The sequence below is a fragment of the Ascidiella aspersa genome, chromosome 7 (assembly GCF_963924565.1).
Source record: "Ascidiella aspersa chromosome 7, kaAscAspe10.2, whole genome shotgun sequence".
NCBI classification, from domain to species: Eukaryota; Metazoa; Chordata; class Ascidiacea; order Phlebobranchia; family Ascidiidae; genus Ascidiella; species Ascidiella aspersa.
The window spans coordinates 18,496,334-18,617,624 of record NC_139453.1 but is presented as its reverse complement, the minus strand read 5'-3'; the positions used below and the strand labels follow the sequence as shown (position 1 = coordinate 18,617,624).

General features: G+C 34.1%; 3 protein-coding genes across 4 annotated transcripts; all 3 read left to right on the top strand.

Moving 5' to 3' along the window:
- The first annotated feature begins 9,714 nt into the window (after window positions 1-9,714).
- On the top strand, window positions 9,715-63,400 carry LOC146138135 (afadin-like). The gene is made up of 37 exons (XM_083394525.1): window positions 9,715-9,840; window positions 15,401-15,599; window positions 19,211-19,320; window positions 19,740-19,901; window positions 20,684-20,801; window positions 24,695-24,852; window positions 25,386-25,506; window positions 26,462-26,601; window positions 30,850-30,904; window positions 33,438-33,592; window positions 35,976-36,113; window positions 36,173-36,251; window positions 36,491-36,549; window positions 36,757-36,883; window positions 37,888-38,060; window positions 38,255-38,400; window positions 38,466-38,605; window positions 38,664-38,893; window positions 38,971-39,207; window positions 41,101-41,251; window positions 44,060-44,136; window positions 47,454-47,564; window positions 49,062-49,127; window positions 49,867-49,940; window positions 50,029-50,234; window positions 50,728-50,777; window positions 51,482-51,549; window positions 51,749-52,028; window positions 53,878-54,062; window positions 54,140-54,230; window positions 56,667-56,768; window positions 56,927-56,967; window positions 59,240-59,309; window positions 60,220-60,395; window positions 60,464-60,539; window positions 62,746-62,807; window positions 63,044-63,400. The coding sequence occupies exons 1-37, from the start codon at window positions 9,739-9,741 to the stop codon at window positions 63,183-63,185; spliced, it is 4,677 nt and encodes a 1,558-aa protein (XP_083250651.1). The 5' UTR covers window positions 9,715-9,738; the 3' UTR covers window positions 63,186-63,400.
- Window positions 63,401-75,914: 12,514 nt separating this feature from the next.
- LOC146138134 (uncharacterized) lies at window positions 75,915-88,064 on the top strand. The gene is made up of 7 exons (XM_083393838.1): window positions 75,915-76,056; window positions 76,678-76,813; window positions 83,416-83,518; window positions 83,808-83,864; window positions 84,116-84,255; window positions 85,408-85,441; window positions 85,515-88,064. Exons 2-7 carry the CDS (start codon window positions 76,679-76,681, stop codon window positions 85,934-85,936), a joined length of 891 nt encoding a protein of 296 aa, XP_083249964.1. The 5' UTR covers window positions 75,915-76,056; window position 76,678; the 3' UTR covers window positions 85,937-88,064.
- An 8,263-nt stretch (window positions 88,065-96,327) lies between these two features.
- On the top strand, window positions 96,328-117,422 carry LOC146138133 (adenylate kinase 9-like). 2 transcript variants are annotated; one of them, XM_083393374.1, is made up of 35 exons: window positions 96,328-96,482; window positions 96,548-96,611; window positions 97,577-97,691; window positions 99,199-99,346; window positions 99,539-99,715; window positions 99,789-99,917; window positions 99,977-100,153; window positions 100,888-101,004; window positions 101,064-101,261; window positions 101,384-101,464; window positions 101,535-101,688; window positions 101,751-101,902; window positions 102,023-102,165; window positions 103,914-104,048; window positions 104,128-104,206; window positions 104,380-104,500; window positions 105,204-105,269; window positions 105,358-105,570; window positions 105,638-105,813; window positions 105,905-106,162; window positions 106,244-106,369; window positions 106,659-106,789; window positions 106,900-107,119; window positions 107,186-107,335; window positions 107,531-107,638; window positions 107,829-108,056; window positions 109,000-109,219; window positions 109,312-109,513; window positions 109,695-109,862; window positions 110,105-110,301; window positions 110,377-110,583; window positions 110,643-110,802; window positions 113,029-113,193; window positions 114,530-114,681; window positions 116,968-117,422. In XM_083393374.1, the coding sequence occupies exons 1-35, from the start codon at window positions 96,372-96,374 to the stop codon at window positions 117,177-117,179; spliced, it is 5,460 nt and encodes a 1,819-aa protein (XP_083249500.1). In that variant the 5' UTR covers window positions 96,328-96,371; the 3' UTR covers window positions 117,180-117,422. The 2 variants fall into 2 exon arrangements, with proteins under 2 accessions (XP_083249500.1, XP_083249501.1); XM_083393375.1 differs by having other exon boundaries at window positions 101,535-101,652; window positions 101,775-101,902; window positions 106,644-106,789; window positions 116,968-117,419.
- Window positions 117,423-121,291: the final 3,869 nt, after the last annotated feature.

Genomic DNA, 121,291 nt, shown 5'->3' with positions numbered 1-121,291 from the left:
TGTTTTGATTTGATTCTAGATGTAGGATTATACAATCTAGATGTTAGATGTTTTTTAGATTGTTGTAAAAAAATATTATATAAGCTAAATTAGTGACAGATTCGCTATCCAGGTAAATATTTCGGTAATTTAAAGAGTTTGAAATTTTTGCGAAATGAAAAATAAATAATGAGGTACGAAATCAAAATTTCAGTAACTGGTCATGTTCAATAAAATATTTTATAAAACAGAAAATCTTAGATCTAAAGCTTTAAGCAAGACCCTTTATGCAATTTTATACAGCATTAAGCTTTAAATGTTGATTTTTTTTGTCAAAATGTATTGAATATTTTCAAAAATCCATTTTAGATGATTTTTTAGATTTCTCTATAAAAAATCTAGATGTTTTTAGATTAAATTTATTGTAATTCCAGATGTTTACCCTAAGAAAAAATGGCAACTATGACTGATCTCTATGAAACCTGGATTGTGGATAGCGCAACTAGCGGCACGCGTGAGCGATGTTTGAAGTCAATGGGATGGTTTCCACCACTAGAGGCGTTGCGTGAGTCAGATGAACAGTTGCGAGCGCCTATCTCTTACAATGGTTATCCCTGGTTTTCAATTACGTGTTTTCGCGCTTTGTTTTCGTAGAATCTATTGTGAAGCTAATTATTCGTTTTAAGTTAACTCTAATTAATATCTATAATCACTTTTTATTTCGCAATTTCTTTAAATACTGGTAGCAAGAAGTTGTTAAACATGTACTGTTACAACTTTAATTTTGTACTTAAAATAGGGTTTCGGTTAATACCAGGAAGCATTTGCGTCAACTTTAAATTATAAATAAAATGTAATTAGAATACTTAAGGTCAGCTAGTTCCAAACAAAGCTGAAATAAGCATTTTTATGAGGGAATATTGTGTTTTTTTGTGGTACTGCTGTTTTTTAACCTATAACTTTGCATTTTGCAAGTTGTTTCATGCTCACTTTTTAACAGACAGTTTTAATTCAAAAATATATCTTCTGTATAGTATTCTAAAGGACATTGTATTGCTTGTGCATTAACTTAAAATTTTCACCAGATATTTATTTTGTACTCAACATTAATTTAACACCTTTTAATACAAGATACCTCACATCTTAGGAAAATATTCGAGTGATCCACATCCTTTTAAAAACAACTATAACTATTTATACTGTTATGAAATAGGTGTATTTTGTAAATGTTATCTTATTATAACCTTTCTTACATGACTTTGGCTATAGAACTGAAATCTTACATCTTGACAAAGAAACCGTATATTTGTGGAAGAACGCCAGGACAATGAAAGAAGTTTGTCAGTTTCCAATGTTACAAACAAGTCACAACTACAATGAATCTTATCATTCTTCAAATAGTAGTCAAATCTCTAGAATAATATTGTACTGATTTTAATATGAAATTTAGTAGAAATTTAATTTAATTCGCAGCGTTTAGATCAACTGTAAAATTTTGTTTCATTTCCTATCATACAAAAAATAAATGCATACTATGAAGTTTAATAAAACAAGCAAAACTGTTGACTTTTTGTTAGGTGTGAACTGTAGTATATGACATCAAGAACATGATTAAAAGTGTTTTTTTAATGCATGCTTGTTTGTCATCTCCCCCCGTAGAAATTATATTTCCAGATTTGTCCGTTTTGATTCCAAACCTATAAAAAAAAATTTTATAAGATAATGATTATTATTTATTTCAACTAAATCAAACACTGTTAAAGAATCCCATAACTTATAACAAAGTAATTTAATCAGCGAGCACTAGAGGTAGAAAATAAACAAAGCAGCATCTGCTTAAATTGTATTCCAGTACCAGTTTCTTTAGTTCCATAAATTGTTAACCCAGGGAGAGAATGCATAGCAGGTTTAATATTACCAAACAAGTATTTTCTAGAAGTTTACACAAAATTCTCACCAACTTCAGAAAATTATAAACAACATTATTAGTAAAAATTGACCAATATATCTAACTTTGGAGCATAATGGTTGGAGGTTGTAGTAAGACGTAATAAGAATATCAAAGCCCATACAGAAGTAGGTATCATTTTGGACGTTTCGAATAACTCTTTATTCATTTTCAACATCATTAGATTTCCCCTCGATGTTGAAAATGAATAAAGAGTTATTCGAAACGTCCAAAATGATACCTACTTCTGTATGGGCTTTGATATTCTTATTATATCTAACTTTATTATGGTAAATCCTTTCACTTGGTAAATGCATGTTAGTTTAATGCACTTTCTGGATCAATAACTAGAAGCTTACCCCAAAACATACTACAGCCACCTTGCCAAACATATTCTCATGTAAGATTTTCCGAGTGTGACAACAAGCTAAAATCGTGAACTAACTTAAATAACAATCCAGTCTTTGATTCGGGGAATGGAAAAGGCGTAAATTACAACAACTTATTGCCAGGACAGTTTGATGACTGGAAAAAGCAATATTCACATACTTGTCTTTGCGATAAAAATAAAAAGATGGTCTGATAGTGACTACAGGGATAAACTTGTCAGTTAAACCTACTATGTTCTAGACAACAGCAACTCTGTTATATTTACAAATTGAAAAACAACCTCAACTTAAGAAAACAGGGTGTTGACAAAGTCAAATGGCACTTCACAAATTTTTTACTTGTTTCATAAGTGGAATTAAAATGAAAGAAAAAGCCCAATTTGTTAAAAAAAATACAAGTTGCGTTTTATTTAAAGTAGCTATAATGCGTGTTAAAAATTAATAAAGATTTATTCATAATGTTTACAAAACGCTATCAATTGTGAATGAGTAATTATTTCTGTTAAACTGCAACCTTCAGCCATTATGCTTGTAAGTTGCTTACTAGCAAGTTTTTTTTTTAGATTTAGCCAGTTGCATGATTCAAAAATAAAATTATATAACAAATTTACAATCATTTTGCAAAATTTATGTTTTTCCTTAGTAGTTCTCATAAATCAACAACAAATAAATATGTTGTTAGTTTAATATTAAACCAATACAAAAAAACAAACTTGCACTGTTGTTCATCAACATTATTATTTAACATAATTTCTGCAAACGCTGTTAAAATGCTGATTTTTATCTAAAAATACCTATTCTGATGCAGCTTAAACATGCTTCGCTTGGAGATTTTTGTTACAGAAAGAGGCCAATCTATACTCACCGTGCGGCATAATTTCTTTTAATAAAATAATATTCAGAGTTCTACCAGTATTTCTTTAATAAAAAACAATGATAGAGATCTTCATTAAGTTAAAATTTGATTAGTATTACAGTTGGAAAATTTTTGGCGCTCTTGGACAGAAAAAAAAGGTACGTTCTCCAAATTATACTCACTTTAGGATAGCAAATGCTGTGGGTATGTCAGCATAATATTTTTTACATTTTCTGAACCAGCTATACGCCCCCAAGATAAAATTGTGCCAAATGGTAATAAATTTAGCAAGGTGCGACCACTAGTGGAACTAATTATTTAAAAACCACGAAATAAAATTACAAAACACATTGTTCATGGGTACTTAAAGCTTAAAAACTTATTTTCTGCGTACCCTGCACATTCTGTATACCGGGATTTGCCTTTAAAAAAGTAAATCTTCAGTTATGTATGTAAAAAAGGGTCTTCTTCAAAAATTAATTGTGCCTTTTGTGTTGCTTGCAGTATGCCAAACTTTGCTTTGTTGGTAAGAAGAATCATTTTGCTATGCAACAGTGGCACAACCGAGCTGATAGCTACAAGGTACGACATCTGGTGGAAGGTCCAACGTACCCTATTTTAAAACATGTTTGCCGCTAGATGGCAGCACAGATCATTTTGTCAGTCAAGGGTGTGAACCCCCATCTATTAAGTAAAAGCAAAGTTGAGTTGCTATTCGACTCCCTATTTTTTTATGAAACTGCTAAAAATATTAATGTAGACATTTTTCATGAAATTTTATCTATTGTGTTCTGCAGATATTAAAATATTTAAAGTGCATTGTGGTCCACTAGATTGTAAGATTTCGACACCTGGTATAGTGATAACCGGTTAGTAAGTTTCGAGCCTAAAAAGGAACTAGTCTGATAAGTGATAAATTATAATATAATTGGATTCCCGAATGTTTATTTCCGTTAATATTATTACGTCACAATACCAACATGTGACCTACTGTAATGTTTGTTTATCATTGGTAATTTGTTACAAGATGGCACACGAGTTAAATCATGTTCAATTTTTCTTTGATGTTCTGCAGACAAAATAAAAGGCAATTGCCTAGGCAAGGGTTAAAACTACTTGCCACTCAGACGAATTGTCCCGATTGTAATGTTTTTTACGGGAGCAACGTCTGGCAAGTTCTAAGGACGTATACGTGTGGCGTTGTTTGCAAGAGGTTTGTTTATTGTTTTGTTCAATGTGGCATATTTTGTTTTGAGTTTAAGTGAAGAGGTGTTCCCAGATGACATCACCAAATCCAACTTTTTATTCTGAACATTAAAACTTGAGGTTGCTTTGCTGTTAATATGTTTTACATCTAAAACTTTTTGGCGCTCTTTCACTATTGTACGTGAAAAGTTATGCAAAAAACAAAACAAAATATTACCGCATACCACAACGCATATTGTTTGGGTTTGGGAGCGGGTTAGCGTTTGGGTGAGGGTGGTTCAAGTAATATTATGTTTATTATTAATAATAACTCGTTTTTCGCTAAATGCTAAACATTTGAGCTTCTTTGCTACTTTCGGCGTTAAAATGGTGTCCTTCTACCAATCATCTTTTCAGGCAGTGATTCTTCCAGATCATCTGGAAGTAACTTGGTCAATAAAATAATCGAAACATGCAAATCTTTTTTTAATAAGTCAAGCAATGTTTTTTAGATTTCCCCTCGCTCACCAATTGCACTTTTCTTCTTTCTTAAATTTTCTGGTATGTGAATAGGCAACCTATAAGTGATTTTCAGTACATAAGTTGAGGTAGCTTGTTGGTATTTGTTTTAGCATTGTCGTAAAAAGATAATATCACCCTATCACCAGCGGTGATATCGCTAAATTATAACTTTACAGTTTTTTTATACGAAGATAACATCGGTTGGTCCTATTAAATTGTTACTGATGGGCCTATTTTTTTGGTGGGCCTGTGGCTGCAGCCCCCGTTTTACTCCGCCCCTGGGAACAGAAGAGGTTGACAATGTGTGGTTTATTGCATCATTTTGCGCTACGTGTTGTAGTCAACCTCAACGACCGAATATAAAAATAACCATTCACAGTAACTACACTAATTTGTTTTGGGTACAATGGGCTTTAAAACAAAATTGGTTAGCCGTTAAATAAAGTAACAATCAGAGACAGCAAGTCAAAAAGATTTACTATTAATTACATTGTCGAAAATTGTAATATTAAGCGATTTTACCCATATTCGTAGTGATTTTAGTAAGATAAGTATTTAAAGGTGAAAAACGATCCAGATAATTTTATTAAAATTAAGCAAGTTTTCGCTATAGTCGATTGCACAGTGATGTTCAGGCCTTGTGGTTATTTAGGGTAGGTGTTATAAAAAACATCTTAAAAATGATTTAAAACGTTTACTTTGGTTTTGTGTTTAGCAATTTTAAATTAGTTGTTAATAGTAGTTATATCAAAGATAACTATATGTTTTATAAAAGGATTGTCAAAAAGATATTCCATGGAGAGTAGATCTCAGAAAACTTCTGGACATAGTCTGGTACTGGTCGGCACAGCACTCTCATGAAGAGATTGTACTGGAGACGGGACTATCTACTAGTACCGTAACCAACTGGTCGAACTATCTCCGGAAAGTAATGATATTTCTACATCTTGTTACATAAGTTCACAACAATAACCATAGCCAAGTTTTGTATATTATTTCACTATAAATTGTAACACTGATGGTGATTTAAGGAAATGCTTTCTTCAAATTGTCCCACGTTGGAATACCACGACATTATTGCCGATTATTCATGTCAACATCATGCCTCGATGAGTGGCAAGCCTTTAATAATTTAACAGGTAAGGTTTAGATAAACAACATTCTTAGTTTTCCATTTGATATCACTGTAATATATACCATTTACTTTTAGGAATCGTGTTTCGCCATTTGGTCCAATTTGTGCTACCCTCCGGGGTGCACACTAATGACATCGAATGCTTGTGGTAAGCGGCTAAACGGTACATAAAAAAGTAAATGGCGCACCAGAGTAATTCATCCCCGGATATTTGGATAAGTTTATGTGGTGCAGAGAGAAAAAGAAACGAAAGATTTTCGAGGAGGTGGTGGTTAATGCTATCGCCAGAAACCCAAGGTACCACATGTAAATTTAAAGCGGCTTTTACCTAGTTGGGTTGTTCTGTACCCAACCAAGGGTTTCCCCGCCTAAAAAGGAAACACCATTGCTTTGACTGGAACCGTGGCATGGTGCAATGGCTTTCGACTAATACCAGGTAACAGAACGAAACCTTCAGGGTATAACTATAGAGCGTATTGTTTTATTAGTGTCATGGCGTCGTCAGTCATTTGTTTTCGATGTTTTACTGGCGTACAGTGGAACACAAATGAGTTATTTTTGTTGTTTATGCAAAATCTTGATTATGTTGAGTTGATATTTTTGGCATATCTAAAAGACAAACAACTATTAAAAGGCCGAAGAAAAAAGGACGCAGGTGATTTTTGTTGGGTCAGGTTCGGTCAGGGTTCAAAGATTTTGTTAAAATCCGGCTCAGTTTCGGTTCGGAGCAATTCAAAAGTTCTGGTTCAACTCCGGTTCGACTAAATTTGTTCTCAAAATCGTTTTATAAAGTTCCCATTTGGATACCATAGGAGTTAAGTTAAACCTAAAATTGCGGCAAATAATAATGAAGATTAACTAATTTGTAACTCAAATTTGGTTTCATGACGTTGGCTAATATAAACAAGAAGATCAAAATATAAAAAAGTAAAAATAATCTGAAAAATAAAAAATGAATGTTTTATAAAAAGTGTAAATAAATATTTATTTTTTTTAATAAAATTTTGAACGTGGCATAACTTGACTCTGTGAAATACAACTTGTGACGTCATGCTGGAGTGAAAGGCTTTTTTGACAGGTTCGGTTAAGGTTTAGGTTTATTTAATATGTTCGGTTCAGTTCCAATTCGGCTCTTTAGGATCTTACAAAAAACATGTGTACGAAAAAATTGACCTAAAACCGGTTCATAAAGTTCGGGTTCGGTTCGACTTCCTGCCATAATTAAATTTATCGCGTTTTCCCCGAGTATGTTTTTATTTACACTTTTGAATTGTATAATGTAAGTCCGACAAGAATTTTGATCAAAACAAACGCAAGATTATTGTTTGCTTAAAATGCGGGTAAATAGCCGTGTAATGTGTTTGGGCATTGGCTTTGCCTTGTACCTTTAAGCTGTAAAGTGACAAACATGTACTAAAGGCAATAAACTGTATTCTGATTCTCTAAAATAAAATTAATAGAATTTATACATTTTAAACAATAAAACGACCTTGCACTAGTGGTCCACTATATTTTTAAATTAACACTTTTGTACAAAGAGCGTAGTGGGTCTGTTTAGGTGGACCTGGGGCTTATAGTTGATCTTCTGTGAAACCTTGAGTTCGAATCGAATCCCGTCTTTTTTATTAGCGAAAGCTGTTTTCTGGGCGGTAAAATTGTATTAACAAAAACCAACCCTTAACCAGCAATTTAACCACATACATCTAACCAGGGCTGCGGAGTCGGTTAAAAATAACCCTAGTCCGGCCCGGACACTGCAGCCTGTATTTCACCAATTTACGTAACTAAAATAACGTGGATATTCAGCAATCCACTTATGGGGAGTCGTATAATCCATTCACTCCCAGTACATGGTTGGAAAAATTCCGCCATATATTCCACCTTTACAATTTTCATTTGGCGGCCATATTAGTTTTAAAATTCGGTACTGCGCATGTCGGACTCGGGACTCGGGTAGTTTTACAAGGTCTTATTCGAGCCCGAGATTCAATTTTTTGACACCAATTTTTATGCGTCAAGGCATTTACATCCGTTTTAGCATATGTTTTCAAAACGCCGATCCACGCCGCGGTGTAAACATAAATCAATTTCCCCGGTCGTGTGGTATTCAAACTGTTGTCATTTAACTGAAGTCAGAGGCTGTTTCGCAATCGCGTTTTGACGTAAAAATTGTATGTTTCGTGTCAGAAATAAGTGCAAAGAAGGTTTTGAGGGATCCGTCCTTGTCACGTGACCTTTTATTAGATATTGTAAGAATTAATGACGTAAATCCTTCTTTGTTCGCAGAAATTTTGTTAACTGATTCTCGTCTATAAATAGCGTGTTCAATCAATATAAAATGGCTTTTACGGCTTTTACTCAGACATCAAACTCGAGTGCTTTTGTGACTGAAGCAGATTTCGTTATAATGAAGATCAGTATCGAATAAAGTATTGTCTGTTACTCAAGGAACCAATTGGAGTGCTCGTATGTTAGAAGCAGAAGATGAACATTTCAATTTGAATGCAGCATCTACATTGTAGTTGTAAGTTTGGTACATCGAGACACAAAAGGCAATTAAATGAGTACTCATTATCAACAACCTCTACAAATCCTACCACAACAAACATTGTTTGAAAAAAACAAAAAAACAAAAAACATTATTTGGTTATTATTTAATAATAATACTTGACCCTCCCACACCCAAACGCTAACTCGCTGCATAACCCAAATATTGTGCGTTGATTTTGAATTGTGGTAAGATTCTAGACCAGCGCCAAAAAGTCTTCTCCGCAAAAATAGCGTAAAATGTGCCTTTGGTAAGGCAGTCACGGATCCAGAATTTTTGTTTAGGGTGAACATTATAATTTTTGCTAGATAACGTCAGAAAGTTACGTTATTACGTCAGAATGTTCGTTAAAATGTGACATCACAAAGTAACATATAAACGTTACGCCATAAAAAAGTTGTCTCGATGACAATTTTATTGGTCAAATCCATCAAATTTAGGTAATAAATGTTCATAAATAGTCGGAAAATGCTGTCACCAGCACGTTACTCCACAAACCGTTTAATGCAACTTTTACGCGGTTTTGGTTATCTTCAAGATCGCGTCAACCACTAGATGCGAAATCCAGGTTTCATAGAGATCAGTCATACTATGAAAAACAAAAACGTTCTACGGACAACTATTTTTTTCAATTCAATTCAAATCGAACAAATATTTTGTCCAACCGTAGAAACGTTTTTTTTTTTTTTTTTTTTTTTTTTTTTGGTATATTCGGTAGTCGGTGACAGGGTGGCACCAAATGGTTGACAGTGTCAGTGATTTGGTGACACTGACATGGTGTTAACGAAAAGTCCACAAACCTTGTCAAAAGTTTTACCGACGCCGTGCTAGCACTTCTATTATGTTTTGGTACATTTAAATTGTAAGGATTGTTAGAGTCCACACTTATGTTTTAAATTTCGTTCCATACACGCATTTGCGCGTTTGATCGAATCAAGTTTGCGCGGCTGAATACATTTACCTCGAAATGAGCGGCTGTGGCCGCAGCTTACTGTGGAAGTGGAACTACGCTTGGGATAAATCTCCGAGACCCGATCATAACAAACTTTCCAATCTTATTAATGCGCTGTGTGTTAAAATAAGCTAAATTTGTACTGTACCTTTTTTATATTTTTGGTCGCAAATTGTTTTATGTGCTTCTGTTTGTTTAAAAGCAGATTAAATAAGAAAAATTGAATGATTTCTGACATGGATAAAACAAGAAGTATTTTGCATGAAGAAATTAAACTGTGGAATGAAAGTCGTTTTGATTTATTTGCTATTTCCGAAACAAATAAGGTAGAAGTACAATATATTATTTTTGCAATAAACAATGGTGAATTTTAGGAGACTGGACTTCTAAAAGATAAAATAAACTATTTTTTGATGAATTTAAATGTGCCTTAGTGAATTAATTGTAAGTATATACTAATTTTAATAATTAGGAACATTTAAAATAAAATGTTGTAGCCTAAATATGACAACGTTATGTAAGAAACTGACATTGACTCAATTTTTGCTAGCTTGTTTGGCAAGTGTCTATCAATCAGCACTCAGGGGAGATATTTATCATAATCTCTTACAATGCGCATTGGGCAACATTTTTATGTGTTTTCTGTGCAGCCTTACAACTAACAGGACTCAAAACCCACTTGCGATATGTAGTGATGTACGCAAACCAAAACGTGTTGTGATATGTGGGTCAATGTGCAACTTACAATGTAACAGTGCACGTTATACAGTAAAGGAAATAACTTCATATTAAACAATTTTTCCGATGATGTTTTTTGTATTGAGAAGATCAAGTAATGCATGTTATCTTGGTGCAATTTTTTTTATTATTATATATTTTTTAATTGAGTCCCAATTCTATAGATTTCCGATTATATGACATAAATTTACTAAAAAAAGTTAGCAACTGGAGGGTATAAATTTTATAAAAAAAGTTTGCAACTGGAGATAACTAAACCTGCAAATTTAGCTGTAAAACCTGAAAAAATATTTTTAAACGTTTATAATTTTTATCTACTCTGCATATGTGGTCATGGTTATGATGTCATTGGGTATCGGATTGTGATACTTTTTGTCCAATATATTATCGGAATAAAATGTCAAGTTTTGTGCACCCATGCCCAATTGCTTGTTGATGAGGACCTTTTAAACGTAAGGCAACACTTCTTGTATGTAAAGATTTATGTTTGACCGTTTTTAATCTAATTCAAGTGCAATATTGCATTTTAATTTTGTTGACTAAAAAAAAAATTTTGTTAGAATTAGTTGAACATTGAATAGCGATACGTCAGCCTAGATTGTTTGTTTTTAAATGACCAATGACTCCTAAAAACAACTTTCGTAATTAGTCTCTGATTTTTCATAATTAGTCTCTGATTCACTGCATTTTAAAACATACAAGCATTTTTCTTTATTATGAAATACATTTAATATGAGTGATTGTACAACGTTAAGTCAGGCCATAATTCCGTAAATTAAAAAAAAATTGAACATTAAAGTTTATTTTACAAAACCAGAAAATTGAAGGCGTCATGGCACACATATAGCACAAAAACAATTAAGGGAACAAAAAATACTAACTACAGGGCGAAAACCAATCGTAAGATAAAAAGTTGGAAATGGTCGAATAGAAATGTTTTAAGTAATATGGAAATGCGACAGAAAAACAATAAGGTTAACCGCAAATGACAAAGGAAAATGGAATTATAGTAAAAATAAATTAAAGATGAACAAACAATGAAAGGCTATTGAAATAAAAACATTAAAAATCAATCACACTGAAGGGGAATTGAAGACGAACATAGAAAAATGCTACAGAAACATAAAAAAAATATGTAATGTTAAATATGTAATACAGAGAAAAAAATAATTACCGGGAATAAAAAGTAAAGGCATACATTTATGCATCATCCAAAAAGATAAAGAATCAAACACACACTAGACCAATGGTTGTCAACCTTTTTTAGCATACGGTTCTCAACCTTTTTTAGCATACGTACAATTAAGTCAAAAGTAGACCATTAACTCTATGTTACGTGACAATGCTGCAAATTACAGAGCTTTTAAAATTTTTTTATTGGCAAAGTTCTAAATTTGATGGATAAGCCTTCAACATCTTGAATTTTGCAACTGAGAAATAAAATTCTAATATATTTGGCGGACCGGCGGTTGAGAACCACTGCACTAGACAACGTTCCCATCTTTCGTTTGCAATTTTTCCACATTAATTAATTACAAATTGCAAACATATTTTTAGCCACGATAGCATAAAAACTCTTACTGCAAATCTGTACACTAAATTTTTTAGCTCTGCACCTGAATGTATTCATTTTTCTTTTCGCCAAAGACTTCAAGCAATCAATGCTTGTTTAACAGCCCTGCAGGTGACTTATCTGACGTGGCATGTCATAGCATTGCGATTTTACATTCAAATATTGCCTTTCGTGTTTGTAAATATATATATAGCAGAATTTCTCATACAATTTTAAGTAGCAAAAAGTCTGGCGAGAATTGCGCGGTCCTTATCCACAGAGACCGTTTTTCTTTCAATTGTATATCTTCTGGTAAGAATTTAGCAAGTACAAATTCTACATCTGCATGTCTGTCTGTTTTTAAGTTCGATAATAATCGGTTGCCGGACAAATAGCGCCTTACCATCACACGCAGTGGAAAAAGTGATCACGGAAAACAAAGTGTGCACCTTTTTAGCCACTTTCGGCCCACACATTGGGTGCAAATATCGCAAGTGCACAATGTGCACCTTCAAATGTGCAATGCCATTATACAGTGTTTGGCAAAATCAGCTCAAAATCCAATATTTTGAGCACAAGCAATTTTTTGTTTGCCTAATGCTTTAAGTCTCCTATATTAAAGTTTACCCAATTCAAACCAGATAAATGCAATTTTTTTCTGCGCTTTGCATGACTAGGAGTTAACTTTTCTATTTCTATGTTGACTCAATCATATGGAATTGAAAAATACTGAATTGCCTTTAGTATGGTAATAAAGGGGGCGCATGGCACATGACAATTACCAAAGGAGGGCATGGTTGAACAAAGGATAAGAACCACTGCCCTAGAGTGACAGCACTTAATCGCATAACATTTGCTAATATGTGTTTATAGATTGCACTAAAACAATAATCTTTCAAATGTTTATTATTTTAAACAACTGCCATTTGAAGCAGTTGTGTAAACAGTAGAGATAGACCGTTATATCGGTTTGCGATAATATATCGGCCGATATTTGGCTTCATTCCGATATATTGGTATCAGTAAATGTAAGCCGATACTTCTGCCGATATTTTATTACGAAAATATGATATACATTTTCCTGTACAATAAACAACTTACCCACTTTTTGATTATAAAAAAAATTAGGTTTTAAGAATCATGTCAAGCCAATATGCAAATAGTATAGTTTAATAATTAATATAGGTATACAAACTAAAACGTTATTTGGATTTTATTTTCAATTAATTCAAGTTTTGAATATTGCCCAGGTATATAAAAAATCAGTATCGGGTATCGGTTGTAAACAGTAAACAGTAGTATATAAATATATAAAAAAAAAACATAAAACAAATACCAGGTTGTTGAAAAAACTTATTATTTTGCCCATTGTTTGTACTATGCATCAAAATCTCTTCAGTACTTCAGTCTTGTTATATAAAGTATGTTAAACTTTTGGGAGATTATTGCTTTATTATTATATACACATGTTAGCAATTTTGCGATGTATTTTTGTGACTGTGGGACCTGTAGGCAGGGGCGGATTAAGGCGGGGGCTGAGGGGGCTGCAGCCCCAGGCCCACCAAAAAAATAGGCCCATCACTAACAATTTAATAGGACCAACCGATGTTATCTTTCTATAAAAAGTTATATTCCATAGAGCAGCGGTTCCCAAGTTTCAGAGGATCCGCAAGGAGAATTAGTCTTTAAGTTTTTAAACGTTAATCTATGTTTTAAACATTATACCTGTCATCATTATTGTCTTGAGTTATGCTTTATTATTCGATCATATAGCGTGTTTTATGATGTCTCTCGTGACATCACAAAGCATCTATTATGCTGTAGCCTACTACCCGCTGTCAGCAAATTGTTCGCATTAGTTAAAAAGTTTTTACTCTAGAAAGAATCGTTACTGCACTAGTGTACTACAATACTTTTGGAAACCGCTGTTCTAGAGATATCACCACGGACTCTTGTAATAAGACCAAGTTAAGAACAACGTCAATGTCGGAATGGAACACAGTTTGGAATAAGACCAAAATAAGACTAATACCTAATAGTCATATCACAGTCTAAATTGCTATAAGTCTGAAATATGTCGGAATAAGACCTATATAGGTCAGAATCAGGCCTATACAACACTTTAGTTCATCACTAACTCCCCTAATAATGCTAAATCATTTTATAATCCCAACAATTACCCACCAATAACCCAAAACGAGACCAAAAATCCGGTGCTAAAACAGCGAAGCCCTAACGGCACCAACCAAACTAATAACGGCCGATGCCTGACCGACGGCCCCCGGTCGTCCCATACCATCGACGTACAGTTCTAGGAACTATTTTAGACGTTTAGGCATTTCCGATAAATTTAGGGCTTATTCCGGCAGATTTAGACAATTTTGATCTTATTCTTTACTGCATATTACTGCTTATTTCTTTATAACAAAACAAAAATTCGTAATGGAACTTTATAAAAAAAACAAAAATTCGTAATGAAACAGTCTCATACAACTATAGTCCGGCACTGCAGTAGCAAAATGACTTTAAATAAGGCGACAAATTTCCTTCAGGGACTAATAATTTTGTTCAGACATTAAAGTCCCGATATCACGAATTTGATGAAAGAGGTACAATTTTAAGTGGCTGTCATTACTAAGAAATTTCAAGAAATTTCAAGAAATAACCTTGCTTCAGTATTACCCAGATGATCTGGAAATCACTGCCTGAAAAGTTACTTCATTTTTGTGCACTGTTAAAAGAACGCCATTTTAACAACGAAAGTAGCAAAGGAGCTCTAGTGTTTAAAATTATTAATGAAAATAAGTTCATGTTTCTGTTTTCTAACGTATCTGTTGTCTTTGTCTGATGTTTACTAATTGTCCAGGCAAACGCTCATTTTTAGTCTTTAAAAGAGTACTGAACCAAATGCGTTTCGTCTATGGAGCTATAAAGTTTTTAACAGCTTTGCTTTATCTAAACTAAAGCTAGAACACATTCTAAATGAATCTGTTTGATAAGTGAATCAAAAATCTTATTTTATGTTAATTCTTGTTGGAATAATAAACATAATAAAAACAACCAATAGGCCTCTACATGCCTACAGCCCCAGGTCCACGAAAACCTTAATCCGGTCCTGCCTGTAGGGTATGTTAAGACTAACCCCCCACCCCTCAAACAAAATTGAGGTTGAATAATTTAATAAAATATACTAGAATTCGATATTCTGGATTCGTTATTCTAGATTCGAAACCTATTATTCTAGAATACCTTGGGATTCTACTTTGAATATCTCTAATTATAACACATTGATATTTCATGCCAAATGACATTATTGGCAGGGTTTTTAGCCAGCATTCTTCAGTAAAGATCTTTCATAGCAACAGTTATTTTACATCAATTAAAAGCAATCAATGTTTTTTACATCGCTGGAATATAACCAGTAGGCTAATTTTTTTTGTTTATAATCAAGCTGACACAGTATTTAAAACTGGTAAATGCCCTTTTTTACCTGTAATGCCAGTTATTCAACACTTTATCCCCAAATTGTGTGAGTTGCATTCAGAATAAAGCCTACAATGTCAGACATGTCGTTTAATAATCCTCTATTATTACAGAACAACGAATGTTTTGGAGTTATTCGTTTTTACCATCAAGATTCAGCTAACAATGCAAAATATGCCACTAAGTGTGTGAGAGTTTCAAGTTCAGCAATAACAAGTGATGTAATAAATACACTTGCTGAAAAATTTCGTTCTGACATGAGGATGCTCACAAAACCAAAATATGCTTTGTATGAGGTGCACATGGACGGTGGTAAGTTAAATTTATTTATTAAACAATTGCTTGGCAAGGTTTCCCTTTTTAGAATTTTTGTAATTGTGTGCATTTTTTTGTGTAATTTTACAGCGCTAGATCTTCTTTAAAAATGGGATCTTATATTGTTGTCTGTTTTAATATATATTCAGTGGCGTATCCAGGGGGGGGAGGGGGATTGGATGTCCGCCCCCCCTTTCGTTAGTAATATTATCGTTTTTTGTTTGTTTTTGTTAGGGTTTTACTCACCGCCCTAAGCGGCAATGTTTTTAATGTAATTAGGTCATGCGTCTTAAGCTAACGCGAAACCAAAATCAAACACAAAACGCTGTTTCTTGTTTGGCAGACCGTAAACGCAGGATTTTTTTTCTATCAGTATTCACTCGGGTTGGCTGATCAGGAAGTGTGTTTGACAATTAAAAACAATGAATCAAGCGGTCTTCGTTTTTTCTCACTAAAAACGTTGGGTTAAGGCGCAGCTGATGTTTAGGCAGTATGGCAGAATGCTGTAGAATTGGCGACTATGTCGGCCGAAGAATGAGTCAGAAAACCGAAAGAAATTGGTGCAAAAAAATTTATTGAAAAGAAAAAACAATTGATTTTTTTTTCAAAGAATAATTTCACAAAAAAACTTAGTTTCTACACACAATTAGCCACATATATTTTTGAAATGTAGAATATGTGGGAACGTTACGCACTACAATTGACAGAATTTAATTTTGTAGTGCCATTCTGAAAAAAGTTGAAAATGCGAAGAAGGTTGTTTAGTGAGGAAAAGGCACTGCCTATTCTAGGACATATAGATATAGTCGCCATTTCTGTTAAATAGACAGGTGACATTCGCATGGGCATAGATGTACCAGGCCATGCTTCTTTATCTAAGGCTTAAACTATTTTTTGCTGTTTTAATTAAGTAAATGCAAAAAAATTTTGCGCTTTGCGCAAAGGCCTGAATGGCTTGAATTGTGTATCTGTTTTAAGCATAGCTGTTCAGCCTATAGCCACTATGCATACTATGGCATGTTGCACTTGGCTGTGTTACTCTAACCTCGGCAAACAATTTCTATTAAATTCGATTATAAATATCGTTAATATTTCAAGCAACATATATTAAAAATTTCTCCCAATTTACCCTAAGAATTTTTTGCGCTCTTTGCAAACTGATTTTGAGCTGCATCTTTCCACATCAGTTCGTCTGAAAACAGCCTCAATGTAAAACAGTTAGAATAAGAAAAGCAACATGTGCACCCCCAGACCCCAGTTTGTACTTTAGCATGCGTCATATATTTGTTTATGTCACGAAAAATTTTCTAACTAATTTACCTATTAATAGACTTGTTTGTTGGCCAAAAATGGAAAGATTGATACATTCCCTAGGCAGACACATCATTTAAATTTAGGAGCGCGACCCAAAAAACGAAGAATTTAGGCCCAAAATGCTTGTCACCAGAAGGCTAGCAAGATTCTGCCAGCCTGTGTTTAGGTATTGCAGGTGGCGAGTTGTGATAATCGCACTGGCATAATAACACTCAGGAAATAATATAATATATTTTTGTATTGCAGTCAAAATATTTTTTTTTATATTTACTGTAGTCTCATGTATAAAACTTAGAAAACTGCACTGCTGATAGTGGGATTGTGGATGTACCCAAATCAGTCACACATTAGAGCAGGGGTCAGCAACCCCTGGCATGCCGCAAGTGGCACGGATATGATTTTGCATGGCACGCCAATTGATTTAACGCACACATTATATCACCTTAAGAAAGTGCAACCCGGTATAGGCTTAAAAGCATCGAAGTATATTAAAAAAGATAGTAAATTAGATGTCAGATCACAGCAGGGCTGCTGAGTCGGACTCGGGACTCGAGTAAGACTATCCGAGTCCAATGTGTGCGGATGCGCAGTACTAAATTTGCGAAACTGTCAAGGCATCAAACTATAAATTGTTAAGGTGGAATAGGATATGCTCATGGCATATTTTCCATGACCCTATGAGTGGATCGCGGAATATCCACCTTAATTTAGTTATCGTAAATTGGTGAAATACAGAGGCTGAGTCGGACTTGGGGCGCGATGAAATCTCATATTCGGCCGTAGTCGGACTCAGGTTGTTTTTAACCAACTCCGCAGCCCTGATTGCCAGTGCGAAACCAAACATAGAAAAATGTTAGGCACGCAAGTTGTTAATATTTTGACATTATTCATAAACTGGCACACTGCATAGGAAAGGTTGCCGACCTTTGCATTAGAGGGTTTGCTATACTAAGCGGTTTTGTAGCTGGCATCTTATAGGACTGTGAACGATGCATATATTTTTGATGAAAGTTAATTGGCTCTTTTGATTAGGGTCTTTCCCTATTGTTTTGAGTTAATGACCTTTAAACAGAAATTTATGGTACACCCTAAGTTGAAAATCCGTTCCCCCTTTTTGGAATCCTGGAGTCACCCCTGATCCAAGGGATTTTGAGCCAAGTTGTTTCAAATGTAGAATAAAGAATCCAAAATATGGTATCCTTGTATATTTTTAGCCCGCTAAAAAATGGCCGAATGCCCACATTTTGGTCGCTGCTCAGTTTGCCTGCTAGTATAACTATAAGTAATTCTAAAACGCAAAGCATCATGTTTATTTACATGCATTTATGGACTCATAGAATGTAGTTATGTGCTCAACACTAACTAATTTTTTATCGGAATTCTTTATGACCGCTTGTAAACAAGTTGACTAAACTCACAGTACTTTTAAATTATTGATCAATCCTTGAAACTGACTGATAGTTTTGTGGTCATTACAAACGTCCTGGTCCAAGTAATAAGGATTTTTTATGACAGTTTGCGTTGTAGTGCTGTGGTAATACTAAAACACTCTAAAAGGTTTACCTAAAAATTGTTCTTCGTGAGTCCTAATTTGCTCCAAAAAACAAAAATTGGTATGTATTACCGCATGTAGCATATAAGTCATACTTGAAAAAAGATAAACAGACAATTGAAAAGAGCAATTTTGCCAACAAGAATCAAGCCATATTGACGTATAGAGTGTGATCTTGGCGTGCTGCCAGTATGTTTTTTATCCATTTCGATCATTCTTTATAAACAATTATCATTTAATGAGCTTTATTATGTCATTTTTTACAATTAAACAAATCATATTCTCAGTGAAAACTATTTTCCACTCCATGAGACTGTCTCAATTGTTCATTGAAATATTGAATGTGTAGGACTTGAGCTATGCGTTTGGTAAAATTCTTGTTGTAGTTGCGCAAGAGTGTATCCTAAGTGATTATAGGAATTGGACTTCGGTCTTTGAAGTTGAACATCTTTTGTTAACGTAAATTAGGACCTTTAGTAGCAGAAAAAGAGCACCAAGCTTAAAGGCAGTGGTGTTGTAGTCCCTGATGAATGCATCCTGCAGAGGTAGTCGAAACTTCAGAGAAAATATTAAGTGACGAAAAAGCTTCTTTTAATATATTATTCTACCAACAGCTTATTTGTTAAAAAAACTCATTTAAAAAAAATGCTTTATAGGCCTTGGCCAACAAGTTTGACTTTGATGGATAATATACATTGGCAAAAATGGTTACTTTATGGCTGACAGGGGTATTTTTTCATAGAATTTAGAAAACTTGAAAAGTCAGAACAACCTTTACTTGTTCAACTCAACTGGATCAAGGATGATCGTGAAGGAAGATTTTTATTGCGCAATGATGATGATGCAAGACCGGTAATATAAAAATTTGCTGTCCACTGTTTTTTCTAAGCAAAATTTTCATGATGTTATTTGTGCATAATAAATGTTTTTGTTAGTGAACATATGCTTCAGCAATTTTCCCTGTTCTGTGTTACATCGTATTGGTGTGAATAAAATTTAAGTTATATACACCAGCAACAAATCTTAGATGAAGGTTGTGCAAACATGTTTAAACTTGCACACATTGTTTAACATTAAAACAATAGTATAAAACTTTTTATAAAATATAAGTTGTAAATTTGACCCTTTGTTCACCAAATGTTTGCTTCAATGCAAGCTTTTTAAAAACTAGAAGAAATACTGTTGCTGTTGTTTAGTTGGTTTGAAGTCTTGACTAACTTTATGTGACATTTTAAACTGTTTGAAAATATGTACCAATGTTTTTTGTTTAGATGACAGTTGGAAAAGCATTGTATGAGGAAAGTGAAGATACTGTAAAAGGTTTTAAACTTGCAAGAAATTTGACCAAAAAGGAAAAAAAAGTCCAGAAGAAAAAGGAAAAGGGATTAAACAAGAATAATAAGGAGGAAATCAAAGCAACGCCCCAAGTGGTGGTATAGTTTGGTGTTAAATTTTTTTAGGTTTTCTCATTGGACAAGCATTGTTTAATTATATTAAGGTTTACTGATTTTATGGTTAGCAGGATTTATTAAAGAAGTTCTGGCTAATATAGGTAATGACAGTGACAGGTATTTGTTTAATAACTATTAGTCAACCAATTGACTAAATAAAAATCTGACAGTCTGATGTTAAATAGTCAACATTTGTTTTTTCAGACCTTCACAAAATCATCCACAAATTAAATTGGCACCAAAGTATAGCTAGCTGCCGTTTCTCTGTATGTTAGAAGTTCGCAACAAATAAAAAGATACAAAATGACACTAGATTGTTTTTACTCACTCAAAGAGCACTGGAATGGTGTTAGACTAAATTTGGGGGGGCTGAAGTACTTCGTTTATCCTAGGGATGATGTAGGTCAGGCAGGGGTTGGCAAACTTTTATTGTTACGCCCCAAATTATTTTTTTGGAGTTATTAAACGCACACTAGATAAAAACACTATGACAACAGGTGTGGATTAAGGAGTTTTGTTTTGGAGGAGGGCGTGAAACTGTTCAATGGTTATACTTTTTTTCACATGACTGCATGTTAATTCTGAAATAATAATAAATAACAAGAATTGCTTAAAGGCCCACATTTTAGCAGCAGCCCACAGTTTGACCAGTACCACTGTTGTAGAACTTAATTACATAATGTAGGCAACTAAAAACCTTTATATAATTCTTAAGTCTATTCAATTGCATGGCACCGTTATGTGAATGTAGTATTTTTCGGCAGATTTCTGCAGCAAAGCAACTATATCACCAAGTGCCTGAATCCACATTTACGAGAACAGTTTCAAACCCAGAAGCAGTTATGAAAAAGCGAAGGGAACAAAAACTACAAAAACGTGGTGGTAAGCAAGAATTGAATGTGTTTGATATTTTCACTAAACTATTTCACCAAACTGTTATTTAGGATTTCCGTAATTTAGCTTACTTAAAGAAAAAATAAGTTTGACCCAGTGTGATAACTTGTTCCTGATTATTAGTGACTCCAAAAAACTGACTGTCATATTACTCTGGTGTAGATTTTACAGTTCCTACTGCCTATAGCAAAAAATCAGTTAAACCTACAGAGCAGAAAATTTCTTGATGCCGTACAATTATTTCAAAATTCAAACGCCTGTTTGAATTGTTTTAGTGTTTGGTAAAAAAAAAAGTAATTGTTTTGTCCAGGGGCGTATCCAGGAATCCAAAAAGAGGGAGGGGGTCCCGAAGTTTCAACTTCCCCATTTTTTCTTCTGACGTTAATGACGTCACAAAATAGTAGCGGATATGAAGTCATAAATAATAAAAAAATCAATATAAACAGCCAATTAACGTTCAGCAAAAGCGAACCTTTAGTCGCAAAGCGAACACATGCGTCGTCTCATTCCTGCCAGGTGCCAGCTGTGAAACCGCTTAGTGTGCAATCGTTAAGTTCAGGAGAAAAACGAAAACAAGACCGTGAAATATATGTGATTGATTTTGGTAGATCCATGTATGGGACTACGCTAAATTACAAGCACGTCTTTCGCCACCTGCAATGCTAAACGAAGGTTGTTTTTTACCGGGTGTTATTCGATTAGCGCGACATCTACAGGAAGCTGTTTGCCAAGTCAGCTAAAATACATAATAAAACTGCGTTGAAGAAACGCCACTTCAATAGTTAATCTAGTTGCGAAGCGCGAAATTAAAAAAAAAAATATGTGTCTAACATTTTTGAATACGTTTTCCGTTTGTCCGCAACGACCTTGGCATCCTTCCACGGCGCAACGGTAGAGAAGCGTTGATCTAGTTGAAAAGACGCTGCAAAATGTAAACCAAGCGAAAAGCAGGAAGACAAAAATTTTCGCACTACGTAGTTAAAATAGTCGAAAAAGTATTTGAAATGGACTCGTGTATAGTTTGTTGGCAGGCCTGATGAATTACAGAGATCGCTTGGTTTATTGCTATTAATTGTCGAACACACATCAGCCAACCCAAACGAATAACGAAAGGCGAAAGAGAAAAAAAAAACAAGAAACGAAAAACGGCGTTTTTTGGATTTGTCCCCAGTGAAGTAACTATGGCTGTTTAGGTGCTTATAGAATTCCTTGATTAAGGACATGCGCTCTATGCCTCTATCACTCGATTTCATTTTCCATAATGATAAGTATATTGGTGGGTACCACAATGAACATATTTTACATTCGCCCGGTGATTTTTTTTTGGATGCCATGTTTGGAAGAAATGGATTTTGGGCTTTTAATCAAACTAGGGTGACTATTTTTAAGGCATTGCAATAAGTGTGTACTAATGCAATGCATTTGTTAGAAATTGCATTATTACATGAAACACCCCGTGCACCTCTTTAGAAAGACAGTTCTATTCCTGTAGCAACTGTAATGTTTTTACTAATTCATTTTATATCAGATTGACTCACCAAACTTTTTAAACAGTTTATTAAATTTATGGTGTTTCTTGACTTCATAGAAAAGTGATCCGTAACATTACTAAAACTCTTATCAAGAAATCTTCAATACGTTGGTTTCCAACACATGTAAACACATACAGCACAATCAGGGGCGTATCCAGAAATCCAAAAAGGGGGGTCCTGAATTTTTTCTTAGGGAATTTCCCGCTTTTTTGTCTGACGTTAATGACGTCATAAAATAGTGACTGATATGACGTCATAAGTAACAAAAAAATCATCAGAAACACCGAATTAACGTCCCCAAAAGCGAAGCTTAGACGCAAATCGAACACGTACGTCGTCCACACTCCTGCAAGGCGCCAGCTGCGAAACCGCTTATTGTACAATCGATAAGTTCAGGAGAAAAACGAAAACAAGAACGTGAATTATATCTGATTAATTTTGGTAGATTCGTGTACAGGATTACACTAAGAGTACAAGCACGTCTGTAGCCACCTGCAATACTAAACGAAGATCGTTTTCCCGGGTGTTATTCAACTAGCACAACATTAAAAAGGCCCTCTTAATATTTTTGAAATCAGTGTTTTTAACCTTTTAAAGCGAGGGCACACCTGGTGAACGAAGCGAGCACGATTTTTTTTTTGGTATAACGGCATTTCTTTTAAATTTATTGCAAGTTTTTTATTACATTTCCGAAACTTAAAAATAAAAAAATATGTCCAATATTTGTAATACGTTTTCCATTTGTCCGCGACGCACTTGGCAGCCCTCCACGACGCAACGGTAAAGCAGCGCTGATCCAGTTCAAAAGACAGCATTAGAATGTAAACAAAACGGACGTATAAAAGTCATTCGCACGAAGCGCTAACATTTTTCGCACTTACGTAGTTCAAATAGTCGAAAAGTATATGAAATGGCAAACTGCGCGAAACATCAGCACCGCCTAACTCGACGTTATAAGCGAGAAAAAGGCGAAGACCGCTTGATTGATTGTTGTTAATTGTCAAACACACACTTGCTAATCAACCTGAACGAATAATGAAAAAATATCCTGCGTTTACGGTCGACTAAACAAGAAACATAAAACGGCGTTTTGCATTTGATTTTGGTTTCGCATTAGCTTACGACGCGTGACCCAATTACATTAAAAAACATGCAGCTTTGGACGGTGATTTTAAACGCTGACAAAAACAAACAAAAAACGATATTGTCACTTACGAAAAGGGAGGGGGGGTGGAATATATATATTTAACATCTACTTAAAATGTCTTATCTTGATAACTGGCAATGCTTGACTATTGCTGGCAATTAGAAGTTAAGGTCGAAATAACTACAAAGGTCATCATGATTTTAATTAACTCACAATTAATGTGACAGCTATTTAAGCAGGCTAGTTCACAAAAAAAATCTTAAGAAATTAACTTATTAGGAGGATCACTATTCTATGTATTTTAGAAAAAAGGGCACTTATAACTAATACAAACTCTGATAGCTGTTTTATTCAACATCTGGACAGCTTTTTTCTTATTTTTAAATTTTTCCATTTTGTTTCGCAAAAAAATTTTTTAGTAGGCAATGATTCAAAAAAAAATGCAGTAAGACTTTGTTTTGTAAAATTTTTATGAAAAAACAGTTTTAACACATACAAAAGTTGATTTATGAGAAAACTGTTGGTACTTAATAGAATTTAGATTAAAAATGATCAAGAAGGTTGTAGTTTTTGTGGTTTGCGTCGGAGAGTGGGACCAAAGTGTAATATATAATATTACAAAAATTAACCTGGTAAATAACACTATTTATAATGACCCAATTATTGAACCACCCATGAAAATAAGGCCCTGAAAAATACCCCCTGACAAAATATATGACAACCGCAACCCCATGAAACGATGTAGGATTCATTTTGCAACAATTGAAATAGAAATTACTCACAATATATTGCCTACGATCTATCACACAAGCAAATAGTTAAGCTTTACTCTATAAGTTGCTTAAAATTATGTGAGCCACCGGTGGGTCAAATGGCACTGGTTACAATGTAGTTTGTGTTTAATGCGATTTGACCCACCTGTATTCAAACGATTAAACTGTCTGAAAGAACTCCTTAAAGCGAAAAAAATATGTCGATAAAATTTGGCGGGAAAGCTCTGGCGGCAGCTAGTGCTACAGAAAGTTAAAGCTAATCGCACCACAGAAAAACAACGAAAATTCAGGATCACACTGAACATGTTAATAATGATAGCATCAATGATTTTTTAAACCTGGTGCCTACGTTACTGTGCAAGCAAGATGTATTAGGTAATATTTTATAAACCACAGGAATAGATCCTAATGTAAATGTTTTTTTTACAGCTAAAGTTTTAAAGGTATATGGAGATACACTAAATCCGGAAATCCCTTATAAATCATTGTTGCTACTTCCAAGCGATAAAACAAGTACTGTAATACGAAATGCAATTGACAAATATGGCCTTGGAAATGAAAATACTTCTGACTTTTCACTCTATCAGGTACTAAGTTGTTAATGTAGCATAAGTATGTTTAAAGTTTGGAGCATAATGGTTGGAGGTTGTAGTAAGACGTAATAAAAATATCAAAGCCCATACAGAAGTAGGTATCATTTTGAACGTTTCGAGTAACTCTTTATTCATTTTCAACATGATGAGTTATTCGAAAACGTTTGAAGTAATTTTTTTCATTAACAAGAATGTAAAACTATGGTTAACCCATTATGCAGTATTTGTTGCATAACCTACAAATTTTAATTGAAGGGTTTTCAATAAAAATATATATTTATATACTTTGCAAATATTTTACATTGAACAAAAAGAAAGATCATAATATGTTCCATATGACATTGATGTAAATCAAATCAATTTAATTGTAATGTTTTCATGTATTAAAGTTGCTTAACAAGTAGACTTGCTTTTCATGAAGCAGTAAGCAAGTTACCACAATGATTTGTTATAGATTATTGCTCATGCATTGCGTTCAGGTTTTTGGAGTTGGTTTGTCTTTTTTCATTTATATTCTTGCATTTTAGATTGTTTTACCACCTGGTTCAAAACCTGAAGAGTGTTTTGAGGGTGGATGGGGAAAAGAATCCATTCTTGGTCCAGATGAATGTCCATTACTTATTGATGAACAGTGGCAATCATTCCAGGGTATGATATAAAATATTAGCATTTTAATAAAAATAATTGTTTGTTTATTAATGCACAAATTTATAACTATTTAAATTATAAAAAATTAGCTACAAGTGGTGTTGGCATTCTTAACAGCACTGCTCCAACCACTCCCTTGGGCCCTACCGTTTGCATTGCTGTGCAACAAGAATTAACATGTTTTATGCAAGTGTGCTGCAGTGAAACCTGTACTTTTTTAAATACTCAAGAAAAAAATATATAGTGTTTCAATGTGCTTGTTATATGTAACATAGTCACAACTTCTGCTATGTTGGGAGCTATTGTTACATCTGTTGCCCATGGTGCTTTATGGTCATACTCATGGACATATTGTTATAAAAAAAAGTCTTCGAAAGAAAAATGTCTGCTTTTTGCCAATATTTAAAACTAATATTTTTATGCACATTCAGTTATTAAAAAAAGGAACATGTTTTAGGTTTAAGTTCACAATTTTGTTAATCCTACTTTTGTAATAAGCTTTCATCAAGCTGGAATTTCAGGGTTGTACCATGATAGATCTTGGTTGTATTTGTGAGAGTCTGTCAACAATTGAAGTTGGAGCTTAACTTCAACACTACCTCTGCACATTTAATTATTTTAACTCCTGTGTTGCTAATTAACCTGTTACATTGCCTTATTTCCCAATTTATCTTTTTTTTTCATTAAGAGTGCTTGAATTGTTTTTTTCTTTACTTCATTTTACACATATGATGACGCGAGTTCTTTTCAGAAGAATGCTTTTATATTTTTACTGTAGCTAGTTATGTGTTCAAAAATTTAATAATACACAACATTTCCACCAAACAGTAGCATATATAATAACAGTCCTGCATCACTAATGCAATTAGAGTAATGAATGCCCTTTGCAGCACATTTATAGTTAGTAAAATGACAGTTTTAATGAACAACACTAACCATATGTTTTTATTCACAGGAACTATGATATTTAAGATAAGGCGGAATAAACATGGTGCCAAACTTGACAACAAAAAACTTGAAAAGAGTGAAGCAACATCTAAAGTGAGTCACAAGGTACATCCTCCTGAAGATTCATCAGAGCATGAAATACCACAGGTAAATTACATTACAGCCCCTAAATTATATTATTTACTGACAGCCATTGATATCACAATGACCAAACTGAGGTATTGCAATATACAGTAATTGTATAACTATGCCATTGGTTCATAATATTTTTAGCTATGAAGTGCAATGGGTAACCATTTGTAAAGAATTATATTTTGGTTCGGGAATATATTTCAATATTAAAATATAATATTTTGTTATAAAACTAAACAAATATCCAATTTTTAACTCATTTTTAACAATCACTACTAGGGCGAATATGTTTTAACTTGAAAAATAAGAAAGTTTTGTTTTTGACAAATTTTTTGGGGCAAAAAAATTATTTTCAGGATATATTTTGTTATGGTCGCTATTATTTTTTGGTTTGCTTGGGTATGTTTCAGCAAATATTTGTCTTAATCTATATAGAAAAAGTGGACAAATTAAAAAATTTTTAGCTGTTACATAAATTGGTATGTAGTTGCGATTCAGAGGTATGGGGGTCTGCCCCCTGGGGGCCTTTAATTGGGTGACAAAATACCTAAAATAGTGTGACGTTATTGTTTTATTTCTTTCTAGCTACCTAGCGTTAGCTATATTTCTAATAAAAGGTTTCTTTATATTCTCTTGTTTTTTTTCTCTCGCAAAGCAACGAAGCCACTGGCATCATACTGTTTGCTTTTTATCACTGAAGAGATACGGCATTCACCCCCTGAGCTATTTTTAAGAGGGGCATGGGGCCATGAGCCTTTTTTGGGGGGTCATGAAGAAATTTGAAAAATAATTTTTTTGCTACAAAAAACGAAAGAAATATGATTAAAGTTATCTTAAACCAGCATTTAAGACATTGTCAGAGGAAAAATAGGCTCAACCATCATATTAACCTAAGGGTGCCAACTCAAACATGACGGGTGCCAATTTTTATCTTATAACTTCTTCCCGTGCCAAAGTTCAGTAACTAATTCTTTCCTATAATAAAAGCGTTTTTTTACAAATTATATCTAAGTGTCCCTTGGTGAGCTGACTTTTGTTTCTTGTTTCTTCACACCAAACTTAATAGTTATGTGAATGCTAGCCTCCACTAAAATATAATGTTATAGTATTATAGTAAAAGTAATTGTTAGTTGTCATAATTGCAGCGATTGTTTTATATTGTGAATAAACAATGACAATTTACTGTATAAAGAATTACCTATTTTTTGTCAATTGGCTGAATAACAAATTAAGTATTTTAGGGGGGCTTGCGAGCCATTTTTTATTAGGTCACGTGCCACATTTGGCATGCGGGACGCTTGTTGGACACCCCTGTTTTAGAGCAACCATAAGTGTCTCTAGCAACTAGTTTAATAATCTAAAGTCGTTGTTCGACCTATTATATTTGTCCTACTTCAGGGTTGGACCTAAGCACTCGCCCGCTCGCCAATGCGAGTGCAAATCGCTCCGGGCAAGTGCTGATTGACACCCACTCGCCCGAGTGGCTATTGCGAGGAAATTTCAACTTGTGTTAAGCACCACTACTAAGCGAAATATTACTTAGCGCCAGTGATTTTCTCAAACACTAAGGCGCAAATACATTCAACACTACACAAATAATCAGTTTAATCGAAGTTACGTTCGAAGCTCGTATTAAAGATTCTTTGTCAGTGGTATGATCGTAATAAAGACTCATTGTCCCGTTTTAAAAAATCATTTACCGGCAAACAATCAAAGATGTTATTGCTGCAGTGGTAAATAGTTATGAGGTTTATTGTTTAACTTAAAGGTTAATATTTAAAAGTTTAACCAGGTCGTTAACGCTTATGGAAAAGTTTAGTAAACTTGCGATGTTCCCAGCGATAAGAATTTTACTTTTCTGTATTTATTGAATTGTTTGCATAAGAAAATTATAAGCAATTACTGGAGTTTTTGGTAACAATAAGTTTGAATGTAAATGTCTTATATTATTTGTAGGCAGTGTTTTTTTAAGATGTTTAAGAGACCGAAACGGCCCACTGAACACTATGGTATTTAAAAACTATACAGCTGAGAATTGCCAATTAGTTTACGTAGGTATGTTGTTGCCCTCGGGTAAGTTCATAGCCCCGCACAGAAACTCTAGTGCATATAGTTATTAACAGGGGCGGATCTAGGGGGAGGGGGCGATATGGCCATGCCCCCCCCCCCCAAACTAAAAAAGATTTTTTTTTACTTCATAGGCAGCTTATTTTCGCGGTTCCCTAGGTAGTATGGCCTATTTTCGCCAAAATAAGACATATTTTTAAGCTTTGTAGTGGTGTACGAGCTTATAGCGCCATATAATAAATATTTCAAAAAAAATGGTAAAATTTGTTTCGCGCACTCGCGCAAAGCGGCATTTTTCAGATTACCAGCGACAGCTTAAGTGACCGTACGCTGACCTCCATTATATAATAACTAACTTAAATCCAAGTACAATTAAAAGCTTTTTTGTTGTTAATGCACATCTGTATCAGAACCAGCCTGCCAATATATTTCATCCGGCCCGCCGCCTCTTTGACAAATTAGACACGAGTCCATTTTAAATACGTTTTGACTATTTTATGTGTGTAAATGCGAAAAATTTTCGCGCAAATGATCTTTATGCATCCCGTGTGTTTACGTTTTGATGCTCTTTTTGAACTAGATCAGCGCTTCTTTACTGTTGCGCCGTGGAAAGCTGCCAAGTGCGTCGCGGAAAAACGGAAAACATATTCAAAAATAATCGACAAATATTTTTTAACCATTTTTTTTTAAATGTAACAAAAACAAGAAATTAAAAGAAATACCGGTATACTAAAAAAATCACGCTCGCTTCGCTCCCCAGGTGTGCACCAAATGGTTAACAAGCACTAAAATACATTAACTATCAAATTTATCGCGTTTTCTCAAAGTAGTTTTATTACACTTTTTTAATAGTAGTAGGGGGATGACGACGTGTGGACTCGAATTTTATACCAAGTATACGCTTTTTTTTTTTTAGTGCAAAAAAATCCGAGGCCCACCTGATTCACAATTGTTATAAAGTTGTAATAACACAAAATCTCATTTAACATATGTTGTGCGGCCCGCAGTGACCTTTCTGAGTTTGATTTTGGCCCGCGACTACTACACAAAGGTTGCCGACCTTTGTGTAAGGATTTGAATAACCTATCCAATGTTAGGATTAACTCTGCATAGAGCTTTGCTCATTTCAGCAACCTTATTTGGCAAAAACCAACTACAGTAACTTAAAAATTGAGAGAAGTGTCATGAAAGAAGCACAGCCAGCCGCAGCAGACAACGCTATGGTTTTATTGTGACGTGGCCTCGGCGCTTTTTCGGTGGCATGTGCGGTTTCTCTCGCCTTTTCGGGACAAAGCAAGATGTGTAGACAATAGACATGGTAGTGTCTTTCAGCAGAAACCGGCCCACTGTAGAGGCTAACCTTATTACTTTTTCGTGCTTTCAAAAGGTCTGTTTTTCGCGTTATTTTGCAGGAGTTAGTTTATTCGGCCAGCCGATGTTATTTTTACCTGAATTATGACGTCAGGCAATGGTATACTTTTGTGACGTCATATATGAAAAAATTGTGACGTCATATCTGAAAAAAATTTATGGCCCCCCCCCCAAACTGAAATCCTAGATCCGCGCCTGGGTATTAACTGTGCGAAAGAATGGTGTAGTTGTAAATTTACAATTATTTTGTGATTATTTGCTGTTGAACCAGTAACTATACTGTTAGGCGAAGTTTTGCGTTTTGTTTCTAGCACGAAGCAACCAGCGGTGAAACGTCCTTCAAGCACAGAAAAACCAGAATACGAAAAAAAGAGTGCGAGCATTTTTAAAAAATGATAAACGAACAGGCCGTGGCTACTAAATTGTCAGTGTTATTTTTTTCACTAAAGACTGTAAAAAATGTTACTGCTTTATGGGACAATAATTTGTTTAACCATGCATGGAAATAAATGACCAGACTCTTAAAAAACAAATGTTTCCACATAGAAACCACAAGACAGCTTAACGATAACCCAATAAATGACGCGCTAGGATGGCAATTTGCGGACGGCGTGCCAACAAATTTGGCGAGTGCTATTCCGTCTGGGCGAGTGCTGATGGATAGCCGCTCGCCACGTTGGCGAGTGTAAATTTTTTCTTAGGAACAACCCTGTACTTAAATCAATTTTAGGTTAGTGCTCTGCTATAATATGTTGATTTAGAATAGGATCAAAATTTCATAGGTTTGCAACAAAGATTAAACAAAATTTATCTATAATTTTTCAGGTTCAAAAAGCAACAGTCTCCGAGGGTAATCTACCTTCTATGGTTGAACTCACAAGTAAGTTAACATAAAGTATATAATGTACTATTATTTACCCCAATTTTTTATGGTCACTTAAGCGATTTTAACCACAGATATAAAGTTAATGCATCTATATGTTGTAAGTCATAAAGCCTCGATTGAACATCTATTTACTATATACATTAATAGCTTTTTTTACAAATGTAAGCTTTGCAAAGCTTTTTTGTAAGGTTTTTAAGGCTTTTTAAAATATATGGACAAAGTAAACAACTTCTATGAAAAAAGAGAAACATTGTTTTAATATGCACACTGCGCCAAGCTGTTTGAAGCAATGGTAGCCAATTAAGTAATTGTCCCTTATAGCAATCTGTGGTAAACTCAACATTAATCAATAACATAAAAAATGTTGGCACTTTGACTAAATAATGACTGCAACAATTTTTACAATGCTGAAAAAAGAAAAATAATTCTTTGCGGATACAGGTTACCCTCTCTGCTACACTGTTTTAAAAAATAACTACAAAAGAAAGACAAAAAGTGAACTAAGATTGTAGCCCAACTATGACTGCCAGTTCAGCTTTGAGATAAACAGTTTTTTAACAAACAGGGTTGGCCTGTTTAACTCACCGTCTGATGCGGCAATTTTTAGTGTAATTCACTAATTGGGTCATGCATCTCTAGCTAATATATCAAAAGCAAAATGCCGTTTTTTTATTTTTTATTTGTTTGACCGTAAATGCGGGATATGTTTTTTTCTCGCCTTTTGTTCAGGTTGGCTGATTAGCAAGGGTGTATTCGACAAATGACAAAACTAAGTCAAGCCTTCTTCGTTTTTTATCTCGCTAAAACAGGGAGTGACTCTAATGTTTCTCGCTGTTGGCCGTCTCCGTTAATATCCAATTTTGGTGTAACAACGGCATTTATTTAACTCAAGCAGATTCTATTAAAAGATGGTCTTAACTTTGACTGTTTAATGTCGCGTTTTTTATGTAATGATAGTTATCGCAAAATTATTCTCTATAAGCATATTATAAGACCACGTGTTTAATTTGCAATTAACACAACTTATTTTCCCTGAAAAGCAGCTTGTATTTTAACTGACTTGGCACACAGCTCGGCCAGATGTTGCGCTAATCATGGCATAATAGCACCCGGAGGGAAATGATCTTCGTTTAGTATTGCAGGTGGCGAAACCTGTAATTTAACGCTAGTCCCGTACATTGAACTTAGGAAACTGCACTGCTGATAGTCGAAACATGATTCTACCAAAATCAATCACATATATTTCGCGGTCTTGGTTAGTTTTTCGCTTGAAGTTACAGATTGCACACTAAGTGGTTTTGACATGTGTTCGCCTGACCTAAATTGCGTGTGTCTGATTGTTTATTTTATGACGCAATTCCATCACTGATTATGACGTCATACCTGTCACTATTTTATGACATTATTATGCATTAATGTATGTATCTTTCAAATAATATATATGCTATGTTTTTTTTTTCGATGCACCGATTTAGAAGAGCTCAATCACCTATAAACATTTCAACTTTTATTCTTGTAATTTTAAAACACCATACCAAGACAAATAATTGTTTACCAATTGCTGAAGTGGAAGCAGCCTATTTTGTTAATTTAAGTATTTTCCTTTCAAAACCTTAAGCACCCTTTTCATAAATTAGTGGTCGGCACATCTCGGCCCATTGAAGGCCCACCAGGAAAAACAGGGTAGGATCCAGGATTTTTTGTGTTTGAGATTCCAATTTTTGTAATGACATCAGAAAGTTATGTCAAAATAGGATTCTTAAAAACACCTGTTGACTCCACGGAACTAGTATGCGAATATGCAATCCAAAATCAATGTAAATCCCGCATTTTGATAAATTGTAAAACTTTAATTAATAAATAAGTGCCACATTAGGCACATCAAGAGATTCTTAAATTATTTAAAATAACTGTATTTATAGTCTATTTTAATAAGATTGGGCTACAGTGTGTATGAATAACACAATGCAAGATGCCATAGTTTGTATATATAGCGCCTTTATGCTGAATAGATTAAGTAAAACGAAAAAAGTTGGCCCAAAAACAATTTCCATAGTGAAACTTGGCTAAAGTATAGTTGAGGTGGGCCATGGCCTGGTTGCCCTGTGATGCAACAATGAGCCATGATAAAAACTCTTAGCCACACCAACTTTAAATACAGTACAATGAATATTCAGCTATCACATGGCCCACAACTACACAATAAAACTAAGGTATTAAAAATAGCTCGTGGTGGAAAGGCTAAAAGGTCCACATTTAGGCCGCAGCCAACAGTTTGCCGACCACTGGCTTAAATAATAGTGTTTTTTTATTTTTTTGCACAGAAATTACCTTTTTAATCCATACAACAGGAAAAACCCTAATATGTGGCTATGAAAACCCACTTTTTTTCACTTGTGTTTAGCAACTGTAGCAGCCATCTAAGACTGAAAGTAGCTTGAAAGATTATTTGGATGCCATAAAAGCTACACAATAAAAAAATTGAGAATCCCAGATTTATTTTGACCAAAAATATATTACCATACAGGAAACGGTATTAGAGTCCATTCAATCTATCCAAATGTGACAGAAATTGGTGCTAATCAAGCTTCTCGCACATATGGAAACTTCATTCAACTTTTTTCTGACAAAGGCTTGCAAGATTCTCATTGTGTATTGACCAGTATGGATGGAATTGTGACGGTATGCTTTTTTATTTGTGAAACTGTAATCTCGTTTTTAGTGGTGCAAATATACAGGCGTAGTTGGAATATATAAATGTCCCTGTGATGGAAAGAAAAAATGCTACTGCTTATAATATAAATTAGGGCTTTTATGGGGATCACTCCTTTGTTTTTAGGGACATTTTTTTGTTTGATATATAGTCCACTATAGTCTTAAAATTTTGCCTTTTCATCATACCAAACTATGTTTGCCCAAGACTGGTTTAACATGCTTTACTTGCACATCACATTTTTATGTAGGTTCGTTTTGTCTGGTTTGTACGCGCATTAAAAAGGGAGATGTTGGCAAGTTTGTGATAACCACATGTTGACAAAAACTAGTTCACCCGTCAACAAAGCAGTACATAAAAGCTTGTTCTAAATCAATATATGTCTAGAATGAACTGGTCAAAACCCAGGATCAACTTTACTAAATTATTTTATATGCATACCTAGGCCAAAGTGTTTGGGTGTCGAGAAGTTGACACAACCTTTAAGTTAAAATCCTAGTAAATAATGATAACAAAGACTAAAACAGTTGTTAAACTGGCAACATTGCACCTGGCATTAAAACCACTCTATCCTTATCGATGCTACTGCTTAATCGCCACTTGTTATAGTTAATCTTAAACAGGCATGATAATGAAACATAATTTCTTTAAGAAACAACCTTCTTCCAGCGTAGAAATCAGACATGCAATTTTAAACAAAACTAAAATATTATTTATTAATTTGTTACAATAACTCCTGTTTAATCTGATTCAGAAAATAGTTAACATCCTGTTGTAGATTCATCAGCATCAATCTGATCTTACGCTATTCGCACAGGTTGCTAAAAGTTTTAATTAACCTCAATCTTAAAAAGAAATGTTTGGCCTTCACTGTTGTAACAAGCTTTGCCATTGCTGACTAACAAGAACTAAACATACATTTCGTATAGAAGTAATCTTGCATAATCTATTGATAAAAGCTTTTCGGCCTTTTTTGGCTTTAACATCTGTTTTGCATTCATTAGCTATCTTCACAGATGGCTGAGTTTTTCAGTTAATTTTTGTCATCGATAGATTTGTTTGAATATACTTCCCAAAGCGTGTGGGTCCACATGATCTACTTGTAAAATAAGCTAGAATAGTGATAACTTAAACTCTTAACCACAAATTGTTTGATTTCGTTGATCTATACCATTTATTGCATCAGTATCTATTTTGTAATAGCATTTTAAGGATATTTTATAAAAACCGATAATTTTGAAGCTACACTCCATACAATCGACGAGAGCAAACTGAAAATACAACCAAATTTGTGTAATAAGCATTGCTCATTTCATTGCCGGTAAAGTGCAACAGTTTAGCAATCTATAAAACTGGTTGATATGCCACATAGAATATAGTGACATCTCAATTCCATAGCATTTCTTTGACAATTGAAATCATGTGACAACTGAATGTGCCTTTGAGATGAAATGTTGCATTTTGCTTATTTCAAACAGATTACTGTCATTTGCAGAGCCTCACACTCTTAATAATTAACATTTTTAGCATCTACAATATATTAAACATAAAATTTTCCGGGTTTCGCCAGGCCTGCTAGGGGTGTTTACGCCACACCGACAGACCTTTTATAGGTATTTAGTTGGTGAATAATGTTTTTTTTTAAAATCTTTTAGAATATCTCGCTATGCGACTGTGTGCACCGTTATAGGGTTAAATAAAAAATAAGTGATCAATTGACAGCAAAAGTTTAGTTTATGATTAGCTATTTTAGGTTGCACCAAAATATGGTTTTCCTATCACTCTATAATGTTGGGATCCAGGGAAGTAGTCTAATTTTTTATATGTTTTAGGCTGTATTGAGGGTGGGTTACAAGGCTTTTGACAATGGCACTCATTTTTTGTGTGCTTAATCATTCTTCAAAGTAAGAAAAGTTTTACCAAATATATCACAAAATGAAGCATCTTTGAAAATGTCATGCACTGAACAAAAATCCTTGATCAGCCCATGACACTCACGTTAGCTTACTATATATGAAAAAAAATAACGTGAACCCCGATGCCTTCAACTTGGACTCTTATTAATAATAATTTAGTAATGCCTTTTAAACAAATGTAGTTTATTAAAGCATTGATAAAAAAATGATTGGACTGTTTATCATCTAAAATGCTCATGGCCTAATAAAATAAAATTTTTGAAAAGTTCTTAAGGAATGTCATACATGCTCAATGGCTTATTGTAAATTTGCCATACATGTTCCTAGCCATGTACAGGCGGGTTTTCTCAGCTTAATCTAAATATATGTATCAAAGTGGCTTATTGGAACAACTACACTTTCCCACATATTGTTTGATGCTTGTTTTGTTTTAAAGATAACTCCTCAAGACCGTGTTGGAAATGTGATGGTAAATGGTGAAGTAATTGATGAAACAACAATGTTGTATCATGGAAGTGTCATTAAATTGGGAAACAAGAAAGCACTATTCTGTGAAAATGGCAAACCTTTTACGGTACTAATTATAGTTAAAAGTCGTTTATTCATAATTTTTACATTTTGTATTTTTTTCAGAAACTTGAAATACTTCGCAAACTTGGAAGTTCACTAACGATCAGCAGTGATAACATTTCTAAGTTTGACAAACATAATAGTGTGTTGTTTTTTGGGTTTTTCTGTATTTACCATAGTTAATGCAAAGATTTTACCATCAAAATTGATTGTAAAGTTTTTATGTTTTTAATAAACATTTTTTGTGAGCATTTTAGCACGAAGAATTTAAATTTATTAGTCTTAAAACTTCATTACTTGGTTAGCTTGCCACTTACCCTTGTTTTATTTCTAAAATTCCCAAGCAACATTTCCTAGGAAAATCGGGCTTCTTTTTTACAGGTGTTTCAAACAATCCTTTTCCTAATTCACCAAAGCAACGGATTCAATCACAAAGTGAGGTAAATCATATATTATTTACTATAATACCAACACGCCACATTTACTTAATAAGTTAAATTTTAATCATTTTTTTGTAAAAACATTAAATTTTTTAAGTATTGTGGAAGAGAAACTTTGTAAGTTGAAAAAATATTCTAATTTTGTTATACCATCACTTATTCTTATGATTATTTACTAAAGGCTTTATCATTATACACTGTTTACAGGTTACAACACCTGTTTCTAAGTACAAATTTCCCACTACTAGTAATTTCAATAAAGATGACGTTGGCAACATTAACACCAAATCTTATTCAGAAAATCTTCCAATCTCAATAGCTGTCAATAAAAACGGTATGCAAACAATACCAGATTACTTTCAAAACCATTTGTATAAGAATTGCAAAGTTTAGGCAAACTTTGAAGCAGCCTCCTGCAAATGTTTTCATTTAGTTTGTATTTGGCTAAATACCTTGGTAAATAGGGTTTTTATCAGTTTTAGTGTAATATTTGCAACCAAGTCTTAGAGATGTGAGGTATTTTACCATTTTCATTATATGTATTTTTCTTAAAGATAATAATTTTTTAGGTATTTAAATTACACCTTAAATATGATTTCAATAACTTATGTTATAGAAAAATTTAAATGTTCCATAATATAATATTGGGTAACAAATGCCAAGGGCCTATATTAAGTATTAACACTTTTTATTTGTTTGTGTAAAACTGTGAATGATACAATTTGCATTTCTCCCTGGATGTAAGGCAGGCTGGCAGAATCTTGCCAGCCTTCTGGTGGAAAACTACTTTGAAGAAATGCAATAACCTTATTGGTTAATCTAGTTTAGTATTTGTCAACCTTTTTAAGTCGAGGCGCACCTGGCGAGCGAACATATATGTATTGAACAGTATTCTGTATGTGGCATATATCATTTTAACATGGGAACAGAAAGGCAGACAATCTTTTTTTATATACATGATTACAAATAAACACTAGTAATCTGCAAGTTGAATCTTAATTTCTTGTAAAAAAGTTGTTAAAACTCTATTTATGTTTGTTATATTTACTGTTTAATTTGACATTTATTTCTGAATTGCATTGATCACTGTTTTTCAGAGAAATAAAATTGTGGTGCATAGAAACATTTTTTATTCTTTGGTTTTAGGAATGTTCAAAGTAGATTCCTAGGTCATTCAAAAAGATTAGGTTTCAAATCTAGATGAATACAGAATATTGAATCCGACTGTATTTTTTATTTAACGTTCAATTTTATCCAATTTGGATTGAATAAGGATCTGATATTCTACTTTGAACATCCGTATTTGGTTTATAACTAACAATTATTTGTTGTATACAGCGGAAAACGCTTTTCTTTCTGAAATATTACACCTTCATGGACACAACCTACATTTCAAGTTATCACCATCCTATTCAATATATCTCACTTTAAGATGGTTTACCAAACAATTATCTAATAGAACATCCTGGTTTATTGAGTTGGTGTCACAACAAACAAACTCTTTAATTCAGGTTAGTTTTGTGCAAAATAATGATAGTTTACTTATCAAATTTTGGTATTTCATATTTACACAAAATTTCAACAAAATGTTATCCTGTTGAAAATGTTGAACGCTAGTTTAGTTGTAGTCGTGTTTAAATTTATGATTTAAAAACTATAAACAATAATTTGAATTTTCCTTAAATTGATCTTAATTTATATTTAGACTAAATTTGCTTCTGTTGCGGAATTAGCTTTTTGGATGGCTAATATTTCAGAAATCTTGAATTTTTTGCGTCAAGATAAAGATTTGTGCTACTTGTCAAGTGAAGTACAAGATAAGTTTGCAAAAACTGTCCAACTTGGATTTAGGTTTGCTTTTTTCTTACTTGACATTTTTCTGGCATTTGAATTCAATATTACTATATAATTTTTAGGCACCTTGTTCAGTGCATGCAGAAGACTCTGTTTTCCTTAATGCCCGCTTTTTTGTCGCAATCTGATGCTGATCTTCCAGGAGATGGTGATAAAATTGATCTAAAAAAGCAGCAACAAAGCACAGATCTACCCACAATGTGTAAGTAAACATTTATAGAGAGACTAATGTTGGAAAAAATACAATTTTTTTTGTTTAGATGATATTTTACGAATGCTTTCCTCAGCCATGTCACTTTTACGGAAGTGTAGGGTCAATGCTGCACTTACCATTCAACTATTTTCCCAACTTTTTCATTCAATAAATATGTGGTTATTTAACAAACTTGTAACATCTGGTGATGGAAAAGGGGAAATTCTTTGTACAAGGCAATGGGGAATTCGAATACGTGCAAGACTTGCTTTAATTGAAGCATGGGCAGAAAAACAGGTAATTTAATTGCATAGTAAAAATGTAAGTCAGTCAATTTAAAAAAAATGTAAGTCAGTCAATCTTTACTATTTCAGGGATTGGAACTGGCAGCAGATTGTCACCTGGCCAGGATAACACAGGCTACCTATTTATTACAAGCTCCAAAGCATACTGCTGATGATATAGCTGCTATTAGTGGAACATGTTTTAAATTAAACTCACTCCAGCTGCATGCACTTCTTACCAATTATGTGCACGATAACAATGAGCAAATGATTCCTCCTGACATGATTGACCAAGTAGTGTCAGTTGCTGAAAGTTCTGCAGACGAGGTGTTTATAAAATAAACCTATAGTTTGAATCATAAGTTAACATTTACCCAGTGCTGTATAAAGTAGCTGGTATTCTATATGTTTCGTAAAAATACGGAACCGCTTAGCCTAAATAATCATCATATCAACTACACCAGTGGTTCTCAACCAGCTAGTGTAACACAAGGCTGTTTCAAATTGTAGGCAGAATGTTTATTTGTTTTAAAGTAAAACAATATTGTAAATTTTAGTTTCAAATGTTTGAGATTATTTTTTCTAATGTAGTTAAATGTCATGGTATGTATAGTTAAATGTTTTATGAGTAACAAATATAGGTAACATTGGCTTTCCGAAAAATCTTTTTGTATTGACCTTTTGACACTTTTTGGGCCTAAAATTTGTGACGCCTTTAAACAGTCAACAGATTTAGCATTTTTTTGTGGTCATTAAAATATGCAAACACAATCATGATACTTAAGGACTAAAACACAATCATGATAAATAATGATCAAAACACAATCATGATACTTAAGTGAGACCTGTAGTTGCCAGTCAAATTCTGGCTTAGGTGTGCAATTCAAAATATTACTAGACAAAATACCCGGTGTTGCCCAGGTTAAAAAGGGTATATACTTGTAAGAATTATATGCAGCCTTTTGCAATAAGCACAATATATTATATGCATTCGGGCAATACCCCTATTTTGTGTGTTGAAAACTATATGAAGCTGTTGGTTGTTGGTCACCACCGCATATTATGGTGTACGATTTCCGTGTAAGTGTAAATGAATGTGTAATTTAACATGTAACCGAAAGTAATGTTCTGTATAGCATGTAAAATGGGTCGAGTAAATACACTCTCACAATTAAAGTAGGATATGGCCTTTGTTAAAACAGCAACAATATTAGGTCCCTCATATTGTCAAAGGCGCTGTGTCTATAACAAATTTGTGTTCCCTGCGTCAAATCATTCTCCAGTATAGGTTAAAGAAAATGTAAGATTTCTTTAACCATGTGTAATGTAATTGCCAATGATTTAAAAAAGGAAATTTAATGTGTTACTAAAAAGAATTTTCCTAATCGTTTGCACATGTGCGGTGAAATAAATGTCAAATTATGTTTTTTTTTTTTGTATTTTGCAATGATAGCTTGCGATAGTAAAACAACAATGGCACTGGCAGCTGGTAGTCCCTATACTTTTAGCCGCTGATTTTATGCGTAATATAAAAAACATTATTTTTAAAATACCAGTAAAACCTATTATGGAAATGGCCTGTGTAAAAGCAGTTATTAATAGATTGATGTCATATTTAAAACAAATATGTAATTCCAGTGCGAAATCGTTTATGGGTGGCCATCAAGTTGTTTCCTGTTAATCACCATTACATTTTATGTTGACCATACCTTGTCAGTGTGCTCATATCTCACTTTATTACTGATCATTTAATTTCAAATGTAACCGAATGGTAATTGTCTAAAATAGGTCAGCAAAATCCACATTTAAATAAAAAAAACCTTTTAAGGATACGATTGTACTGTCATTGCAATTTAGCGAAGGCGATAACCGGCCCTAACAAATACGTTATTTCCGTATATTTTTTTTGCATTTTGTAGGGAGTTAGAATCCACACAGCAGATAGTCTGCTGTTACATCACAAAGCTTTCGTCTAAATTGTGTTGTTGGTCTGTACAAATCACTTCCCCACACTGATATTATAGAATGTAGATCAGCAACTGGAGCTAAAGTGGCCTATAACATAAAAACCCTGCGTACAGTTTAAAAAGTCTCAAAATGTGCCTGGCCACATAAGTTACTGTCAACAGCTGCATTTAGCTGCACAGCTGCAGGTTGTGAACTGCTGGGTTAAGGTAATTTACAAATTATTTTTTAATTTTTTTTTTGTTTAAATTATAGTTGATGCGATCTGATGGTCGGAGTGTACAACTGATGGAAGATCCTGACTTACAGCTTCCTTTTTTGCTTCCTGAAGACGGATATTCTTGTGATGTTGTCCATGGTGTTCCTTCTGGATTGATTGAATTCTTGCAAATATTTGAACAAAGAGGTAATTTGAGTGCTTATTACATTAATCCTACTAACGTCAGTAACCTTTGTAACCTTTTCATTGCTGAATTAATACAATTAAATGCAGGTTGTCTAAAAAAGATATCTAAATTCACTTTGTTTGTCATAAGAAAACCTAATATTCCAGCAACAACTTTAATCTTATATAGTTGACAAACAATGCTATTTAAGTTGTTGCTACAATATTTTATTTTATTTTAGCTGTGTTGTGCTTCAGGTCATGTGTCAAAATTATTTGTCCTAATGTTGCTTGTGTAAAAATGATCTGTATTTTTAGAATAGGCAAGCATATATTTGGAAAAGAAAACTTTCAATGGTATTTTGACTCACAGTAATAAAAAGCAGAAAATATTACCTGTCAACATTTTATGTGTTTTTTTTTCAATTCATTACATGAAAACAAGTGTGTACAATATATTTATATACCTTATTAAACCTTTAAATATTTAAGTTAATAATAAGTGAACAAAATATTAAATATATGAAATTGGCAATGCAAATTGGTTAAAAAGGCAAATAAAAACACTATTTGTAATCTAGTATTGTAAATAAACTTTATTCATATAGTTGACAACAATGCTGTTATAGTTTATTTACAATATCAGTTTACAGGTAAAGATAAAATAATGGTTTAATATAATAGAAGTTTGTTCCTTTGTGTCAACGAAGTATTAAAAATGCTTTAACACATTCGCTGCAATTCCGAATTTTTGTTGTTTTCTTGTGGTGCGATTACCTTTAACTTTCTGTAGCGCTAGCTGACGCTAGAGCTTTCCCGCCAAATTTTGTCAACCTGTTTTCTTCACTTTAAGGAGTTCTTTCAGACCTTTCAGACAGTTTAATCGTTTGTACACCGGTGGGTCAAATCGCGTTAAACACAAACTATACTGTAGCCAGTGCAATTTGACCCACCGGTAGCTCTCATAATTTTAAGCAACTTAGATTAAAGCTCAACTATTTTCTTGAGTGATAGATGTAGGTAATATATTATGAGTAATTTCTATTTCAATTTGCAAAATGAATTCTCTGTTGCAAAATGAATTCTGCATCGTTTTATGGGGTTGCGGTTGTCATATATTTTGTCAGGGGGTATTTTTCAGGGCCATATTTTCATAGATGGTTCAATAATTGGGTCATTATAAATAGGGTTATTTGCCAGGTTAATTTTTGTTATATTATATATTACACTTTGGTTTATTTGTTTTATATTTTTAAAATTTGTTTTTTTAACCCCCTGTTACGTGCTTAATTAGCACTACAAAATTATCACCGGTTGCTAATTACGCCGACTGTAAATTCTAACATTCATTATTAATTTTGCGCCTTTGTTCTTAAATGTAGGGCTAGGAATTAGGTTTTCGCATTTCGAGACATGTATAATTGTATATTAACGTAATATTCTTGTGCGCTGTGGTGTTCGCCGTTATTTGAACTTTAGACATGTTTTTTCCTGTCTCCAAACATTTCTGCAAATCTCACGATTATTTATCGCTTGTTTTCCGGCGCGGTTTAACTTCTCACTAAAAGGTCCGCCCAATGTTATCTTTCCACGAAACGGCCGCCCTGTAAGGCAGGCCTGGGGTTTCCGGGAGGGCGTCGGTTCTCGTGAAAAGGAGTTTTGTTTTAGCGTATATTACGAGCGGCTTACCGCCTACAGCGGAAAGAGACGTCTGGGTGTAGCCTTGTGAAATTAGCGAGTAAAACTTTAAGTTTCATTATGCTCTGTCTGTCGCCTTTGTAAGTAATTGTGTGTGTCTAAGTGTCATTATTGTTTGTGGTGTGGTAATGTTCTACTCTTGCAACCAATACATCTGTACATTGGGTTTTCTTGTTGTGGTCTTTAATATAAGTTCTCCTTGGTAGGTTATTTATTGCCCGGAAATAAGAACTCACAGCGACTTTATAGGAGGTCCAGGTAATTTTCTAGAATTACTAGTAAAGTCGTAACACCCCCCCTTAAAAAATGCACCTCGCACACTTGGTTACTGTCGCTAGGTAGGTGTAGAGAGCTTCAAATAACTTAACATCACACTATTTTATAGTGAATAGGACCCGCTTATATTTTTAAACCAATAAACCCAATTGACATAATAAACATAAATTTTAAAGAAGAAAGCCGAATATGTTAAGTTTTAAGTTTAACTTTATGAGTACCAAATTATAAACGCTCAAAACTGTTTGAGGCGCAATTAACATTGCATTGATGTAAACATAAAAAACATTGCATTGATGTAAACGTAAAAAAACAGTAATTTTTTTTGTACGACCCACCGGTGGGTCACAACGCAGTAGCCAAATTTTACGCATGACCCACTGGTGGGTCGCGTCGCAGTAAACGTGTTAACCAATAGGTGTCTTTTTTATGGTGCATGTCACAAATAAAACCTTAATCCTTAAAAGTCCACATGTGGTCATGTGGGTCAAACAAATATTTTTATTTTTATTTACTTCAAAACTTTGGGGCTGGAGTTTCTCTACTAGTGTTATCGTTGCTGGTTGGTAATCCAAGTTTTTAGAAAGATTTGTAATTTAGGTTTGCACAATGTTGAAAATTTTAAGGTATACAAAACTACAGCGATTTTTTTTTCGGTCTGAATACACATACTTTCAATTTACTTTGCATGTTTCACACAGACAAGCAAACGTTTTGAATAGTATGCTCTCTATTGCACAAATTGTTAAAGTAAAGTTAATATAGGCCTATACTTGAGCAATAAAACACTCTGACAGTGGTTCGCCATTTCTGCAATTAGTTATTTCAAAATACCAATCTGTACTTATTTTGTAGGTCTTTGCGTTTATGAGATTGAACCTCACTCCAGTGGCTCTTGGGCTGTGCATTTTGCTTCACCCTCCAAGTTTGAGGTATTGACATAAAATTTAATTATCCATAAAAAAATAATAAAACTGCTGTTTTAGTGTTGATACATGATTCTATTGGGGACAAGTTTTGATTTCACTTCTAAATCTATCTAAATCTAGCATCTCAAACTTGAATTGCTTTGAGGGCCAAATGAAGCATAAATTATGAAAAGCGCTGCGCTTTGCAAGCCAAGTTGAAACACTCAGGCCCTCAAGCGACAAAAATAAATTTCTGCCGATAGGATGTTGCATTGTTCAGGTCAACGGAGAAGTACAAAATATTTTTTTAGCAAAACCCATACTTCGTTTTTGACCTGAAAAAGTAACTGATTTGAGTTCGACAGGTGTGAGTAAAATTTCAAAAGCACAAAACTGACGATAACAACACTAATGCAGACTTCATTGTTTAAATCACTTTATTCCTAATCGGCCAGTTTTGTCAACCAATTTTTTTAAAGTTAAAATTTTTCAAAATTTAGTTTTATAGGTCAAAATTTTTTTTAGGTAAAATAGTAATCGCTGTAGTTATAACTGTTAAGTGTTAGGCATTCTATTTTTTTGCTGAACAAAATACATAGTTAATACTGCCAAGAGGACTACATAACTATTGTGTAATTGTTAAGCTGTGTCTAACTTTGCTGAATAGTGGGCTAAAGTTGATGTTAAGTAACCTAATAATTTTGTGATTTCTACAATAGAATTTGTGCAAAAAGGAATGTTCTATCCTTAAGAGGCACTTAACTAAATTTGTCACTACATTATATATAAATGATAAGCAACCTGATGTGCGTGTTTTCAAAAAAATAGTGATTTACCGGTGTATGTTGCACTGAAATGTGATATTGGAAATCACCTTGACCCTTACAAGATAAATGTCAACCTCAATTCCGGATCAGTAACAGCAAAATAGTCAAAGCTTGAATTTCAGGTCAGACACCATTAAAAGATCTTTCATATCTGAATAAACAAAGCAACAGTAGAAGTATTATTATTGGTTAGAGCAGTGTTTTTTAACCAGGGTTCCGCGAAACCTTAGGGTTCAGATAGTACAGTCCAGGGATTCCGCAATTTCTAAATTGTGTAGCTAATTGAGGTGTGTTTATTCAACTGGGGTTCCTCGAGCCAGTGAAATGTTTCCATAGGGTTCCACTCCAGCAAAAAGGTTGAAAAGAACTGGGTTAGAGACATTAAAAGATGAATAAAATAAAGTAAAATAAATGAACTATAAAAAATCATATAATTTTAGAAACCCTTAACAAGGATAAACGTGCTCCAAAAACAAAAAAATAGTAGACATAAGAAAAGATAAGAACATGCAAACGCTACTAAATATGGGCCAGTACCGTTTTTTGTATATTAATGCTAGGATTAGTTTTGTTTATCCACCTCTCTTTACAAGGTCTAGCATGTGAAATGGTGGCTGGGCAACAAACTGCAAAACTTACCATTTATAAATGAAAGGTCTCCTCTATTATGAGGTGGATTATGGCATGGTTAAGCTGAAACGCTGTTTTGTCACTTACCATCATCCAAACGCATTTCAAACAACAGTGGGTAGACCAACCGGAAGACATTTTTGTTTCAGTTTTCCCCAAACTCTGGTTTTGCCACATTGGCAAACACATTGCAATGGTAAGCTCAACTGAACCCATTGCCACGCACCTGTCGCACAGCCAATTTATCCATTTAAGGAAGCCTCACCTGTCGCATTTAATCGTGGAGCAAACTAAAAACAAATCTTCTACAGGTTTGTTTATGCACCCTTCTTTATGGAATGTACTACAACATGATAGTTTAAGTGATAAAACAGGATTATGCCTACTCCACCCTATAATACTTAGACTAGACTAGACCTTTCATTTATAAATGTTGTGTTGGACAGTTTGCTTCCCAGCCACCATTCTAAAACTTCAAAAATCTTCCAAAATCTTTTGCAAAGATAGATTTTCTTACGCCTCTACTCCATTTCTTCTTTTCTCTTTGCAATTTTTGAGCCATTTTGCTTAATGTCTCTTTACTAAATACTTATCCTGTTAAACTGTTTATTCAGATATACTGCCAATAGGGATGTTCAAAGTAAAATCTCAGGGGATTCTAGAACTTTAGGTTTCGAATCTGGAATAACGAACCCTTGTATATTTTTATTAAATTATTTAACCTCGATTTCGTTTGGGGGATTAATCTTAATATACTCTAAAGCAGTGCTTCCGAACCTTTTTTAGTTCGCGACCCACTTTTAATAAGTTTTAATAAGCGACCCACAATGAGGTATGATCAAACAAAAAAGTCTTTACTACTGATGTACATATTGAAATAGGTAATGCGATATAACACATCTAATTGTTTATTTGTGATATTGATGCATAAATGTTACGTAATGGTAATGCAAAACTTCCCAATATAATAAAAAACTGTAACATTACATACCAAGGGGTCACGAACCACAGGTTGGGAAGCACTGCTCTGAATGGCCTATGGTCACAGAAAAAAATGCAAAACAGTTTGCTAACATGTGTATATTGTAATATAACAATAATCTCCCAAATATTTAACATTCTTAACAACTGATAGTGTCATTTAAAGTAGCTGTGTAAACTGTAATACATTACCAAGTTGTACCAAAAACTTAATTTTTGCCAATATAGTGATTACAATGCAATACATAATAAACTCTTTTCAGCTCTTTAACATTATTTTCCTGTTTTCTAAAACATTGTTTAGTGTCAGTTCTACTTTTTTTGACTAACATGATCTGTTATGCAGTCAAAAAATGTACTGCAAAGAATACAATATTACTATTGCCATAACTAATACTGGTCGATTACGCTGTGCATAACCTCGCTGAATATTGGCCCTAAAGTTGACCTTAAGTAACCCTATAGCGCATTTTGTCCGCTCGTTTTATGAGGATATGTTACTTTTGCAATTAACGCAGTTGATGCCTTTGCCGTCAAATATATATATATATATATATATATATATATTATGATATTTTAATAGTGTCTGACCTGAATTGCTCGCTTTGCTGTTTGTCCAATGTAGACGACTAGTTTGAACTTAACTACCTCTAAATTTGATTTATGGATCCTAAATTCATCTTTAAACATCCCTACTGTTACTTTAAAACTAGAGAAATTGTGCTACATATGCTTATATGAGCAGAATTTAACCTTAGCTGCAACATTCAATATGTGCTGTTCAGCAATGTTGAATTAAATTCTAGTTTTTTAACCACAACCACAATGATATGGTAGGTTATGTGTGTGATGCCATCCTGCAAAATATAATTGTGTTGTTTTTACTGTCTATTATTTGTTTAGCTTCATCATACTTACACTCCTCAACCAGAAGTTGTAAGCAAACCTGAAGTTGTTACTGTAGAAATCAACAAACAAGGTGGTGGAATGGGTCTTAGCATTGTTGCTGCTAGAGTAAGTACTTACTTGGTTACAAAATTTAAATCTTTTTAAATGCTAGACTTCTGTTATTGTGTGTTTTTAGTAGTAATTGATTTATGTCCTGTGGTTATTGCTTTTGGACCTTTATCTGTTATGGGAAAAGTGTTTCTTGCGTAACATTGATATACAGGTAGTTAGACTGTCTCATCTATAAAAGGACGTTTTTAATCCAGATTGTAGGATAACAGTTCCAAAATATAGAAAAATTGTGTTGTTTTGGGATTTATTAAAATGCACATCATATTTTAAACAAACCAGTTTTGGTTGGAAAGATCCATATAAAATGCAGAATAATATATCTTATTTTTCATAATGTAAGAAACCATATTTACCTATCTTTTAACACTTATACTGTCATACTGCTGATAATGAGGCATAGAAGTTGGATTTCAATATAGTATTTTATTTAAACAAGTTTGTGATTAGGGGTGGGTTCAACTTACTGTAGTAATTTTTTTCTGACTTTACGAATGGAAAACAGGATAACGGTTTATCTTATGACTTATCAGCACCAATGCAGTCAGTTTCGGTGATGTTTGTTTTTGCTCTAGGTCGGGGGTTATTAAACTGTTATTTGTGAGCAAGCTCAGTTTACTTTATTAGCAAACTCATGATAAGGACGAAATTAAAATAATGACAACATACTTAATGTTACTGACTAAATAGCTTTAAACAAATTAATGATGACTATTTGAATGTTTATCTTGCTTACTCATTTGCATGACAAGCGGAGTTGTATGTTGACACAACGCATGGCTTGCCGTCTTAAAAAATCGCTTGTCACTTAAACCTGGCCTTAAAATGCAGTGAAAGACATTCTTCTGTTTGTGTTGTATTTTTTTTTAACTTCATCTAGCTTTTAGTAAAAATACTCGTAATTAGGAAATTTGGTATATACTCTGTGCTTACTTGTTTGTACAACATGAGTTGTTGTGACTAAAACAGGTTAAGCATAGTTAAACCTAATCATATTTGATCGCTGTACCTTTGGCTGATATTGCTTATAGTTTGTTAGAACACCTGTAATTTATTTCAAGTTAAGAAATTATACAAATTGGTAATGATTTTATTAAATTAAAAAAAGCAACATTAATTTTACTTTTGCAAAATATTAGGCTGTTCAATCAATAATCCTGTTTTATAACAAAAAGCAACAAAAACTTTTATGGAGCTGTAAGGTAATACTGTAAACTCATGATTGTAATTCTGTTGTTTGACACAAGCAATGTGCTCATCAAAACTTTTTAAAAGTCTTTTGTTAAATAAAAGGTGTCATTAGGTATTGTTATTATTAGTATTGAACCAATCTATAACAGCTAATCATAAAATAATCCTGGTCATTGTGGACTTCAACTCTTGAACTTGGATAAGTATTTGTTGATTAGCAACATTATACATGGTACCTTTTTTATAAGATGGAACTTTTTATTAAAGCGGAAATTCCTATTGTCACAATGTTTTTGTATACAGGGAGGAGATACTGGCAAGTTGGGAATATACATCCGGTCTGTTGTGAAAGATAGTGCTGCTGACAAGGTAACTCTTTCTCTAAAGATATTTTGCTTGGTTTGTCCGCCGGTCAGTGTGCGACATAAGTTTTACAGCAATAGAGCGAAGGAGCATTGTCGCATGCATGTTGCACGCATTGCGCTCCATCTCAAGGGAGAGTCTTCATTGTAACACCTGAAATGTAGCTTGAAAATGAATACTGAAGTCAAGTAAATCAACAATGAAGATTGAGTAAATCAGCAATATTTCAATAAAGACATTTTGATTTTGCAATAATTGATGTGCTTATTAAGATGGTGTCAATTCACCTGTTTGGCCTTGGCATTTGTTTTCAAGCTAAAATGTTTTTTAATAGATACTTGCCCTTAGCAAATCCCCTTTTCATCTTTTTGATAGAACTGTAAATTTTGTGTTTCAGGCAAGAATTTTTTTTTTAAAAGTGCTTATTTTGGGATACCTTCACATCTTTTTTACAGTAGTACATAGGCAAAAGAGTAAAATGTTTTTTTTAATATATGCTTCTTCTCCTGGAGAACAGACATCACTATTTTGCAAGGATATTGAAATATATTACCTTCAGAACCCAATGTTTACTTCACCAAGGTTTAAAATATGTGTTCAATGACCCTCTTTTTGGGCAGTTTTACATTTGATATTTTATATTACCTAAGTGGTAAAAAAGGCAACGCTACATTACCCTATTAAAAACCCTTTTTGTAATTACTCGTTTTATAAGAACTGCTTTATGATAAGTTGTGTTTTAAAGGATGGTCGTTTGCAAGCGGGTGACCAACTCTTGAGCGTGGATGGATTTTCTTTGGTAGGCATTGATCAAGAAAGGTTAGCATAACTTGAAAAAGTGTGAACAACCCAGTTCAATGTGTTTGAAAAAGCAATGTTAAAAATAATATTTGTGTTATTATTTTAGAGCAGCCAACTTAATGACAAAAACCGGACAGACTGTTATTCTTCAAATTGCTAAACAAGGGGCAATATACCAAGGCCTGGCAATGATTCTAAACCAACCCTATATCTCAAGTCCTACAAATGAGGTCAAGCAAACACAGAGCAGGCAATCTTTTACTCCACCACCTCCAACTGTGCTTCAACCTCCAACCTCTCCACCTTCTAAATGTATGTTCTAAATTCCTATAGTTTAATTGATGTTATTTTCACCAAGTGTTTTTTATTTGTTGCTAGGACCTGCTATTAATTGGTATTTAGACATGGACTCTGTTATTTATTTACATAGTCATATATTTACGGCTTTTGTTTCTTTTTAACAAAAAACTCTGGATTTTTTTACCCAACATCACTGTTCTTATGCCATGACCTTTGTTAATTACTAAATTTGACTGTTAACTTTTACAATATTTTTTGTTTTATTTTACTGAAAAAAAACATATAAACCACCATGATGGTTTGTTGCATGACTATTATGAAACCAGCTTGATTTGTTTCATCCACTTCTACCCTTTCCCTTAATAATCATAACTGCCAACTTGTCTAGCATTCAGAACAAATACGTTGGTAATGTTTGAGCGAACTAAAGCTGTAAAATGTTGGCCTTGGTCTGTAATATAAAGCCACACAAATCATGTCACATCTACCCCCTTGCAATTTTAAGATACAAAAACTCCGGAAAAATCAAGTTCAACAAGTCAGCTAAACCAGCAGGTAATTATAGAATTACTGATATTACATTATACTTGCCTCGTTTTCTGTAAGGTTTACTTTCTACAATTACTATGCATTGTTCTGCTGAAAAATTTGGTGCAAATGTAGGATTATGATGTGCATTGTTGCATTGTTCATTTACACAATTTGTTGTCAACTGTCGGCCAGATACCTAAACAGTGCTATTCCGTGCTGACAAACTGTAAACTTATGCTGCAGATGTTCAATTAAACTCTTTTTAAGAAAATTCTTACAATTTTATACCTGTAGCACACAAATTTAAAACATGCATGACAATGACTCCATGCGTAAACTTGACAGAATTACTGTTGTTGTAAATGTTGCCAGGGAGTATTTTTTTAGGTAGTAATATTTTAGTAGGCCGTTTTCAATGGGATTATTTTTCAGAAGTATTATTTAAAAAAATGTAATTTATTTGTTGGTGCTGGCCACATAATTATTGTCTACTTTAAAAACAAAACATTGTTTCGCCTTGTTTCTAAAAACAAAACATATATGGGCTGAAAAATTCCAGTCCTCACCTATGGTATTATAGATGTGAAGACTTAGTTAGGCACAGAAAACATTTTCGTTAACTGGTCAGTCAGAAACATGACTAGAAAAAAAACAAAGTTTAAATATTTAGATAGTTCTGTTTTTAACTTACTGGTTTGTTTTTTAATGACTTGTTTTACTGATGACAGGTTTTCAAGGTGGAACAAAGTTCATCATCAAACTTAACTGCACATTCTGTAGACCCTACTATATCCAAGTGAGTTCCATAAAAAAAACAATATTATATGTTGTTTCTGGTATGCTAATTTAAAGTTCATTTTTAGATACTACACAAATATTTATAAGATTTATACTTAAAATTGTTCAAAAATAGCAAACTAGTTTTCAAGGGTGGTATTTATTTATTATATAATTAGCTTGGGCAACTTGAGCAGTATGCTTTTCTTTTTACTTAGAGTTCCCTTTGAAGATCACTATCCACAATCTATAGATCAAGACCAGTTTATAACATCATTTGATAATCCCAACTATGATAAGGTTGATCATCTCATTCAAAACATGCCTTCACAAAATATAGCTGTAAGCTTACGAAACAAACTTCCTGAAGAAGAAAAAAATTCAAGTCCTACTTTAAAATTGGTGGAATCATCAGCAGTTTCTACACAAGATACCTCAAAACCATCATCTTATAACTTCCATAGTGCGAATAAACCATTTTCCAAACAAACAAACAAGGTATTTCCTAATAAAAAGTAATTAATTAAATTATTTCTCAGCACATTATTATTCAGTCAATCAATCAAGAATTTTTAGGCATGCAAAGTCAGGCTAGAAAATATAGCCTGCTGTAAAGTTTAAACATACTTCATAAGTCACACATGCTTTTTTGCACAAAATTTAGTTTAAATAAAACTTTCGTTGTAACTAATCTGTAAATCAATCAGGGATGTTTAACCTAACATCTAATTTAAAAAAATCTGCTTATAGTAAGGATTTGATGTATTCATTTTTATCAAATCGATTACTGTCTAGGACAGGGTTTCTCAACTGTGGCCCTCGGCCCCCCTGGAAGGCCATTATTTAACTGCTTAATTAACATATCATATTTGTATTGAAGTAGAACTAAAACACAACATTGTTTTGCATTGTACCCACTATATAGGCAAAAAAAATATGTTTGGGAACAACCTGGTGTTTCATTAGGTTTTACGCTTTTGATAAGTTTTAAACAACTTCTTTAAGTGGCAGTTGTTTAGAAAGTTAATTATTTGCAATTTAATTTTTTGATTACAATAAACACATGTTAGCAATTCATTTAGCGGTTAATTGCTGTTTTGTCAATCCCCTCCAAAACATTTGAAACCTATTATTGTAAAATATCTGGATTCTACTTTGCAGATCCCCACTCGCCAGTTAAACATTCTAGAAATATGGCTAGCAGTAATATGGATAATTTATTAGCTCTCTGCGTCACGTTTAAACATTTTTTATTATCAACTAGGCTACATGCCCAGAATAGTATCAAGGATCGCCATGGAAACGTCAGGCATTGTGAAACGCTGCCATAAGGCTAGCATTTGATAACAAAAGTGATGGCTCCTGTTTTTGGTGTCTATCCAAGATTCGTACCCATTAATCAGCAAGAAACCTGTCGTAATGTGCGTTTAATTCGCAACTATAACAACTTTGCAAAGCTGGATTTTCTGATATGGCATGCAAAAAAAATCCAGAAATTTCTCTATGTATGTGATTACATTCCCTTCACTCAATACAAAACGAGCCAAATACACTATAAATACCATGGCGGGGTATAATAACAAGCTTTGCAATGAGATTAAGTTAAATTTGAAATAAATTATTAGAAAGTAAGTGCTTTTATTTGTTGGATAAGTTTGAGAACCACTGGTCTAGGTTTTTATTTCCAATTTTGTGTTGTTTTCTAATCAGTAATCTTTTTACTTTTTTCATTTCTAATTTATAGAAGCAATACCCAATAGTTTTATCCTGTCGTATAATTTTATAGTTTTAAAGAATTAATTAAGTAAAGAGGCATCTAGTTAACTAAATAAACCAAAAAATACAATAAGCTGCCAAACAATTTAAACGATTATCCAGATACAAAATTTTAAATTTGCCTAGTGTTTTTATGGTTCTATCCCAATAAAAAAACCAACAATTAAAACATTTAAAATGCAACTTGTATTTAGGGTTCCAAGTCAAATATGTTTTTTGTATTTAGGAAGTAAGTTTTTGAATGACAGTTTGCATTAAAGCTGTAGCTTAAAAGACACCTTTTGTATTTATCTTTGTTAATTAACAGAAATAAAAATTTAAATATGCTTTTATTCCACAGTTATATCTTAAGATTTACTGGTATGACACTCTCGATGCTATACTTAAAATGACACATAACTTAAAATTTAGTTGCAGTTATTTAATTTAAATTTGCAGCTGTATTCTGCATTAAAAACTATTATATCTTCTATCACCGTTACCAACTTGAAAACTAATTTTCTCAATTATAGTTTCCAATGATTTTTTTCTATGTTGTAAAATTAGTTAATACTGTGCTATTGATTAACAGAAAAAAGAAGCAAGTAAAAAGTCCTCCACATTGCCACGCCATTTTAAGTCAAATTCAGGTTTGCACAGAGAGTTACGTGGGAACCAGGAGCAAACTATACAAGATGAGTTAAATGCACTGCGTGATGAAGAAATTAATGAATTGATGAACAGAAAGGAAAAGTTAAGCAACATGGAGCGAGATAGGTCTGTTGTTTTCGTTTTTAAAGTTTTTATTACATTATTATTTATATTTTTTAACTGGTTAAATTTTTATGATGTAGATTAAACACATTGCAAAACGAGAGAGAGTTTCAAAATAGGATACAAGAAGAAAAACAGAAGTTATTTTCTGATGATGAAACTCCGGTAGAGGTAATAACATTATTTTAGGCTGGCTACTTTATATTGCCTTTTACTTTATGTACTTGTGCCACATATTTGCATAATTTAATTGCTCCTTTTTTATTTGAACCTAGTGAAGCATTTTTTTTTTCTGTACAAATTGTCAAAAGTGCTTTCTGAGTTTCAGCTTTAACACAATACAAATTTGGCTATTAAACGAGAATAATACTTATTTATCAAAAAAGGTTTGGAATAATTATAAAGGTACCTAACATAGTAACCAAAATAAAATAGGTCATATTGCATAACATTGCTCTGTGATTTTGCTTAGCACCTGACAGCCTGCATTAACATGGGTCTGTTAATGAACTAATTCAATTCTTTTAAATCCTGTGCCTGCCTAACACACCAAGTGTTTTACCTCAGTATTGTTATGATGGGGTGTTTAGTTGTTCTACATTTAAGTTATTGATTTAAAAAATATTTTGTTAAACACTTTTTAGCCTAATTTTAAATGAATGGCTCAAATTAACTGGACTTGGTAAGGCTAAATAGGATATGTACAATTTTCCAAACTTCACCTAATATCTTTGCCAAATATTGCAATAACCTTCTATCGATATAAGGTATTTATATTTTATTAACCACTATATTGTGCTAACTTCACCTAATTTGACATGCAGTGTTAAAAGTTACCTGGCTATTCCCCCATCACCAGGTTTAATTAAACTTTGCCTCAGAAATAATATTTTTTTAAATAAAATAAAATATGGGACGAATCCCATGTGTTAGCTGAAAGGTGATTAATTATTATCAAGTGTTTGTCATGATGTCTAAATAAACAGTTGTCTAAAGCAGTGTTTCTTAAACAGGTGAATGGTTCACCCGAGGGTGAATAAAATTTTTGCAGGGGTGAACCAACCAAAAGGGGTTGAATAAGGGTGATTCGTCAGAAATGGATGATAGCTCTGCAGTAAATTGACTACTGAACTGTTGTTTTTTGGTGTTTTTTGCTTATTGTAATAGTGAAGTTGGTTTAAACTAAGTGTATAAGTACAAAAATTTGGTGACTGTGTTTTTTGTAGCTTTGTATTTCTGGACTCGAGAAATTGTAGATTTACAATGGTAAAACTTAGCTTGAGGTGATGATAACAAAAATCGAAACAAGTCATTTTGTGCTGTTTTATGTAGACGAGATAGTTTTATCATATCATGAGACAAGGGTGAAGGAAATCTGGAGATAGATGCTAGGGGTGAACAAAACTAAAAAAGTTTAAGAAGCACTGGTCTAAAGGACACAGGGTATGAGAAATATAACTAAAAATAAAAAGGTAAACCAATGCAAAAGCTTATTCTGGCCCATGTGAAAAGTAGTTCGGCGTTATCGCAAAACCTGAATTAAATTGCATGTCGGAAATTTTTTTGAAAAAGGTTTTTCTGAAGTCTTTTTCTTCAGATTAAGTTATGTGTTGAGAAAGTGGCATGGTAAAACACATTTTTAAACTATTAGTTATTGTTTTGACCATGACATTTATACAGTTTGTTTTTTTAATTATTAAGTGTTAAATGTTTTTTTGTGCGAATCTTTTTGTACCAATCTTGCTGTATTTTAAATTTAAAGAGAAAAAATTGGCAGTTGTATCAAAAAAAAAATTTTTTAGCTTCAAAGTAAATAACTTAACAATTTAGTTTAATTTATAGTAATTTGTAATGGAAAGGTTTTCTTTTTAATTCTAATTTCATTTAAAAAAGCTCAAAACGCCTAGTTGTTTAAGTCTGCACACAAACAAGTGGAATATTCCTCATTTAAAAAAATCTTGAAGAGCTGCCCAACATTGAAAAAAACTCTTTTTCTGGTGCTGAAACTCTAAAAATGACATATATACTACAAAAGTGATTTTCTTAAAATTCGTATAGCCTCATTGATAGTTATATCACTTAAGTTAAATGTTAAGTTTTGCGTAATTAAAGTAAATTATAAATAGCTTCTCTGAACAAAAACTTTTATTAAAACCACCTATGTTCTGATTGCTTATTTAGGTAATTCTTCAGGACTATAGGTGGCAACTTGACATATAGTTATATATAATAATTATAATGTATGCATCTCAACAGAAAACAGTATGAAGTAGTCATGATAACCATCATTTTCATGGTGAATGTTTGTCTAAACTTAACACACAAAATGAAAAATCACATCACAAAGCATAGCAGTTATTAAAATACATATCAACTTTTTTTTCATGTAAACTCTTTGGGCCAAACAATAAAGTAAAGTAAAGGGGCGTCGTCAAGTGCTTTCTTACAAGGACCTGCTCTCTCAACCCTGGCATTGTTGTTTACAAATCCACCAACTTTAATTCTCCTCTTTGCACTGCCAACATTTTTTAATGCATCATCTGTGCTGAAAAGTTTTAATACACTGTTCTACATTGTGTAATTAAATAAAGAAATTGCATTCTTCAGGATTTTAGCAGTATTCCTGATCGCCCAGACAGAGACCGACTGATGAAGGATCAAGATGACCAGGAACTTAGTGGAAAACATAAAATACCATTGAAGGTTTTGGTTTAATTTTATATCACTTGTGGCATTTTATATAGTATTAAACCATGAATTAGATTGTTTAGTATAGGAATTATGATGTTTGGTTTCTACTTATTTGAAATTCCAGAAATTTTGCAGTAATGAAATGTTTATACCAATTTGTTTAAACAACTTTACAGGCAGACGATATGCAATTGCCAACAGACAGGAAAAACAGACGGTATGTTTTATATATACTATGCAATGTTTTCTAACATTTTTTGACTTATGTGTAGTGTCAACTCTTTTAGTTGACAATTGTTTTTGATTTTATAACTGAGGTTGTATCATATTTGCTTGTTTTGTTTGTAAACTCTTTCGTGGATTTAGAGCCAGACATTGGATAATTACCCCTGCTTTTAAGGTTTACCACTTGCTAAATACTGATTCAATTATTAAAGATGCAATAGATAGATAATCCAGGTTATTCATCTATATAATAAACTGCCAGGGAGGTTATTGGGCATGTTTTTTTTTATTTTATCTTGGTGTCATATAGATAGGGTTTAACTAACATACCCAATGAGATACAGTAACATCCCAGTTAAATTGGCATTGATTTAAACTTGCATCCTAGTTAGGTTTGCAAAAAATAACTCAAAATCAAGTTTTAACTTTTCAGTTTATTGGTATTACAAGAAATCAAACATTTCAAAAAAAGTTACTGATGTCTTTAAAATGGGACTTAAACAAGCAACAACACAGTGTTAATTTTCTTTTGTATCAATCGTCCAAAACCACCTTCCTTACTTTTTGTTGAAAGTGTTTGAAGGAAGTTTTCAGTTCATTATTGTCATCTCCTTCTTTATATAATGTTCTCCTAAGTTTACATTACATCAATGGTGACCAACTCGCAAAATTGTTCAAGGGTTGCAACAACCCAAAACAAAACTTTGCAGGCCACATATTAAAGCTAATATATATAACCATTGTAATATACAAATATGCCCTCAAGCGAAAGAGTGCCAAATATACAGCTAAAAGACAGCATTATCATGCTCAGTGTAAAAATTATTAGCCATTAGGAATAGTATTTATGTAGTCAAAGTAGGCAATTCTTTGGAAGGCATGACCTGGTTGTCTGTTTGAAAACGCTGCTGTTGGCCCCTTGCAAGCCGAAAAGTTTGTGCACCCTTGAATTGGTCTATCACTAAATAATTATACAATAAAAGTCACTTTAACTTGTATCCACATGACTAACTATGCGCTATGTGTATTTACCAAACATTACAGCAACTATGTGGTATTGTGCAAAACACAAGAAAGTCGGCACTTATTTTAAATAGAAGTATGAAACTGAAAAACAAAAATTAATAAAAAAAAAAAAATTTGACCAATTAGAAATACATTGTTTAAACAACATATTGTGTGTCTTTGGCATCGTCCACAACACATTTTATATGTTTTACTGACGATTGGTGGTTCACAAATTGAATATATTTTGTTCGGATTATGCAGAACTCTTGTTTAGTTGATGTTTTTGGCATATTAAAAAGACAAACAACTGTAAAAATGCAGTAGAAATACTAGACGCAAGTTGTTTTAGAAAAATGTTGTTTAATCAATTCATACTTGATAAACTAGGCCTGGGTAAATAATTATACCAGCAGCTCGCTATACCGTGTATTGCTCCAAAGAAGATATAAAACAGTTAAATGTCAATGAATACTACCCAAAACTATTTTTTAAAGAACTTTTAACTGAACGACAATTTCAATACGACTACTATAGTTTTTTTTTAATTTTGTAAACCATTTATGTGCTTTTTTTATCGATTTTGACTTGAAATAATTTTGACAAATTTTGACCTAACATGTAAATTTTGACACAATTTTGACTTTTTTGACAAGTCAAAAAATAATCGCCCTAGTTATTACGTTGTTGGCCACATGCAGGTCACATTAAAAGGTTGCCCGGTCGTATGTCCAGGGCTGCTCTACACTATCAATCTTGAGTCGTTAAATTAACCATAAAAAGATCAGAGTCTTTGGTTTTGTTGATTTTTGCCTTGTATTACCTAATAATACTCATTACAATGTATTTATAATGCAGTCATGAAGTTTGCATCTACCATATAAGTTTGTTTAATCTGCTCAGGTTCAAGTTGCAAACTTAACTCGGATGTTAATGTATTCCCTTTGCTCTAGCTGGAAAAAGTTTCTGTTTTCTTGATGTAGCTTGAGGACATATTGTAGTTTACTATGCTCTCACAGGAAAATTTCTTTAGAAGAACCCAGGTTAAGATAGTGAATTTCTCCCATGTTTCTTGATTTTTTGCACCTGCCTTAGCAGTATACTCATGAAACAAGTCTAAAAATCAGACATTCAAAATCTTACCTTATTCTATATGGACTTTAATATTCCTACCATGTACAATATTGTTTTAGCTACAATTCAAATATGTGTTTCATATACACATTATACCTCACTCATAAAAACTGTTTATTTTGCAGGAAAGATTATTTTGATAGCCATTCATCTGAAAGTGGTAAAGCACTATATTCTCATTCTAAAAACAAAAAGGTATATATATATTTTTTTTTGTCAATTTATTGGAATATATGCATCGATTTTTTTTTCGTAAGGCAGAATTTTTCCACCCTAAAATATGTTACAATTTCGCTTATTTGGAGAAAATTACTGCACCGCTCTTGAAGAGAGATTGAAAATTCTATTTGGTGTTTGGTTTTTGCGTCAGCCTTATGACTTGAACTGTTATTATGAATTAAACAAATGACTAGTATACATATGTAATGACTGGGGTGACTAATATTTTCTTAAAAATTAAAATAAAAAAAAATATTCCAAATATTTGAGACCAATCAAGAGTACATTTAAACCAGCGATTTTTCAACTTGCTTAAAAAAGGTTAAAAAACACTGACTTGAACAATTTAATGTTGCAAGGATTTAATTAATGTCTTGGCATGTTCTGTCACTTTAACTTAAAAACTTTTTTTAAATCCTTTTTTAGAAGCTTTTTTAACTCTTTTTTAATAGTTTACTTTAATCAGGTAGTTGTGGGCAGCGCGATAACCATACATACATTGTACTGTATTTTACAGGTTGGTATGTCTAATAATTTTTATCTTTGCACAGCGTAGTCTAATTACAGGTGCGGTCAAATATCGCCTATTATTTTTGACTATTTTTCATAGACCAGTGATGAAATTAAATAAAAAAAAACAAAAGATTAAAATTCGTCTTTTATTAGCCTGAAATTAAATTGCCCGACCACATATTACTGCATTTTTAACCTATTATTTTGGTTGTGTGATTGCCCACCAATTTTTTTTGCGTACTTACTAACTATGTAAACTCAAAATTTATTATTCACAACCGGGGATTTGTTACAAAATACAATGCAAACACGCTGTTAAACTTTTTTTAAGTTGACCGACCAAACAATAATTGCCTATTTTATTGTTTAACAGTTGAATGTAAAAATTGAAAAAGAAGAAGTGCATGGTTTAGATAAAAAGCAAAGTATTGAAAAAAATACAAGGTTTTACCCTGAGTATAAAAAGCATGAACCGATTGCTCTTAAACAACCAACTTCTGTGGCGTCTAAACAGCAACAGCAAGAAAAAGACAATATCAACCAAATTAGGTAACTTTTAAAATAGGTTAGTGTTGTAAGTTTTTATTAGTTCTGTTACTGACACATTAAGTTTCTAGACAAAGAATAAAAAGAGAAACTTATTCAAGACCACAGAGGCCGGTTTCTGAAGGCTTTGCACTAGCTGATAAAATGGTAAATGTTTTTTTCTTATGCTACATTTATTTATCTTGATCTAAAACTTTGTTGAGCATAAACAGCTTTTAGAAGTTGTTTATTCAGAAAATATTTAGTGAATTGTTTTATGGTAAACAAGTCTTGTAATAATTTTTTTTTATAAAACACTTGCGCGCAGGGAATAACCATAAACCAACAAATCATGATTAAATTATTTAATATTGTCATGGCTTAAGACTTAAGTACTGGCCGGCTAAGTAAATCTGACAAAAGTTTTAAGCAGTAATTGTTGGGATTTTTTTACGTTAAAGGCCGTTTGTTTTACCGAGGTTCCTAAACCGATAACAGATCGTATCTTGTAAATCTTATTAGGTGATATTGTTCTTTGTGGCCTAAAATAATGTTATCAGCATAGAACTCAATACTTCCCTACATTAACAGCAATTCATTTAAAAAAATAACAAAGACATTAACGGCGAGATTATATGTTTAAAGGTAAAGAAAAACTTAAATCCAATAGAAAGGACGCATGTAAGGTGGAATTGATGGACCGGCGTGATATTGAAAACAAATAGTTTTTCCGGTCCCAAGTAGGTTTAATAAAATATTTCCTTCAAATAAGGTTGGTAGACGCAAGAGTGCGCGATCTAAGTTTATGTTAAGCCGCGTGGCAAAGATTTTGACTGATCAGGTAACAACCATGATATTACCAAGACAAAGTGTCGTCGATCGACCAGAACGATCCAAGTTGTGGTCTGGTTAAACAAAATGTAAGAAGCCAAGCTTCGGCATATATGTTGTATCATAATCCGTCCAATTTGGATAAGTTTGTTGTAGTTTAGATTTCTTTGCAGCTACAGTTGTACTTGATCGGGATTCCCGAAAACTTGATAATTATTTACTATTAAATGATAAACATTTGGCTAATGACGTTTTACCAGGTTTTTAGGGCTCCACAAATTTTGTTTTTTAGTGCGACGTAAGTTGTGGATTTAGAAAGTGCGGTAGTAAACATTCTTTTTTATATCTTAAAGCGAGGTGATGTATAGCTCGTTGCTCTCTAATAAAGTTGTGAATACCTAATTTTCATACATCATGTTTGCCACGATCGATTCGAATGTATTCCGTCTTTAAAATACGAACAAAAAATCGTCCAGCGGCCTTATAATTTTGTTATCGTTAATGTATAATTTTTTCCATAAAAGTTTGGGTGACCCTGAAATAATTTAAAAACATTAGTGTATAGTTTAGACGCGCAAATCATCTTGGAGTTGAGTTTGGTCTAAAATTATTTCAAAACTATGACCTTGGGCACTGGAACCTAACATAGGGTTTAAAAAAAATAATTTGTAAACTTTCATATCGTTTTACTTAGATTTTATTATTGCGCATAACCAAAATGCCAGTCTTTGTGTTTGTTTCTCGGGATAATTCTAATAAATATGAAAGCGGAAGGGGAAAAACTTACATTAACATACATTAACATTGCAAATCACATCAAGCGACACGCTTGTTGCCTAAGATAAAGTTGAAAGCCTAAAGATTAAATTAATAATTCTATAAAAATGAATTATGTAACACCAACCAAGATAAACATAATACAGTTCAATCAAATTGACTTTAGGGAGAAAAAGGCCAATCGATTTTGGGACATAGCGTTCGTTTCAAACATACTGAATCTCTCAGAAGTTCAGTTTTGTTATGAAGGTAGAAAAACTATTGATGATTATTTGCATGCTTTAATGACCTAAAGTTTGTCTAAAATAATATTAACTGTTTTGTAAATTTTTAAATATAGGTATTTTTACATCTGGTCAAAATGCTTGACCTTTTGTATGTGTTTTTGTGTACATTTACTGACAATGTTACTTCGGATAGCGCAACGATAAAATATTCAGCTAAACTTTCGGCTCACCCAGCAAGGTTTTGTGGCACACAGGTAGCAGAATCTTGGTCTAGACAAGATAAAATGGTTGTCACCGCGAAGACACAATATATGGTTATTCAACTAACACATTTTTAACAGCCGCCAAGTGTTAAAGAAGCGTAAGTTTTTTTTATAAATTATTTCTTCCCCATTTCTTCCTGTTACAAATTTCCTTCCCATAATTAAAAAGTCCTCTCTTTGGAAGCTAAGTGGGTCCGTTTGAGAACCACTGCGCTAGGGATATCTGATACCATTAGCGTAATACGTTATGGTACATATTGCTGTTTGTACTTACAGAGAAAGGTGCCTCATAGTTATCACATGGAACAAAGTTTTGGCCAAAAAGGCTCCACGCAAAGGTGACTGTGCTACCGGTATTCTTCTTTAACTGTTTTAACTTGATTTTATGTACGTAAATTTAGTCTGTAATTAAATTTTTTAAATCCCTTAATCACGGAGTAAAAAAAAGTTAGTACCTCCTTCGAAACCTGTTTTTTTTTTGCCTTAATGGTTTTCTCAAAAATATTTTGTATACTGAATTCAGTTTATTTAAGCGTTTTATGTCATAGTATCTAATGTGTAGATATTATTACAGTGTACTGAGAAGTGACCCATCAAGTATGACGTTTAAAGATCGACAGCGACTTTTTTCTCGTGAAGGTGCAAGTCCAGTCACTAAGTCTAGGTCTTCCAAAACGTTGCTTGAGATCGAAAGGAACCTTAAAAATCAGATTTAGTATGAATTACTTAGATTGTACATACTTCATCGTCGACTTTAATTTAGTCATTTTGTTTCTCCGTCTTTAAAACATTTAAATACGCCTTTATACGATGTTGCATTTGGTGTCAATTAAGCCGTTCATATACTTTTTAAACAACATATCGTTATTGCGTATCCTGTTTTGTTTTTATAATCGATTCTTATGTAGTAATACGAATTACTAATTTTGTATGATCTAGCCTACTGTATTTATTGCTGTAAATTTACAAATAGGGACCGAATGATTCCGTAAGTATAAATTAGTACCTGGAGAAAGTTAGTACACTTCAGCAAGGAAATGGAAATCAAGGTTAAACATTGCGCCCATATACCGCGCTGTTCCCCGGACATTGGGGTTGCTCAAATTTTGAAAATGTAAGGTTTCTTTCCATTATATAGACAAAACCAGGTAGTCGAGCCGTTTTACTTTTCGGGTTCAAGGATTTTTTCGAAACCTGGTTCAGTTTCTGTTTTGGTTTCGAGGAATTTAAAAGTTCCGGTTCGATCATCATCGTTATTTCAAAACCGGTTCATCAAGTTCCGGTTCGAATGCCATATCAGTTGCGTTAAATCTAAAAATGTGGGTTAATAAATGTAGAAAATAATCTTTGAATTGTAAGTCATTTAAGGTAAGTTACGTGACGTATTAACGAACATGGTTTAACTTAACTCTGTAAAATTGAAGTTGTAACGTCATGCTGGAGTGAACCGCTTCTGTTTACGGGTTCGATTAAGGTTCATGTTCCTTCAAACTATTCGGGTCCTTAAAATTTACAAAAACAGTCCAGGGTCAGAAAATATTTACCCAAAACCCGTTCATGCGGTTCCGGTTCGACTCCCTGATTTTAACTAACTTATAATCTCTTGTGCTGACAATAAAAACAAAGTATATTTCTATCAACAAGGCCTATAATCAAGTCAATCCGTCTAATTAGTAATGTGTAGGTCAGGGATGGCGAACCGTTTCATCGCGCGGGTCACAAACACGATGTTAATCCTTACTAAATGCACAAGTGGGTCATATATTTAATTTTATACTAAACTTTGCTGCTGCATCGTTTCAAGTGTTATTGTCTGGGTTAAATTCGGATTTCCACGAATATTAAGAAGCTAGCTAAATAGTTAACAAATGCTGCAGCATTTTTTATGGGATTACACGAGTTCAGCAAAAAGCTTTTCAGCATGGTTAAACCAGGGATTTTCAAAATTTGTAGTCGGTGTACTCTTAATTTCCCCTAAAGGATCGCCACCCTTTACGTTTTACAGCGATAAACAAAATGCTTTTAGTTGTCTTTTGATAAAATCAGTGTATTGTGAACGAAGAAGACAGAAAAAGAAAATACAAAGAAAGTGATATTAGGTGTTTGTTTTGTACATCACAAAAAGTTGGAAGATTGGTGCATCGTTGTTAAAGAAAGTCTTTTAAGGCTACATACGACTTCGTGTTAATAAAAGTAAAACCCAAGGCCGTATGCGTTACCGCCTCTCTAATGTCAAGGAGGAATGATAATTGCTGTAAAATAAAAAAAGTCTTACCTTTGATTTGAGATTTGTGTAAAGCGTAAATTATTCGGAGAAAGGTAAGTTATAAAAAACAAGCTTTAAGGTTTGTCAAAATTTATTTTAACGGTTTAAAAATAGTAATACATATCTCCATGTGGCTAAAACCGTAGCTACCCAGGGATATACGCACCTGTCCCCTGAAAAATGCCATTCCAAACGTCGCCATCACCCCCTAATCTAATGTTGTGTAAAAACCAAAAAATCGCACCGCCACCCCGCAATTAAAACTCATAACACAGTAATTTTTTCAGGTGTATTTAATAGCTTGGTCACCGAAGATTTAAGGATTACGTACCTAAATGGCGTGTGCCGTAACCATTGGCCATTACGAGTGTTTGTGTTAAAAGTGTGCCGCGAAATAATAAAGATTTTTTTAGTGAGCTGCAAGCCAAAAAAGCTGCTTAACTTTAAAACAACTGCCAACCTTTTTTGTGGATGTTTTCTAAACAACCTTTTTATGCTCGGCACACAAGCCAGTTCTATTTCATTAGGGCTCGTTTTATTCTTATCTGCTTCATTAAAAATCCGTAATCCTTACTTATATTGCTTGGTATTTCTCTATGTCTCTTTAAAATTTTGATAGCTTCAAATAAATAAAAACTACTGCTTATTATTGATCTTAAATAAGTCTGAATAAGTAAAATAGCTAAATAAGTATGGCAAAAGTTTTGTATCAACTACTTACGGCCGCCAATACTTGCATTTTTAAACACTTGGAAGGCCGCGATAGTAATAGTCAACGGCTGCAGGTTGTGCACCCCTGTCGTTAAGAAGATTTTTAACTTACATGAATAGGTCATCGAAAAGTCGAAATAATTTTGCTTGGAGAACCATTTATATTTGATACAATACACTCTTTATATGTCGTTGAGTTAATGAAGGCCTACTCGTCACCCCTAAAACACTTTTGCACTACCCACAGATTGGACAGCCTCGATTTATACAGTATAGTGCTATCTAACGAAGGAGATGTTTTTTTTTACATTACTACTTTCCTGAAAATGATTGATAACATTTCGGTATTTCTAGACAAACAAATGGGTCATTAAAAAACTGTGGTGGGACAGTGGTTCGCCATCCCTGGTGTAGGGCCTATAGTAGGCTACAAAGCATGCCAATACGTCACTAATCCCCTAAAATTCAGTAAAATAATGACAAAATGTTGCCACAGCCCACAACGACAGTTTTAAGCTACCTCTTCCTTAAGTTGTAATGCGAAAATTTCGCACTTTTGGTCCTCTCCAAGATGGCGAACGCGCTTATCGCTCACGCCCAGTGGTTGCACTCTCCGGGTTGCATAGAGATCAGTGCTGACAGGGTGTCAAAAAACTGTTGACAGGTGTCAGTGATTCGGTGACACTGACAGGGTGTCAATAAAAAGTCACAAAATAGGTGGTTGTAAAAAAAAGGCAATAAAAAGTCACAAAAATAGGCCCTGTTGTAAAATAGATGGTTGGATAATTGGATTATATACAACAGCTAACGGCGACAAGTTTTTTTTGTAATAATACGACGTCAGCATGTTTATCTTGCTACTGGAATAATAGAAGAGATTGTGTGGGTTATACGGTTACCGAGAATTTGGTCTGAAGCAGTCGTTTAAACCATTTATTTTTTTACACTATCCAACTGTCCTCATGTTACTTGGTTTGCCTTTAACTAGGCTTCCATTTTTTAGAAATGTAAATCCGGGACGCATATTGAATACTGCAAATAAACTTAATGTAGACCTAATACAAAACAATTTAATGCAAATAATTAAGTTAACGGGGTTGCGGTTGTTTTATATTTTGTCGGGGGGTATTTTTCAGGGCCCTATTTGGCGCTGGTCTAGAATCCTACCACATTATTAAAACAACACACAATATTTGAGTTAGGGTGTCGGTTAGTGTTTGGGTAAAGGTGGGTCAAGTATTAATATATTCATTATTTAATAATAATGCTTGACCCACCCTAACCCAAACGCTAACGCCGCACCCTAACCCAAATAATTTGCATTGTGGTAGGATTCTAGACCAGCGCCCCCTATTTTTAAGGGTGGTTTGTCTCAGTAATTTAAATTGTAACCTAAAGTAATGTTCTGTGTTTTGAATTGAGTCGGATAAATATTTTCTACACATTAAAGTAGGATGAGGCCCTCGTGAAAGCAGCAACAATATTAGGCCGTACATTGGCAATGGCGCTGTGTCCATAACAAATTCGTATTCCCCGGACCAAATCATTCTCAAGCATAATTAAACAAAATGTAAGATTCCATTGAGCTGGCCTCTTAAAACTATTACATATTATGTTATACTTTGCGTCATTTGCTTGAGCCGCGTGTTGTTGCGGATGTTTTAAAAAAGGTAATTTACCATCTTACTAAAAAGTAATGTTATGGATAGCGTAATATCCTGGCTTGTGTATAAAGTCATAAACATTTAAATTTTTTCTAAATAAAACATTTTAATTTCTCTAAACGTTACTGTAATTATTATACAGCATATATGTTGGACGTTGGTTGTCCCTTGACCATTTTTTTTTTGCTTATTGTGCCTGAAATGGGTTAACTAAATGATTTCACAGAAATGGAGTCACATTCTTTAGCATGTGTTGAATTTAATCGGATAGCGTGTTATAATTATCGTATTTATCTGCGTGACTGTGAAACATATAATTGTTTGTCTTCGCAAACTAAAACTATTTATTTATTTATTTTTTTCTTGTTTGAAACTGAAAATTGGTTAATATTAAAACCGCCGCATTAAATGCGTTTTTTTGCGAACCCTACCTAAATTTTGCGCGGTAACAGACATCAAGAAGTTTAAATCTTAAGTTGGAAACATTAAAACTTATTTGTATTAAGGCAATCGGTATGTTATGACTTCAATTTGATTTGTAATGCGCAACATTTATTGGTCCAGAACTACTAACAAACATTATACTTCAAGTTGTTACAGCAATTGTTTAGACTTGCGTAATATTCGAGCAAATAATACCGGCACCAAACTGCGTCATACATGAAAAAAATGAAAATAAAAAATCCTTGAAAATAAAAATTGCTTAACAGTGACCGGTTTGGGACGGCGATAGCTTACCTTCCTCAAAAAGATATCTCCCAGCACTAACCGGATAATATCCATTTACATTTTTTTACTCAACACCAACAAGAAAGTAACTAGCCCCAGCAACCTCAACCTGGGCTCACCCCCCAGAAAAATATTTCTTAACACCCGCTGGAAAATAATTAAATTATGTTAAAAAAAATTCGCAAGTATTACTTAGTTTTGAGAAAAAATTGCTAAATGGCTAACTCAAGAGTTTATGCATTTTTTTTTGTAAATCTCAAATGGAAAAATTCGGAACCAATTGTTTAACCGGGTGGGACACCGGGACAAGGGTTTACAACTGGGACGTATGGCAAGCCTACCTTTAATCTCAAGTTACTTGGTTTGCCTTTAACATAATAAAGCTTACAACCCAGGACAACGATAAGCGTAAACCTAAGGTGGAGTGTGGCTAGCCCCACCAATCCTTGTAGCTAGCCCCCACCAAATGTCCGAAAAATCCTACCACAAACATTATTCGGGTCACGGTGCGGGTTAGCATTTGGATTTGGGTAGGTTAAGCAATATTCTTGGGTACACTATGCACGGATCTGTAATGTAGCTTAATTATAAATTTCAAAGCCAAAAAGGTCGAGTAGATCGACAGCATCTTGATTAAGACGTTTCGATACGAACTTGTATCATCTTCAGTTAGTGTGACTGAAAGGCAAATCAAAGCTTCACTTATAAAAGCTTTTCAGTCACACTAACTGAAGATGATACAAGTTCGTATCGAAACGTCTTAATCAAGATGCTGTCGATCTACTCGACCTTTTTGGCTTTGAAATTTATAATTAAGCAATATTATTCAATAATAATACTTGACTCACCCAAACACTAACCGGCACCCTAATTCCCTAACCCAAATATTGCGCGTTTGTTTAACAATTGCCCACCCTAACCCAAAGCGCTAACCCGCACCAAAACTTAAATAATGTGCTTTGCGTTCGCGGTACTTTGTATTGCGTTACGTTCTTTAGAATGTTGTATGAAGCAAGTGGTGTACAACCAGGAATGGAGAGAAGGTCACAACTGAACTCAGATAGTCAGCAAACATATTAGTCCGGGAGCTAGCAGAGATTTAAATAGCATGTCGAGTACAAAAGGTTTGACTATTTAAGGCATATAAGGGCCCTACATGGACCCCCAAAAGGCCGGTCTTAAGTTATGAATTTGGTGCGTTTAGAAAGGGGAGCAGTTGAAAAAACCCCAAAATTTCAATTTAAATATCATGTCGAGTACATCGATCAAACCTATCTTAAATGTTGCGACACATATCTGTGGTCAATAAATGGTCAATCTTAAGTGCGGAAAATGGTGCAAAACCCATTTAAGACCACCCTTTATTGGGTCACCGTGTCACGTTTAAATATCATTTCGAGTACATTAATGAAACTGGGTAAAAAGAAACTTTATATCCTACTATAACAGGAATGGTAAGTCTTAAGTTTTGGTGCAAAATACATTTAAGACCGGGTCAAATGTAGCGCATTTACCTTCTCATAAATGCCGATAGAGGGCGCTATGTCTATTTTTGATAGTGTTAAATATAGGAATCAAACACAAGAAACAGTCAAGTATCATGTACATTCCGATCACTATCTAGTATTATACATAAGTTTATCTGAAGTTATTAATAACCGCATAGTAATTGTCACAAATTGCGTTATACCTGTAAAACTACTTTACAATCCCAAACATTACGTTACTCTGCCATCTGTCACTGACCATTGTGACGTGATATTCCTATTGTGATATATTAGGGTGCTTCCAGCTGATCTGTAGTAACCTGTTGTTTCGACGTGAATTTGTGGCAAGGCGTGTCGTGTTATTGTACATAAACTAAGCTAAGGAAAACATCTGCAGTTTTTGCTGTACCAGTTTTAGGTTGGTCATCACAGAAAAGCAACTTTAGGATATCCGACCTAAAAGTTTGTTACAAATGGGGGCTCGTCCGGGATCTATTCCATTAAACTGTGTTGGCTGTTGACCTAGTTTTATATGGTGGTGAACATGGATGTTCAAAGTAGAATCCCAAGGTATTCTAGAATAATAGGTTTCGAATCTAGAATAACGAATCCAGAATAGCGAATCCAAGTATATTTTAGGGCAATTGCGAACTCCATACCAGACATTACACGTTAGTCGCTCGCCCAATAATGCTTGATTGACACTTAATTATTAGACGAACGTTATCGCGAGACGCGGTAATTGGTCGGCCGAAAAAACGCTGACACTGCACTACCAGGTTACATTTAAAGCAAGCACTATAAATTGGTCACCGCTGACGCTGTGTACTACGATCAGCTCAAGCAAGCTTTACTGAACTGTTACGATTTGAACGAAGAAGTAACCGTAGTAAGTTTCGCAGTTCAAAACCGGAAATAGGGTAGAGTCCTTCCCAGTTTGCAGTGCGTCGGCAGAAGTGGGTAAAGGCGCTACTTTCAACTGGGTCGATGTGAGTGAGCTATTCGTCAAAGAGCAATTTCTAAAGTCGTGACCTAAAGAGTTGCCGACTTACCGAAACCAACAGCCACCGAAGTCCTTGGAGTCTATGTAGTTATACCCAGTGGTGCTAAGCAGTTCCAGGCGGCACACAACCGTGAGTTGGCCCAGGACGTATGTCAGTGTGAAAATTGTCAAAGGTATAATACTGACAACAGACCCACAAGAAGGTGCTTTATATGCGATAAGATAGGGCAACTAGCCAAGGATTGCAATTCGAGAGCAATGCCGCTGAGGCTGACGGGAATCTTAAACTCGACCGCATGCACACCGAGGAATGTTACACAGGTGGATCACGGATATAACTTGCCTGTGTAGTTGGCGATAAACGGTGACTATATCAAGAGACCCGGTTAAACACGCATTCTGGTTGATAGAAAATTGTTCGAAATGACCAAATTATTGACAGGCCCGGCCTCATCAAGCTGGCCAACAGCTCTGTCGTGTCTGCCAAGGTGGCAAAGATAAAGGTCAATACACTTTTTCGGACAGGCGAGGTAGAAGCTCTATGTCTACCCAATCCTTTGCATGATCTGTGCATCGGAAACATTCAGGGCGCTAGAGGAGCGGAAGGCCCCGATCCATTATGCGAAGAAGCGAATGCTGTCCAAACGCGTTTTTAATAGAGACCTAAGAAAGATAAAGAGAAACCGCTAGTGGTGCCAAAATGTGATGAATGGCCTGTGACGGACAAGGCCAAATTTGAAAGGGCACAGAGAGAAGACATGTCAATTGTTAAACTAAAGGAGGCAGTGGACGAAGTGGTTAAGAGGGAACAAGCAACCAAATTTGTAAAAGAAGACTGACTGCTATATGAATATTTCAATACCCGAAACACTGCAGAGGAGAATGGATGAAACAACTTGTTGTGCCAAGTATAATCTAAAAGAAAGCGTTATTAATGTTGCCCATGATTCCATTATGACCGGGCATGTGGGTATTAAAAAAACACTCGATAGTATCTGGAGGAACTTCTTTTGGTCTGGCATGCGTGACAACATAAAGCGATTTTGTCGATCAAGCTACACTTGTCATAAGGATGGCGGAAAAAGGCAGTGTGATGAGGGTCTCTCTGCATCCGGCGAGTTGCTGTGGATCTCATTGGCCTTATGCATCCTCCCAGTGAATAGGGACACGGATACATACTTACGTTGGTTTTATTTTTTTTACGCCACGCGATGCCCGGAGGCGAAAGCGCTGAGGAATATAAACGGCTGAAACCCAGGCAGAAGCACTGGTCGACATGTATAGTCGATTGAGAATTCCTGACGAATTGTTGAGCGATTTAGGGACTCAATTTGTTTCGGAGTGTGCAAGACGTGAACCGTCTTCTAATGATTAAGCATATGATGACAGGTCCCTATCAGCCTATGTGTAACGGGTTGTAGAAAAATTTAACAGGACTCTAAAGAAAATGCAAAGGCTGTGTTGTGACCAGCCAAAACAATAGAACAGATTTATAGGTGCTTTGTTGTTTGCATATCGCAAAGTTCCTCAACAATCAACAGGATTTTTACCAATTTAACTGCTTTACGGGAGGACGGTTCGCGGTTCAATGACCGTATTAAAGAAAATGTGGACTAACCCAGACACGGATACGAAAGGGAGGTCAAGCTACCAGTATGTTATTTATCTAAGAAAAAAGATTGAGAGGACTCTATCACTGGCCAAAGAAGGGCTCAAGAGAGAGATACAAGAGGTATTGTAACAAAAAGGCCAAACCATGACGCATGGAAGTAGGCGATAAAGCTCTACTGCTGCTGAACAAGTTGCTTCTCCAGTGGAATGGCCCATTCACAGTTGTGGAGACACAAGGACAGTGTGATTATGTTCTGAATGTGAATGGAAAAAATTGTGTTTTCCAAGCGAACATTCTTAAAAAGTATGTCTCTAGAATGCCTACCACCGGCAACCAAGATATATCACTGGTAGGGATGTTCAAAGTAGAATCTTAAGGTATTCTAGAATAATAGGTTTCGAATCTAGAATAACGAATCCAGAATAGCGAATCCTAGTATATTTTTATTAAATTATTTATCCCCGATTTTGTTTGGGGAAGGGATTAATCTTAATCTACCCTACAGGGCCCACAATCACAGCAATCAATCGCCCAAACAATTTGCTAACATGTGTACATTATAAAAAAAATCTCCCATATGTTTAGCATTCTTAACAAATGTCATCTGAAGCCGTTCTGTAAACTGTAATATGTCAACTGTCCAGGTTGTGTCCAAAACTTATATTTTTGGCAATAGTGAGAAAATGCAACACTGCACACAGAAGTCTTAAGCAATTCGGTCCTGTTTTTTAAAGCATTGTTAAGTCTTAGTGCTTCTTTTTTGACTAACCTGATCTGTTATGCAGTCAAATGATGTACTGCAAAGAATACAAAGTTATTATTGACATAACGAATTCTTGACAATTACGTTGTGCATAACTGCATAACTTTGCTGAATATTGGCCTAAAGTTGACCTTAAGTAACCCCATAGCGCATTTTGTGGACGGCCAACTTACCACACGCGTTTGTGCAATTAGGCGCAACAATCGGCGGTAAAACATTAAATTATATCGGTTCCAATTACCCGAAATAAATGGCAGAATTGGATTCGATAATAAGGATTTCGATATTCTACTTTGAGCATCCCTAATTACTGGTCCACCAGGGTTGTAGGGCTGTGAGTGAAGATAACACAACCATGATGACGTCACTATAGTCTATCCTGTTTGGCAAAGAGTTGACAGCGAAACAGAAGGGGAGGGCGTTAGCGGCTGCAAATGCTTATGTGGACATTTTTAGCGATTAACCGGGAAATGTTGATTTTCTCGAACATCGTATTCAGCTCAAGGATGATCGGCCGGCGCGGTCGAAACCGGATACCGTTCCTTACCACATGAGGGACGAATTAAAGCGCGAGATCGATAAGATGTTGCAACTGGAAATAATACGACGATCCCGCCCAGCGCATACGCATCGCCTGTGATTCTAATCGGATATGTATCGACTACAGAAAGTTGAGCAATATATCCCTGTTCGATCCGGAACGGATGACAACAGCCGGAGAGGTTTTCCAAAGACTGTCTATTAGCAAATACTTTACTAAACTGGATCTTACGAAACTGGCAGGTACCCGTTGCTAAGGAGGACATTCATAAAAAAACGGCTTTCGTTACGCACTGCGGTACGTACGAATTTCTCAAAATGCTATTTGGGGTAGTTAATTCGGGAGCGACTTTTGTTCGCGCTATGCGCTCTTTATTGAAAGGACTAAGCGACGTTGAATGCTATATTGACGAACAAATTAATTTATAAAGAGATAATATGAATAATATTGACATTAACATTCAAAATAACATTTTAAACAATGAAAGACACACACAAACATATGTGTTTAATAACATCTGTGATCTAGCCCCTCAGAAGTTGCTTTATGACCAACGATTACGGCTTCCGTATCAATAGTACACCGAAAAGCCATCGCAGTAACATTTTAAACAGATTGCCAGTCAAACGATATATGTATATCATGGCATTTTGATCAGACAGATTTCTTCTTTTGTATTTGTTAAGATTCGACAACCTCCTTCATTGGCATTTCATTCCACTTTCTTTACCATGACGATAAAGTTATGTATGTGTAATCATTCTTAAAACATTTTTTCATCAAAAGAACGGCAAAAAACAACAATATTCCAGTTTATGGGGAAATCTAAATTAATACAAAAGTAAACATAGCGCCCTCTATCGACATTTATGAGAAGGTACATGTGCTACACTTGACCCGGTCTTAAATGTATTTTGCACCAAAACCTCAACGTAAGACTTACCATTCCTGTAACAGTAGGATATAAAGTTTCTTTTTTACCCAGTTTTATTAATGTACTCGAAATGATATTTAAACGTGACATGGTGACCCCCATAAAGGGTGGTCTTAAATGGGTTTTGCACCATTTTTTCGCACTTAAGATTGACCACAGATATGTGTCGCAACATTTAAGATAGGTTTGATCGATGTACTCGACATGATATTTAAACCGAAATTTTGTTGTTTTTTTAACAGCCCCCCTTTCTAAACGCACCAAATTCATAACTTAAGACCGGCCTTTTGGGGGTCCATGTGGGGCCCTTATATGCTCTAAATAGTCAAACCTTTTGTACTCGACATGCTATTTAAATCTCTGCTAGCTCCCGGGTTATATGAAGAGTACAAACAGAATCAAGAAAGGCCTGTTTTTCTTTGCAGCAATGAAGGAGTAGTAAAATTGGGTAATCTATTTAGGTTATTGTATAATTACTATCTGGTAATTTCATTTCTAATGCAATTTTAAATGTAATAACTGTATTAAGATCATTTATTTCACTTAATTATGGATCTATTTTCACCCTATAAGTGTAATGCATTTTATGAAACGGCATGAAATACTGAATTTTAATATAACTTCAAGTGAAAATTTACCTAGTAAATATTACCATATTTCAAATTTGAGAGAAATTTTCTGCAAATAAACTGCATTATAAATTTCATGGGCCGTTTTTAAATTAGAAAAAAATATTTAGTTATTCGATGACACACTCTAGTACAGGGGTCCACAAATACTTTTTGGCGCGACCCGAAAATACTGGTACCAAGGCCTCGTGACCCAAATACTTCTCAAGTTGTTTTTAATAAAATAGCTTTGTCACAAAGCACAGTAACTTAATGTGTCTCTATTTGTTAAACCAAATCTGTGTTATGCGTTTTGTTTATTTTAAAAGAGAAAGGGTTCTGTAACACAACTGAATAGAAGCTTTGAGTTCAAGAACTTGTGATGTCTTATGCAGATGACAAATATGATTTAGCAACCAATATGTGTTCCTCGGGTTGCAACCCTATCAACTCCCTGCCATTACCCCTTCAAACCCCGTCCGCTACTTAGCTTACTGCAGTAATTGCTGGCATGGTGGAATGATTTTTGGCTTGACTCATAAAAAATGCCGGATGTCTCGCAATCCTTTTAGAAAACTCCACATTATAAGCGCAACATAAGGTGAGGATCTAAGGATTTTTCAGGGGGCATATAAAATTTAGAACTTAATGTAGAATTACGTATAAACAAAAAAGTGTTCAAATTTGAATTTTTTGAGCTATATGAACAAAAAAGTACCCATTTTGTAGCTATGTATACAAACAAAAAGTACCCAAACTATTGTTATTTAAGCTACATATTCTACTGTAGCAAAAAAGTGACCAAATTTTTTTTTTCACGCTTGATACATGGGGAACTGATTTTCGGCTCATGTTCAAACTTTAGGCGCCTGCGCCAAGTAAAAAAGTTAGAGGGAACACTGCTAATGCCATGGGAAAATCTTATCAAATAAAATTTGATCATTAGGCCAAAAACATGTTAGTTTTTGTTTTTCCAAAGCTACATTTGTAATTCATTACACTAAAATTTTAATAATGTACATTTTCAGAAGTGTATTGTTTGCCTGATTTTAGTTAAAAAAAAGCTCTGTTTGTCATGTTTAATCTTTTTGATTTCCTCTGGATATATTAATAATTTTTACTTTTACAGTTATGCTGTTTTATAATAGTTTATTTATGATGTTACACACTGTTTAGATTATTTTTTATTAAAGTCGTTGTTAATCCAAAGAGGCTCATTTGCTGTTAATGTGGTGAACTACTGGCAACTTTTGATGGTTACATCATAAGGTAAGTATTAGAGACCAACCGATATCACTTTTGTATATATCATACAACCCATATTTGCATATTAACTTTGTATGATGCCAAACATCACAAACCAAAGTCTATGAAAGCTACTGACAAATTTGCATTTAAAATAGGAATTTTCTTTGTTTTTAAGGAACAGCTTTATTGGATTTTAATGGTAAAATATTAGAAAATATATCAAATTTACTGATACTTATACTGGCAGGAGTATAATACCAGTTGTTATTATCGTTAAACTGGTATATTGGTTTATCGCTAATATGTATAGTTAGTGGCAAATTTGAAAGTCTTACCTACTTTTCTTGCATTAGCAGCATGCAGCAAAATTAAATTCTATGAACCTCTTGTGCAAAATGTTGTAGGAAAAATGCTATATTATATGCACATATTCCAAATCATAAAGTATGCCTTTTGCAAAAAGGAAAATTATTGAAAGGAACCACATTAATATTACGAATTGCTATTTGTGTTTTATAATCTTAAATTGACCCAAAAAGTGTTTTAAATACATATTTATTTTGAAAGTTTATAAATATCACTTTAATATGTGTTTTTTTATTTTATTGTATGTAGTCTAATTATAATCTTCTTCTATTCTAGCATGGGTCATGTTTCAAAAACCACTATGGAAGAAGAAATATTAAGTGCAAGAGACAATACAAGTGTTGATAACAGTGGAGATGTGATTGGATCTGCATCAGATTACATCCTTATTGCCATGATTGTTGCAATGATGGTAAGTTCCTGAAAATATTTTACTGTGTGGCAAATAACACTAAATGCTTGCTTCTGTCCTTTTTTAACACCTGTTATCATACAAGACTTTTTGTTAAATATTGTATTTATGCTGTGAACATCTATAATTTTAGACCAATTGTGGTATGTTTGCTATGCAATGTAGAGATGGTTATTACACCCACCCTGAACACACCCAAAATGTTACGTGGTAAAATACTTAAAAAGACAAACAAATATTGCTAGAAACTCGAAAATCCAGTGACAAAATAGGTAAAAACCAAAACCCAAAACAGATTAAAGGCCCGTGTACATTACAGCTGCAGCAAGCTGAGCAAAGCGTAATTTGCATTTAAATTCTATTGTGACGTAGCGAGCGTTTCACGCTTTGCTAAACTTAACCCTAGTGCTATAGAAAAACATTACGTTTTGAAGCGATTTTTATGCCCAGCTCAGCTCAGTGCAGCTGTTCTGTAAACAGGCCTTAAGATAAAATGATTAGGCTAATTTCTTCTGAACCGTCATCAAACTTAAATTTTAGGTCTAACTGAAACTTGAAAGTTTTAAATTGCACCTGGGCTGGGTAGACTGTAAATGCAGGACATTTTTTTTCTCAGTAGAGTTCCTTGCTGTATTTATTTAGGTTGGCTGATCAACAAGTGTGTGCATCAGTGAATATAATAGTTTATTCCATATGCAGAATTAATTTGACAATTAAACAGAAGTTGTGTACGCAGAAAAAAGGACAGTCTGAAAGACGCCCTTGTGATTCTGCCTAGTACAAAACATCAGAACTTAGGAACTGTGCTGATGATGGTTAAACTATGGATGTACCAAAATATATCTCACTGTCTTGATTTAGGTTCTCAACCGAAGTAAGCCTAGACTAAGTTGGCACGCAGCGGAAGTCCAAGGGTTTCTTTCGCTGGACGAAGTGCAAAAAGTGTTGCATTCATGCGGTTTAATTTAGAAAGGCATTCTTTTTAGTTTATATCAGTAAGTCACCATGAAAATACCAAATAAAAACTTATCCAAATTTTGCGTTTTTTGGGTTTAAATTAGCTAAAATTTAATGAGTACACATGAAGCACTAAGCACAAATACACGTTGCCCATGCCTGATATACTGCCTTTTATCAAAACTATTGCTTTCCTTTTATCAGAACAGCTTGTGTGTTTGACTCCATAGCTTTAAGGCTGCATAAAACAATCATTCTCAAGAAAAAGCAACACTGTATGTTGCGCAAGTTTCTAACGGTGTTACTCAATATGGCAAAATATAGACCAGAGCATACGGAAAAACAAACTCCCAGCGTTAGTTTGTTGTTACAAAGAAAAGATGTAAGACAAATATTAGAGGAATGGCAAATAACGTTACTTTAAATTGGCAAAAATTGTAATTTCAATAGGGCTGTTATATTTTCGATATAAAGTATTTTCCTACAACACAAAACATACAATACTAAACACAGAAACTTTTGAGTCAAAATATATTTACATATTATGATAAAAAAAGGAAATTGCACAAAGTGTAATAAATTCCAGTTGCTAAGAGCCATGGCGTGGTGTCCAACCTCTATGCACAACGTAGAACCCCGTCAACTATACCACCTTGTTAAACTTGGATCCCAATCAACTATGCCCCCCTGACAAACATAGCCCAAAAAGGTTATAAAACATGCAATCATAATATAATTGAACCTAGACCCCAAGAAGTATTAAAAATTAGTAGCTTAAATGTTTAAATTGCTAAACTATGCATGTAAAGCATAAGACACAGAATAATGGCAAAATTAATATCAAACGTAACCTGTATCAATAAAAATTACTGCACAAATGGTTAAATATTGGAGCAGTACCCTCTGAGAGTAGGCTGGCGCTTCATTTGGGTCGGGAGCTCCTTCCCCCCTTCCCCCAGTTAAGAACCACTGTTATAAGGTATTACTTTTATTGTCAACAGCAAACAACATTGGGCCGACCAGCTCCTTTCTGTTTACCATGCCTGTTTTATGATGACTGCAAAATGCAAAAAAACACATCACATGGTATGCAATTTCTTGCTGCTGAACATGAAGCGCCATATAATGTAACGCTTAGGCTAGTGGTTCTTAACCAGGGTTCGATCAAATCCTTGGGGTTTAACGAAGCTGTTTCAAGGGTTTGGCGAGAACGTCCTCTGAAACATAAATGCTGTTATTTCAAGCTAAATTTGAATCTATTTTATGTGCCAAGGGCAGCCGTCATGTAACCTTTTAAATTAAAAGTTTAGCCAATTCACCCTATATAAATGCAAATTTATAATTGATTTTATAATTGACCCAGTTTCAGTTGCATATTAGCGCAGGGGTTGGCTACAGAACAACAGGTGTTTTAAGATTAAATGTTTTATGACGTCATATTTGAGTCCAGGGCGTAGCGTGGGGGGTGTCTAGGAGTCTTGCCACCCCCCTTTGAAATCTTAGTAAACAATTATCACAAAACTAAAACAGTGATTCCTGCAATGTTACATCGGTAACAATGCACCTGGTGTTAAAAACACGTCGGTGCTTATAGCCGCCACCACATAATCACCTTTAGCAGTTCGCCTGTCACCAACTCAAGTAGTCTTAAACAGGCCCGATAATGAAAATATATTTTATTGTTAAAACGAACATTCTCAACAACGTAGGAAACAGGCATGTAAGCTACAGCAAATATCTTTACCGCAGGTCGCTCTATTGAATGTTTTTATTAGCCTCAATCTCAAGGAGCGCTTGACCGTCACATTTTGAATAGATTAAAATGGCGGTGAACTATAGCTTACTGCTAAAATGATGATAAATGACCGTCTTACTTCAGTAAAATGTAAAAGCGACGTTTGTGTTTTTCTTGCACATTTTCAGCTGATTAATTTACAGAGTTCAGAGTTCAAAAAGGGCGATTTTGCAAAAAGGACGATTTTGAAGCCACGCTTCATACTATCGGCGAAATTAAACTACAAATATCACCAAATTTGGCGATAAACATGGTTAAGTTTGCTGACAACGAAGTGCAACAGTTTGCTGTTCTGACACCGCAATTCCATAGCGTTTCGCACTTAATTGAAATCACTTGACAATCGGGCGTGAATAAGTTAACGAGGTGTTGCATTTTTCTAAAGTCAAATAAACAACTTTAAACAGCGTAAGCTCCTAATAATCGCCGTTTTCAGCGTCAATACATAAAACGCAAAATTTTTCAGGCTCTGCCCTTACTGGCTGAAGGTTAATTATCAAGTGTGAGTTTTAACAGTACGCTAAGTCAAACTGTCTTTCTTTTTTACGCTAAAAAACGTCAAAGTGAGACGCAGCTAATGTTCCTCGCTGTTTGCTGTCTGCTCTAAGATTAGATCTTGTTTTATTTTAACTGAAGCAGATTCTCAAAAGGTGGTATAATGATTACTTTAGTGTGCGCTTTAAAGTCGCCATTTTTAAGTTATGATAATTAACGCAAAATTATTCTCTATAAGCAGAGGTTCTTAACCAGGGGTACGTGTAAGCAGGTGGTACGACATGCATTGTGAAATTAATGCACCCTTTAGCCATATTTGTGAAGAATGCGTAATTTACGAAAAGCAAAATATAAAAGCCATTGGTAAATTGACAAATTTTTGTGTGTTGCAAATATTGTTAAACTTACAAGACTGTTTTAAATGCATGCATTCAACACGTAATTTATAAAAACACTTAGTTGAATTCATATTATTACAATTTTGTTTACTTCCGTCGACCATTGTAGACAGGGGTACGGGTGCTAAAAAGGTTAAGAAACACTACTTTAAGCATATTCTAAGACCATGTGTTGAGTGTGCAGTTGGCCAACTTATTTTGCCACAACCGCAGCTTGTATTTTAGGTGACTTGCCACACTGCTTGGCGCAGATATTGCGCTAATCGTGACATAATAACACCCGGAAAACCGATATTAGTTTAGTATTGCAGGCGAAAGGCATGCCTATAATTTAACACTAGTCCCAAACATGGAACTTGAGAAACTGCGCTGCTGATAGTTTATAGTTTTTCCAAAATCTATCACACGTATTTCACGGTCTTGGTTCAGTTTTTCACCTGGCAGGAGTGTCGACGACTCACGTGTTCGCATTTGCTGGACGTTAGTTATTTCTGATTAGAATGTTGTATAACGTCATTATCCATAACGGTCAGACAGAAAATAGAAATTCCCTTGGTTGAAACTTTGGGACACCCCCTTTGAAACGGTCACGCTACGCCCCTGTTTGAGTCATCCATGAAAACTTTAATGTTCCCACTAAACGCAAATCCTGGATCCGGCCAATTTGATGGCAAACATAGAAGGAAGAAACAAATTCTGATCGAAAATTTGGGGTTCAACAAAAGCTTGCAGAATGACATGGGGGTTCGACAGGTTATCAAAGGTTAAGAACCACTGGTTTAGACATAAGTAAAAATGTTATGCCATTTGAAAAAACACTTTCACGCTATTTAGCCTTTTGAGACAAATATTACTCTAACCATAGCACTACATTTCGGTCACATGGTTATTGCTGGACAAACAGTTTTTTTTATGATTATTTTGATAACTCATAAAAGTAGCAATTTAACATGGACATTTTACACTGTCGTATTATGCAATAGTTATAAAGAGCCTACAGCTTGGTAGATTCTTACTTTTGCATAACCATGCAAACTTCAGGTATATTTTAAATTTATTGCACCTATTATAATTAATTTACATCAGTGGGACAACGCAAAATGTCATTCACTAGTTAGAATTATACTGGTAAATACTGCTTTTATCTATTTAAACTGAATAACGCCAGATATTTCTAGTAATAAAATATAAAATAATAACACATAAAGAAACAATACTTGTATAACAAAATTTGAGAACATTTTTTTTGCAAATAGATCTAAGCCAACTAATTTGCGCACTTCTTTATCTAACATACCTTAATTTAAACTAATTTAGGCACTCTTTATCCGTACATAGCTCAAAAAAATTAATTTGAGCACTTTTTTGGTTGTACAATGGTTTAAATAAAAAAATTTTGGCACTTTTTAGTCGTATGTAGCTACAATAAAACTAATTTGGGCACTTTTTTAAAGGTAGCAAGCTTAAATTAGTGTTGTGAATGTGTAGTTGTTTTTTATTGTAAGTAAGTAGTTTTCAATCTTTTTAGTCATGCATACCCCAACAAAAACTAGGGTGTTTTTGTCCCTTAACTTGCTCGGTTTTAGTGCAGCACACGGATTACAAAACACACATGTTTCTATCTCCAATTGATTTTATTACATTAAAACCATTTTCTTTTTATTGGCATCTTGAAATTCAAATTGTTGTGGGATGATGTAGCAAAGTTACATAACTAGCTAACGTATTTATATCAAAAGACAGAAAAAACGAAGTGCAGTGTGAAAAAAATATTTTGTATTGTTTAATAATGGTTTACTAACTACACAATTTTTTTTTCACCTGGCAAATTATAACAGCTCTTTCACTACGGAGAGGTTTTTCTACCCACCTAAAATTTATTTACTCTATACTTTTCTCTGTTATATTCATGCCTTTTTGTATAGATGGTGAAGAACTTTATTGATCTCTTTTAGGGATGTTGAAAGTAGAATATCGAATCCTTGGGTTCGAATCCAGATGAGATTCGAATCCAATTCTGCCGTTTATTTCGGGTAATTGGAACCGATATAATTTAATGTTTTACCGCCGATTGTGCGCCTAATTGTACAAACGCGTGTGGTAAGTTGGCCTGTCGCTGCGGCGACTAATTTACAGTGCTTGCTTTAAATGTAACCTGGTAGTGCAGTGTCAGCGTTTTGTTGGGCGACAAATTACTTTGCGTCTCGCGATAACGTTCGTCTAATAATTAGGTGTCAATCAAGCATTATTGGGCGAACGACTAACGTGTAATGTCAGGTGGGGATTTCCCAATTTCCCTAAATGCGTTAAGTTGCAAAAGTAATATTACGTTGTAAGAGGTGCTGGATGTCGACCAAATGCGCTATAGGGTTACTTAAGGTCAACTTTAGGCCAATATTCAGTGAGGTTATACAGTAATGCACAGCGTAATTGTCAAGTATTCGTTATGTCAATAGGTATTCTTTGCAGTACATTATTTGACTGCATAACAGATCATTTTAGTCAAAAAAAGAAGCACAAAAACCCAACAATGCTTTAAAAACAGGACCGAATTGCTAAACAGTTCTGTGTTCGGTGTTGAATTGTACTCACTTTTGGCAAAAATATAAGATTTGGCAACAACCTGTACTGTGGACATATTACAGTTTACACAACTGCTTCAAATGACAGTTGTTAAGAATGTTAAACATATGGGAGATTTTTTTATTATAATGTACACATGTTAGCAAAAAATCCCTTCCCCAAACAAAATCGAGGTTAAATAATTTAATAAAATTATACTAGGATTCGATATTCTGGATTCGTTATTCTAGATTCGAAACCTATTATTCTAGAATACCTTGGTATTCTACTTTGAGCATCCCTAGTCTCTTTATAAACAAAAATTTTTTCACTGACATATAGATATGTTATAATTATAACTTTAATGTTTTTGTATTTAATTTATTTATTTCTAGTTTTGCATGACCATATGCTGTCTCTGTTTGTTTTGTCGGTCAGCATCACGATTCACAGTATGTGGATTCAATTTTGAGATGAACAACCCAGCGTCTACACTGGGTAAGTAAAGCTATGTTTTATTCTGTAACAGTTTGTATATTAGACTACTGTAGGCATTTCACTTTAGATTATTAAATCCTGAAGATTCAAATCTAGTGGGAGGTAAACCCATATAAAAAGGATTTTTTAATACTAAATTGACCACTTTCGTTAAGTAGCACAACTTAAAAACAAAAGTTGTGTCAAAACCGTGGATTTCCTTAAAGAAATTTAGATAATCATGCAACATTACTGTGTACTTTATGTTGCTTGTTATTTTTAGTTTAGTAATGTTAAATTTGTTGTTTAGCTCCCGAAGACCTTAGTGAACTTCATGAAGTTATGCCTCTCACTCCAACTACTGCAGGTTCATTTATTTGTCTAAAATACAGCCAGTTGTATTAATAAACAATGTTGAAATTATTTATTGGTGGTTATTACTTTTTACCATAGACATGTATGATCAGTGTTGTAATGACAAATAGTAATGATTTAATTGAGTGCTTTTAAGTCACTGTTTTTAAATGATTTTTTTGGGTAAATACTTAGGTTTTAGGTAATTTTAAATTGATTAATTATAATACAACACTATCAAACATTAACATTGTTGTAATACAGGGAATTGTCAGCTTCCAGACATAGAAAACATGCTACGTTCAGACCCTCCTCCTCCTCACTACAGTGAGGTTACATCCTCTTCAATGCGTGATCGATTTAGATGGAGAAGTAGACGTAAGCATCAATCTAACAATGAACAAGTAAATCTTATTTTATATATTATAAATAAAATTTTGTTTAATATTTTTAACTCTATAAACACTAAACGTATAAGTTGCATACCAAGATACACATCTTCAAATGTTGCAAATAAATTGCATGCATGATTTTTCAACAGGTTACATTTGTAAAAAAATCATTTGTAAATCTAATACCAAACTTAAGTAGGATAAATTATGTTTCAAGTGACACAATTTCACAATTGGTTTTCAATACTCCACTTTATATAGTATATATTTTTATACCTAATTTAATGTTATATTTATTTCATATTTTTATTTGTTCTGACTTATCTCCAGTTTGTGCAAATGTTAAATTTAATAATGTGATTTGGATGTTTTGTTGGATAATAGAGGCTCATACAGACTTTACAGTTTGAGGTTTATGTCAAGGTTGTTATGACTTTTATTTTTATTACTACCACCTATTGGAAGCAGCAGTTTATTAATGCCATTGTCGTCTAATGTGACTGACATGTACATACTCAAATTTAATCTTGTATTAATTGAAGGATTTAGCAAGTTTCTAAGTAACATTCTAATAATATTAAAAAAGTTTAACAAAACGTACAATTGACGAAACGAACAATAAATTATTTTATATAAAAAATGTAGCGTCTTAATTGCACTTGCACTTTTACACGGTCAGCTGAACATTAAAAAACCTAAATGAAAAATCCTTCTTTAAAGATGATTTCTAAAAATATTTGCGAGACCGATTTAACAACGAAACATATCGGATCAGGCCTGCTGGTCATGTTTTGCTTTATGTCTGCCTTGAAACCTAAAAAAAAATGGAGAAAATTAGTATGTTTTTAGTGGCCCGGGACTGAGAAAATGGGTCCCAAAAAATTATTATACCACGTCAATGTATTATATTGCAATTTTTGTTCAGTATTAATTGACTTTCTTACCTAAAAGGTTTTCTTCCTAAAACTAAAAGATATACAGAATTTTTTTGTTTTTGTTGAAAGTAATACAAAATGAATTTTTCCTTGTTAATTAACATTTTCATTAGGTTTATGTAAACTGTGGTTAAGAATAATTTAACAGAAATAGCCGACTTTTGCAAGTAGGATAATGTGTAATTTTTTTTTTTTAAAGTTTAAACTCTTTATTTTATTTTTTTTTTAGAAACGAAGAGACAGCTGCAAACCTGTAAAAAATGGTATGTAAAAATATTTCTTTGGTCATATTACTTGAAACCAAATGCATCATTATTTGTTTTCATTTTTGTACAGACGATGCGGTCAATTCGAACAAGAATCGACAAATGTCAGTTAAATCGCGGACGCGCCTTCCATTTGAAAGAAGTGTCAGTTACCAACAAACGCGTTCATCATTTTCGAGGCCTGGTGCACCTGTAGCGATGTCAGTCTCGTCCGAAGAACCGAAATCGACAAAGAAAAACGCCCTTTTCCCATCTTTTCGCATTCGCTCGACACGCATTCCTCAAAGTGCGAGCGAGAGTGCTATGGGAACTTCTTGTAAAGGCCCCATCATTAAGCCTAGACAAGAAACACAAGAATCGCCTATTGCCAACGTTAAGTTTGATCTGCGCGAAACCAGTGTTGAGCAAATTGACACGGTCGACAAAAAAAATGGTGAATCTACACCCAATGAACGCCGTTCCTATGGGGATGATGATGAAGTATTTTTGTGACGTACTTTCATGTTGGCTTACCTAGCCTGATCGATAAGGAATATGTGGAATGGTAAAGATTCACTGTGGAGATGTGATGGGGGTCATCAGTTGAAACTGCAATTTCAATTAAAACAATATTAAAGACTAAACAACATGTTATCAAATTTCAAAATTCCCCGCTAAAAAGATAAAGCTCAATAATGATTGCTAAGTCTTCGTTTTTTTATGGTTATCGAACTATGTGTTTTTTCCAACAACTTTGTAACAAAACTAATACATTTTTATGCTTTACAAGTTTGTAAACATTGTTAACAGACTGTGATATTCCAAATAGAAGTGTATTGCACTTTATCGTATGACCTGGAGTGTAGTCGACAAAAGAAAAACTGTTTTAAACGAAGCTTCTTTAATGCTTACTGAAAGTAGGATCTAAACAACTACGTGATATGACGTAAATGTCTTTGAGAAATCAGTAAAAAGGGTATAAAAACGGAACCCTGTTTAATGCAGAACACATTATCCTGGTTGTCTCTTCAATTACGAATCGTGAAGTTTGTTCTGTACCCGTTTGCTGCTACGTTCCCTGCTGGGTTCAGCTGAGCTCTATATAACATCTTTAGGTGAATTCCACATACTTCAAGCACACCTACGCGAATAATGTAATCGTTTGCGTTGCCCAAACCCCACCACACTAAAATAATGATCTGTGTAAGATTTTCATCGAATTGCATTTTTTTCCATTTTATTAAACGGAGGGCGTTTTTTACCAGGCTGAACATTGTAGTGATAGTTAGTGGAGCCTGTTTTTTATTAGTAAATTTGGTACAGTTTGTCAACGTATATTTTAATTCTTGTTTACGAGTGCGTTGCTGCTTTCCCCAGATTTTTTGCGATGAAAGAAACTAAGTGAGTGAAATCCATAAAACCTACAGTTTTTGTTCATATACCCCACGTTAAACATAAGTTTGGAAATCCGAAAGTTACTTCTGGATAAAAACGATCAATATTTAGTTTACCAATTGCCTTTTTATTTTTGATAATTCAAGTTTACGTTGTCAAACCGATTGCGCTTGTTGTTTATTGCACTTAACAATAAAACTCTTTTGAATCAAACCGTTTGCGTGAGAACGATCCCATGTCCATGAAATTAAATACGTAAATGCAACGATTTTTCACAGGTATCTGAATCGCTATACACTGCACGCAGCTCAGTTTGGCCTTATCAAGCAAGGCTGGCAGAACGAACGTGATGCTTTAATTCAAGTTAAACCGGTGGTCGAAATATCCCCGTGGTGGAAAAAAAAAACATTTTTGTGCCAAATGCCTTGTCATTTACTTATTATCGCAGAATAATTTTCTTGCTTCGTTTGTCTTCTGCTTTTTCACTTCTATTTTCTATAATGCATGTCCATTTTTGTGAACAATTAACTGCTTTTTGTTTTATCTTTTAGAATGGCGTGATTTTTATCTGAAAATCCTTACTAACTAAGTGCAATAGCTAACGAAATTGCACAGCAGCATTGCACCGTTTCAACATCACACAACATTTTGTTTTGCTGCATTGAACGTTCACAATCTAAATCCGTATGTTTGGTATTTTGCTTTAGCATTTCTTTAAATTTCGTTGTGAATTAAATATTTAATTTGATGTTCAAACTTTTCGGGTCAAATGGAGGTAAATGTGATTCTTTACCTCTGTCTAATCTAGATCTTCCAAACCAGGGGTGGGCAACTTACGGTTCATGGACCAGATCCATCCCGCAACCTATTTAACAAACTGGGCACGAGGCCATTCCTCATATAGTTTTGGCTATTTCAAGTACGAAAAAGCAAATATTTTTTGTGCTTTGCGTAAATCTTGTTACTCCATCTAGTGTAAATAGCAAAATACCTTGCGGTTACAATAAAATGCGTGAAGTCTACACGGTGAATATTTAACGGCCCACAGTGACCTTTATGAGTTTGGTATTGGACCTGGTCTAGAAAAAGTTGCCCATCCCTGTACCAAGCCATTTCATGTTGTATTCTATTAAGCACGCCTTCTTGTGCCTGCTTATATACTTTTTACTTGCTCTCTTCGTGAGAGATCGCCTCTGTCTCTCGACCAGGCCAGAACAGCATCTCTGGTCTCCTTTCTTTCCTTCTATTCTGCGGCTTTCTGTGATGGAATAATTGTACCAACAGACGGTCATACCTAAAAGGCGTTCTGCATCGTTAGTAAAACAATCTTGTTGCAACATTTTTCTTGTTGATTAATCACTAGAAATGTGCCAAGTTATTTATCAAAAGATCACCGAAAAACTGTCTGGTCTAACATTTCATTATGACGTCATCCACATTCCTTGTGGAGTATAACATTCAAATGCTTATAAACACTTGGAATTGGTCTAATACTGAAGAACATACTGAGGGTACGGTAACAAAAAAGTGAACTTGAACAAATCAATTAGTCCAAGTTATGACGTCGTTTAGGCGTGAACATCTCAATGGCTTTAATTTAAATGAATTGACGCCACAATGCACAATTCAGCAAAGACACTTGGCCACATATGGAAGCGAAGTACACAAAGTATCCTGGTTTAATTTGTTAAATCAACGACGTTGCTCCACAGCCCTGGTTATAATAATGATTCTTCATATTTTAAAGACGGAATACAATCGATGGAAGCGTTGGAGATTACTTTTTAACAACCAATGTTGCAGAATAAAAGGTTAACCGTGTATATTTCAACAGCGAAACATTGACCACCGTACTTTTAGAACACTAAATCGAAACTAAACAAACTGTCATTGCATTTCAAAGGGCATACTGTCAGGCAGGGCTGTTTAATCGGGCTCGACACTCGAGTAAGATCACTTAAATCTACGCGAGTTCAGAGTCCGACATGCGCATGCACAGTACCAAATTTTGAGACTGATGTAGCTCCCTACTGAAAATTGTAAGGGTGGAATAGCATATGGTGAATATTTTCCAACTATGTATTGTGAGTGAATGAATTACACGACACCCCTTTAAGTGGATTGCTGAATATCCACGTTATTTTATTTACGTAAATTGGCGGAATAAAGGCTGTAGAGCCAGGGCCGGACTCGGGGATTAGACGAAATCGCACATTTGACTGGAGTTGGAATCGGGACTCGGGTTTAATTTTTTGACCGGAGTCCGATTCGGGTTATTTTTAACCGACTTCGCAGCCCTGCTGTCAGGTCGTTTATAAATTTATTGTACATTCGAAAAATCCAGCATAACTCCGATTTCAACAAAACAGCTTACAGTGCAGTAAAACGCGTCTCGCAGGTAAGGCGTGTATTTGTTGTAGCCGCAAATAGTTCTTTATCCGGTAGCCGCGTGACAATATATAACACAAGAAAGAGCGACTGCGTTGGGAATTAGCTAAGTCAAAATGCCGACTGGAATTACCAGACCGGCCAGGGAAGGAAAAGAGTAGGCCTATCAGGTGAAATATTTAACACTTTACCAGGCGAACACGCTATACTTACAAGAAAAAACAGACATGCGTCGTTTCGCTACAACCGAAAAAAAGATGTCAGAAAGTTGTAGTCTGGCATTTTTGGTGTTGTATTTCTTTCATATCAGTTAAATAACCCGACGAACGACGAGTCACAAAAAAAAGAACACGTCGTGCTTTCTGTAGGGGAAGGTTGCATCAGATGGGACGTTGCCTGAGTCGGGACTTGGCTATTGTTTCTATGTTCCGCTAGGTAGCGCCAAATTATGCCTATTATTTGAAGCACGTGACTAAAGCCATCTTTTTTGGACAACAACATTTTGGCAGGCTGTCTGCATTTTTACGGAAACTGAATCTAAAGAAATCGGGTGTGTTTTTTTCTAATTTTTTGGTTTTTTGATTTCATCTTATTTAGTATTTGTTGTAGTTGTACCAAATTGCCTTTATAGCATTTCATAGGTAATTTATCAGATTTAATAATGCAAAACAATATTTAAAGTTATATAGCACCGGTAAACCTAGAGCATGTCTTCTTCATGTATTGGTAGCTGCTGCTGCTGACACCCTGTCCCATCTAAGGACTAATTTTTTATAAACTATATTAGTGAGCTGTAAGGTAAAAAAGAGGAAAATTAAGTAATATTTCACACTTATTAGAGTGTGTTTTTAGAAAATGCCTAATTTAAGCTTCATTTTTCTTTTGTGGGAAACTATACGGCATTTCATTATGATCAGTAAACAGACATAAATGCGATAACAACCACTGCTCTTTGGCTCCGTGTGCATTGTTACGTCTTTGTGACCAAGCAAAAGCAGATATACAGTTAACTACACTTTTCCTAAATAACTTTTTTTTTTAACGATTTATGTGTAACTGTTTTAAGGACCATGCCAAAAGAAACTGGATACAAAAGAAAAACAACAAGAGGCGACTGGACTGATTACTCAATGCATCAGGCTCTTAATGCTGTCAAAAAAGGTACGAGTATTCGCAAAGCAGCAATCACATATGAAGTTTCTAAAAGCGCATTAGAGCGCCGGAAAAATGAAAAAAAACGATTCGCAACTGGTACTAAAAAATATCTCGGAGGATTTATCGCTACGTTTTCGCTGGAGATGGAAAAGGAGCTTGTACATTACATTTTAGACATGGAATCCCGTTTTTTCGGCATTACTCTACATCAATTAGGAACCCTCGCTTATCAATTAGCTGAGAGAAATAATCTACCCCATAACTTTAACAAAGAAACACATATGGCAAGGAAAAAAGTGATATACAGCTTTTTAAAGAGACATCCCTCTGTTTCTCTTCGTTCTCCCGAAGCCACATATCTTGCTCGCGCCAGAGCGTTTAACAAACCAGCTGTGGCAAAGTTTTTTAAAATTATAAAAAAAATCCTAGGAAATCGTAACATAGACGCCTCGAGAATCTTTAATTGCGATGAAACTGGTGTACAAACAGTACAAAGGTCGTGTTCCAAGATTTTGGCTCGACAAGGAAAACATCAGATCGGTTCTTTAAGCAGTGCGGAGCGAGGAAAAACGGTAACATTGATGTGCGCGATGAGCGCTGTTGGCCAGCACATTCCTCCATTTTTCATTTTCCCCCGCAAGAACATGAAAGCAGAGTTGATGGTTCGCGGACCAGTTGGTTCAGTTATGCTTGCTGCCAACAAAAAATATGGATGGATTCTGAGATGTTTAAAAAATTCATGGATTTCTTTGTCAATATTACTAACGCTTCAAAGAATAAACCAATTTTATTGGTGTTAGATGGCCATTCTTCGCACACTAAAATTATCGAAGTGTTGGATTACGCTTCTGATAGTGGCATAGTAATGGTTAGCTTACCTCCACATACCACTCATAAATTGCAACCACTTGATGTCTCCTTCTTTAAACCTTTTCGCATTTACTACGACCAAGCAATTGAACGTTGGTTGCGTGAGCATCCAGGAAGAGCATTTACACAGTTTCAAATCGCTGAAGCTGTTTCTCAGTCGTTTGGGAAAGCTGCAACTGTATCACTAGCTGTAAATGCTTTTAGAAAATGTGGAATCTGGCCGACTAACGAAGATATTTTCGAACAACACGAATTTGCGGCATCTGCAACAACAGACATTTCTGTGGAGGATTTTTAAAACATTCAGATGTTCCTGGTTCGTCAACTGCAATTGAATCAATAACTGTTGAACAAAGGCCCGACACTTCTCATGAAGCTTCTACTACTTTGCACGATAAAAACGCTACAATTGAGGATTTAGAATCCATATCGGTTTATGATGTCAGTCCTCCACCAGTTGCCACTAATCAGAAAAGAAGTGGAAGGGCGCAGTCATCTACTTTACTAACAGGATCACCGTATAAAAAGACTTTGAAGGAAAAAGAGGAAAACTTGAAAGTGTTTAACAAAAGCAGGGGTGACGGAACTAACAATTAGACCAATTTTTTTTTAAATTTATTGTTATAGTTTGAAGCTACAATGATAGGAAACAAAAATGTCCCATCACCGGCAACCTTCCCCTACACATAACTTAGGGCACATTCAAAACCTACCAATACGTTTGAAGCAAACCTCATTGTGATGAAGAAGTGGGTATTCTCTTTCGGACCGGTAAACAAGAAGGCAATTTTTTTATAGTTTCCTTCACTTGTTTCTGCAAGCAAAAACAGATATGGGCCGAAAATATCCCCACTTAACTTCTGGTTTAGATGCGAAAGGGGTTCAAATACGGCGAGGTATTTAGGGAATATTCGAAATATAGATTTGTTAAATAGAATTTACGTAGATATTGCGTAATGCCATATTATTAAATTTTGGCCAGCTAACATGTTTAAAAAGCAAATATAATCATTCTCTTAAAATGGTTTAACGCCTATAGTTTGCTATATTTTTGCCAGCTTTTACTCTATAGCAGCTTTGTCATATTGTGTTTACACAGAGAATTTTTGTTTAAATCGATGTGTCGTAACGGAAAATTTTCAGTAAAAATCTATGGCCTAAATTCTTTGCAATCCCTTTCAATGTTTGCGTTACTTCTTGCAGCCAATGTGCAAACGATAAACGGAAAGTTTTCGGTAAAATTCCGTTACCTAGATTTCTTGCAACCACATTCCTAATGTTTGCGATATCCTTTTTGCGAATTTGCAAAAATTCAATTTTTGACACCAATTTTTATGCGTCAAGGCATTTACATCCGTTTTAGCATATGTTTTCAAAACGCCGCGGTCTGAGCATAAATCAGTTTCCCCGGTCGTGTGATTTCAAACTGTTGTCATTTAACTGAAGTCAGAAGCTGTTTCGCAATCGCGTTTTGACGTAAAATTGTAGGTTTCGCGTCAGAAAAAAGTGGGAAAAAGGCTAGAGTTACGCCCTTTTCGTCACGTGATATTTTGTTAAGTATTATAAGAATTAATGACGTAAATCTTTCTTTATTCGCAGAAATTTTGTTAACTAATTTTCGTCTATAAATAGCGTGTTCAATCAATATAAAATGGCTTTTACGGCTTTTACTCAGACAGCAAACTCGAGTGTTTTTGTGACTGAAACAGATTTCGTTATTATGAATTGCAGTATCGCATAAAGTCTTGTCTGTTACTCAAGGAACCAATTGGAGTGCTCGTATGTTAGAAGCAGTCGAAATGAACAATTTAATTTGAATGCAGTATCTATCTTGTAGTCGTAGATTGATACATCGAGGTACAAAAGGCAATTAAATGAGTACTCATTATCAACTACTTCCACAACTCTGTAAATTTTTTACAATGTCTTGGTCCAAGCAATTACTGTTAAAACAGACTTTTTTGTTGTTAAATTTTATGTGCCTAATACGCCACCTTTTAAATCGATTTTTTTTTGTAATTTAAACCAAAGAGATTAAAAAGTCTCTTTGTTTAAAGTTTAAACCAAATAAACGCAGTGTTCTTAAGAACTATTTTGTTATGACGCCATATTATGACGAAGCTTTGTAACGTCGTGCTGCGGTCTTTTTACAATTTTAATTTGCTTAGGCCTGGCGTTGATATTTTTGGTTGTAGCAACAAGCACAACAGGTGCTAACAGAGAGGTGTACACTGCCTTCAGATTTTGCATTTCAATTTGCGGCGATAAAATATGTTGTGTTGTACGAGCAATAAGTTTTTTTTTACTAAGAGAAGGCTCTCTCTAAAAGGCAAGTCGCACGCGCGGCTTATTTCCCAGTGACAAAACGCGCAGCATGGTGCCAAGTCATAGGCGTAGCCAGGGGGGGGGGGGGGCTGAGGGGCCATGGCCCCCCAAAAATCTATGAAAATTTTACTCTTAATAATTTGTCTTTTAGCATTTATGAGCAGTAACACATCAGTCGATCACAGGCATTCAACACATTTAATTGTCATGCATTGTTACGTCACAAACGATGTAGTTAATATTACGTTTACTATATATTAAGGTAGTTTTACAACTTTTAGACAGTTTTTGCTCTTTATATGGTTTTTAGTATTACGTTTAACACTCAGTCAGTTGATGCTCTAAACGTTTTGCTAGCATTGTTTTTGTGTTCGTCACGGCAGTTAATACAATGACAAAAGCTAAACAAAAAAGTCCAAATTTTTTGCCCCCCCCAAAAAAAATTTTCGGCTGGCTACGCCACTGTGCCAAGTCGCTTCTTCGGTTCGCGAGCTGAACAAAGCCATCGAATATGGACGAATTCTGTATTGAATATTTTCAACCACTAGACGGGAGTAGATAGCTACAGCGAACCAAAGAGATGAGCGAACTAAAGCAATGACGTCATATTATTGGGTTTTTGTCCCCCAATGAAGGTACCTATAGCGCATCTACATGCCAGTCTACGTCATGTCTGAAAATTTGAAAGTTCCACGATGTACACTTTTTGTATATTGGTAAAATACAATTAGATACACACTACACAGTACATTAGATTTATTTTTTGTTTAATATCTTTCAAAGACTAGTTTAAATAGTATCAAAAGATGTGTTTAAACTTTAAACATGGAGGCATAAAATAGCCTCATTAAAAACAGTTTTTGGCGCTGGTCTAGAATCCTACCACAATGCATATTATTTGGGTTTGGGGCTGGTTTAGGTTTTGGGTTGGTTAAGCATTTTTATTAAATGTAATAATACTTGACCCACCCGAGCCCAAACGCTAACATAAAAAATGTTAGCATTATAAGACCCTGTGCGAAAATGTGGTAGAATTTTCAACTAGCGCCTGGCCATCTAGTACGGCCGCTCAGCTCATCGTCTGTTACGTTTCAAAATTTCATCTGTGCATCATAAAATTTCAGCCAATAGGAAGCGTTCTGAAAACGCTTGAATTTGGAACCTCACGTTTAAGTATCTACCGGTCTACACTACGGTTTCGTTGAAAATAAAAATAATATACCAGTTTGGGTTTCTACTCTTTGCCATGAACGTGGGTTTTCTTCTGGATTAAATGAAACGAAAACCTGAATGACGGGCAGCCCTTTGATACGTGGTTCAGGATTTTTACTCAGACTGCCCGGCAAAACGTAAGTTTTGCTAACCCAACGCTGTTTGGATATTTCCTACAACCCGCTATAAAAAATTTTTCATTATATATTGCTGCTAAAAAAAATCTTAAAAAAAAACAACAAATAAATAAAAAAAAATCTTTAAAATAAAAAAAATATTTCAAGGCTATGTAGTGTTGATGCGGGTAAACGCTCGGTATTTCATCTAGTTAACAATAAAGTCACATTTTTAACTCGCAGTTTACCGGTTACCACGTACCGTGGTTGCTATAACAACGGCAAGGAAGAAAACAGTAATTCGGACGTTTTTATATTCGTATTCCTGTCCTATTCAGCGTTACCTAGGCTATAACATTCATGTGTCTTGTAAATCAAAGGCGCGACGAATTCTACCACTTTGTAGGTACAGTGACAAACCAGTCGTTAAAATTGTAACTGGGAGAATAAATATAACAATACTTGACGCTCCTAAACGCTAACCCTTACCTTAAACCAAATGATGTGCGTTGATTTAATAATTGGTTTAACGTTGTGGCAGAATTCAACGATAGATGGCTGTTATGTTTAGTTTAGTCAGCCTGTTCTAAATAACTTTTCAACGTACTGCTTTTAAAATTGGTAATAAACACGGCAATCTTTGATACCTAACTGAGCTATTTTACCTATTTTGACATCTTGTAAGGTTATATGGGCTTTTAAGTTATTGTGGACATTTCAAATTGTTGTCATATATGTGTTGTTATGAACGGTTTTAATTGGTTTACTGTGTTTCTAAGTGGCCTCTTTTATTCTTGTAGCTATAGAAAACGTTTCAAACTTAGCATACCTAAAAATGTTTATTTGGGCTTCACATATTTGGCAAAAAAAATAGTAAGAGCCTATTTGGCCAGCAACCTAGTAACGAATTTAAAAGAAAAATAAAATATTTTTCTACCTTTCACACAAATATCATGACGATTGCTACCGACTGAAATCCTCAGGCTCATTGCAAAAGCAAGTCAGAATCTAATCATAAAATATCTGCCTGTTGCATACATTTATACGTGCAACTTTCCTAAAATGATTACAAGTCATGCAAACAAAATTGCTATACTGCAAATGTGTAAATCTGTTATATCTCAGGTCATACAGTTAACAATACCAACACACTTGGTAATATAACTTTACTAACTGATTTTATGTAGGCTTACCAGTTATCAAACAAAAATATTAGCCTGCCAAAGTTTCCATTACAAGGAATCCTGCTAGAAAAATAGCCTTTGTTGACAGACCTTACCTATGAAAGAAAGTAGAAGTTGATGGAGTTGAAATATGGTTAACTGTGGGTATAATAATAGATTTTTTTTAAATATAAAGGGCTTTGACAGTATTAGACATCATTAGTTCCTTCATTGTTGCCGGAATATTTATTAGTCAAATATTTCTAATTTTTTTAGGAATATATAAAACATATTTGTGTAGAATAAACTTTCCATAACAAAACAATGCCACCATCAAGCAAAGGACAGCCAAGACACGATGAGTTCAATGAAGATCTTACTGAGTTAAATTTTCTGCGTTCAAAGCCAACTTGTTTTATTGTTGTTGGAAAACCAGTAGGTTTCTAATAAGTGTACTTTCTAATAATCTTTACATTTTCTAAACCTTGTTAACCATTAAGGGATGTGGAAAATCAACACTGGCTGAAAAACTTTCTCATTATTGGAGATGCGAACTAGTAAATGGTAGGACCAATATTTAATATTAGTACAGTAGTAAATCATTTTTGTCAGCACATACTTCATGCATACAACTTAAAAAGATAGTTAATCTAAAAAAGTTAGAATTTACATATTATGAACATATATGTCCTATACCGGTCATGTTCAAATGGCGAAAAATTTCCAGCTTGGCGCGAATCATCTTTCTACGTCCGGCTTGTTTACGTTTTGATGCGGTCTTTTGAACTAGATCAGCGCTTTGTTACCGTTAATGGAAAACTTATTCAAAAATATTGGACATGTATTTTTTAACATTTTGTATTTTCGGCAATGTAATAAAAACTTGCAAGAAATTTAAACCTAAAAAAAATCGCGCTCGCTTCGCTCGCCACGCCCGCCCTCACTTGCAAAGATTGACAAACACTAAACAAGATTAACTATTAAACTTATCGCGTTTACATGAATAAAGCACCATCAAAATTAAAGCGTGTCCAATATGTTTGCTATTCGTATTTGGTGGATCATCATGTTGTCAGGTTTGGCTGTGATGGATCATGGCAGAAATCATTTCAACACTCCTGTCCTATACTATACACTTATTAAATAAATTGTTATGTTTGTAATTCAGTGATTCCCAAACTGCGTGCCTTAAGACATTGTCAAGTGTGCCACGAAACTTTTGTAATTTCGGGAAAGAGAGTATTTGTATTACCAATAGGCGTACGTACACGCAAGCATTTTAGACCTAAATAGCACTATTCATTACAAATTATTAATTTTGAGACATGTGTGAATGGCGATTGTAAAATTACTCTATTGTTGTTCTGTTAAAAGTGTGCCGCGAAAGAGTTAAGGTTTTTTTAATGTGCCATGAGCCAAACAAGTTTGGGAATCACTGGTGTAATTTGTAGGTATGTAAAATCAAAAATATAGTTTATATTAGTTTTTGTCTGACTGTATGCATTACAAACCCTTTAATGTTTACAAAGGAACTGAAACTATTCAAAAAGAGATTGAGATGAGTACAGAAGTTGGAAAAAAGATTCAAGAAGTATTGTTCAAGGGGGAATCTTTATCAAATGAATTTGTTATGCAACTTATCAGGTTATATTAAAACGTGTGTTTTATTTCAGCTGTACATGGTTACAAGCATGCACTTTAAAGCAGTGTAGCATTTTATTGTAAATGCAAGGTTAGTTTTGTAGCTGCCTCTTTCAAATTTTAATGTATATGTCATGTGTAGCCATGGTGGTTATTTAATTAGGGTTTACCTTGATTAACCTGGTTATTTTTAAGCTGGTTAATTTTTGCATCATATCTGGACAGTTTTACAAAGCAATGCACATAGTAAGCCACACGATAATTGGAAAACATAAAAGGGATTTAATGCAGCGTGTGCGATTGAGGGTTTTTTAAATGTCAAATGCTGGCCACAATTATATGAATGACGATTTACCTTTAAAAAAACGTTAAGCATTTTTAATAGTGAGGTAGGGCTTTAATTTCTTGATCAATGTATGTGTTAAACAAAATGGAATACAGTATGCTACAAGCACAGATACGCCAAATGCGAGTGTTACTTTACAGCTTGTTTTTGACTACACAAACAAATGCGAGTGTTACATTACAGCTTGTTTCTGACTACACAAACAAATGCGAGTGTTACATTACAGCTGGTTTCTGATCACACGAATATTGTGCTTAAGATGTGTCAGATCCCTTTGACTCTATTTGTGCAATTGATGCCTTTACCAGCACTAGTTTCTGTGCAAAGAAAAGTTAACGTATGACGACAACCTTCAGCAAAAAAAGAGCTCTTGTTTTTTTCATCATACCCTTTTCTGAGTCACATTTTCGACTATAAAAAAAAAAACGTTGCAAATATGGAAAATAAATTAGGCTCAATTTCTACAGTAAGCATCAGTATTTAAGTCAGATCACAAGGTAATATTGTATCATTCAAAAGTATATTGCTATTTATTATTCAGAAGTATGCTCAAGTAGGTCTATAGAAATGTAGAAGGAAGGTCAGTAATTAATCCATCTTTCCAATGTTAGAATATTTCATTTTTATGGATAAAAATCAAGAAGATTGTGGCATTTGTATTTTGGAAGTCAGGGGTTTTACGTTTTGGAACAGGAGAAAATTTCAGAAGTTTCTTAACATTTCAATTTAAATGGTAATTGAGGTTTAAGCAAGGGTAGTAAGGAAATAGGTTTTGTATTGGGGTGACTTAATTGTGAAAAAGATTTTTTTATGTTGGGGAAATATGTAAAAAGCTAATTGAATATTAAATACATATTCTAGTTTTGGGAGATTTGAGGTTGGGAACAAGTAACTTTTATATAATTACCAAACTAATTTATTTTGCATAATTTCTATGAACTAGTCCAGGGTAGTAATACAGAGTCCTTTGTACATCCACATTCGGCACCTATGCCTTCAGTTAAGAACCATGCTGTAGGTTTTTTAAGAAAAGTTTATAATGTTTCAGCTTGAATCTTACTTGTTAAAAAGGACAAGGAAAAAAAGCAGGTACTCTATGGCAAACCTGAAATAGTCTTGTGGCACACTGGTTGCGAAGGGCATGATATCATTTTTTTATTACAGGGAGAAGGTGGCATCCCTAGAAGTGGCACACTATGGTTATGTACTCGACAGTATGCCAATTGTTGATGATGATATATTATCGGTAACAGAACAAATTGAAATTATTCAAAATTGGAAACTTACTCCAGATATTATTATTAATATTAAGGTGAAGTTTTTAGGCATCCCAATATTGGGATACTAGTTACTTATATAGTACATGACTGGATTTTTGCTCATTCTAATGGATTTTTTGCTAATTTCTCTTGTATACATTTTCTATAAATATTGGATCAGAACTCTAAATATGACTTTTGTTACTTTAAAATATACATTATCTGAATTTTTGTTGATGTACTAGTGTCCTGATGTTGACTTGGTTGCTCGAAGAGAGGGATTCAGAACTGATTCACATTCCGGTGAAACTTTTCCAAAAAAATCGTGGGACCCACCAACAGCTTCTTCTGGCACTAAAGCTGAAACGAGTATCATTGAAAATGGAGAAGAAGAAGATGAAGAAGAAGCTCTTGAGACAGAGGTGGGCTAATTGTGTTTTTTACAGGCAGATTTTTTATTTGGAATTAATTTAACTATCAATTTTTTATTATCAGGTTTTATTAGATTATCCTGAAATTGATAAGGAATCTAAAAACAGACTGATTCATGCACCAGAAAATATTTTCGAACATGTTGAAGCATCCAATACGTTATATAAGGATGTGGCTCTCAAGACTGTTGAGGTAAGTATTTTACATTACAATATTATAAAAAGTTATAAACAGATTGACCTGTTTTAAAGAATTTTATGACTGATCATGATCAACATTATGTGATTGAGTTGGATGGAAATCTTGGTCCAATACTGATTTTCAAGCAGTTGTTGAGTAAACTGGAAACATACAATATTAGAAGAGCCAGTGTTCCAACAAGATTGCAAAACCCTGATGAGGAAGAACTTCCAGATGAGATTGAAACTGTAATTATGTAATCTCGGGAAGATTTTATTTCTGTTAGCCTTAATAATAAAGATCCTAATATTCATAAATTAAAAAATGACTATGTGATGATTTAATATATATATACTCTTGCTGCAATATATATATATATTTTATCGACATGCAAATTATCATGATAGGTAACAGAATTGTGCAAACTTAATTAATGAGTTACCAGGAGTAGTGTTTAAACCTAATTTATTCAGTTTAAAAAAAAAGTCATAATTCTGGTAATTCTTTGAAACTTTAAGGAGTGAAATCCACCAAGAGTAAATCTATATTTTAACTGGAATATATATTTTTTTAAATATCCTACTGGTTTATTAAGCATCCTAAAGATTGTTGTTTACTTATAATCTAAAGTTTCTAAACCAACTCATTTACATTTCTTCCCCAATTTCATTATTTTACTACTTTTGTTTCTAACTGAGAATTAAAAATCGATATATGAACATATGTAGAGATCCAGCTCAGTGTTTTATTGTTGCAAAAAAATGTTTTATTCAATATCCAAGTTATGAATATGTTTAATGTACGAACAATAATTTCATATTTTTGATTATCTAATTCATATATTATATTGAAATAACACTTCATGGTTGGATTTTTTGTAGTATTGATTTTATATTAAATTTCTAATTATTATTATTATTTTTTTTTTTTCTAAAAAAATTTTTTTATCTTAATCACAAGCTAAAGTAATTTTTTTATTCAGGATGAATTGCTCCGTATGTTAGCCTCGTATCAAATGCCAGCTCCACGATATAGGTGGCGAAGATCAAAGTGGGGTCGAAATTGTCCAGTTGCTCTGAAGGAAGGCTCAATACTGCAAGTCTGTGTTTGTCATATAGAAGTTTTTTGTAGTGTAAACAATATCTGATCTTACCACAGGGGAAACCTGACTTGGCTGTGAGTTTTTTAGACAAAATATATGTGATGTCATCACCAGAAGCTTTAAGCAAATTTTTGAAAAATCCACGCCCCTACTTACTTCCTCCAATGCCAGCACCACCCTGCAAAATTGCTGTAATTGGATTTCCATTGTCTGGAAAAACAACTATTAGTCAATGTTTGGCTAAAAAATACAAGGTTTGGCAGTTGTACATGCATTTGATAAATTTACAAATACATTTCTTAACAAAAAATTATATTCAAATCCTCTCAAAATGTTTTAAATTCAGGAATTTAATTTAATTTTATGTAATTATCAGGCTACAGTGTTTGATATGAAAGAGCTGATGAAGGATAAAATCAATGAAGCCAAATCAAATTTGGTTGCAATTGCTAAACAGGTAGGGCATCCTAATTTAATTGTGCTAACAATTTGCATTTATCGATTTGATATGTTTGTATGCTACTCAGGAAGCTTTGGAATCAGCCATTACTCTGGTTCAAAATAAGCTTGAACAAGAAGCACTTGAGAGAATTGAAATAAAAAAGTCGAAATCTGTATATCCGGAAACTGATGTTGCTGACCAAGGTAAATCTATTCAAATTAATTTAAATATAACTAAAAGCTTCTAGAATATTTATGTTCTTATATTACTAGTTTTATCAACTGATACAAATGTAAAGTAGTTATTGAAAGCTACATTAATTTAGATGAAGATGTTGTATCCATTGATCCTTCTGATAGTGCAAGCTTGATTCGAAATGAAGAAAGCTCTGTAGATCCTAATGACATAAGAGAAGCTAGTCCAGTTCCAATTGTTACCGATGAACACCCAGAGGTTATTAAATATGTTAAATTAAATAAATTATTGCAATAAAATTAAAACTTAATCTGTAGTTAAACACTAAAAAAGCATTTGTTTTGACTAAGAAATTCATACGTTAATTTTTTGGTACAGGTGAAGAAAATTGTTGATGAAGCTGTTAACAATGCAGAAAAACAGGAAGTTAAACTACCTCCCTCTGACTATGTTGCTGCACTAAAAGATGCAATTGACAATATGATAGCAAAGCGTTTAGAGGAAGACTCAGATTCACCAAAGTAAGAAAAATGAATTTCACTACCCTAATGATTTGCAAACTTTTTGTTCTTATGACCCTATTTTTCAGTTTTTGCAAAACTTTTAGAAAAATAGAGTAAAATATAATCATGTCAACATGTTCCGTTTCAAGAAGAATTAGTAAAAAATGGGGCTTGATTGTCAAGACTTACTCAGATGTATTTACAACCTACAAAAAATTATGGTTTTGGCTTTTATGTCTATATTTGGTAACTTTTGTTCCACATGGGTAAGAATCTGTCATGCGCTAAAGATGCAATTACATTCAAAACAAAGTATCTTGCACCTAGGCAATACGAATTTATTTATTTGGGATTTGTAATTCTAAGTGTAAAACTAAAATGTACTAAGTATAGATTAAGTCAAAGTTCAACCAATAAACGAGTTTTAAATCAAATCCATTATAAACAAACATAATAAATACAGTGTCTGCTTAGATATATCTTAATACTGAAAAGATAACTTCTCAAACCAAAGTTAATATACTATCTAGATAAATTTATTCTCTGTGTTTGTTGAATTTGCTACACGTTTTTCAAAACGATTTGCTTACTTGCTAAACCATTCACCTTATAGGCTTTAAAGAAAAGCTTCTGGAGTAAAAAAGTCCCTAGAATACATTGAGTGAACATAAAAATATGAATTTTATAAAATTGGTTTTGGTTTTGCAAAACGGGACTTTTTGGTTAATCTGTGCTTTGGATATGGAAATAAAGTAGTAAATATAAATATTTAAACAAGATCAGAATGTAGTACAACAACTCCATTAATGTATATTGGCGCTGTTTTATATGGGACTTGGCAAAATAAAGACAACTGTCTAGTTTTTGTTTAGTAATATTTCAAGAATAGCTAAAAAATACTCCATTATTACAGACATGCTAAATTTAAATCATGGCCCCCTTTATCACTGTAACCGGAAAACATTTAAAAAAAGTACTGCTGAAGAGGAGTGGCTATTGATTGTTTATACTTTAGATTAGTGTTGCTTAACCCGAAGCTCAAAAACATGCTAATCGCAAAATTACAACTATGTTTTACAGTTACTTAAATACACATGTGTCATTTTGAGATAAAGCATATAGTACAGCATTAAAGCAGAATTAGGATCAAGTGTCACATAAAAGATTAAAAAAAATTTAAAGTCAAAAAATATTTGCTTAATAATATACAATCACTCATGTATAGAATTGTTCATTTGTTATAATATACATTAGGTGTAACTAAACCGTGGCTCCTCCAAAATTTTTATACACCCCCTTCCTTTAGGTTGACTTAATTTTTTCAAGATGTCCAGTATCAATTTTTGAGTGAATATTAAGTCAAATTTTGTGTGCATTTTTACCTATTTTAACTGTTGAATCTTATAATATTTCATGCTTTTAAAAAAATTCATAAAACTTTCCAATATGTTTTACCCTGTTTTGAGAATGTAGCCTACACAGTATATTTAGTGTCCAAAAATCTATGATAAATCTAGCTAAGCAAAGGTATGTATGTAAGTTATGAAGAAAAATATCTGCCCACTTGTGAGTTGTGGCTCTTTTATAGATACTCAGTAGAAAACATATGTAGTCCAGCCTTTCTAAGACTTTTGTGGATCACTAATTAAATATCTAACCTATTAATGAACTCCAATGTGCTAGTAGCTAAATAATGGAATAGTTTTTAGTACAAAATAAATCATAGTTTGGTAAAACTAAGTTAAACTAAAATAAATCTTTTGTAGAAATGGTGGTTGGATATTGGACAATTTTCCTGAAACAAAGGAGCAATGGGCAGCTTTACTTGAAATATCATTAGTTCCAGATGAAGTTATATTTTTGGTTGATAAATCACCAAATGTGGAAACTATCAGGCAGAGGTAATTCCGGCTATTTTTGTTTTAATTGTGACTAAACATGCAAGAAAAATATCTGTTTTACAACTATTGTTCATCAAAGGTTCTATGAAATAAATAAGCAAGAGATAACTGAACAGTTTCGACAAAGGCTTTTGCAAGAAAAGCAGGAAAAGCTTTCTGTAAGAATTTGTAATGTTAAGTAGTTTTTTACAGTTTTCTAGGTATTTAAAGTATATGTTTTAAATATGGGTGTGTTTATCACCTAAGACAGATTTGTTTAACACAAAATAATAATACTTCAAAAAATTATAAAAAACCTTTGTTCTTTGTATTGGTTTGATACCTTTAAAAGGAAGAGGAAATGGAACAGGAACGTTTTTTAAAAGAGCAAGAAGAACTATCAGTGATTGCAAACCAAAAAACAGAAACTAATACGGAAGATGACAGTACAGATGTTGTACCAACTGAAACTGGTAAAACTACTTATACCAACTGTTCTAAAATGTACATAACGAAAATGTTACACATTTAGTTCTTATCTATTTTATAACTGAATTTTTATTACTAAGTTATTAAAAGGGGTCAAAATGCTAATGTTTTTGTAAGGTTTTTCACAAGGGTGTTATATCTATGCTACTTGGCTTGGTCAATTGGTCATGTCTGGTGCACATGTAGAAAATAGTCAAATGCATCAAAAGAAAGCTGATGCGTTCAATTACTTTGCTAAAATAACCAACTACATTGTTCAATTACCACCTTCGATATTGGCAAATTTTGTTATGAAATAAAATTTTATTTCAGGAAAACCCTATTTTTTACAACACATGGATTGTTGTAAGCACCAAAATCTTCAAAATTTTAGAACAACAATGTGCTTGCCCTGGCAAAATGCCAGTTGTACGATGGCATGATAAACTAGTAAAAACACTGAAATAATTTGCATCTTAAAACACCAGAGGTGTGCAATCTGTGGTCAATGGGATTAAGTATCATAATATTGCAACATCAATTTCTAAGATTAAAACATCATTTTTTTGTAATATTTAAAGAACAACCAACTTGAGCAAAGAAATAGGAAAATCATTAACTGTTTTGTTTGTGTGATTTATTCTTTAACCCAAAATTAGCCAAAAATTATGCTTAAAGCCCAGTTAACAATTGTTTTAAAATTTTTAGATGAAAATGAAAAAGTTGGAAATTTGAAAAAATTTGATGTTTCCACCATAAATAAACTCCGTCAAGGTAATTTGTTTTATTGTGTATTATTTTTACCCATTTAAATTAAGTTCAAAAGTAGAATGTGTAATATAAAAGTAATGCTTATCAACAGAAATTGCCGACTTTAAAAATTCCTACATCGGTGTTCCCCCATATGACTCCCAAGAGTTTCAAAATCTAAGAGACCGTCTTGCTGAATTTGACAAAGAATGGAGTCAACTACAAAACTCAATTTCTGGATCTGCCACCAGCAAACCAATAATCGTGGAAATCAAAGACAAGTCCACAGAAAATATTATTGAATTTGCAGTAAAAAAAATTGAAAGTAATTTGTTTGTCTAATTACCTTAATTATTTGCTTAAAAAAGTAACGTTTTTGGCAAAATGTTTAGACTTATTTGGGTATAATGCATGGGAATTTTCTGGCATTGATTTGGATGAAGAAGAAGAAGATGCAAATGCCGATGCAGAAGTTAGTGGGGAACAAGAAGAAGAAGATGAAGAGGCCGTTCAACACAAAAAGAAACATTTTGGATATACAAAGCACTACGATCCTGTTGCTCTTAAGGTACAATTAAACACTTCAAATTTACAGAAAAAACCTGATAAGAAATACACATACACTGCATTTTGTAATACTTATTTGCTATTCCTGGTAGAATGAAGGAGTGCTATGGCCCGGAAATCCTGATATTGCTGGAAAATACCGTGAACGAATTTATTACTTTAAATCAACTGAGTTCAGAGAAATTTTTGTGAAAAATCCTCTTCCCTTTCTCCCAACCACTCAACCACTTACCCCTCCTGCCCCACGTATACTTATTCTTGGAGCCCGTGGTTCTGGAAAGACCCTTCACGGTCGATGGCTTTCTGAAAAACTTGGTACTTTTCACATATCATTTCGTGAGCGCTTACAAGTAAGTAATTGAATTTCATAGAAATAAATAAATAAATAATATTGATATATATCAAACACATATTTGTTTTTTGTAATGCAGGAACTCATTTTGCCAAAAACTAAACGGAAGTTGGGACCAGAACATGAGGAAGATCGACTTTTAAAGAAGGAATTATCAGTTACAATTAGTGAAGCTGTCAAAGCTGCATTAGATGTGAATGAACAGGTATAATGCTGGTAGTTTATTTTGCTAAATAAGTTATTTGTAATGCTCCTATATTCCACATATATAAATTTTTATTTTAGAGCCAGGCCGTTAATATGCTTTCCCTTTTTAAAACAGAATATAAACCTAAATTCATAAATTAAAATAAAGTTGAAAAAAAGTATGCCAAATATGCATAAATTTTGAACCTGTATTATTCGGGTGCTTAGTAGAATAATTGGTAGTCTAAGTTGTAGTAAATGTACATAATCAAGTTATTCATATACTCTTTTAGAATGTTTCAGCTGAGGACCAAGTAGAAAATTTTGATTTAAATGATGAAGAAGAAGCTATCAAAAGTAATTTGGAGGACGATGAACCATTACCTCCTGAGATTCTGGAAAAAATTGTGACCAAGTGGTGGCGAACTGAGCCATACAGGTTTGTTTATTGACAATTAATATAATATTTTAAATGACAATTTTTTAAATGATAAAATTACCATTTTAAAATGATAAAAATTTTTAAATGATAAAATTACCATTTTCTAGATCTGTTGGATTTGTGTTAGAAGGATTTCCTAGGACCGTTGAAGAATGCCAGTTTTTAGTTCAATCTGGCCTTTTTCCTGATGCTTGCTTACTTTTAATGGTTGAAGACAAGGATGTCATAACACGTCTACTTCCTGGACAAATGGATAAATGGATTGCCAGGAAAAAATTTCAATCAGAAAAAAAGGATAAAATACGACAAGCAAAACTTAATATCAAGGTATTATTTCCTTAAATATATTCGCCACAATTTTGAAATATTTTTAACAATTTTTTGTACAATCAGAAAGCGAAAATGGAAAAAAGGAGGCAGGAACTTATTAAAGAACGTGACGAAGCAAAACTTTTAAGAGATTCAGAGAGAGATGAAAATGAAGAAGAGGACGATGAGGAAGAAGAAGATGATATTGAAGAAACAATTGCCAATGAGTTTGAGGTTTGTTATTAACTTACTCTTTAACCGGTTTAATGTCATGTACAAGTTACAAGTATGGTGATAGATAAGCAATAACTTATTTGATCAAGCAATAACTTATTTGTGGTTTCAAGATCCACGCTTGCTGACCTTTTAACTAACACTTTTGTTACCTTTTATATTAGAAATAAGTAATATATCAAAAGTAATGTTTAGGATGATGATGAAGGTGAAGAAGAAGATGAAGAACAAGAGGAAGATGCAAAAGAACGAATGAAATCAGAATTCGGAGAAAGATTTGATGATGAAGTTGGAAAGCTACAGGTAAAGATGGAAAATCGACGGGGATTTAGTAGCTTATAATAACGATCTTGTGTATAAAAGAATAATATAAGCTGCTTATTACAGCATCCTTGATAGAACACTAATAATTATCTAGTTTTTTGTATTTTAAAATATTTCATTCTACTCGTATATCAAACTCTTAGTTTTATTCGAATATTCACTCCTACAGACAGTACAAGAGTCATTTGAAGAAAGCTCTATTCCCAGAATTGAAGTGCAAGCCAGCAGAAAATCTGATATTGTGAAATATCTTATTGAAATCAAAATGAAATCAATTTTGGATACTAGAAACGGTATTTTTGAAAGAGTGTATCCACTAAGTCAGGATGTTGCACAGCGAATGTTAATCTCGGGTTATAAACATCCCAGCAGTTTTGGAAAATGGGATCCAGTAAAAGTAAGTACAAATCTACTTTTCACCATATTTGCACAATAACTTTTGATCAAACAATACCATGCTTATAACAATATTTTACCTTAAAAACTCATTTTCATTGGTAAATTTTTTAATGTTTTGAGGTCACTGTTTTCATTTTTCTGTTTGTGTAATTATTCAGTAAAACCATACATGATATTAAAAATATCCTTTTTATATATTGCACCACAATACACATTTTGCAAAACAATGATTGTCAAAGGGAAAATCGTGATTCAGTAATAAGAAATGTTGTTTTAAGAAGTAATAAAATAGATTACTTGTAATGTAATTTTTGTTTAAATAGATGTTTAAACGATTGTGTTAAATAAGTGGTTAAACTCATGGCAACCGATAGTTATTAATTGATGTCATTAATTTAACAGGGCATTTAAAAATGGTAAGTAAAAATATTTCTAGGGACATAATTGGGTCTGTACTCTTGTTCTAATTGACACCGAATAGTTCTGGAATGTGTATGAACATGTGTGACAAACCAAAATAACAAAACAAACTTTAGCTATTGCTTAAAAAATGAACTGGATTGTGTGTTAGTTGAATTGGTACTGTACTCATAGTGTAATTGCTATGGAACGCAGTTGGCAAAATTGGTACCGGTAGATTTCTTATTTACACATATACCAAAATAACTTTGGGTACTGTAAATGAAAATCCACAATCAACTAAAAACCTTAACAACAGATTTTAATGTACTTTTGCTAACCTTATGCCATAAAAATGGCAATCTGTGAAGAGATATGTTTTTCTGAATATGCATTATATTGATACAATAGACACTAAATATTTAGATTGGCAAATTATGCCTTTAATTACATCCCCTTTTTGAAAACAATTTCGCAGTCCCTGTTAACCAACATAAAGTCAGACAAGCCAAGATGTAATGTTTCTGTTTCTTTCTGTTTAGTTGCTTGAAAAGAATGATGTCATACAACCTGTACATGGTACCACAAATCCGGCTTTTCCTGTTGCCTACAACCAGTACATTTATTTCCTGTCATCTAATGATTCAAGGAACAAATTTATTGCTAATCCTCAAAAATACATTACAAATGCAAAATCAGCTAAGCCTGTAGTACCAATACAGATTGCTATAGTTGGACCACCAAAAAGTGGCAAAACAACTTGTAAGATTTCACATTTTATAATATTAAAAAAAATACTTTAAGCAAGTAACAAAAACATGGTAAATGTAATACTCATTTGTTTCCTCATGTAGTATCAAAACGGTTTTCCAGCGAATATGGTGTTTTTCATGTTTCTATTGGAAAATCAATAAGAGATGTCCTCGAAAAGCAGCCTGATTCAGTTTTGGCAAAGCATATAATGACATACCTGTATGATGGACAGGTTATTCCTGATAGACTTGCTGTGGAATGTCTTGCAACAACTCTTCTTGATACTCTTTGCACTACAAGAGGGTATGGTAGTTATACAAAATATGGTAGTTCTTTTTGTGAAATCCTTAAAGACAGATGTATAAATCTGAGTTGCCTTTGTTTATTCTAAAACAATGCATTTCTGAAACTGTGGTATTAAAATTTACATAAATATTTATTATACCGGTTGAATATTTTAATTTTGATTTGTCTTTTTACACAGTTATGTTTTGGATGGTTTTCCATGCACTGAAGCACAGATCACGATTCTCCACGCTAAAGGTATTGTTCCAGTTAAAATTTTTGAATTGGACATCGATGGAAAAGAAGTATTAAAGAGATCACAAAAAGACAGAATTATGCCAAATAAGGATTATGTAGCACATGACAGGTGTTTTTTATGATTTTTGCATGTTATTTTAAATGTATTTAAAAACTGATTATGTTCAGACTTAATTTATATTTTCCAACTATAAAAGTATGTCAATAAAAAAATAAAGTTCTTTAACTGACACAAGGTATGGATTGTATAACTTTGATTGGTAAAATTTAATGTAACATATTTTCTGGTTTTGTAGTGATAAGTTTTTGTTTGTTAGTAGAGAAGTTTTTAGTGTCAAAAATATTTTACAGTGACAAAATTACGATTTTAAAGCACACTTGTTACAAGGAACAGATTACTGCGGTTCAAACTTATTATGAGAACCAGCATCAAAACTGGGTGCACATTGATGGTTTGATTTCCAAATGGAAACTTTGGTCAAACGTTATTGCATTAACAAAAGAAAACGTTGAAAAAATCCAAATATATTTAGATCAAATATCCAAAGGTATACCTTATTTTAATGAAAAGTGTTTTTGAAACAAATTAGCAGTACTTTATGGAAATTTTTTAATTTACACAGGAGAAGCTGCATGTTTGTCTAGCCTTTGTATAAGTCCTAGTGAGCTTGAAGTGCGCCTTGGAGAATATGGCCATTATTGTCCTGTAAGTTTAAATCTTAAAGATGAACTTGTAGACTGTTCTGAAAGAATCTCTCTGACAAATGCGGCTGAATTCCGATCGAAGTATTACAAGTTTGCTTCTGAAACGGAATTAAAATTATTTTTGGGTATGAATTTAATTGCACAGTTTAAATGGTCCCTCTTTTTAATGCGAATGTTTAAACAGAAAAACCTGAACAGTTTGTTACTCCACTGGCAAAGAAACATTTACCTGAACCCAATATGCTACCCCGCCGAATATCTCACAGTGAGGCGAAGTCCCTGTTTCCCAAACAGGTGGAACTGAATGGTTATTGTGCAGTAACATTCTATAATGGAAAGTTAAGGTATTTTTTTATTTATTAGCTTTAATAATTTTAGTTACAAACTCTTGTTATAATCATCTCTTATCTAAACGATTTTTTACAAAATTCTCCAAATGTTTTTTTGGTTGAAAACATATATAAACTAGACGGGGCTACGGTTTTGTGTATGTTTAATCACGGGGAGTATTTTTAGCAATTAGTTTTGTATATGTGTTTTTTAATGTCAATGGGCCGTTTTAAGTGGGTTACTAAGCGTTGTTTTAGTTAAAAAAAAGTATTTAATTAGGCTATAAATATGATACGTGTTTTGCAAGCAAAGAGTGATATGGGCGGAAAATTTTCTGGCTTTACCTATGACTTAGTTTCGCACAATTTGGACATTATAGGCGTTTTGCGGTTTCCAGTAATAACACTAAATAAAGCGTGCTTTATACCCTAATTATTGCTTATTAATTAGCAGCAAAATATATTACTCGATGACCTTCCTCCGCTCCAATAGACCCTTTGCAAAAGGGTCAATATATACGTAAAATTCTCCATTAGGTGTTATGTTTCAAGAAATCCCTTACGTTACAGACCAAGCGCTCTTTGCCATTTTTTGTTGTCGTTTTTGGTCTACCTCATTAAATCCAGCTTACTAGAAATCCCCATTATTTAATAACTAGAGAAAAGCAATAACTCGACCAAACCAAGCTATGTCCTGAAAATAAATGTTTGGTCCACTTAACTTTCACAAAAACTATGTTCCTCAATCGAATTTTCGGCCATTTAGCGCGAGACACGTATACTTTAAACTTGCAACTATAGTATTAGTTAAACTGTTTTTAGAAAAATGTATTTGTCTTTTCACGGCAAATCCAAGGTAAAGCGAGATAAAACATATTTTTTAAATGGCCGAAAGTTAAATTGACTTGACTGTGACGCGAGTTCAACGACCCAAATTCCACATACTATGTTAATTACACTATTTAGTTTCTCTGTTTAAACCATGGGTCGGCAACCTACGTCCCGCCGACTGGATCTGGCCAGCCAATGTAATTCATCCGGCCCGCGACCTACTTTGAAAATTGGACATGAGGCCTATCGCCATATATTTTGGGTATTTTAAATCCACGTAACTGCAAAATATTTTCGCAAATCTTGTTTAGCCTATGTACTTATAGCCTGCATTAAACAAACACTGTTTTCATATTGATATAAACAGCGCTTAGTACAAATAGGATTTTAAAATGTTAAGTTTTGAAACTGCAATTTTTTTTATATTTGCGGTTCTCTTAGCAAGAAACAAAACCGTAATTTAGCAATGTAACGTAAATCGACAACTGGAGCACATTAAAGTTGTTTCTCATGTCACAACGGCCAATTGCATTAAGATGCGTTGAGACGAATAATTATGCAAAATCAATTAGGTGAGAATATATTTTAATCCAATATGTAAAGTTGGTCGCCGTTGGGCCCTAAGGTGGCATGAAAAAGTCAAGACATGGTGTCACAATGTTGAGTCATAAAACATATAATCTTGAAAAAACTCTTGTTTTCAAAAGGCTCAAATATGCAACTAAAGTTAAGAATATTGACGCCATGAGCGAAAAAACGCATTTATTTGCTTTAATAGTCGTTATTTAAAAAAGGCGTAACATATTGCACACATAATAGATGCTCACAATTTACTCGACATAATCGCATTTAATGATATTGCAAAATGCTATTCTATGTGAGTTTATACGGAGCAGCATGGCATGCATGATGTGCACGGCCCTATGCAAGGTTCAAATTAGAAAATACCGTATTTAACCAAGGCAACACCGAGTAGTTCTTAAAATAGTCTTTCTCAGTGTTTATCGCCTACAGTGAAGTGAGTATACTTGGACACCTAGATTTACGGAAACTAGCTATTAAATTGAACTAATTTTACCTTTAATCATTCTAAAAATGTTTATTTAATAAATCTGTTTTGCTTATACGATTGAGAATGGCATGACGAGTACACAACGATTCGAACTTATTGGGCCATGACCGAAAACCTTTTTTCGATTAACAAAAATAAAAAGCCCATAAAAGAATCATGCTGTATGTGGTAAAATCGAAAATAAGGTTCGAACTGGAAATGTGACACACAGGTAACACTCAAAATAGATTAGATTAGAATAATGTCATTCTAATTCGCCAAACTTAGCAAATAGGATTATCTCGTTGTCCAAGTCTGCTGATCAGTATTTCTGATTAATTGTCTTTCTGTTTTGTTAGTTATGAAAGCCTGGTTGAAGGAAGTTCAGAGTTGGTTGCGGAATACAAGAACAAACTGTATATGTTCAAATCAGAGATGGCTTTAAAAATGTTTTTAAGGCGTCCTCATCTATATTCCGATTTGGTTCTGCCCAAAAAACTGCCCCCAAAGAAACAACTCGTTGAGTGAGTATCAGTAGGCCTATAAAATGTTAACCAGTAGGCCTATAAAATGTTAGGTTCATTGGAATATGTTGAACTTTTATGCATTAGCATTTAGCAATGGCTTGGATAGACAATCGATATAAAAAAATTAAAATCAACAAATATCTAAAACCCTGATTTAAACTATAAATATTACCCTGCCCCAGGGGCGTATCCAGAAAATCAAAAAGGGGCCGAGTTTTCAACTTAGGGAATTCCTATTTTTCGTCTGACGTTAATAATTAATGACGTCATAAAATAGTGACGGTATGACATCATAAAACAGTGATTGTAATGACGTCATATTAAAAAATCAGACACGGCCAATTTACGTCCAGCCATAGCGAACCTTTAAGACGCAAAGCAAACACGTGCGTCGAAATCGATTAGTGTACAATTGTTAACTTCAGGCGAAAATCAAGCCGGTGAAGTATGTGTAACTGATTTTGGTAGAATCATGTTTAGACTATCAGCAGCGCATTCTCCTAAGTTCCATGTACGGGATACCCTAAATTGCAAGCACGTCTCTCGCCACCTGCAATTCTAAACGAAGATCGTCTTTCCCGAGTGTTATTGTTCCACGATTAGCGCAGTTGAGGGAATAAAGGTGTCACAAATTTAATTATTGTAGCGCCTTTTTGCGGACCTAATGCGTTAGGCCGCGGGAACTGCCGTCCGGGTCGGCTACCCGTCGCCACGGTTTCCCCTCAGGAATAGGACATTGTGTGAATTTCGCAGCCTCGGTTTTCTCGGCGTTGCGTGATATCTTTGTGTCGATTTCGTTTGCTATTGCGTGGTGTCGTTTTGATATCATTCGTCGGGTGGATACCGAGAGAATCGGACGCATTTTGAGCACAGTTTGCAATCTCGTTGGTTAGAGACAAGCTGTAGCCTTATGCGAGCACTTGGTGTGCATGGTTATTAGCCGTATACTGATTGTCGTTCTGTCCAATAAACGTCTTGCTCGAGAAAGTAAAGTCATTCCTATCCACAATGTCCTATTCCTGAGGGGAAACCGTGGCGACGGGTAGCCGACCCGGACTCTGCTTCAATTAAAAAAATGCCGTTGTTACACCAACATCAGATATTAGCGCGAACAGCGAGGGACGTTAGTTGCGCTTAGTAAACTCGCAGTTTTTAACGCCCTTGCTAATCTGCCAACCTAAACGAATAACAAAAGGCGAAAGAAAAAAAAGATCCTGTGTTAACCGTCGTTCAAGGAGACGAAAAACGGCGTTTTCGTTTGATTTTGGTCTCGCATTATCTTACGACGCGTGACTTAATTACATTAAAACTGTTATTTATTATTTCATTACAGGGTCAGGGGATTACCGATGCTTGGTTATCTGGAGCAAGGAGCTGCAGAGTCTATAACAAAAGCTCTAACAGCTGCTGGGTGCTTTAAACCAAAATTTCCTTTTCTTTCTGTAAAAAAATCTGTCCTGACGTATGTTGCTTGTCATTTGAAAGGTAAACCTTTATGTGGACTTAGAGTTTAAATAACATTAAATTAGAAAAGTATAAACTAAGAAAGTTATAGCAGCAGCGGCTGCAAAATTGTAAAATGAAATAGATTTATGTCAACATTATGTTTCTACAACTTATTGCATGTATGATCACAATATATACATGTGAATTTTTGTCCATCATGTATGGCGTAAAATTCGACGTTATCGGAATTTGCATTTTGTACCCATTTATTGTTCCCTATTTCGTTAGGCGGACACAAAGTTTAATCCAAAATCGCAAATTTTGTTCCGGGAACAATGTTCGGAACAAAATTTTGTTAGTTAACTCCCGCGTTGATGAAATCTTTTCTAGAGTCAAACATTAGGATACCTCAGCAAGCTTTTTTGTAATTCTAAGACGTTTTGTCTTTTTATGCGGGTCGTATTAAACTGCGTCCCTTTTATTTAAGCAAGTCCAAACTCTTTTTAAGGGAAATCTGTCTTTTTGATAACTGTTATAATTTGTCTGGTTTAAACATTATAGTAGATTTCAAACCAAGACGGTTTGACATTTTTAGCCCCCTTACTGTGATATTTACACCGCTTGTGCATAGCTCGTGCTCGCCTTCTCCCTTTAGATTTGCACTCCACGATTGTCTGTGGTGGAATGAACAGCGAAAGTTAGTGGGAATTCTATTAATCATACCCTTGATTAATATTAGTTGGTGTCATCTGGCGCTTTTAGTAGCCGTAAATAAGCCAAACGTATTGCTAGAACTGTACATTGTTAGGCTTAGCGGCGACTTGAATTGAATGTCAGTAGACAATTAATTAGGTTTGTCTTTCAATATTATGTTTGTTATAAAAATAATTTGAGTTGTTGTTGATTCTTAACATAACATAGTTTTTGCTTTACGAATAAAATACTTTGATTTAAACCACACGCTTATAACGCGATGGAACGTTATGAAGATCGACTAAACATGTTGTAGGTCATGTGTGACACAATAACCGACTTCGGACATAAGACCGAAAATAAAGCAAAAGCAACGTCGGAATAAAAAAAAGTTTAGAATAACACCAGCACGACACCCTATAGTCGTAATAAGTCTAATTTGGGATAAAACCAATACCCATCGAAATAAGACTTAAATGGCCAGAATAAGGTTTATATCACGTTTTACCTATAACCCCAAACCCCACCGCTAAATTCTTCAATAACTCCCCTAAAATTTAAACTTTAGCCCAATTTCTAACCCCACACATTGCCCGCCCCTAACCCCAAACAGGGTGAAATATTTCGGTGAAGCGCCCAAAAATAGACACCAAAACAGCCAATGAGACAGGTGTAACCCAATTGGGCATATTGTCCGTGTAGGCCTTATTCTGAAGAATTTAGTTTTTATAAAGACGAGAATCTATTCTCTCCTGGTTAGCAATGCGTATTTGGCTTTATAATGTTGTTGGCCTTAACGCTATGGTATAAAAGATTATTCTACTTTAGATATTGTTGCTTTGTAGGTTATATTGTGTGTTCCTTGAATACCGTTATATTTTTTTCGAACATTACTGCTTTTTTAAACTACGGAGAAAAAACGATAACGAGGCGCGCTTTCACGCTAATCTAGGTCAAGCTCATGGCGTAAGTACAAGTTTCCTGTGAGAACTTACCATTAACTAATTTTTTTTACTTCGAATACTATAATTTTTGAGTGGCTAAAATTTTGTTGAACATGATTTCACAACTGACATCAAACTTTATTACGCCAAACCTAGTAATAAATTCGAACAGTCATGAGCTGTAAAACATATGCGTTGAACTATGTGTTCATTACTTACGAAATACGCAACATTTTTGCACATGACGCGCTGCACTAAATTTAACGTTTCAATCGACCTTTTGCTAAAAACGGTAAAAACTTCCTTTTGTAATACGTCAGGCCTTCGTTGTAATTTTAAAATCTTTGTTACCTTTAAACTGTTTCCTTTATTGCAATACAAATATTGACGTAATAAATATAATTTTAAAATTTCAACAGTAATGCTCTTACTCTTCTCCACGTAAATTTAAATAATATTATATATTTTTATTATTATTGGCAACAAAAGATTTAGCTCAATTCATTTTTACTTAAAATGCAACTAACGTTAGTGCCTTAATTTTAAAGGTTTATTACTTCTAGTCGTGAGAATACTACACGTACCGTCTATTATACGTTTAATATATCTAAAACCACAAAAATGAAATATGTATAGTTATTTCAACAGTGTTCACGATATCGCGTATAAACCTTATGTCCTTTTTTAGCATTTAATCCTAAGAGCTCAACATACAGTCGGAAGAAGTATAAACAGATGTTAACACAATTCGAAGAATGTTGTAACCTTATTTCCTACCTTGGAACAACCATGACACGGCGATACACCGACCCAATTTATCGGCCGCTTGGCTTTGACAACAAAATGCATTTGTTTTTAAGCCTTGCAGATCACCCGCCACGAAAAAATTGGGTTATGTAAATACTATTGTTTACCTTTGAATTTCCTAGCCGATGTATTTTTAAAGTATTACTCTATTTTTCTTGAGAATGTTTAATTGAAGTACATATTTATTGCTTTTTAAACTTGTTGTAATATAAATGCTTAGCGCCATACTTACTTGGCTGTATTTGCGTTTGAGAACAACTTTCGAAAGTATTTTGAATGTAATTGTTTGGCAGAATACCTATATCAACATGTTTTTTCAAAGTCGAGCTAGGTCGAAGTTCTTGGTCAGTTATGTATTGAAGAATTACCAATGTAGGCCTACATGCACTAGATTACGCAAAATGATTCGATTTTCAACCAACCAGGGAGTGGGGGAAATGTGTTTGAGGGATGTTGATATAAGGATAGTACAGTAAAATTACGTGTTTGCTGCTAAAGAAGTAAAGGTAAAGTTACTTTTTTGCTGAATAATTTGTAGGAAGTGTATGTTCATTACTCCGAAACAGTTGGACTTTTTACCTAGATTTTTAAGAAATGAGGTTTTCATGCAAACAATCAGAAATTTTAACAAGATCTGTTGTAAAGAAGTCGGTTGATAATATAGGGAGTTTATGTACGGTATGACCTGTTTATAACCATTTAACTTTAATATTGCTGCAACAATGCTAATACATATAGTCCTATTTTCGTTATCCTGCATGTTTTGTCCTACTTTTGTAAAATATTTTTAACTTATAAGGCGCCATGTATACCATTACTTGAATTATGACGTCACGTTGTGAACTTGGGAAAATATCTCTTTCCTTGACCCGCCATTTTGCTTTTTTCCTTGACCCGCCATTTTATTTTCTTTGACCCGCCATTTTGCACACCACAAGGCAGTTAAACCATCTTTTATTAGTGGGGTCCGTTTTGCCCCGTAAAAAAACAGCAAAAAAGGGTAATTTATTCAGAATGTGTGCTTTTACAGTGTTTTTTTTTTGTTTGGCATAGGAGTAACTTATCATAAGACCCTTCGGTTGCTACCCTACTGAACAAAAACTATTTTGTTAAACTCGGAAAATAGCATTTATCCCTTAAGGCAAGGGTGGGGAATTATTTTTTACCGCGGGCCGCAAGAGAAAAATAAAATGTTGTGGCGGGCTATATAGGATCAAAAATAGGATCTCAAATTCACGCAATTTAAACCTGTTACTACGTTGGAGTTGTGCGCAGATGTACAACTAAAGTCGATTTGATGGTACAAGGCATCGCGTGAAGCGTCAAAAAACGCGACTACTTGATTTAAAATGCAAACTAATCGTCTGAAAGTTGAGTTCGTTTGAACATACAATGTATATATTTAGGTAGGTATTAATTTTATACCTGCCACTTAACTCCCTTTGAAAAAACACTGTTTTAGAGGTAGGAAACAGCCGTTTTACTAATTTTCTTTATATTTTTCTACAAACATTAGGCTAAATGTGACAAACTTTCGTTTCAAAGAGTGTCACAGAGCAGAGGGCTACTTATGGCTGTAAAGACGCCAAAAAACGAGTGGAACTAGCACGAAAGACAAAAGAAATTCGCGCAAAACGCGAAAACAATTATCATTTTAGTCTTTACACAGGCTAAAAATTAAGTTAGTGGGACATAGATCCATTCTTGGAAAGATATATATGTTACAACCAATCACGTCAAAAGTCTCCCTGGTTTATATTTTAACAAAAATGAATCGCAAATCGGATTAAATTGCTTGGCGGGCGATTTTGCCCAGGTCTGTCTTTTTACCTGCACATAAATTAACCTAAATATTACACTTATAAACAATAAAAATATTCGCATTTTCAAATTCCAGGGGGGGGGGTAAGTGCAACCCCTTGCCCCTCGTGGGGGCGCCCTATGGTTTTACCTTAGCTCAAACAATTGCTTGATCTTAAAAATACCAAGAAATTAGTTTTACATTTAATATTTTACCTTTAATATAGATATATTAAACTAAACAACCTGCCAATAGACATTATAAATACGTCAAAAAGTAGGGAAAACGCGAGCAAATCCCACGCACGTTACTAAAGGTAATGAGCGTGGGTGAGTAGTATTTTAAATCCACATTCACTGGTCCCTAACATTCATTTAAGGCGACCCAAAATTGAATAAAATAAACTTTCAAATCTTCCGACCAAAGCCTCTTCTAAAATATTAAGATGAAATCACCCTAATGCGTTATTTTCTTGACGTTACATTTACAAACAGGGTAAAATTGAGTTGCAAACAAATTTTAACGGAATGACGATGTCAAACAACTTGTGTTAGTGAACTTCGACATTGCGGACAAACCTGTTTGCTTTAATGGCAACGTTAGCGCAAATAATATCGCAAAAGGCGGTAAAAGTTGCCTAAATTGGACACAATAGCGCCATAATAAGCTCAAGTATAGTTTGTTACAAAACATGTCAAACGAGGTAACTACTTTGCTGCGCGTGGGATATACCTGCCCTGGTTGTTTTGCAGATAACTTACACCGATGTGCATTATTATGCACTGTGCTAACTGGTCCAAGGCCCTCCATCCTTCAGTTGATTGAAATGTACGTTTATTTAAAAAACCTTTTAATTTAGAAGTAGACGTAACCGTTGATTAAGAAAATGCCCTATGCCTCTACTATACTTTTTTAAATGTTTTTGACAAAATGTTCGGAAAAGTTATAGTTCCACATGGCTAGTGGAGCCACAGATAAGGGGTGTAACAATCAGACTAAATTCCCAGTCTGGCGCTCGTGGAGTGCGGAGCGAAAATGGCGAGTAGAGCAAGTTACGCTCAGGCAGTGAATAAAAATGCGGCCATCTTTAAGAGGCCGAATTGCGTAAGTATGAGGACGGTTATTGAAATAAAGAGAGACGGAACTCTAAATCTTGTAAAAGTGTACGCTACAAAAGTATCAATTATCTGCTAAATAAACTAGTTGGAATTGCAGAAATGCGAGGCCCAAACGTCGACATAACTTGCACCAATAGACAAAATGTTTTGTAACTTTAAACGAAGCTTTTCTCAGCAGAATCAGTGAAATTTGTTAAACTATACGAAAGTGACAAGATTAACATCGCAGTTGGCTGGGTGCCCATCCCTTTCCCCAGTGAACTCATAGAAGAGGAAATGTCTGCAAAATATGAAAGGGTTGAAAAGGTGATTTTTCCTCGGCTAGTGAAAGGACAAGAAGAGGCCAAGCAAGGCAAAGCACACCGACAGACAACAGTTGCATCCCAATCTATCGCTGGCGTCAACACGGCTGATAACAATCCACACTCTACAACCGCCGTAAGCAGTCTAAACGATGCTGTTAAGAACTCGCCGGATCTCAACTCACGCCAACATTAAGTCAAGCACACCGCAGTTTACCAACAACTGGTCAAGGAAAAAGCTGCAACGAAGCCCAGACGAACTTCCTAATAGTACATCTATAAGCAGATGTGCAACCAGAATCTCGCTGACATGCCCTGACTGCCAAGCTGATGCTTTGGTTTACGCTTAGTCGAAAACTTTCGTTTGCTGGAGTTGTCCCAACAAATATGTCGTAGCAATGAAGTACTGCACGGACAAGTTATTTCTGGTCGAGGAGGGTAAAGAAACATGTCAATGTCCTTCATGCGAAGGGACATTGAGACGTATGCCGTGCTGCGAGGAGCTCCAGCCATATTCAGGACGAAGGAAGATGTGCTTGAGTGCATACAGTGCCAGACGTACTCTGTTGTCTGAAATTGTTTTACTGTTAGCCCGATACCAAAGGTAACGATGTGTAATACCAATTGAAAGTATAAGATAGTAAACAAGTGTAACGTCGCCTTTTTGCAGGAAGTACAATAGTTGCAACCCCAATAGTAATTCAAAAAAAAAAATGTTTATGCGCCGAATAAGGATGATCCAGAATTTTTCGCCAATTTATTCGCCGTACTTGACAGCTTTTCCAATGTCCCGATAATCATGGGAGGGGAGTAGGGACTTTAATCTAGTCCTGGAAAATGTCCTAGACCAAAACGGAAGTACCTACAAACATCGTAACCGAAAAGCAAGAGAAAGTCTTTTGCAATACATATGACAATTATGACAAGTTACAAACTTACATACATTTTTCGCCACCAATTTCCAACCGTTAAAAAGTTCTCAAG

Excerpts from the sequence above, each read along its gene's own strand:
- LOC146138135 (XM_083394525.1), top strand. The coding sequence starts at position 9,739 with ATGATTTCTGACATGGATAAAACAAGAAGTATTTTGCATGAAGAAATT. Across the intron at positions 19,321-19,739 it reads ATGATGATGATGCAAGACCG|ATGACAGTTGGAAAAGCATT; the intron begins GTAATATAAAAA and ends TTTTTTGTTTAG. Across the intron at positions 38,606-38,663 it reads CACAGATCTACCCACAATGT|ATGATATTTTACGAATGCTT; the intron begins GTAAGTAAACAT and ends TTTTTTGTTTAG.
- LOC146138133 (XM_083393374.1), top strand. The coding sequence starts at position 96,372 with ATGCCACCATCAAGCAAAGGACAGCCAAGACACGATGAGTTCAATGAA. Across the intron at positions 101,689-101,750 it reads TAATTTAAATATAACTAAAA|TTATTGAAAGCTACATTAAT; the intron begins GCTTCTAGAATA and ends AATGTAAAGTAG. Across the intron at positions 109,863-110,104 it reads GATTATGTAGCACATGACAG|TGACAAAATTACGATTTTAA; the intron begins GTGTTTTTTATG and ends AATATTTTACAG.
- LOC146138134 (XM_083393838.1), top strand. The coding sequence starts at position 76,679 with ATGGGTCATGTTTCAAAAACCACTATGGAAGAAGAAATATTAAGTGCA. Across the intron at positions 76,814-83,415 it reads CCATGATTGTTGCAATGATG|TTTTGCATGACCATATGCTG; the intron begins GTAAGTTCCTGA and ends ATTTATTTCTAG. Across the intron at positions 85,442-85,514 it reads CTGCAAACCTGTAAAAAATG|ACGATGCGGTCAATTCGAAC; the intron begins GTATGTAAAAAT and ends ATTTTTGTACAG.